This window comes from Enoplosus armatus, chromosome 22, assembly GCF_043641665.1.
Source record: "Enoplosus armatus isolate fEnoArm2 chromosome 22, fEnoArm2.hap1, whole genome shotgun sequence".
Classification (NCBI taxonomy): Eukaryota; Metazoa; Chordata; class Actinopteri; order Centrarchiformes; family Enoplosidae; genus Enoplosus; species Enoplosus armatus.
Genome location: NC_092201.1, coordinates 16,316,037 through 16,460,215, shown reverse-complemented (window position 1 = coordinate 16,460,215; position 144,179 = coordinate 16,316,037). Strand labels below are relative to the sequence as shown.

Here is a 144,179-nt window from a genome sequence, read left to right as displayed (position 1 = left end):
TCACCAACAGAACCAGTGTAGGGAATCTGTCACAATTATTATCTAATGATTGGGTGACCTTGCCCTCGTTTTTTGCGGCTCAGGAACATTTCAGGAAGTGAAATGAAAGGCAGCGGCCGGTGGCTGCAGTGGACAAAACAGACAAATAGAGACAGATGAGGACGGGTAAGGTCTCGGTGTCACCTCATTACTCTGATGGCTTTCACATTATTCCAGTGTCACATCGCTGGGAGAACGCGGCGCTGCATCCTTCGCCTTGGACTCGCTGATCACCTCCGTTCTTCCACATACTGATGAAGCAATGGGATGACAAAAGGCGGATGTGAAAAATGTGCACAAGCAACCACGTTTTTCTGTCAACTTGGATCCACAGCGTGAGCTCTGCAACGCACAGTTTGTGAGGTAAAGCAGCAGCATTCTTATTAGTGAGAATTTTTCCGTAGAGGAGCTCAGTGTTCACTACTTGTCATTTTTGTGCCTAAAGCTAACTTAAACTTTCACCACAGAGTTGTCACAGTGACTTGTAGCGGTTTTGTAAGGCACAAACAAATGATGCCGATAGGGGCCTCCGATCAGAAAATGCTTATCTGTGTTATTCTAGAGGGCAATACATACTTAGTTATCTAATTTAGAAGACTTTTAAAAATGGACGACGTAACAGCTCCCAAAAAGTGAGGCCAAAACATGGTCTCTCAACCGGCCTACAGCCCAATCCGCCTGACCTCTCCCATCCGGGCCACCCTCCTGAGCTGTCCTCCCCACCTGATCTCCAGCGCCCAGGCAAACCCATCCCATTTGGTGCTTCCTTCCGAATTGCCTGTAAGCCTTTGTATCGTCATCCTACCATTAAAATCACTGCACCGTTCCTGTCTGCTTTGCTGGTCCTTTTCCTCGCCGCCTCATACATACCCCATGGCAATTAGCCCAGATAGCGTCTTACCACAGGGGCGCTGATGACTTAATCTCCCTGAATTACATTCCAGTGTTGCTTATCTGGTGTAGAGGGGCTGTCCCGGGAGAGTTTGTGGTAATCCTGGAATGCATTTTTAGCAACAGAACAAAAGTAAAGGTTCTCATCAATTTAAAGGAAAATCCATCCAATTTTGTCCCCCCGCACCTCTTTAGAATACGTGTGAATTACAACCAAAGCTGGTTTCAGTAAAAGTGAATGATTCATTTGAATTGAAACCTTGAGTGTGATGCGAAGCCACGGAGCTTCACCGATGCACTAAACTCATTCACGCATGCAAGTGTGGATGCTTGGCTTATGTGGAAGTGGGTGTTAAGGCTTGACTTACTGCTGCACACACGGTATCGCATGGCACTTTTCGACTTTTAATTCTTAATGGGGCACAGGATAGGTTGCCTCCATTTCAGCCGAGTTTGGCCTAAAGCTTGAATAAAATTGCATCTGAGTGAATGAGAGTGGAGGGCTCTTTACTGCCAATGCAGCACACTTAGTGAGTGGGAAATGTGCTTACCCTGCAAATGAATCCACGAAATGCAGCTTGCTTTATATGGGTTGAAAAGGTGTCGTTTTTGTCTGTATAAATTCTGCTCTGGTATTGCTGCCATAATATTAGTTTTACCCCGATCAGCAGGACATCACCATTTGACAGTGCCTTCCAAAACCGCCACAAATCAGTACTGCAAAAAGACTTGTATCAGTGTTTTCTGATAGTCTGGGTTAGGTACACATCGTGGTTTGGCCTCTAGCTGACTAACAACAGCCAGCCGTAGTGAGGCCGCTATAACCTGACACTTTCTCTCTATTACTCTTCAGATCTAATACTCATATATAACTTTGTTCAGGTGGGATTAGTTCTCCAAAGCACTAGCCGTCGCTCAGGTTATTTAAGCGCTTCCCCAAAAAGCAAGAGTGTTGTCTGCCAAATTAAAACTGAAATGAATTCATTAAACCCATTTGCTCTGTTTAAGTCAATTCCCCGATGCAAGTGTCTCTGACTGAAGCCTGGTTAGGGCTAAACCACGATCTAATCAGCGTATTGACGATCTAATGCGCTAATCCAACGGCAGAGGGAGGATGTGAACACAAACACTCGCCTCTCGAGTGCAAACCCAAAGGAAACGCAGAGAGTGAGCCACCTGGAAAGGCCACCATGGCTGACTGCATAGGGATCAGCATCAGGGTAGTGGCGCAAACTGCCCAGCATGCATCCTATTGTTGGGGGGGGGGGGGGGGGGGGGGGGAATGGCATGTGTCGCCATAAGCAAACTTCTTTCTGTCTCAACTTTGTTCAGAGAAGTGTGATTGAGTACAGTTTATTTTGACCAGAAACTGAAGTGTAGTTATTGTAAATTCAAGTTGTTATATGTAGTAGGTGTCAGATATTTAGCATCAACATTGAATATTAAATGCAGAACACGTACACTAAAAAAAAAAGGAGAATACAGTGAGTTTCAACAAAATTTAAAATAAAATGTAAACATTTATTTACATGATTGTCCCCCTTCGGAAATACTACAGTACATTTTGTACTTACCACATTCATTTATGGTAATAACTACAGGTAATGAATCACCTTTTTGTCCATATATATATATATATATATATATATGTATGGTATTTACTGCATTATAACATAAAATACAACCTTCATTGCTGCCTGCTTCTGTAATACTCATTAAGAGACTGGGGCATATGCAAGCGTCAAAAGAGTAGGAAAAACAAAAATACACAATTTTGTGTATTTCTACTGTGTCATCCGTTGAGTAGCTGGTACATTTTAAGTTTGCTTTCAAAGTCTGTGGTTTTAACAGGTCCAGTAAGCTCCTCCAGAGCCAAAGTATGGGAAGGCTTCGATGATCAAGTTATGTTCGTCTTAAACGTCATAATATCACATCGTCTGCATATGTCGTTTACAAGTTCCCCTCAGACACTGTTTTGCAACAGCACCGTCGCGGCATCTTGGGATTAGCGCCACCCAAGACGATTGTGATTGGTTTAAAGAAAAATAAACAAGCCAATCCCAGAACGACGATGGGTTGAGCAAGACCTTTCTCCGAAGTGTGGAGACAGGTCTGGCTATGCGAGACTGGTAGCTCGCTGACATGGAACACACATGTTGATGGTCTCTGTATACAACAACAGCTGCACTTCTTGCAGTTTTTTTATCAGGCGGCCTTTGAGAGCGGTCCGGTTACCTTTTCCGTGCAAGTGAATCTGCCATCTTAACATCACTGTGTCTGATTCAGAGGCATGGAGAATTTAGAGTCAGGCAGCCATCTAGACCAGTGGTAACTTCCTGCAGGTATTCATTCCCTATTTAGCTTAACAGCTCCAATCCGGAGGATGCAATGTGGGGGCTCAGCTCAGCATTCAGATCGTTGTGATGTATTCATGAGAGATCTGAGGTATTCGTTAGCTACCTGGGGACTAGGAGAACTAGGAGAAGGGGTGTTGTTTAGACTGTTTCGTGGTTTTTTGTTTTGTGAGGTTAGATAGTGAGGTTTTGTTTCCATTTCTAGTTTCTTTTAGGAAGTTAGTACCTCTTCTTTTAAGGGTCCTCTTTTGGTTGTGTTTGTTTATTTGATTTGGACAGCACCCACGGGCCCTTTTGTAGCTTGCCTCGCGCATTCTTTGTCATCAGTTCCAAGTTCCTTGTGAATAAATAACTTTTATTTTACCAGATACATCTGGTTGCTTCCTTTATCCCTGGCGAGCTGGGTCGTAACAAACACACATAAAGATATTTCAAAAGAAGTAGGCCACTAAATCCCCTTTTCATGTGGGTGGGGGTCCCTTAAGAAAAAGGTTGGGAGCCACCGATCTAGACTATTAAGAGCGTGAATGCCTTAAAACACTTAAACGGTGTTAAACAAACTTCACATCCTGAACATTAGAGATGAAACAAAACAAGATGCTACACATGCAGCAACAAAGCAGCCTCAGCCTTCCAGCGCTCCTTCTAAGGTATGTTTGAGGTATGAGAGGCGCCAGCATCAAAGACACAGCAGAACAACACTTCACTGGTGCTTTCATGTCATCATTTGCAGCAGTGAATTTTGACAGAGGTGCAGCAGGAGGGTTAGACCAAACATGGACATCAAACATGGAGAGTGCTTTAATGTTTTGTGTGGAACCCGAGCTGCTACTAGCAAAGGGGTGTAGTACCAGAGAGAAGGATTAGCACGTTAACTAGGTCTTTTAAGGCAAATGTTTCAGGGAAATACGGACTTTTGGTTCAGGAACGGGACTCACTGCATGACGAAAAAACACCAGGATTTTTGTAAAAATGAACTTTGTGTGTCCTGTTCCGAGAAGACACTGTTCGTTGTAGTTGAAGCTAAATAAGGTCCTTGATGTGGAAAAGCTTGGTGGAAAAGTATCATCTGGTCAGTCTTACTCGAATATATAAGTTAAACACAAATCTGATATCAGGACTCTGTGATACTTCTCAGGACTAGCTATCGTGTCATCGCGTAACTTCGGGCTGATCCACGCTCTGCTGTCGGTACACAAGTCCGAAAAAACATCGCTAACTATTGTTGTTAATTTCTTCTTCATTCCCCAGATGTAGGCGATGATTCGATGATGGAAGGAAACTCCACTGATACTGACTCTTCACATAATATTCTTTATTAGCATCAAAGATCAGGATCAACAGGCATGCGCATCTTAACCTGTACAGCACCCGTAGCCAAATCAGTACTGCTGCCTCGAACACTGTTCAAGCTCGTCTTTTATACCTTTAGACATGCATGGGGTCCTACTATAACACACAAGTCTGTAAACAAGGAAGATCTCGTCTAAACAACAATACATCTTATCTTTATGGGGCCCCAACATCTGCTAGTTGTTTACCTGGAACATTGCATACGTGGCAACTTTGTACTACATATCATTTTCTGAAAAGACTACTTTTATGATTAGTATCAAATAATACACATCACTATCTATATGTATGTATGCTTGTATGGTTGCTACAACGTCACCAATGGCAACCCTGTTTCGTCTATGGAGGAAATGTCTTGAGGGTCAGCTACAATGTGCACGGTGAAGGTCACTGAAGGCAGGTGAAGGCATCAGTAGGCTCCCTTTTAGTAGTCCTACAGCAAGGCAACATTTTTAAATTTGAAATACAAATTTAAAAGGCTTTTTTTAAATTTTATTTTGTAAACAACAACACTTACTTTCCTGAACATGCAGCTCCTTCCTCTTTGTTCAGGTTTCCCCCCGACAATGCCAACTGCATGGCCCGGGATTGTTTTTGTAAATCGTTCATGCATGTCTGGAGAGTTTCGAAACGACGGATTTATTCTTTGAGGAGTCTTTGTTTGTTTTTCGACCGAAATTCTGGAGACAAACATAAAAGAAAGACAAAAGGGGAAAAACACGAAGGGAAGGAGCTGTTAATCATGAAGACGTGTGTGCTGCATCCCTCCATTGTTTTACATTCGCTTTCTGAGACTTTAAACAACGTTGCATTGTAGAAGACTGTCACACAAGATATTTTCAAGTGAACAAAACAGTAAAATCCAAGCACTGGGAAATATTCAAATGTTCAATTAAAAGTGGAAATGTAATGAAATGATAAGAAATGAAATATTCAAATCAAAAACAACAATTCTTAACTGGGTTGAAGTCTTCTTCCCCTTAATATACTCGGTGAAGTCCCTGATGAACAATGCCACATGTGGATCGAAGTACTCCCAACTTCTTTCATTTGGACCATCTTGCCAGTCCTTGGACCTTGGAAGCTCTGGATTTATCCTGACGACCCCCCCCCCCCCCCCCCCCCCCTCCCCCCAAAAAAAAATCATTAGACATTACCCCAGCCAAGGAGTGATAGTTAAAGTGGTTACAGTGACAGGTTGGATTCTTAAGATTATCAGTACCTTCAAGCACAAGAACTGTCCTTGAAAGCGAGAGAACTCTTAACACAAGCTAGAAAAATCCATTAATACTCATTAAAAACTAACTTACTGAAAATCTTGCTTCGGCTTTAACATGTTGATGTGGTGATGTAGAAGCGTACTCCATGGCTGTGTCTGTACACCACAACATCACCCGTTTCTTTTTTTTTTATCATTACAATGAAGGTAACGTAACCATGACAGATTTGTTGTTTAGCCCAAACCTCAAAATGTCCCCAACCTTAAACAAGTCGTTTTGTCGGCATCAAACCAAACCTCGACCATAATGTGTCAGTGATTTAAAACAGTTTTGGAAGACACTGAGAAACAATGACATCCTGCAGATAGGGGTGTCTTGAAAATGCACCGGTTTTCGAAGGCAGTGAGATTGTAATTCATTTATTTGTTCATTCTATTTTTTGGGATGCAAGTTACACGTGTTAAAACAGTGGTTATGGCTAAATACGGACTGGTAGCCAACCTCCCTCCAAAATATTGTATAACGTTGTAACTGTGGCCCTGAGAGCTCAATGCACTGCAGCTTATAAAACACATACAAAGAGACAAAGCACAAGCAAACGCATCTTCACCAATTCGTAGTGTTTAGAAGAAAAAAATGCAACCAAATGCAGAAACGTGCAATGGAAATGAGTTACAAAACAGCAGAGGTTTCCAGGGAATGCTAAAAAGTGATGAACATACCCAGAGTAAACTATCTTAATTATTATTATTATTATTATTTGGGACATTTTGTTAATAGATAGTAATAGTGGAGAAATGACAGGAAAGAGAGAAAGAGATGCAACAAAGGTTCCCATCCGGATCCGAACCATGGACGTCGCTGTGTCTGCATCTTAACCGCTAAGCCATTGGTTCCCAACCTGGGGGTCAAGACAAATCTGAGGGTTTGCAAGATATTTAAGAGGATAGGAAAGCAGGAAAAAAAACATATCAAACATATTACTGCTGTTTCATTTTCGACTTTCCTTTAATCCTTGCCTCTTTTTTTTTTTCTTGTGAATCATTTTACCTCTAAAACGTATTCAGATAAAACAAAGGGAGGGAAAAAAGGGGTCACTCTTTGGGTCACATTGCTTTATTGGAAGGGGTCACAAGCCAAAAAAGGTTGGGAACCACTACTCTAAGCCACAGGGCGCCACCCAGACAGATCTTCTGTTAATAAAAACATCTTATAAACCATTATGGAAAACTTGTGAGGCGTATAGTGAGGTGTATAGTGGTCTCTCGAGAGGACCCTGATCTGATATGCACTGTCATTGTTGACAAGTCCGCCAGCTATCTAACTTGCATATTAAGAAATAATCATAATGAGGGTAGAATCAAGATAACTAGAACTAGAACGGTCATTGATATCAGGTGCTAATGAGGTCTTTGGTTCCGTCTTCTTGCTGCCACACTTGGAATTCGTGAACACTCTCACTACGGCGGGAAACTTTTGCTATTCAGTGGGCAAAGTTATGAGATAACCTAACCTTGACTCCTCTTTGTAATACTTCTCAGAGTGAGTATGTTCAGACCGCGAACCAAGAATGAGTTCTGTTTGATCACAGCATTGATGACGACTTGCAGGCATACAGACAGAGCTTGCCGCCTGTTACATCATGTATAGAATGGTTCGGACCAATGGAAGAGCAGGAGGCAGACGTACTGTACAGACGGACAGCAGAGGGGGGGATTCTGCTGCAGGAGTGCTCTTGTGGACATTTTGAAAAGCTGTCAGTTTTGGAAACCATTGTACCTGACACGACTCCAGGATCCACATCTGTACTCAGAGAAGAAAGCAAAGAGCAAAGTCTTTACAACCACCTTCCAGTTCTACAGGGGATAAGTATCTCGTGTTCAAATGATGAGGCTGTCAAAAGGTCGGGGGGGGGGGGGGGGGGGGGGGTTGTGTGTGAAGTGATTCCTTTGTAGAGTGACTACACTGTAAGAGATGGGGGGACAAAATCCACTGACCTTGTCCTGTGGAAAAATGCCTTCCGAAGTTCAGCAGTCGGTGATAGCCAAATCAATTTGGTACCTTCCAAATGTACAGCCATTTTAGTACTAAATTCTTTGAGGTCTCTTGTTTTCCTGTGTCTTTCCTGTGGAGTTGCCCTATGTGTTTGGTGTTGGGTCTTCGGTTAAGGCCACATAACTGATATTTCAATGTGTTTCCATTGCAGGAACTCTCCCAGGGCACCAAAAGCAGAAAGAAATTCCATGCCCCGCGGGGGGTACTTCCCAAAGGTTCAGAAACTATTGTTGCGGAGTTTGCAAGGCTGTATGTTGCCAATTGGTCAAACATAGACACTGTGGCTTCTGCACAGCATGGGTCATAAAATAAGGAAGTGCTGGGTGACTCTAGAGTCAGTATAAGGTCATGGAGGTGGACATTTCCCATCATGTTCCTTGACTTTAATAACAAAGGTATCGCTTTTTCCAATTGGTTTAAATGAAACAGCAAGATAAGCGGTGATTAAAGAACAGAGATTGTTTTTTTATTCCATCATCGGTCTATTTTATCAATTTGTGAATCTCAACGGGTCCTCGGATGCAGTGGCAACACTAACAGGAATGCGCAAAGGTCACTCATAGTGTCCCTTTGGTTCCATAATTCTGGGACTGGGTCAAAACATACAGTGTTACCTATGGAATGTATTAATATAGATTTTAAAGATTACAAACCTTGCCTTAAACTAAACTGGAAACACAAACATGGATTGTCATTTTGCAGTATTGGTGGCTCTGTAAAGCAGTAACAAATGACCTATTTTGATGTTGGCTGCAGGTAAAAGGACTTGTGGTTTGTATAGACTTTAACCTAGCTTTGTATATGAATTCATTCACTTTGCTTTGGAATTTCACACTGGATACTGTTGCTGTTTATAGCGAGTACCTCAGACTAAATACTGCAATTAGAGATATAGAGGGGCTGAAACTTCTCTCGACAAATATATATACAACATATACATATATATACATGTAAATTATACAACAACTGTGTAGACACAGATATGATTCAGCTGTAAAATAATGTCTTGTCCAACCTCACACAATGCTTGTTGTGGTTTCATTAAATTTCATAAAAGTCCTTTCCAATTATTTACTCCTGCCTTGGGACTTCACAAGCAGGAGATGAAAGCAAATAGCCAAAATTAAGATAAAGAGGGTCTTCCACATCCCATCATCTAATAAAGTCAGAGATTGAGCGCTATTTCAAATTAGCATGAACATTGTGCGACATGCAAGTTGAAAAGTTCCTTGGTCCAATTGTCAGAAGTTCAGTGAGGTGTAAAAACCCAGGAGGCTTCTGGAAGCGTTTTCTTACTAATCCTGTGTTTTTAAAGCTAGCCAAGTGGAACAGTTATTTTTGGATATTGGAGGAAAACAAAGAAATTGCCAGGCACCCCGGCGAGGACTCAGAGGCAGACAGCACAGAAGTCTCAGAGAGTTTTAATGACAAAAAGTCAAGCAGCCAATGGACAAGGCAGTGAGGCAGAGGTACGGGCAAGGGCTAGGCAAAATACTCAGAAAACAGGGCAAAAAGTCATTAGTAGGTAACAAAAAACAAGACTTGAACAAATAGCTTGAGAGCTTCATGAGCACAAGACAATCTCAAGCCTGTACTACGAAGCAGGATTTGGGGTTCGCGAAGTAACTTCAGGTTTAACTCTTTTCAGGGTTGCGACGGCTTCTTGCTGGGATAAATCGCCGTGGTAGCTTATGCTGCACACCTAACCCTACTCCAGAGATCAACTTGTATAAAAGCACTACCTACTGACCAATCAGTTCTCTTGGAAAATGGCATCATCAATCATAGAAGATCCCGTGGGCGTGGATCATGAGAGGGTCTCTTGGGGGGGCAGAGTGTTCAGAGATGATTTTTTATATGAGAGATATAGATTCTTATTCTTATAGTAGGCAAGCTCTCAACACATTACCCATCCACCCACCAAAGTCCTTTTCATCGGATCTGCACGAATCACGCAGGTGACCTATTCTGGATTCAAAACGGCGAATTTCGCCAAAAGGTGACACGTTTGCATGTCTGTCTGATGCAATAGGCTGATTGACTTCAGTAACACGACTAGCAATGAGCTCAGTAATAGCACCTCTCAGTCAAGTGAGAAAATCCCTGGTCCTATATCAAAACAACCGTCCTCATCACCCTGAGTTACTCTTGAAGGTCTGGTACCAGTGTGGCGTTCTCGACGGAAGAAATCTGCTGCTGTCGGGGGTGTGAAGACTTCTCTGTCCCTTTGTCAGCGACATCTTCCGATACAATCACCTCGAGCAAGCAGCACCGCACTCCATGCTGGTCCTATGTTGCCTGCCCTGGGTTTGAATATTAGGGGATCAGCACCGACTCTCGTCAGGCGTCGATCCCAGCGGTGCCTCCGAAGTTCTGTCACAGGCCTCGAGCACGAGTTACCTGTGAACAGACGATGCGTCCTGTTTTGACAGGCAAGAGGCATTAGTTGTAGTTCGCTCAGCAGTCTGTCCTCTGTCGTTATTCAACAGAATTCATCTCTTGTCACGATCTTTCTTACATCCAATTTCACAATTCACCCATTAACATTACGACACGAGGGTTCATATATATTAAGCTGCTGGAATAACATAATTTACAGTTTATCGATGTACAAATCACCATCATTACTAAATACTGCTGTAAAGTCTTCACGTGTACTACGACTCACACAGTTACTGCTGCTTACCAGCTTCCAAAATATACTTCACACGTAGCTTTCACACCATTACTAAGCCTGTTAGCTTATTGTGCTATTTTACTAGGTTCGTACCGAACACCTGTACCAACCAAGGCCCCAGACTAGATTTCTCCTCCGATTCTCAGGGGGGGGGGGGTGAATATGGGATAAATCGGCCTTTAAGAAATACCGCTTAAAACCATTGCAAAAATACGTTTAAACCTGGCCTCTTTCACAGAAAAATACAGAAATAACAAATTCAACTTCACAATTGTGCAGGTGTCACATATACGGCATGTTAATACTACCATTCTCTTTCACACGTAGTGCTATCTTCTTCTGAAGGAGCACGTCTCCACTGCTGCCTGACAAACAGGATGGTGAATGTGCTCTGAACCGTTCTTTATTGAATAATGCTGCAGAGCCCTCAGCTCAGCAGCGCTCACGAATGTGCCCGACGCTCGTTCTCCAGAGCTTGGCTGTCTGCTTATCGCAGCCTGATATAAAGATGGCAAAGTCATTCATGTTCACTTGACCGTTGGATTGAGTTTTTTTGTCTGGGGTTTTTTTCCATCACAAGGCAGAGTGACAAGGCTTTAAGGATTTAGTTTGATTTTGTATGCACGGTATTCACTTTGTTTTCATTGTAATGACATTCAATTGTGTGCCAGGTGTGCTGTAAGGCGGAGCGCAACAACTCAATCCTTCTGGTCTGTCGGAATTGATTCTTTGGGAAACCAATTCTTAATAACCTCTGTAATCTCCTTGTATCCATGGCACCTTAATAATGAGATAATGGGCACAAATGTGTAAAAGGTCACCCTATATAGGAGCAGGACCCCCAGAGAAACTCTTTGTAGTTCTTTCAAATTTCTTTGCTGTGACTTTATTTCTCTTTGTGGTCCTTTCAAGTTTCTTGGCAGTGGTTTTGTGTCTCTTTGTGACCATTTTGAGTCTGTTTGTAGTCATTTGTTTGTCTTCGTGGCCGCTTTCTGTCTTTTTGTTGTCATTTGACTGACTTTCTTAAGAAGAAATGTTAACCAACAGTCACTTCAAACAGAGGCTCTGGCTCAGGACCCCCTTGACCTGTTGAGGCCCCCGGGCCTGCTCAGTAATGCTACTACGGAGATGCAATGTTTAAGGCTTCTATTATGGATGTTCATGGCGTCATGACGTTGCACTTGTGGAAATGCTTGCTGCAATTCTTTGGGGGGTACCATCAGCGCTGCAACTACAGCAAAACATTGCTCGCTAAGTATGTACTTCTGATGGTTATCAACCATTCTGCCCAACTGAATGTAACCATGTTTAGCCATGCTAGCAGCTTGGCTTTAGGCACGGCGATGTCCGTCTAGTCCACCACTTTAATGTAGACTGAAAAATATCAACAACTATAGGATGGATTGCTATGCAGTTTTGTACAGACATTCATGGTCTACAGGGGCTGAATCCTATTGAGTTGGCGACCTTCTGGCTTTTGACCACTATGAGGTTTGTGTTGAGCGAATCAGAGTGGGTGCTCAATGGGTATACATGTCTTTGTTGCACCTGCGTTCAGTGCACTCTGCGTTTTTACTTTGGCCGTGGCATTGCTGCTTGTGTTTTTATATCAGTCACTTTAAACTTGAATAACCTGATTTTTGGGGGAAAGCGGAAACAAATTCTCGTCTGTTACGAATACATTGCATTTCCTGTGACTTCAAAATAGAAGCCACCCCATGAAGCAGCAGCAGGAGGAATCTCCAGTGTTACAAACTGTAATATTGGAGTACATTGGAGTACATGAGAAAGGCAGACTCCAACAGTGGCAATAAAAACGACAACATACGGAGGCAAATACAATCAAGAACCAAGCTTAAACAAAGTTGTACATGAATGTACAATAGGTGTCCATACAGAAACGTATATATAGACACAGTATATATAGAGAGAGGGAGCTTACCACAATGTCTATATTGATGGAAATGTACAATCATTACGTCAAGCACAGGTAGAGGTAGGCAGTGTAGTGTGACCCAGGCCTAAGGGCCACAGCTGTCCTCTGATTGGACAGAGGGCAGGCCCCGGCCCAAAAGAACCACACTTTAATGCCCCTTGGCTGCGGTTCAAGTGAAGCACAGCTCACAGTAATGGCCACTGGCTGTGAATAGAGTGAACTGGCTCCAGCCTTATGTCCACTGGCTCTGTTACAGCTGTTCAACAGCCAATGCTGAGGTACAACCCAGGCAAGACTCTTGCTGGGCACGTAGGTGTTTCGTCCACCTCCGGAATCCGCATTACACGGTTTCACGCCGCTCGGAGCAGTGGAAGCATATAATGGAAACGAGAGAGAGCGAGCAGTGAATGTTAAACACCTGTTGAACCGTGATGCGGTGCTGGACGTCCGCAGCATCCTCTGTGAGCTAGCTGAGCGTAATTGGTACAGTCAACAGGGAAGACTGCCAAAGCTTTAGCTCATTAGCACGTCTTCCGGTCCGGCTTTAGCTCTAGCTCTGCTTCCTGGTTCCTTAAAGTTGGAATCTTAATGAAGTCAGGGCCTTCTAATTGTCTCACAGCGGACCCTAAGGTCAGTTCAGTTATGTGAATCAAATGCGAAAACCGTCGGTACAGATTGCTGCATTTTATTGTGTTCCTGTGGCTAATGGTTAATAAATAATTTACTAATACTGTTTTATATATCTTTACATAACTTTTCCATTGCCCATGTACCCCCTAAGGAGTACATATCCTTAGGGTGCACCAACAAGTCGACCATGAGTTCTGAACTATTTCATACATACTTCCATGCAGGTACATTGAGGACCATGATTGGTCCAATCATGCATGCGCTTTCGATTCAGACTACATGCTTGCCGGGTAAATTACCACAGTATGGAAATAATGTCTGCCAACTTTTCAACCAACCACCGTGAACGCTCAACATAGGGGTTGATCGAATGGGCTTAAATTGACCATATTGCAAAAATACACAAACAAAACCCAAGAGTCTACAGCCATGCTAGCGGCTTGCGCTAGATGCCCGCCTAGAGCGCGCCAACATGCTCGTAACGGCAGCGCCGACATGCTGACATTAAGCGGGGCTAATGTTTGCCATGTTCAAAAATGGCAGTGGCGCTCAACAAAGTACAGCTGAGGCGGATTGTAATGTCATCGGTTTTGCAGATATTGTGTCGATGATGATGATGATGATGCTAGAAGAAAGGTCTGGAGATCGTCACAGTTACCACATTCCACTCAAATCCACAAATTGAGGCATGAGGACAAGGCAGGGGGCCGTGAATGTCGTTACCATATTTCATGTCCATTCATGTCCACCCCCCCCCCCCCTCCTCTCTCTCTCCCCTGGCTGTCAGTGCCTCATTCCAGATGTTTGGATCTGGGATCTTTGTCCTCCAGGAGATTCTCCCTCTCCTCTTGTGGGTCCGCGTAGTCAGTTCCTCTTCCAGGTCTCCACGGTGGAGAGGAGGCCATGTGGCTCAGGTCTGTTTGGTGACACCTGAGGTTGCTCAACGTCCTCCCACATCTATGTTAGGTTTCTTCCATTTTTCTTCCAGTTAACAGGGCGTTTTTTTGGGGGAGTTTTTCCTCATCTGAATCGAGGGTCTAAGAACAGATGCTGCACAGACTGTGTCAAATTTGTGATTTGCAAAATTGGGCTATATATATATATTAAAAAAAATTGACTTGACCATAATGGAGTCATGTGTAAGAATAAAACATAACCAGTATGCAAATGAGACCAAAAGCAAGTACCCTCACGTCACAGCCTACCTTTGTTCGTGGTCCTTCTTACTTTTTTTTTTACTTACATTTTGCTTTTATTTATTGAACTTGTGTGCTGCACACTGCTGAGAGAGTTGCTCAACAGCTTTTCATTGTTCCACAATGGCGATAAAAGATCGAATTCTAACCCAATTTTTTGGAATCAGAATGCTCGCAAATGGTTTGCTTCGCCCCTCACGGCTGTCATGCGCGACAGAATCGCCGATGGCTGTGTACAGTTCATTGTTTCACCTCCTGTTTCATATTTCGCAGTCTTTTCCTTATTTCCACGTCAGGCACTCGGCATCCAGCCGCGATACGCACATTCCCACAATCCTGCTCTGTTATTCCTTCATCAGGTATTGCTTTCGCCTCAGGTTTTCATCTCAGGAGTCAGTGTGTTGAGCTAATTAAGCTGTCTTCCCGGTGACGCATTTGAACTTGAGCTTTTAGCCTCCACGTCTTTGAGGCGTCACTTCACCTTGAATTCATGAAGGCAGAATGTATTTCTAGGAGGGAGATATGTCCTCTAGACATTATGAAACCTTTTTGAAAACGAAACGTATAAAACATTCTAGTTATGACTAGTTATAACAGTCAATGTCACTGTTTGGCTGCGGAACGGACTCAACCCAACGTGCAGGCAGTCAGGGCTCCGCGCAGACGTGCAGACTCGATTTCCCTCTGATCTCGCAACGCCCTTTAATGTCTGTTTGGGTGACAAATGAACCCGATTAATCAGTATCATAGCTCATGCGTTATCGCAAATGAACTGAGGGGAGTTAGAGGTCGCGTGGAGTCTGAGGCAGCAGTGGGGGCCCTGTGGCACAGGACAAGTTGTTCAGTGTGATGACTCATACTCAAGCAAAAGCCTACCAGCCTTCATCACACACACACACACACCCGCTGCACAAATAACAACCGACAGAACGTTTACATTGAATGATTCTGCAGAACCCTGGATTACACTTTGAACTCATGGGTTTAAAAGTAATTTCTGGCAACCTTAAACGATATGATGAAAGTAAGGGGAAAAGTCAGATGCGCCACATGCCCACTCACCACGCCAAACCCTTACTTCCTGCTGCGCTAAAGGACAGACTACTTTCTGCACTGACACTGAACATTGGGACTAAACGTTTACACCCCGGCCGTTTGCGCTTACCCCGTTTGTCAGTTCAGCCAGCAACGGCTGCTTTTGTCTTATCTCTGTCTGAAATCAAACACCCAAAGATGCACTCGAGACTGATTTCTGGGTGCTAAATTGGCCACCGGGAAATTGGTCCAATGACATTATTAGTTATAGGGATGAGGGGCACAACTACCAAAATGAGATCCAAGGTGTAATAAACCAGAATCCTTGAAATTTCGGAAAGAAGAATACACCTCGTGTGCCTTAGCCCTTTCTATCCCATTTGCCTCAGTGCTCGCATCTCTCTCCCCAAACCCTTTGGCATCTTCTTTCGTAGTACAGGAACCGCTCCATTGACATCGCCCCCCCAACACCAGGACTCTCAACTCCCTGGGCTCTTCAAGTCGGCCTTTTAGCTCTTATGTGCTTGCAATTCAAAATGCGCACCCAATTCATCTCCATCTGGATGAGACAGTGTCGTCCCTGACCTTTACGTTCATTCATTCATCCCTCCGGCCAACATTTGGTTCACAACAAACCACTTAAAAATATTCATAATGGCCTTTAGTGAACCTAACCATAACCCTTATAAAGATTCACTATTTGATTTAAATACAGAATCACTTGGGGCTGGTGCTCCTCTCCATCCCATCCCTTGAGCCATGCTTCCTTCCTCCAGTGTGTTGACCCCACGGAACTGTATGAGGGTCTGCCCGTTGGAGGATGTGCCAGATTAAGTTGTATGCATGTGTTACCCCCAACCAAGCAGAGGAGCCCTGCAAGGAGGGATAGGTACAGGAGCAGCTCGTTTCACCACTTAGCCTACAGGCACTCTCTGCCCTGATGTCAGAGCCATGACTGCTGCTAGTTCAGCTGAATAAGCATCCACCAGTTGTCCAATGTCACGTGCTGCTTCGTTTGGTGATGAGTACGGACCAGCAGACCTGAAGTCAGCGCTACCTGATGAGGTTTTAAGCTTTGGTCGTACTTCGATATAGACGAGGACGTGCTTCTATACATACAACAACCACAAGTCTAAATATGGTGATCTCACAACAGTAAGAAGAAGAACAAAAAGTCAAACAAGACTAGGTTGAAACCTAGTATATGGCCGGACCGCGTATGGCCAATGTGCTAAACTGTGGCCAAATAGTTCCGCGGATAGTCGGTGGTAGTGTCCTATAATGTGAAGCCTAAGGACGTTTTGAGGACCGTTTACGTCTGTCCATTTGAAAATGGCGTGTGCCACTGCTTAACACGGATAGGACCAAGGCATTGCATGAAACAAGAGAGTTCACTTTTTCTACCGCGTGCACAGTTGGTGTGCTTGTAAAGTATGCCATACATACACACATACGTACATTCAACGCAGTCACAAATGTTTTTTTGGGACGTCCACACTTTTGGCCTTCGCAGCCACGTTAGTGTGCCAGCCATGAAACGGCCTGCTCCAGCTTTGACGGAGCTCCAGCCGGTTTCACGTATGAATAGCAAAGCTGATGGAGACGCATCTGCCGTCGGATTAAGTGACAGAGCTTCAATAGCGTCACCAGCTGTTGAGTCAGAAGACGCTGGCCCTGATGGATCCTTGTCCAAGATCTCTTAACAAAAATTATTTGGGTTTATATACAGCAGAGTAGTTTATGTGTGTGTTTTGTTTTTGTGTAAGACTGTTCTCACCTTTTTCACCTAATTGTCGCTGCATTATTGGGGCTAAAATGCATTTATGTAATGAATGAGAGAGGAGGAGGTGCTCCTTCATATAAGTGTGTAGTGTGTTACAGCAATTGGTGCTTTTCAAAACTGCAATGAAAAAAAAATCAAAACTCAACCTTAATACAGGAAATGTCACGGTTGGAAAAACACACTTGCAATCTCCTCTGTCACCGTCAACAGCAGACAGTCATAGGTAGATTTTACAGCAGGCCTTTAATTTCACCGCCGCCCAGATATCTGTAATCTCCCGATTACAGTAATTACAGCGTCACTCACTTGCGGGGAAACCTGTGAATTGTTGCGCCGTGAAAACACAAAGATATTCTCTATCTTCCGTCCAAATCATTTCAGGAAAAGTGCGTTCTCCCTGTTGTCAAGTCCGTCAGACATTAGGGGGAAGGGGAACGCTTTGAGGGGACGATGAAGTAAGTGTTTGTCAGAGAGCTCAGCAGCTCTCTGCGGCCCATGGAGTGACTTGGATGGCAACCAGTAAAGCAAGCCACGGGGTGGGGGGGCAGAGTATACGAGATCTAAGAGCAGTCTCAGAGGCTGGGAGCCAGGGTGGTCTAATTGGGTTAGAAAGGCTGCCCTTCAACCAGGGGTTAAAGTCTCTGTGTTGGCAAGTAACTGTCTTACTGAACTCCCCTAAGGAAACAAACGGAATTCCCACCACCTCCGGAGATTTCTTCTTAGGCCAACCCGAACCTCTGACCTCCCTTTGGAGGTGGAAAAGAAGAAAGAGCCCATGTCTGTCTTATCTATTTCCCTATAGAGGCTTAGTCGCTAGTTGTGGATGTGCAATGGAAAGATACGTCCATGGAGTGAGATATGCATTAAAATAAGGTATCCTCATGCTAAATCATGTCAGGTTCTTGCCATAGCCCTTTGTTTCCCTGCTATTTTGATGGGAATGAGTTATTGTTTGACAGCGCCATTGGAAAGTGATCATTTCCTTTTAAAATGCAATAATGATTACATTTCATCGTTTATTGGTGCCGTCGCACCCGCTCGTGAGGTTTGCTGATGACGGCAGATTCGAACCCGAAACCTGGGAGATCGGCCACACAGGCAAGCAAATCCAAAAGCTTATCAGAGGTCCGAACCCCCCCCCAAAAAAAAACAGGCAAGCAGGGTCAGAACAGGCAACGCTGGAGAGTTTGGCAAATACACACAAGACAACCTGGGAGGAAACAGGTGGAAGTGGACTGGTATATAAGCTGAGGGACTGATGAGGGAATGAGCCGCAGGATCTGAAATGATGGGTAAGTTAATGGCACGGAAAACCAAAACCAGGTGAAAACAAACTTTACTTTGTGACAGCACCGAGCATCCTTGTGTAAAAGGCTGCACGGTTATATCCTACACATAGTCATTGCGATATGTTTGGTCTCTGAAATGTTGTTGTGGTTTGAACTTCAGGGTCTCCCCACAAAATGTCATTCTTTTCTCTGGACCAGTGTTTAATAGACAAATTGTTAAGTTCAGTTCAATTCACTTTTATTTATATAGCGCCAAATCACAACATAAGTCATCTCATGACACTTTACAAATAGAGCAGGTCTAGACCGACTCTTAATGTTATTACAGAGACCCAACAGTTCCCACCATGAGCAAGCACTTTGGCGACAGTGGCAAGGAAAAACTTCCTTTTAAGAGGCAGAAACCTCGAGGTGACCTCGTGTTGTGATTGAGTCTGTCAGTGGGGTCAGGACTGTTCAGGTCTCCAGCTCTCCAACCGTAAAGGACTTATTGCGAAACTTAAACTACACATTTGCACCTGCGCCATTTCATCTGTCGGGGATAAAGGATCAGTCAGGCCGCCAGCGAACGTGAACTTTCCTGTGAATGGGTTGATTTTCCCTTTGGCTTAAAAAAAAAAAAAAAAAGAAGTTAATCAGCAATATATACAAATGAAGATAATTTACACGTCCGATCAGGTGGTAAGATCAGGGTAAGAAATATTTGGCTTGAAGTATTTGGTGGGTAGCAGCTTCTTTGCGACTGGAATCATAGCCGAAAGTTAAGAACAATGCCATACGCTCCCTTCGTCTGTTTAGATGACCCTCCCTCTGTTATCAGTTGCCTCAACAAAGAGTGCCAAACAAACTCAGTCAGTTGTCTCTCTGGAGACTGTGGAAACGAGTCAGGTAACAGCAGTGGACCTTATTTAATACCCAATGTCTTTGGAGACCCCCCCCCCGAGGCCTCGGAGTACCTGTTTCAACTAAAAAGTAATTGCTATTTGTTTGTTATGATCTGCGCCATTAATTTTCATGCTGCACCGAGAGTTGTCTTAACAGGAGCCCCGTGATGTGATGAAATGGAGTCGGACCGGCTAGCAGAATCTCAGGAGCAATGACAGCACTGTCAGTCATGGTAACATATCGTGATGCCTCTATATTTTGCGGCTACGTCGTCTCAAGTAATGAACATTTGTCAAACTCAGGGAAATGATTCAATCGAAATCAAGCATGGCAGTCAAAAAGGATGTACTAGAATACACATAGCTTCTGTCACTTGGCTGTTTATTAAATATGCGAGCACATCGGACGGGTTTTGCCAAACAAAACCGTTGCCTCTGTCCGCCATTTTCTCTCTCTCTTTCACCACACGCGGATCTATGGTATTCCGGCATTCGGACAAGGTAAGCGACGGCTCAAACGTCTGGCACATACCGTGAAACTTCAATTATTAGCGAGGTTGTATGTGTTGGAGGAGGCTGCCCCCTTTTTATTGTGATCTGGGAACGAGAGTAGCTCTTAGAACACCGCTTTGAGGGACTTTCTCAGAGAAGGTGCTCTCCCAGCACAATAGGAACCTTGAGGGACATTCGTGTACGGTGATTGGTCCAGACGTAAGTGCACGTTGATTGGTCGAACAAGAGCCAGCGCAGCACCGGCAATCTTTAAAAACCCCGTACGCAGACACAAAAGGTCGTGTGTGTGACGTTGTGAGTGGCGTTGCTGTACCATTTGCCTGTCCACGGCTTACGTCACTTCAGCGTTCCTATTGGCCGTGTGAATGCAAGCGAAGGTGAAGGTATCCCCAGTGGGCAGTTCCTCTCAGGGAGTCCCCAGAACTGTTTGGTCCAAAAATGCCTAATGTTTACAACTTCGATGAGAGGATGAAGCCTACTACTCTCCTTCTGGTCATGAAAAGAGAGAGAGGGGGGGGGGGGGGGGGGGGGGGGGGGTGTAACACAGCCTGTTGAAGCCCAGTGCTTCCTGTGCCCGAGACTGTCACGCTCTCGAGAACCGGAGCAGAAACGCTCCCTGGGATCGCAATCCCGACGAGGGATTTCCCCGTACAAGTCAGTTGTGTATATGAACCCGATTTGCAGGAGTTCTTCAAAAGTGGACTTTGTGGATATTCTGTGGCAGGGAAAGTGGATAGATAAAAGTGTCTTGTCAGCAATACTTTGATAAAAACCTCATTTGCATGTAAAGGCATGAACAAACATTTCCAGCAGTCTCTTCAAAATCTTGACACCTTTTTCTTTTTTTTAGTTTATTATCTCCAAAAAGGTTTCATCGCTAGATTTTTGTCACGGATAACTTCATTATTTCTGTCCACCCCATGCCCCCCCCCCCCCCCCCCCCCCCACACAAACGCAGGCAGCTTCAAATTAGCAACGTTCCACTGTAGGAAGTGAAATGAAAATGTACTCACCAGGCTTCTGGCATAAATACGCTGCATATTCATTAGAAGGACGTAAAGCATACAAGAGGAGAGCGCAGTGGACACCTCAGCCGAATAAAGTCAGCAGTTTTAAGCATCCGGGACAGCAAACCATTCTGCTGAATCATGCTAAAGGTGCTCTAGAGGCTGAATTCAAATATCATTACAGAAATCACAGTTGTGCAGAGGTTTAGCATGAGCCCACCCACCCCTCCCCCAAGGGCCTTGTCAGCCAAGCAGATGTACTTTAATTTATACTGTGTGTGTCCCTGAAGTTTCAGCTGCATGACAAACAAGTGAAATGAGCACAGGCCTTGCATTTACATTCAGCCGCTTAGCTGCCTCGCGCTGAGAGCGCTGTGCCAAAATGAGAAGCAAGCGGCGGCATATTAAAGTCTGAGAGTCTGAGTTCATCCTTCTATATATCCCGCTGCTCGTCCGCGGCCCGGTCTGGCAGCAGGCTTTGTCAGAGGGTTGTCCGGACGTCCACTGTTCCGGGTCTCCCAGTTGGGCAGGCCCTGAAAACCTCCGAAGGGAGGCACCCAGGAGGCATCCTCGTCAGATGCTCGAGCCACCTCAACTGGCTGCTTTTGACGCAAAGGAGCACCACCCAGATATCCGAGCTCCGCGCCCTATCTCCAGCCACCCTACAAAGGGAACTCCTTCAAGCCGCTTCCGCGACCTCATTCTTTTGCTCACTACCCAAAGCTCGTAAACCATGAGGGTTGGAACGTAGCTCGACCAGTAAATCAATGAATTCGCTTTCAGGCTCATCTCCTTCGTTTTACCCTCAAGATCCTTGAACTCCTTTCAGTTGGGGCAGCAACTCATGCCTAACCTGGGGGGGGGGGATCCACCATTTTCTGGCAGAGGGCCATGGCCTCAGATTTGGAGGTACTGACTTTTGTCTCGTCTGCTGCAAAAATCACTCCAGTTATAAGGACTGGGGGACACGTAGCAATGGCCTTGGTACCCCATACTCCCACAGCACCTCCCACAAGATACCCAGGGGAAAGCCATCTCTAAGTCCACAAAACTGGGTGGGCAAAATCCAGTTCTCTGTTCCATGGCCAGGACTGGAGCCGCATTGCTCCATTTTCTGGCGGACTCCATGAGCTCATTTGTGCCACACCCAGGTACAACCATTTGCCCGGTGGTTACTGCGGATGAGCAGAAAGGGTCTTGATCGAGGCCGGTGGCAACTGCCGCAGCCCTTGCACACTGTTAAGTGGTTTTCTATACGGTCTTGGAGACCAGCCAGGGGGCAAACTACACAGCGGAACAAGCCTGTATTTAATGCATAGCAAAATTGAGTTATCAGTCAAACCGCAGAGGGTAAGATTATGGTTAAGTGGGCACCTCTCAAGCACCGCACATCCTTTCCCCTCAGCTGTGACGTCGCCCATGCCCATTAGTGAAATGGCAAAAGGTTACGCACCATTAGTCAATTCTCTTTAATTCTGGGTATCACCACCGGAGAACGGAAGACATTATCATAATGTGGATGAGGCGATAACGGGTAAGCTACAGCGTACGATCCTGCATTCACCTCGGTGAGCTGAAGACGGGGCTGACACGTTGAGCAGTATAGCTGGCGGGGGGGGGGGGGGGACACTTCAGCGCCGAAGCAATTAGATGTTCGTCAACCGACTGAAAATTAATCTGCAACAATTCTGACAATAGATTAATTTAACGAAAAGGTTAGAATAATGAACCATGCAGAGGCGAATTACCCTGCAAATTGACCTAGTAATTATCATGCTAGTGTAGGTCTGCCAACAACACCGTATACACTTGTGAATACATGGAATGATGTAGATACATGCAGTATATATACACATACACAATTATAACTGTAGCGGCAGGGCAAGAAATAGGTCGTAGTGGTGGGTAATTAGTGCAAAGGGATTCCCTTGCGGTTTTGATCACCTGCTAGATCTCCTAAATTCTATTATCAGTTTTACGATATTACTGAGGGGCCTTGCCCCAAGTTATTTACCTGACCCTTTTGTTGCCTCATGTGCCTGAGACCCGCGGATGCATCGCCCCCCTTGTTCCGCGGTCCAGATTAGTTCACAAAGGTGACGGGGGCTGTTTGCAGTCTTGCTTGCTTTGGAAATCAATCAAATTTTTTCAAATGGCCACAACGGTTCTAGTTCATTTCACTGTCTTTGTGTTTTAGAATGTGTTCCGTTTTTATGGCTTTTTAATTTGTTTCTGTCTCTTTGTGTTTTTAAGGTGTCACTATTTATTAATCATGGTCCTTTCTAGTGAAAGTAAATGTAACGTGAACAAATCATTTTCAGATACAATGTGGATTCAAGCTGAGTAAAGTGCATGTACTTTTAGACCATGGCCGAGCATGCAGTGTGGAAATAGTGTCAGTGTGTTACCATGGCGACCGGGGCTTCACCTCATTGGCATCAACGTTTTAAATATGCTGTATTCTTTACCAACAGTGGCTTCAGGTACATTTTACTGGCAGGAGTCATTTAAAACCAAGATGCCTTGCGCTTTAAGTGTATTTGTCTGGAAGTATTTTGCAGCAGAAAGGTGGTGACATGTCTAAAGTAAAAGCTCATTATGACGAATGCGTATATATTTGGATGTTGCACTGTAACTGGTCTAATTACTGTTGCACATTCATGATGTTGCATCATCAGTGCTGGTATTCACTCACAGTATAATTTATGACATGATGTGCATGTTCTCCCCTGTGGACCTTTACAGCAGCACCAGTCACGTCACGAGGAAAAACATTTAATGCAAAATCAAGAACAGCTAAAGACTGAATGAACAAAGGTTTTTGAACAGTCGACAGGCCTTGGCTTATTTTAAACCACAGGCCTTGGTGGCGTTTGCTGCTAGACCTTTTAAAGGACACATCTTTATTGTACCCTGTGCTGGTCAAAGTGTTCACCCTCCTATAATGTTGAAGAAAGAAATAGACATCCATTATGTCATGGGTCAAATTGACCAGCACTGTTTAAATACTCACACACGGGCCGAGAATCAGTGAAAAACAGTCCGTTTGACAATTCAAAATGAAAGAAATGTATGATCATTGTGTATATTCATTATATTTGACTAGAGCCCATCTTGCCATGGCATCACACCAACTGCTATGCCCGTCACTTTATCTACGTAGCCTTATATTTTCTTATGTTTTGCAAAGGTTAATAGCAACAGCGCATTATGTGGAGCGGAACGTCAGGCAACTTGATTAGCTGATCCAGCTCCAGTCAGGAGACGAGTTCGAATGAATCTACGGCCGTGCTGGCTACGGGGGGGCGGTTTGAGCTAAATGCTAACATCAGCACGCTAACATGCTTGCAGTGACAGTGCTAAAATGCAGATGTCTACTAGGTATAATGCTGTACCATGTACCATCTTAATTCAGTGTGTTAGCATGCTAATTAGCATCAAACCCAAAGTACAGAGGAGGATGGTGGGAGTGTCATTGGTTTTGCAAGTATTGGACAAGTTAAAGTGTTGACCTGGTGATGGCGCCAGATGGAAAGTCACCAGAGTTATTACAATTCATCCTGAGGGGATCAGGAATGTCTGAACCAAATCTCATCACAATCCATCCAATAGTTTTTGAGATACTTCAGTCTGGACCTGTCATGGCCATCTGTCTATCTTCCGGCTTCCAAGGTCCAGTATGCCAGCGATGCTATCGAATACCAGAGCGACTGGTCGGGGGTCCTGAAAGACAATATTTTCAGAGCTCACGTGTTCTTCCCCTATGCTTCTGGGCCCAGAGTTTGACAAACCATTCCTTGTCCAGGCCTCAGGCCTCAGGGGTGCGCATTGGACCTGTGCTGGAGCAAGGGGAACCTGGCGAGGAATGGCCAGTACTCCACCATTGATGGAGAGAGAGTGCCTGGCGTTGGAGTGGGTCAGGGAGTTTGATCTTCACACGGGCCACGTAGCGCTGACTGGTGGATCGGAATGCCTGGGCGGCAAGTGTCCGTCATAGAGCCGGGAAGGAGAGTGTGACTGCGGATGACATGTCACCGTCAGTACCACATACAGGGGTCCAAATCCTGCCCTTTTCATTTAAATCACTGCAGCTTACCACAATGACACGGACTACAAAGCACAGGGAGCTGGTCGAAACAGAAAAAACAGCACCGCAATAGATTCCGAATGCGGCTCATCCAACTGAGCCAAAACTGTATACCCGGGAATCTCACTGAAAGGCTAATGAAATGAGCACGCACACTACAGATACTGAGGCCTCCACAGGTAGTGAAGATGATACATAACCATCAATAACATGAAAAGACCATTGTGTGCGAGCCTCTCCATGGGGTAACGTTATGGCACAGTGCCATGCCGAGGCATAACAACATTTCTCCCTGAATCTCGGAAGTTGAGTCTATATTTTCGTAATGCTCTATTTCAGTTAGTGGTCTCCTTTTGCAGCCATTCCCTACGTCTTATCCTCCTCTTGTTCATTAGAAATCCAGCCATCGATCTCCTCTTGGTAATGAGATTCGGTATTCTTTTACAATAAATAATGAATAACCAAATAATACTGACGCGTTTAGAAGTCAGAATTGTGCAATTATAGGGTTAAGACGGGCAACACTTACTTATTGTGTAGGGTGCAGAGTAGGAACTGGAGAAGCTACCATAACATAAGTAAGAGTAATGCACAGGTTCAGCAGTAATTGTACTATGAAGCCTAGTCCACACCAGGTAATATAACTAACTTTTAGTATAACTTCTTTGAGATGTCACTGTAATTAACCCATAATTACATTTCAATGGCCTGTATCACAGAATTTAGTTAAAATATACTGATAGCTACCAAGAGATTATACCGCAAATGCCTTCCTACAGTAGTGTAGCGCACATACTATCTCCGGTAGCTCCCACCTCAGAAATAGCAAATACAAAATGTTGTCACCACACTTCCCTTAATCCAGAACAAGGTGCCTGAAAACTGACGGACAGATTTCTATCAGAAGATAATGTGGTTGATGGCGTTAATGATCTGTTGAACTTTCCTCTGGGGTGCCATTCCACTTGAAAAAAAGCTCGCTGCCAGGAAATTTGTAGTGTTCGAAGCTGCGGAAAAACACTCAAAAGAAGTTCATGTGGCAGTCAAACTGCCATCGCCGAAAGAAGTTGGGGCGGCAGTTTCAATGTGGAAGTGCTGAAAGGAGTGTCAGTTTAGAGGCGCATCAACCGTCGCTTTGAAACGAAAGCGCTGAAAGGAGTCCAAGACTCGGCTGAGGTTCAAGCGCTGAAAGGGGCGATAAAGTGTATTTTTCCCGCCTAAAAGGACCTGAGGCCTGAAAGGGTTTTTTGACGTTTGTGATTTGAATGCACCATGGCGTCATTTTCAGGACCAGTTTAGTCCCACTGTGTCTATGCTGTATATATTTCAATTTTGGGGCAATAAAAGATCCCTTCCTTTATTCTACAGTCCTTTATTCTGTGCAAAAAAAAAGAAAAAAAAAGAAAAAGTATTCCGATGCAGTTTTTTGGTGCAAAACGGACATATGGGCACCTGGGACTGTTGTTTAAAGCCAGACATGCTAAAAAAATGTGAGCCTGTCCTTTAACAGTGAGTGTTTGAGGGTGCATTTTGTATAAAACACAACATGTGAAGTACAGGATATTGTATAAATATTGCATGGCGACGCCTCCAATTAGCCGTGCTATATAAAGGGTTTATTCGTTGCGACACAATTGTTTTCCTCATCGTTTATAATTCATTAATTCATGTGAATACTTTTTGTGCGTGCAGTTAATACTCAGAGGTGGTGTTCTTATTTGCGTCGATGACGTGTGGACCACCTTCGCAGTTCAGCACACCCCAATGACACGAAAATTTGTACCTACTTATATTTGGGGATGGGTACCCAAACCCGGTATTAAGCGGGGATTTGCCTCAGACTAGATTTAAGTGGTTGTGACTGCAGCTCTGAACCCGGAGCTTAGTAGGAGTGTTACCCTCACTTCATCCACCATTATTTTCAGCCTATAATTACAATTGGCAATTTGGCGCCACCCAGGAGTACCTACTGCACAGACACACACACACACACACACACACACACACACACACACACACACACACACAGAGGTGATATCGGGACCAGGCTCCCCGTTAAACCTGGACTCCTTCCACCAACACCGTGTCTGAATGACTGCGGCATCGTTAGGATAAAAAGGATGCCAAACACAGCCATGCAACTGTGTTAACATGATGTGCAGACACACACACACACACACACACACACACACATACACACACACGCGCACAAAGTGGAGTGATCCTGAGCGGCTGCAGTCTGCATCCCACGGTGTGCAAGAATGAATGAAACGCTTTCTTCCCAACCTCCTCTTCTCCTGACAACCAGGAAGCATCCAATCCCCGCGCAGCCCCTCCCACCGGCCTCTCTGCGGGCTGCCTGCAAAACCTGGCACCGGCGCGGCTCTCTGACCAGACCTGGGGGGGGGGGGGGGTCAGATTCAGAGAGACAGGCTGGATGTTTGCGGTCTACGGGGGTTTTGAGAAGTTTACAGTGTGCGCCTTGTAGTCTCATCCCATCAGCCTCGGCTCGGATAAACATGACACTGTAGCGCACATTTGTAATGCGAGTTCATGCGACACGTGGCGTCTTAAAGACGCGGGAAATGCATCTGACTTATTGCCTCTGTCCAAAGAAAAGCACGCATCTCCAAACCGGGTGATGGAGTGGAATTGTGCAGATAAACTTGAAAGAATCTTTTACAGATTGAGACCATTCTTCATCTTAAGGTAGACTTACCATTTAAAAATGATCTATGAAAAGAAAGCTGAAAGAGACCTGTCCTGTTTTTATTAACTCATGGAAAGCTGAGCGACACAGTTTTTCGCAGGAAGTGCTTTCAAATCCGATTTGTGTGGTGGTGGTGGTGGTGACGCCACAAACGCCGCTGCAATTTTTGTTTTTCATTTGTAGTTTTTCCACCTTTTTTTATTACCAGAACAGAACAGAAATACACCTGGAAAAAGGAAGCGCAGGGATTGGATTAAGCGCAAGTGGACCTTGAGACAATCCACCCCGAGGAAGAAAGCTAAGCTAACCCAGCTTGTACATGTGGCCTGTGTTAACAGAAGAGCTGCTGCTCTTAACTGAGTTACAGTTATTTATGCATTCAGCTGCAGACCCTTTTATGCACCTGAGCGCAGTTATTGCTGCAGCGAGATACAGTGTTTACATACTGAGCTGATTTACTGACTTCAGATCAGCTGTTGAGGCACTTAAGGTCAGCCTAGGATTCGAGTAAAACTGTGAAAGTGGTTGATGTACCTCAAATACTGGCATATATTTGTCACTCCAGACTTGTCGAATCTTTTGAATGTTTGAAACAGCTGCATGTTGAACTGTAGATTCACTTGTACGGGAAAATCTTTTATTAAATCTAAAACCCACCTGAGCCCTCCGATTTAATACTATTCTCCTATTGAGTAGTCGGGAAATGGAAATGAAAGGGCGGCATGGTGGCGCAGTGGTTAGCACTGTCGCACGGGAGGTAAAGCTGCTTAGAGCGGGTTGGGGGTTCAATCCCTGGCCCCCGTCATGTTGAAGTGTCCTTGAGCAAGACACAGTGAATGGGTGAATGAGACTTAGCTGTAAAGCGCTTTGGGAACCATGAAGGTTGAAAAGCGCTATATAAGCGCTATATACCATTCATTTACAATGAAACAGGGCTTGTTTCTGTTCTGGTCAAAGCTCGCGGTGGATGTGTTATCAGTCGACGGAAATGAAGCAGATGACCAAGGGAATTACAGCGCGGTGAGAAGGAGAGTTTATGAGTGAGCATGAATTCTCTAGGTACCTACGACTAAGGGACTATGATAAGGGAGAAATCAAGAGAGACCCTACTGTGGACGTGTAATCAGTTCGTACAAAGGAAGGAAACTTAGAATTATATGGGCACTGTACCAAAAAAATTGATGACTTTCAACTAAATATATAAAAGAAAAGTGGGAGTCAGAGTTCAGCACGAACCTTTCAGATGATGACTGGCACACAGGTGGAAGAAACAGTGACGAAGACTACGGAAAGGTGCGTTTGTCTGCCTATATGTTTCTTTTGTGGGCCTCCATATATGTATAAAGGTTGAAAGGGGGCGGGGGGGGACATAACGGTGCGGCTGTGAAGCGCCGTCCCTTCTACCCAGCGAGGCAATTTACCGCCATTATCATCGGGGCAGCGCACATCCCTCCCATCCCTTGTCCCTTTGCCATCCCTTGTCATCTCGGCCCGGAGATTTCAACCGCCTCCAAACTGTTTTTATCAGCGTGTCGATCTTGCAACCAGAGGGGCGGACACTTGGGCCGCCCCGGGCCCGAACACCTACCTTTGTAACCGGATCTTGGATCTTTCTCACAGAGAAACGTCCTGTACACATAGATATCCTCAGGGACCCGCAGTTTTTATGACACAGTCTTGTTCTGCGTGTTGCGCTACATGTGTGGACCTTGTTCTGTGTCCTGTTTTGGACCTCGTTCGTATCCTTTTTTTGTATCTTGCACCTTGTGTAGTCTGAATGTTGCATCAACAAGCACAACTTCGTCCCTCTATGTGCTGTCCCACACTGTATACAGACAGGTTGACAATATTATCCTAACTCCTGACGGCCAGTTGGAGTGCTGTAGAAGGGAACACTTCATGTATTACCTGAGGCCTGCTCCCTACAATTGACCCAGCGCTACCTGCCACGTCCTATAATGTCTGATCAATTACCCCTGCTACAGTCCCTGACGGGAGGGTGGCGGTAGCTGTGAGGGAAACCTAGAGTGTATGCGGTCGTAAGCAGCACAGGCCACATCTGGCTGCCTGTTTCCCCTGGGTGCTGTCCTGTTGTGTGTTATTGAAGCAGAGCGGTCCCCGCAGGAGCAATCACACGGCCAGCGCTGTTTAATTTCACACAGCCAGCGCTGTCTCTGCTGCTACAGTGTGCAACTGGAACCCAGGGTTCTATGGGCTGCTGGGTCCCTGTTGGGAATACCCACAGCTTGCTTGGGGGGGGGGGGGGGGGGGTTTGGGAGTACGTGGTGACAGGGAAATGGCAAGCGCTGTGTCCACTTTCACTGCAAAAAGTCAAGCATGCTCCCTGTGGGCATGATCAGTCGTGGTTGTGACCTATTCTCCATGTGGTTTTCATGGGCAGAATCTCAAGTTGCAGTCATGTAGATCGAGTAAACACACTTTACCTGACAAAAATTGCTTGAAGGTTCGGTAGGCTAACCCGGTGTGTACGCCATGTTGCATACCTGGCCTCCTCAGTTGACCAGGCTGCGGGTGCATGACTTTGGAGGCAGAAGCGAATCGCAGCGGAGAGGGACCAGGAAGTTGTACTCTTTCAAATCCTCAAGCCAAGTCCACCCTCTTCTCAATCATACCAACTGCACCTTTAAATGTGTCTTATCCTACAGTGAGTCACATCAAGGATGACTTACAGCCCCTGTGGTTTGGATTTTTTTTTTTATGCGATTATAGAATCTCTCAAATTATTCTGATGGCTTTCGTTTTTTGTTGGTGAAAAAAATGGGACAGTCCCGGTGAGAACTGGTTCTAACACGAGGATAGGTCAACCATAGTTTAGTGTGACTTGGCGAAACCAATTTCATGTTTCGAATTAACTGCGTTGTACATTTTTACATTTAAAGCTGGTTTTATGAAATAAATGCAACAATTTCAACCAAAGATATCAATGTAACCAACATAATGAGCATATAAGAAATGCCACTAATAAAGCAATAAACACGCAGATAGTGGAAGGGGAGGAGAATTCTGACTAGTGATGCCCTGACCTTTCGTCTGGAACCGCCATGAGCTAACATCAGCTAGCGTGGCTGTAGACTCGTAGGATTCTATTTTCCTGAAACAGGGCGCAAGCATGAATGCAAAGAAAATCTCCTGGCGCATACGCAAAAAGGTGGGAACAGCATGTATTTTTTTTTTCAATCTCGGTGACCACAGGCTTTGCCGCAAACCAGGCGGAGGTCGGCGCAACCCGGAAGAGAGGCTGAATACGTGATTTCGGTCAGGACGAATCACAAAGGGCGGCGCGGTGGTGCACTAGAAAGAGCGGTTAGCGCTCTAGCACGGGAGGTAGAGGTGGGTAGGGCGGGTTGGCGGTTCAATCCCCGGCTCCCCCTGTCCACGAGTGTGTCGAAGTGTCCTTGGGCACCTAGACGTGTGCTTGTGAATGAGATGTCAAAAGATGCTTTGGGAACCGTTTAAGGTTGAAAAGTGCTATATAAGTGAAGACCATGAAGAAGTCCATTTAAAAAAAACTTCCCAACAGAACATCAGCACCTCAAGTTGCAGAACATCGTCCTGATCCAGGACGGTGACGAGTCTCCACGCAGACATAACCCTCAAAACGACTTGGAACTCATCACGCTCAAAGCTGTAGACTACGCAGCACTGCCCCCATCACCGTGCTGAACAACACTGCAGTAGAAACCGAAAACGCGCCAGATTTAGTGTGTCACATTTAGCTTTACTGTCATTGCACAGAGTACAGGTACTGCTGAGTTCAGCAAGGTGACAGCCGAGGGGAAGGGGCTGTTACTGAGCCTGCTGGTCTTGAAATGGAGAGTCGTGTGGCGCCTCTCAGAGGGGAGGAGGGGGTAAGAGGTGTCCCTGAAGATGCTGCAGCGTCTAACCCAACAAACTGGGGTCTGTTGGACTGGACGGTCCGGTGCACCACTACAGCTTCACTTCAGATTGAAGGCAAAGCGACTTTCTTGAAATTGCCATGAAATTCCTCCACAGTCGTATTCTCCAGATGGGCACGGGACTGGGACCATAAGGTATTTTCACGGGGCCAGATCTACAACAAGCGCTACCAAAGCAACGTGATCCTGACACCCAGCGAGGGGCAAGAGTGATTGGGACGCTGTGTTACAACGGGGGGATGTTAGATGAAGAAGATGAGGGAGTGGAGTGGAGTGGAGTGGAGGGGTGGGGTGGGAAGAAGGGGAGGGAGGTCGGGTGACCTCATTACTCTGACGGCTTCCACATTAGTCCAGTGTCACGTTCGTGCTGGCAAAAAATCAGACGCCGCATCCTTTGCCTCGCGCTCACCGATCATCTCCATTCATCAACGGCAGGGCACACACACACACACACACACACACACACAGCCCATTTGTTTTAATTACCGTCGCATGCTCGCTCGTATCATACCGTATCAACAGCCTCACGTCTCGCTGGACTCTCATTGACTGCATGCGACCTGAATGCACGTGTGCAAAAGTCCGACCGCACCAACACAAATACTAACAATAACTATACTGATAATGTTCAGTGCAGCAATTCCAAGTGAATCCGCCAGGGATGTTTGTTTTTGCGCGAGTTCTGTGACTCTCGGCATTTATCACAACTCAGGACGGCCGCGATTAATGCGAGCGAGGCGCTGGCCGGTGTTTTTCCGGTCCTCGTGCGCCGACAGCAGCTTTAGCCTGATATTTGCGCCTGTCTGTTCGTGGGACTCCTCCGAAGAAAGAGACGCATTCATGCAATGGCCACCACCCGTGCAGCTGGCAGGAATCGAGTGATGGCCTGCCAGCTCCCTGCGGCTTTGGCAAGGAATTAATTGTCCTTTTGCCAATCACACGCCGAGGAGACAATTGTTCTTTCCGATGCTGTGAATTTGTTTATGGGTGTAGTTCGAAATGGTACGAGTCCTCACCTTTGTGTTAAAAAAAAAAAAAAAAAGAGCTGTGTTGGAGCTATTTATTTCATCACAAATCTAAGGAAAACAATTGGATCAATTATACCATAGATCAATTATATGCCTTGTTAACCGCAGATCAGCGTCACCGGCCAGTGTAACGCACACAGTTGCACATTATTTGTTAATGTAGATCATTAAAGGTCCCACATTGTAGAAAGTGAGACGTCCAGGGGACGTTTCCAGGGGAAACAGCCCCGTATTCAGACGCTGCGCCTTTTAAAACGAGCCGCCAGGACTGCCGCAAGGTTGTGATGTCACAACTATACAGTCGCCGCCCTCGCCGGGGGCTGGTTTCTCGGTTAGGATAGCCATGGCGGCAAGAGCTCACAAACAGGCTCAGACACGATCTCGGTCTCGGGTCGACAAGGTTTCTCTTATATTTTAGATGAAGAAAATGTAGAATTGATACATTTGGAATCATAATGTGGCCAAAGTAGAATTATAACCAGTCAAAATAGGTGTTTCTGCGAGAACGACGTCGGCTCTTCCGTGTTCTCTCTTCAGGCACCAGCACAAGACGAAGGACACAAACTCTGAAAAAGAGCAGTTTCTCTGTCTACAGTGTCTCGATTCTATTTTTTTGAAAAACGAATGAACATTTTGTCTCGGGGGGGAGGGGTCATGGGGCGGCTGTGGTACAGAAAGTAGAGTGGGTTGTTCTCTGATCACAGAGTTGACTGTCAAAGTGTCCTAGGGCAAGACACTGAACCCCGAATTGCTCCCCCGATGGTCAGGCCGGCACCTTGCATGGTAGTTGGCTGCCATCGGTGTGTGTGTGTGTGTGTGTGTGTGTGTGTGTGTGTGTGTGTGAATTGCTGAATGAGAGGCAAACCTGTAATTCTCTGCCTTTAAACGTTGTCAGCGATGTAAAAATGAAAGCTTAGTGGACACAAACATAACACTTTTTTGCCTCTTTGGTCCATGCGGTGCTTGATGTGTGCATGTTTAGTACATCCACGTGCGCGGCAGGCGTACAGAGGAGGTTAGAGTGAGACAGAGAGAGAGAGAGAGAGAGAGAGAGCACTCTCCCTGGTTTCTGTCTCCTCCGACGTGATTTATTACGCATTGTTACTGAATCCGGAGCTGTGCGGCCCTAATGGTGGCTTCAACACAACAGACTCTATCTCTGATTCTATTCATGCCCCGGTGCATTGTGGTATATTGTTTATAGACCTGTGGGTGACACACACACACAAAGTGATTAGACCCCCCCCCCCCCCCCTCCCTTCAAAGGTCTGACTCCAGTGTCTCTCAAGACAATTACATGCGTAACACATGAATGAATGGAACATGAATAAATTAGTTATAGCCGCCGCATAAGCACAGAGACGCATCCGGAAAAGTTGGGATTGTGAAGACACCTGTATGTATGAGGGGCCCTTAGGGGCGTTATTCACATGTACTTGTCCTCTCACACACACACACACACACACACACGTATGATACCAAACTCATTCACGTAGTCATGTCTCGTCATTTACGTTAAGTTACCGTTTTTTTGTCTCGTTTAGTCACGTCGTCTTGTCATTTCCTGTTTTATTTTGCAGCAACCGTGTTCCCTCTCGTTTCAGACCGCTTGACTTCCTGCCCTCGTGTTTCCCCGCCTTTGCCATGGTCAGCCCCGCCCTGATTGTTTCCACCTGTGTTCAGCTCACCTCCTGTTTAAATAGCCTGCGTCTCCCTTTGTCTCGCGCCGGTTCGTCTCGTCCTCCGTGTCGACGATAACCAGCCGTAATTCCACGTCAAGAATTTCCATGTTAGTCCACGTGCGAGTTGTTCCAGTGTTCTTTGCTGTCTTGGTTTTCCCAGTTTTGTTCCTCAACTTTTCAGGAGTGATTTTCTGTTGTTTACTTTGTTAGTTTGGCTCCTTTTGTTTTCTTGCATTTTCGTGTTAGTGTTTTTGATTTGTTACTTATCTCTTGCCTTGTCAAGCATCATATTTTGTTATAAATGAACCCCCCCCCCCATATAAACTACTGAAAAAGCTTTCACACATACTAGTAAAATGTGCTCATACACACGTTTGCCTGTGTGTGGCTTTTCAGTATAGTATGTGAATAAGGGGCCCCCTCATACGTACGGCAAAACTCTCGCAAATTAACATTTCGGAAGGCCTGTGAAAACTGGCGAAGGTGAAGGAGTGAATCGATCCGTCTCACACACGCATCATTTCACTCCGTACTTAAATAATATATCCACCCTCTAATAAACATTCAGGCCAGCAGTGTTCGTGTTGGCTCACATCACAACGTGGCTTTTCTCTTGGGAGTGACCCGTGGAAGGGATTGCAATTTGAAATTCTTGAATTTTTTTGATGCACGTGTGTGTGTGAACAGATTGGTCAAAAAGTGACCCAGAAAATATCAGCGCTAGAATCCTTGACATGAAACGCGTCGGTGTAAATAAATTCATAAATACTGAAGCTCACGCCCGACTATTAGTCCATAAAGCAGTCCTTGGAAACCGTACAACACTAATAAATTCATTCAATAAGTTCATCTGACCGACGCTCTTCTCCTCACTCTGCTGCGGTGTGGGGTGGGGGGGGTTGCATCCCACCAGTTCAGTTCCTGGCTATTATTCAGGATGAGGCCCGGCAGATGGTGTTTTCACCGCTTTCTGCCTTGAAGGTGCGTTCGCGAGCCCAGAGCTGCGGAGGGAGCAGATGCGTTTCCCGTTGCAGTTAATACATCATCTGCTCTCCCCTGACCCGCATCCGCATTCACCTTGTTGGCGAGGCAGCTGCACACACACACACACACACACACACAGCCTCCCGATACCTGCTACTTCCACTCGCTTCCCATTCGTTTGATATATTTGCGTGCATTTACAGGTAACAGCCTCCCACTAATTTGTACTAATCCTTTCAATCAGCCTGCCATCTGCTCTCAGCCTCTCGTACACCGGTGGCATTTCCCTCTATGTGGCCTCTGTTACAAATGGCTGAGTGCTGATAATCAGGTGTGAATGTGGGAGGGGCTGGGGTGGGGGGGGGGGGGGGGCCCTGTCAGGACAGGTTTCCATTGAAAGAAAAGTCTTAGGTATATGTATGTATAACGTATGATAACTAGCAGTTGAGTGTGGAAGTTCATCTGAAAGTTCCAGAAATGGCAGTCACCCTCTTACGGGCTTTGCTATTGGTTTCCCCCAATCGAGACTCCGCCTCTTTCCACTCGCTGCCCACTGAGGTGGAAGAACGCAAGTCAACGCCAGGCTCCTGCTAGTGCTTTGGTTCAGCCGTGGCCCGGCGTCAAAGAGTGCTGCTCCACGTACTCCAAGTAACCGAGAAGTGAATCCCGCTCCCGCTTCCGGTTGTGCACAAGAGCCGGGTTAACTCCCGATTCAACTCGTTTGTTCTGCACACACCCCTTGAACCCGGAGAACCGGCGAGAGCCGCGAAGTTAATTCGCCGTCCCATCAAACCCCCCCCAAAAAACGTCCAAGTATCGGAGTGCGACTGTCTTTAAGTGCTTGACATTGATCGCGGCCACCAGCGGAGGCCGGTCTCTGACATTTCGCGTGCATCGGCACACAAAACAGAATACAAATCCCCACACAAGAGGAATGCTTGGGATGTTCCCCTCAGGTGGAAAAAACCTGCATATTTGGCGGGCACACAGCCGCGTTTTCTGGTTGTGAACATGGTTTATTCAGTCCGGAGCTGTGTGCAAAGTTTACCGACTGAGTTTTATTTCATTTGGCTGCATGTATGCAAACTAGCCTCCACGGTGAGCTTCCTCCTCACGGCACGCTACTGGCTTCATGATAATGAGAAAATGAAAGTGGAATTACTCACGACGTCCAATTCTATGTGGTCCTGAAGTCGCCAGACCGATAGCAGCCACTGTAGCGGATGGGCTTACTGATAGTTTCTGAGGGGTGGGAAGGTGCTTTGCCATGTCCGATAAAAATCACAGCCTCCCCCCACCCCCACCCGTCTGCATGATTACGGGTGAGTCACGCCGTTCTGGAGCACGCGCGGCTCTACTACATAACTGCCGGTTTCTGCTGGCTAAAAGTGGTCCGGCGACTGGCCTTGGACGGATCTGTCGTGGCGCCAGTCCAGCAGTCGGACGGTCGGGGCCCGGGCAGAAATACCTCACAGTAATGTCCCACTCGGATCAAACCGAGGCTTTGAGCTGTCCAAAGTCTATTCACGCGGAGTACAATTATATTTCCAGTTTACAAAAAAAAAAGAATAGCAGGAAAAAAAAGCTCAGTAGAGTCTGAACGCTGGTTTTCATCCCACTTTCCAAACTGCTTATATTATCTACAATACATTTTTAATGGCTGTATGAACTCAAATAATCATGAATTTATGACAGAAGCGTGAAATAGCGTAAAAATAAACATCTTAATGTCTCCGAGACAGTTACACTGGTGGTGACTTAGAAACTTTCATTGTGCTAGTTTTAACTTGTCCACCAACCGCTCCAGTCCATTATGTCCTTCCTTACTCAGGGACGCAGGGACCCTCATAACATGGCCCTAAATATCCACGGGGGAGGGCACGTGATCCTGCATAATTGATCTAAAAGTCACCGCATCTTTCGTGTAGGCAGTGGCAATCTTCATAAGGACCACATGCCTTAGAACGGGACCATCCCAGAGGAACGTTACAAATAATCATCTTGCCCCATCCTGGAGGGCGCAAGTCCACGGCCTCAGGGGGCTTCAGGCCAGCAGGGGCGCGGGCTGCCCAGCTCGGCCGGACAATGTAGGGCCTCTGAAACCAGCCGGTGGAATGCATCATTGAAAAGAATGAAAGTTGCTCTCTTCTGTTGTAATCGGCTTCCACCTGGAGTAGCGCGTGACCTTTTCATTGCTCTATGCTTCTTGATATTGTGGTTTACAAATTTTAACCTTTTGGTCTCTCGTTTTTTTTTGGAAAAGTCTCGCCAGCAACACCAGTTTCCATTTCCCTACAGCTTCCAACATTGTCCAAGACTGAGTTGAATGCACAAGGTCAGAGAGAACAGTTGTCATTTGAATGTTTCATGTTGGTCAAATTGCCAGCGTTCAATCCGAGCAGAATTGAAACAGAAGTCAAGCGTTAATAGGAAATCTGCCTGGATTCACCGAGCTGTTCCTTCTGGAATGTCAACTTTAAGGTCTTCTTAAGGTCCACTCGAACTAATTAATAGTAATTCTTTCTTTTTTTTTTCATCCGCTCATTGTGAAATGAGAATTTTTGTTGAGATTTTTCTGCTAATCCGGAAACATGCTAACAATATGTAGCCGTACTTAACGTTGCGTCAAATCGGAACCCTTTAAGTATGCGCTGAACTGTCAATTCGAAACCAAGCGAGAGGAAAACAAAACAAACTCCGGCAGTTCAACATGTTCTGACTTTACCACCCCCCCTCCAAAAGCTGCCAAAATATTTGCTTAGTGGCGTCTGTTTTGGGGGGGGGGGGGGGGGGGGTACAAGGAGAGGCTGAGCCAGGAGTTTTGGGAGTGGAGCCCAGCAGATGTGAGGCTTCTGCTGGCGGGGGGAGGGTTGGAGCGCTTACGCTAACAAGCCCCCCCCCTCCCGGCTACATCAGAAGTTGTCACGCCTAGCTGGGCGCACTTCGTTCGTAACTGACAGACGCACGAATGTCTGCAGAGGAGATAGCACCGTCAAACTGTCAAGCAATTAAATAAGGGTATCGCCCGAAAGGGGAAACATCATGTGTGTTTGGACACATAGACGCATAATATGGGCTGTATCTTTTAGTCCCGACACATTCTTGCGTTTGACTTGAATACATGAATTGATCGCAGGGTTCTAATCTACATGCTTTCGACGATACCATACATTTGTGGTTGTTAGCTCTCACTGGTCTTCCCATCACAGCATTTCTAATGTACGGTATTTATTGTCATGTGGCAGCACCCCCTTCTGGGGACCTAAGTGCATCATATGGCCAAAAGTATGTGGACGCCCCCTGTCCTCATACAAGTATTTAACTAACAGGAGACCGCAATGCTCCGGCAGTTTACGTTTATCCCACCAGGACCTCACTAATGCTCTCACGGTCTTGATGGGAGCAAATCCCTGCCGGCCTGGTTCCAGCATCCGGTGGGGAAGCCTGGAACCGGAAGAGTGAATGTCCAGCTGTCCTACGCTGGTGTCCGGCTTGGGTATGGCCATGACTATGACTAGGTGGCTCTTCCTCGCTTCATCTCTACATCGTTAAAACACTGTCATAATATGAACATGAAAAGGTAGAACTAAGGAGGTATTTCAGGAACAAGGTTGGTGTTCAATCTTGGCAACGGTATACAATTCATAGTTTCTGCTGCATCCCGTTCTTGCACAGCCAAATTGTTTTACATGAATTCATATTCAATTAATAAAAAATAGGTTAATGTGTGGCCTCCACTCAGTTATCATCATTACGAATACAAATCAGCAGAGACTCTGCAGACTTTCCTACGTGGACCCAGTCGACATATTCCTGACCTGTTCCTCTTGTTTTGTGTGAAAATGTGTTGTCAATTTGAAAAGATACCCCCCCCCCCCATTAGAGGAGAGTTAGCAGCTAAGTCTCTCTCTCTCTCATCTGATGTCGGGTCTGATACTGACTGTTCAGTTGATGCAATCGGTGTGATCTGGCACTGATCATTATGGGACGATGCCGGCATCTGCTGCCACGTCCGTGCTGTTGAGTGATGAACACCTGTTAAGCCGTCCCATATGAAAGTTTCATAAATTGCCACATGGGAGCATATGAGTGTCATATACAGTAGATCATATGAGGGCTGTGTATCCCTCCCTCGGAAGACGATCCAATACAAATCTAGATGCGTGGGCTACGATACGATTATTATAGAACGATTCGGTGCGATACGATACAGCTCTTTACATTTGTTTGATGTAGGCATTCATTTACCATTATAAATTCATAATTTTATAAAAGGAGCATTGTTTACCTTCAAATAGATGCTGTATATTTCATAAAAGACCAATCAAAGTGTGTTAGAAGAGTGTTAGGAGCCCGCGTGACACCTTTCCTCAAACAGGACTCCAAAGCAACTTAGGGCTCAGCGTCTTGCTCAAGGACCAAACCCCCAACCGGCTCTGACAATGCTGACAATGACAGCGAGTATAAGGTTTACCGTGCTCCCAATCTGAGTTTAGCTTTCTTGTCATTCGTTTTGCACGTGCTTAGCTATGAAACAAACTTAACACGTTGAAAAGTTATGAGGATCACCAAAGTTGGCAGGGTTCATCCTCTGGGGATTGTGGGGATCGTTAATGTCTGGACAAAATAAATATCATGGTTGTCCACGCAATAGATATTTCAGTCTGGGCCAAGTCAGTCCACTTCTTGGTGGCTGACTGGGTTACCGTGATGCCATTACCTTGTAAAGGCGTTCATGTTCCCCAGAAAATGGCTGGCTCCGAATGGCTTTGGTGACGCCCATGCCCTTTGGACCGAAATGTGGACAGGTTTGTTGTTTTTTTTTTGGTTTTCTTTTAATATGTCCTTTCAAACTGCGCCCATTCCCGTCCTTTTTCCAAAGCTGTTGGACGCCGGCCTGAAAACATGGCCTCTTCAACAAGCGGATTATTTACTCAGAGGCCTCCTTCCCCAAGAGCAGAGAAAGGAGATGATACAGCGCGATACAGACTGAATGGAAACTTCCAACAGCAGCATGATTGCTGAGTGCTGCTGGCACGCAGTACGGCATAAACAGAGCGATTTAGCATCATTAAGCGGTATTCATGAGACCAGCGCATGCTTAACCTCTCCACGTGCACGCAACTGGATGGCTTTCTGCAACGAGACCTTGGATGAGCGGCTGATTAAATAGCTCTTTCTTCTGAGATCAGAGAAAAGCACGAGAGTGATTTTGTGTAGCTTTAAGCCGCGCTGCTCGAATTATTTTGTTCTAACAGAAGCTGTCAGGGCAGCGGGAGGCTGCGGCTGCTGCTGCTGCTGGACTTTAAACCAGGCCAGAATGACGAAGCGCATGAATTCATGAATCCATTGAATCCATTTTAAATGGCCAAACAATGACCTTGAAACCCGCAACAGTGACAGGACAGACTTAAAACGTGCCGTCGACGACTCCGCATCAGACCTTGTTTGCAAAAACTAGGGCTCCATGTTCGGTCCACTCCTAATTTTTAAAACCAAGACCTGACCTAGGACCGGAATCAACTGGATCTGTGTAGGGTCCCATTCTATTGCTGCAGGTCTGTGTGTCAATAACTGCCTTTTTTTAAGCCTAAGTATTGCAAAAAGGTTGAACCAAATGCCACAAAGTGCAACGGAAAATAATTACGGTATGTACGTTGCTGGTACGCACATGAAGCGCGTGACGCCTGAACACCCGCCCCACTGAAGGGACTAAACATGGCGTCGGACAGACCAGAAATGTCCAATTTCCCCGTGGCTTTCCGTCCATCCTGAGCCTCGCCCAGACCTCTTTCACTTACATCGTCTCGTTGTGTCCTCTTCTAACTGTTTATCTCGACGAACCAACTCTTAAAATTCCACACTACTCGACTACTTATTCGGACACCAGTCCCCCTCCAATAATCCAGAATCCCTTGGCTTTTTGTAGAGGGAACCAGGGGCAATGCTAACTTCCCTGCAGTACTCTATGCAAACACAGTCGCATAGCGCCCAGTGCGACTTCCCCATCCCCCCCTACCTCTCTTACCACCCTTACCAAACACCCAGGACAACAGCCAGAGCAATTTAAAAAGCTGGCACAGCCGCCTCGCAGCACACTGATGGGAGTTATTGGGCCCTGTCACCGAGGAGATAGATGCCTGTCAGTCGGCTGGAGGGACAGCCAATTTATTCCCCAAACACATCCATGCCACGGATGCCGCGCCGGGAGCCTACACGACGCCTAAAAGACGCGGATACTTTAAGTCTATATGATTTATTTTTTCACAGAAATCCTCTCTCACATCTTTATGTTTGTCTCTATCTATCTATCTTCTCTGTGTCTTCCTGGCGGCCGTCATCACAGCTGGTCAACGTCACTTAATGCAGAGAAAAGGAGTTTCAGTGGCTCGCAGGAAACAGCTGACGCCCCATGGTGTCCTCTCCTGACCACATCATGGATTCTCCTTTACGTCTTTCCTGGGCCTGGGCCATTTTTTTTTTTTGCCGTTGAATTCCACAGAAAAACCGTTTTAAGGAAAGGAAAAAGATGTGATTAGGCTTTATGGGTTTTTGGAGAAAATCTCTTTTTCCCTCCCCCCAGGCCCCTCTTGTGTCTTATGTAATATAAAATATAAGTTTTCTTTCTTCCTATTATTATCATTATTATTATTATTGTTGTAAAATGCCTTATTTTGCTAATCTGTAACTCAATTGTGCTTCATAGCATAATAACGTGCGTCATTTTACACAGTTGATTTGTTTGAACGCTGCCAAGATAATTGATGTTAAATTGCATGAGATACGTATAGATGGGTGCTGTGACTCTTCTTTTAATAACCTCTTATTAATAACTGTCAGACACACATTGAATTCGGTACAGACTCCATTGACTCCGTTTCAAACTGCTCAGTATTGCACACTGACCAAGCAGGCTTAAAGCTACAGTATTATTGAATTAGACTTTTGGTTGAAATGACTCATTTTGACCATCGCATGTCAATAACAACATTTAATTAAAGAAAAAAAATGTATGTCTGTGAGCACCCGTCCCCTTTTGTATTTAGTCTGGACCAGGCCTGAATCAAACAGCCAATCGTGGGTAATGAGGGGTTCTCTTCCAACCGTTCTGGAGTCGCACTCCAATCCAGAAGTCCCTGGTTTGTACAGAGTCAACGGGATTGGCCAGTTACGTGCTAGCTAACCCTGATTGGTTGTTTGATTCAGGCCTGGTCCAGACTAAATATAAAAAGGGGGCGGGGGCTCACAGAAACGCAATGGTCAAAATGAGTTATTTCAACCAGAATTCCGATTCAATAGTATCGCCTGACTCAGTACCTGCATGTGACAACATACAGTTTATGAACTATATACCGTAAGTCATTGAGGCCTCATGCTGAAGTGTCTCAATTCATTCCCATTGCCTTCATAACTCAATGAATCAAAGGTCAGCGAGTTTTCACATGAATATAAAGTCGTCCGTCATGCCAGTCAAGCCCCTCAGATGCACCCCTGACCTCGGAGCTCGTTACTCACCCGTATCAGCTGCAGAGAGATCCGCAGAGAGCGACTGCAGCAGATAAAGACTCCCCCCACCCCACCCCCCCCACCCCCCGTCGTCGTCTCTCTGCATTTAATTAGATTAAGATCCACTTTTCACCGCTCTTAACCGAGCTGTCTGCAGAAGACAGTGGATAAATGGCCAGCGGCTGAGAAGCGACTTGGACGGCCCCGCTCTGGAAAAGAGGCGTAATGCGCTCTTGTCGCCCTGCTTGATCTATTGGAGCGCCCTCCTTGCTTCAGCTGGGCCCGGGCGGAGCAGAGATCTCTGTGCTGAATGCCAGCCGCTTTGAGGATCAATACGGCCTTGGACAGTGAGCGGGCGGGGGGGGGGGGGGGGGGGGGGTTCGTTAAGCATGCAAAGACATGTCACGATGAAGACATCTGAGAACAAATGCCCTGTATTGATTTCCCCCGCGCGGGAGAGACGCATGTGCACAACATTTGGGCCTTTTGGCTTTCTTTTTTAGCATCTGGAACTCAGACTGCCTGAACAAGGGAGTGCCCTTGAACACACCTCTGAGGCAAAGACAGCACCATCACCATCACATTCAGCCTCGTGGCCTAAGCCGAGGACTGAGGCTCAGGCTGGGACAGGGGCGGATTTGGGCCAGGGGGGGGGGGCAGGTCCAGAGTGAGATCCAAGGGGATCCAGAGCGAGATCCAAGGGGATTTAGTGAGCAGGGATCCAGGACGGAGCAGCGCGCCGTGGGGCCTGAACAGCAGGCTCGACCAGGCGAGTCGAGGCAGCAGGTTGGGGGGCGGGCAATTAGAAGTAGAGCGGTAGAGCATGGCAGATGACGTCCCAGGGGCTATATAATCTTTACACTGATTGCAATATTCACACTCAGGACACCTTTTTTTTTTTTTAACAAGTGGCTTTCAGAGGTTTACACAATAATAAATCTATTATGTTCTACCATTGGGGTAGTCCGTCTCACCGGGATAGGTCTGACGACTATCTCAGTCACCGACCCCCCCCCCCTTCCGCTATCCGAACGTGAAACAGCAACATCAACAACCTAGCTAGCGGCCTACACGCTAAAAATGGCAAGTTCTGACAAAGATTTGGATCGTCGACGGTCCCGTGGGCTCCTCCAGAGCTAAAGTATAGGAAGGCACCACCTCTAGGACCTCTAGAAGTTGCATAGTAAATGTTCTTCACTTGTATAGCGCTCAGATCAGGTCTCATTCACCCATTCGCACACCGATGGCGGCCGAGCTGCACGTGCAAAGGTGCTGGCCTCCATCGGGAGGGTTCGGTGTCTTGCTCAATGACGGGAAGCCCCAATCCCGCTCCACCCAGCTCCACCCAGCTCCACCCTGCTCTACCTCCCGTGCTAACCACTGCGCCACCATGCCGCTCACAGTCGTGGTACATACGTGGTTTACTGTTTTATGTGGCGTTTTCTTTAGTGGGGATTTAGGGCTCGCCCAGACACTATTTTGCAAGGGCACCGCCGCTGCATCCCGGGCTCAGCGCTGCCCAAGACGATTGTGGTTGGTTTAAAGAAATACCCCCCATGCCAGAACGATGGTGGGTCGAGCCAGACCTGTCTCCAAAGTGTGGCGATCTGGCTATGCGAGACTGCCGTTGGGAGGTAACATTATTCCCCTTGGCTTCTGAGGGAATTTTCAAGACCGCAAGAGTGTTCGTGTCAGGAAAAGGACATTACAGAAAAGTCAGCTTTGCATTGTAAACGATCGAACCCCACCGGCAGCGATACCTTTGGCAGCGCCCTGTAGAACAGTTTCCCTCTGGCCAGGGTCCTGCAGAGGCACCGGACCTCACAAGGTTTTCTCTCTGCCGTTTTCTTTTAATGTATTGTGCGGAACGTCTTACCGCATGCCCATGGAAACAAGCCAAGCTAGCTCCTCTCAGCTCCCTGAAAGCTTGTCCTCTTGGAGATGTTTGTTTGCTAGTGCCAGTGTGCATATTTTGAGTGTAATATGTGAGCGCAAGATAAGCACAAAGTGAATCCCGAACGTCCAGTAATGTGCAGCCAGGAATTACGAAATCACTGAAAACTTGGGGGAAACAGTGTGCTGTATCAAAAGCTGCAGAGGGCTGATAGCGCCTTATTATTTTGCCTCCCTTTTGTGGCCTCCGTTTAAAACAGTCGGTCGCCCTCACAAGGCAACTTTTAAAAATGTTAAGAAAGATGACGCTTTTGTGAACTCGGCGTAAAAATGAAAGAGCGGCGGCAGCGCGTTGCTCAGGGTCTTCAGAAAGCCCGCAAAATGCCCTCAAAGTGAACAAACACGCCATATCAAACGATGTCCGCCTTCGCATCATGATCGCAGCAATAAACACACGTTGGATAATTCGCCAGTCATCCGTAGCCGCCTTCAAATCACCGACAGTAACAGCCGCCAGGAGCTGCCGCCACCCCTGATATTCCACCGGGATCTGAATCTTTGTGCCTTTTTGTGGGAAAACCAGTGACAGCGTTTCAGCGCTGACAACTGCCGATGGCCGGTAGAAGTGCTGGATCTCAACCAGCAGCCTCCTCCTCTGAATGAAAACGTTGTATTCTTATGTAGTTGTGTTTTCGTTGGTGAGTATTTCAGTGAAACTCAACACTTCCTGTCAAGATGTTTCACATCAAGAGTCCTCCGGTGGCTCAAAGACCATAATCCCTACTTGTACTGGTCATTGCTTTTAGTGTGGAAACTGTACAGGAAGTGTTGAGCACCACAGTAGCTTTGACAACCCAACACCAACACTACGGATATTACCGTGCCAATACACGGCGGGACCGAGCATTTATGGTTGGTCTTCATCTAAAGACCTCACAGGCCTTGTTCCTGGCCCGGCGCTGACTCGTTTCCTCGTCCCATGTCTCGCCGAAGCCGGGCTTCTTAACCCCCCCCCCCCCCCGCCGCCGCCGCCTCATCATTAAGAGGCAGGGAAAAGAGCTAAGGCCTCGGTGTCTCTCGAGGTATCTCCGCCTGCCAGAGCAGAAAACAGAAGGGCTGTGCACGGGAAGGAGTCTGCTCGCTTTGCTGCTTTATTAAGAAAGAGTGCATCCAGGGGCAAAAAGCTGGCGGCGATCCATGCACACAAATCAAGTCATCGGCTCCCTCAAGTTAGTCTAAGTTAATGCTGGGTTTCAATGTGCAAAGACCAACAGGGGGAGTTGGCAGACATCAGGATGTACCAGAGGATAAGAGGGACAATTCCAGTGTGAGGTACATATGGCGATCAGCACGTAAACAAATTGTATTGTCATTTTAACGGGTTCTCGTGGAAAGTTATAATCCCTTAGAGGAAATCTACCATTCATTTCACGTGGGCTTTATGTCACAATAGGAAATGCATGATATTAGTTGGCATTTTTACACCTCCGGTCCCCTCGTCTGGAAGTCGATGGAGTTTTTGGTTAGATGCCTGAAATAAGCTCTGTTGCTAACACGAGCGTAAGAGAGAGAGAGAGAGAGACATAGCCGGTGTTTACCCCCCCCCACCCCACCCCATGCTCCCTCTGACATCAGCACTTTCCTCGGGCCATTTCAGGGCAGTTAGAGCAGCATAACCATTCACTTCTGACAGGACGAACCTCCTGCTGGCGGAGATAAACGAATACACAGCCTCATCAGTTTTCATATGTGCATGCTTTTGTTTTTTTGGGGGGTTTTCCTTTTTACGGCTGCACCGTGTGTGGACAACGCGATTACAGAGACGAGTGTCCACTGCAACAGAATGGAGGTGGAGAATGGGCCTTTTCCCGATAAATTATTGTTATAATAACATTATTAGAGGCCTCGCCACTGTCGCCACAGTGCTTGCTCATGGTGGTTCTCGGTAATAATATTATAAAGAGTACGGTCTAGACCTGCTCTATTCATAAAGTGTTATGGGATGACTTCTGTTGTGATTTGGCGCTTTATAAATACAATTGAGTTGAATTGAAATCACATAAAAAGACTGAAACCAACAATGTGTTGGTCGGTCTCTCAATGCTTTCTGACACTTCCCCGCCCTGCGGAGATGTGAAAGCTTAAAAAAAAAAAAAAGATGATGATAATGAAGTGTGGCTAATCGATGTGTTTTCAGTGGCTGTACAGTTGTGACATCACAACCTTAGGGAAGTCCACACGGCTCGTTTTAAAGGTGCAGTGTCTGAATACGGGCTGTGTTTTCATTTCTCCGTGGACTGAGCGTTTTGATACCTTCCCAGTATTTATACAGCACCCAGACCTGCTTTATAATCACACAAGGACACGGAGATCTCACTCTCTACAATATGGGACCTTTAAGGTTTTCTGTGGGGCAGACAGACGAGACGGACAGGATGATCACCTGATATTATTTGAAATATCCCCGATCACATCAACCACATGGTTTGTTTAAAAAAATAAATACAAAAACGTATTCTACGTTGCAGTTTATTGCATTGTTTTAACGTCAGTATTTGAGCAAATGAACAACGTTTTTTTGTTTTTGGGGAGGACAGTGTCGATTTGATTGCTTTGCACTGTTATTTATCCGGAGGAAGGCCAGCTGAGCCTGCTGCTCTTTCCTAATTCATACAATCCTACACACCCCCACCCACCCATATCATTTCCTCCACAGACGTTTCACACCGCTGCACTTGTGTGGGAGGGTTAGGATATTCTAGCTATTACATGCCGTCATATAAATAAAAGGTGTCCATATTGAAACCAGGGTGGCGATAAATGGGAAGTATGATATGGGCGACAGGCAGCCTATGTGATTTTTTATGAAGGGCTGTAAATGTGTTTAATGGTGTGCATTATCATATTTCAGACGAGCAGATAGTCTGAACACAATCAGGTCATCTGCTCTCACACACACACACACACACACACACAGTGTGCTTTGGCTGTGGCCGCATGAGTCAAACTGTCTTTTTTTCGTGTGTGTGTGTGCAATGTGATCTCAGCACAGCACACTGATGAACTCACTTATGCCCCCCCCCCCCCCCAAGTCTGAGTAATAACTTGTGTTCGACAAGTGTTTAATGCAGATGAACGACTTGACGTGAAATTAATTTTCCTTCCTGGATTGCGTTTTCAGTCGCGAGCCAAGCTTCAAAGTCACCTGATGTGTTATTTGTGTGTGTGTGTGTGTGTGTGTGTGTGTGTGTGTGTGTGTGTGTGTGTGCACTATAGTCACTGAAAGATGCAGCTCCTTGGTGACTCCTGCAGCATCAGTGGAGAAATATATTTGGGAAAGACATAAACATTTCTAAGGAAAATCGTTAGCCCTTACTCGCTCTGTTCAAAGATGGTCCTCTGGTGTCAGATGTCCAGTCTTCCTTTACCGGGGGGGGGGGGGGGGGGGGGCTATCAAAGACAGAGCAGATGGGCAAAACTACAAAATAAAACCCATGTTGTTAGAGCAGAGCTATAGAGGGCTGCAGGAATGAGTCCTAAAAACCCGGAAACTTTTTGTTTTGCCACAGAGTTTATTCCCTGCAATAATCTAAAATCCCGTCGAGGGAACCGTGGGGGGGGGGTGGTTAACTTCCGGGGTCTGCCTACAAAAAAAACGCGTCCTCCCTGCAGCGCCAAAGCTCACGAGTGTTGAGTCGTGTGCTGGCCTGCAGACAGCCTGCAGATGCTCAGCGGACCAGCTGTGAACTAATTCATTGAAAGTGTACCAACGGTTTAATTTGATCGTTATATATTATCATTTCTTTATATTCCTTTGCCTTTTTTTTTTTTTTAAATGACCTGTATTGATTGTCTATATCGGTCGAAGCCTATTTATTTGCACACCTTCATGCCACTGATAATTACTGCACAAACTGTGTGTGCATCGCTACCACAAACACTTGGCGGTTAGTTTATTGAGATGACGTGTTCACCTCGCAGTTTATAAATGTATTTATTCACTCAACAGGTGCAATGAAATACAATGAAACATTAAGGATTTTTTTTGTTTGTTTTTTACATTCTTACCACCTCCTATGTCCACCCCTGGTCCCACATTAAAAAATAATATTAATTTAAAAAAAATAGAGAACAACAAAAACATTTAAATAAAAAAAATTTTTTTCTAGAGAATAAATAAAAAGAAGATTAATAAATAACCAATCCTTCCTTTTTGGCAGTGGACCAAAATGAATGCATTGTGTTAGCAGAGTGCCTCGCGTGCCATGTAGCATCTTCAGTTTCGCTATGTATTTAATCATAGGGCCCCAAGCACATTCAAATTCTCCAGGTTTAAGAACATCATGAGGTCTTTGAGCCACAGAGGCGCGTTCTAATAAGGCTGCAAAGGCAATTGCTGTCTTTTGTTTTCCCCTCCTGATCGCTTGCTGGTCTGGTAAACCCTCCACCAAGGTGCAGGTCCGCATGTGAGCCTATGACGCATCACGTCCATATATTCAGGTATGTGTGTTGAGCCCAAAGAACGTGAAGGGGACTCTGGAACAATTTGAAAATGTAATATATGAACATGAGATCAGATCCAATCCAATTCTAAATCGGGGCTGTGCTGTGTGTGTGTGTGTGTGTGTGTGTGCTGCACAGCAGATGTTTTCCAGGCGCATTACAGGGTTAGATGCTGCCACCATGTGGCCAAAGCCCACCGCAACACAAAAAACGACGCACGAAGCAAACTACCGTTTTCATGCACTTCTTTAATATATCAGTTTTTCCATATTCACAACAAATACATAAAGCTCTTTCTCCTTATGATACAGCCTTAAATATTTTTTACACTCAACCCATTTTTCCTCCAAGGTCGGCCTATCAAAATGTCTGTTTTAATTCTTTGTCTCTTTATTTTGAACATTTTATAATTTGTTACATTTGTAGTCTCCATGCCTCCTAGCAAAATGACAGTATTTCCTTTGTACAACTATTTACAGGTGAACAAAAAAAAAAAAACAAAAAACAAAACAAATCTCCATAAAGTTAGTTGTTTTTTTTCTTTTATGAAAGTTCTCAGTTGACAGGAATCTGTGGGTTTTAAGGTGCAGGCAAGGAAGGGAGGGAGGGAGGGAGGGGGGTGTTTAAGCATAAAACAGGAAAAGTGAGAGTCGAACAGAAAGGTTCGGATGTAGGGGAGAGGCAGAGGATGGGGTGGTGAGATCAGAGGTGGGCGGAGGAGAGGGGAGCCTTGGTGATGGAGCTCGGCGATTCCTCCCGTAGATTTCTGTGACGGTCTGGCAGACGCACAATCTGTGACAACACTCTCATAGAAAAATAAAAACAAATGACAGCGCTCTGAAAGACATTGCCGCTCACTTCCTCGGGAAAGGTGCGACGGCGGACCCCAGTACGGCGGACAACTGGCACTGCTGTCCGCTCTCTGGAGGGTATCAAGGCCTAAGGCCCTGCGCTAGGTCCAGCGAGTCCGACAGTTCAGCCTGGGAAACAGTAGTTGACGAAACGACTCTTAACTCAAGGTCCACCTACTCGCTTTGTTCTGGACTGTACATGGTCTTCATCAGTCTCGCTGAGTATCTGGGCACCGCCAGGACTACGGGTCAATGTGGACTAGGGGCGAAACGGGATTTAGTTGCTCGAGGTGTGGATCAAATGCACACTTACGACGACGGCTAAATTCAATCGACTCATTCAGTTTAGATTCCTTGGTTAGGAAGTAATTCCAATCGTTGAACTGTTCAACTAAAATAAAAGTCTGCGGATTATCCAGAGCAACACGCAAAACTATTGGGACCGGACAGTTTTTGTAATTTGGGGCGAACTGACCCCTCAAATCTAAAAGAATTCTGTGCGAGACGGGCAACCCTTCAAGGTCGAAGCGCACCTTCGAAAGAGTCAAGTAGGCGGACTGATGGGAAGTTAGAAATAAACCCCAGGTCGGAATTTACAATTCGGATTCCAGAAGGATTCTGGATTTTAATCGCAGAACCCTTTACGTCCCACCCGACCTCATCCCCCTCCGCAGGTGCCAGTATTATCGGCTGGTATTTTTAGGACCGATGACAGAAGGAGCCCTTCGATTAGATTTCAACTCGTCCCTTATCTCGTCCCTTATCGTCTTGGAAACTACGGGATTTCAGGACCGAGACGTTCCTGGCAAGTGACTCAAGAGTTGAAATCTCTTCTGAAAAAAGGTCAACAACATGTCAGCTCGGGCTGCTTCAGATGCGGAACCTCCATGGTATCAGAGCGATATGCAGTATCTATTAAAAGGCCTACGTTGTCCCTATATATCAATCGAACCCTAACCTGCATGCGACGTGGGAATTAAAGCTACAGTAGGCGATATTATTGAATTATAATAACTCATTTTGACCAGAGTACGTCACTAACAATATCTAATCGAAGGGCTCCTTTAAAAAAATGTGTCTGTGAGCACCCGCCCCCCTTCTGTATTTAGTCTTTAAAAAAAAAAAAAAAAAAAACCTGGAACCGGTCTGAATCAAACAACCAATCAGGGGTTAGCTAGCGCGTAACTGGTACGAACGAGGGCTTCTACAGAAGGTTCCGCCTTTTGGATTGAAGCGTGAATCAGAACGCAGAACCCCCTGATTACCTCCTGATTGGTTGTTTGATTCAGACCTGGTCCAATTTTATAAAAGCCTAAATACAAAAGGGGGCGGGTTTTTAAAGGAGCCCTTCAATTAGATATTGTTAGTCATGTCCAATGGTCAAAATTACTTATTTCAACGGAAATTATAAGTCAATAACATTGCCTGCTGTAGCTTTAAATCTAGGTAATGGACAGATATTATTAGAGTGGTACACGCTCTCTTAGAGGCCCCTTAAAATCTGCAGGTGAACCCACAACACTGAGGTGAGAACCAGCCGTTTCTCAGAACACTTTTGGGACATGCTTTCCGTGTGCGCCGTTGACCCGGGTAAAGCGACGTTGGCGTGCATTTCATGTTTGCGCGTCCACTCCTGAGATGGATATGTTTCGTCGATAGGCTGCAGGCTAGGCTAACGAATTAGCCCCGCTCCAGGGGCGAGAGGCTGGATCACCTGTGACGTCCTTGAGATATTTCAGCGGATGAGCAAGCTCAGGAAATTCCTTATCGGTCTTCTCAACCAGCCAGGCGGGCGACTGCGGACCTGCGGGGAGACCTTTCTTGGAGTAAACCATGTTTGTCTGTTTACCAGTTTGCGTTTTCGACACGCTTTCTTGGAACACATTTCATGAGCCGCACACTGACTGAAAATGTCAAAATTACAGGAGGTGGCAATCCAATCTGGCAAGACTGCCCCCCGGGTCAGGGCTAGCGGCCTGCTTCCAGCCTTTGGTGCTAAGCTAGGCAAAACTCACCGCGGCCCTATCTGTCCCTGTCCGGAGCACACAAAGGTGGCAGCGATGCGCAAGATGGCGAATAAGGGCATTTTTCGAACATGCTAAGACTGGCGACTGAATGTGTAACGGCATTGCGGCGGGCGAGGGGCGTCCGGGGGGGTTAGTTCCTGATGGAAAGACGTACATGATCCTTGATCCGGTCTGTCATCATCAAAACACGGTCCTTAGATGACAACTGAGCCATCCCAGCAAAATATTCAAGGTTCAGCCCCCCCTGCAGATGACTCATGCATTGGAAATTGAATTTTGGGTCATCAGCTCTGTATGTCACAATTTATTCCCCAATAAAAAAAAAAAAACAAAGAAAAAAGGCAAGTCGCTCATTTGCTTCGATCCATCTCTACAAAAGTGCAAGTGTACGAGTCACAAAGACGAAAAACAAGCGTCAAAAAAGAAGTAGACTGATAGCTAAAAAATAAGAAAAAGAAAAGAAAAACTCACATAAATAAGTAAATATCTGCAGGCCTGCCTGTACAGAAAAGAAAAGGCAAACATCGATGATAACAAAATTAAAAAGAAAAAGAACCTGTAATGACACTTACACCCATAACACAAGCTGGAATGGAAGAAAAAAAAAGTATGTGTGTGTGTGTGTGTGTGTGTGTCTGTAGAGAAAGTTTAAAAAAAGAAAAGTGGGATTGAAAGAACATTTTTCTGCTTTTTTCTCCCCCCCCCTCCCAAGACTCTCCAGACGATCACCGCTTGAAGCAAGTAAAAGGTCCCCATTTTTAAGCTGAGTGCAATATTAAAGCCACCACATGTACTTGGTGTAAAAAAACAAAACAAAACAAAAAACAAAAATAATAATAATAATAATAAAAAATAAATTCTGAGGTTGGGTTTTGGGAAAAGATTTGTAGCAAAGATGCCCCAAGTACTGTACACGCTCTCTCGCCGTAGCGCGGTGGAAATGCCGGGCGGCGGCTTGGCTTGAGACCAGGCGCTTTAAAGCAGAAGAAGACACCCCTCTTGTGTCGCTAGCACCAAGCAAAGGTGCAGCCACCCCCCCCCCCACACACACACACACACACACACACACACACTGCTTTGCCTGCTTTCATGTGGAGGTTTCAATTTTTTTTTAAGTAGATTGATCACGGGTGTTGAATTTGTTTGGGGGGGGGGCAAAACAATGCGGCAGTATTTTGCGGAATTAAGCCGGAAAAAAAAGAAATCAAAAAAGCTGCAGAAGAAAGAAATGACCCCCCCCCCCCCCCCACCAAAAAAAAGAAAAAATATAAATACATCTGTCTTTTCAAGTCATCTTGCCTTCGAGTGGGGGGGGGGGGTTAATCCCTGCTCATCTCTGTATCGGGCTAACGCCTGGCCGCGACTCCTCCCGATGTGTCCCGTCCCTCCTTCATCTTTTCCCTCCAGCAGCCACTTTTTTGTCGTTTGGTATGGATATCTTTGTGGCATGGGGTTTTTTTTCCTTTTCTTTTCTTTTTGGGAAATCCCCCCCCCCCCCCAGTTCAGCTTTCCCCGTGACAGCGGCTGTTTGCCCCGCCGGACAGTCTGTTTTGTTGGAAGGACACTCCAGTGAGGCTCGCCTTCTTCAGGTCGACAGAGGGAAGGTAGAAGAAGAAGAAGAAGAAGAAGAAGAAGAAGAAGAAGAAGAAGAAAGAAAAAAAAAAAAAAAAAGCACATTCTTTGAGACTATTTGTTCAGTTTTGTTTTTTTTTTGTTGTTTTTCTTCAGTAATGAATGAATCCACCGCATGGACACAAGACGTTTGAGAAGTGACGAGGGGTGTGTGTGTGGGGGGGGGGGGGGGCCGGGGGGGGGGGGTTGTGTGGAGGACCGCCGGGACTCTGCGGCACTCACTTAAATGCCGAAAACTCTCCTGAAAAGCAACAAAAGAACACGGGAGAGAATTAGTGTGTGAGCGATGGCTGCAGCAGCCACAGTAGAATATATATATATATATATATATATATATGGGTTGTGGCAAGTATACAAAAGTGTCATCATTTGGTTGTCCTCATGTTTTTTTTAACTACAATCCAGATGGAAACAAGCAGTTGAGACCGCCATGGGATGCTAAAACTCCATTGGAACGCTTCACATTCACATTCACTACCAACTCAACCAATACTCTTACCTTTAGGTCATGTAGAATTAGTATTAATTCGTTTTTTAATTGAGAAAGTGTCACTTTATAGATATATATATATATATATATATTTAGTTTTCACATTCCAGTAGGTTTTTTTTTTGGGGGGGGGGGGGGGGGTTTGTCCAGTCTGACTTTTACAAGCGTACAACAAATGATTTGTCCCCCAGTGTATCAGTCCAACGCTTGTTTCCATCAGTGTTTCTTGGTGGATTTATGCTTCTACTCATTTCAACTAACTGCTGTTGAGACCGATGTTTGCGCGTGGGCTCACCGTAGCCTACAGCCTGGATGGGGGTTTTGGGTGAGGCGCAGGCGTACAAGCTGAAGTCCTCCGTCTGGAAGCCGGCTCGGTTTAACGAAGGCTCCGAGGCGCTGCGGTGGATTTTGGGTAGTGAGCGAGCCAGCAGCTCGATGGACGCCAGGATCTGACGGGATACACAGCACAAGGGTCGTCAGTCGGACACCAATTCGCGCGCAAACGCAGCCAAGCAAAAAAGAAAAACCCACTGACAAAGTTGTGTCGCTGTGTTTGGAGCATGTAACCAGGCCGACCTCTGCTGACCTCTGGCGCCATCTAGTGGCAAAGCCAATCAACTCCACCCTGAGGTTCCCTCGACTGAAAGCCAATGGGATTTTTTTCCATTTTTTCGGGGGAAAGCAGGAAATAAGCTTATGATGCTTGCACGTTTTGTTCAGCGAGATACTTTTAGGATTGGAATGGAATCGCCAGAAGTACAGAGCTAACGTTAGGCTGTAAAGAAGCTACAGCTGAGCTTCACCTTTAAAAGAGAATATGGCGTCCGCTCGTCTCACCTGAGGGAAGAGGGGCCGCTCCTCTCTCTTCTTCTTCAGGCAGTCGGCCATCAGCCTCTTCATGGCCTTCGGACAGTTGCTGCGCACCTTGCTGAGGTCGGGGGACAGGTAGCCCCGGCCCACCATGAATATGATCTGCGGGACGAGACGGTGAAGTGATAATTTGCCTTTTAAAACGGAGTTGGAAAAAGGGGCCTTTAAATCATACTTTCTTTGTGCTTCGCTTTACTGAGTACTTTTCGGATTCGGCTGTTGCTTGAGGCCCGCGTTGCCTTTGAGAACTCGCCTCTAACAGTGACTGTAGCGCTGAAAGGATTAGTCTAATAATCGATGAATCGACAAAATATCTGACAGTCAGAGACCATAGACTGTATATGTAGACTGTAGCCCCAAACTAAGAAATCGGTCATTTCAGGGCGTTCTTATGTTCGTTTTTTCCCGTTAACGCTTGGTTTAAACTCATTATTTGACGCCATGGAAACGGGGCGAGACGTCGCGGCTGTTGGCGAGACAGACGCAAGACATCTGGACACGTTACCTTTGGCCCTTTTTTTTTGCCACTTCTTTCCGTTTCAAATGCGCGATTAAACCAAACAACCGACTGAGACATGAATTCATCCAAATTAGCCGCTAATATATAGTAGCATCACAACAAAGACATGTGGGGGGGGGGGGCAACGACAGGAAAAATAGGTATTTCAGCTAAATCTAATTACTATAACATTGGAGGAATTGGGAGGCAGATTCCACTAGTAGCCCACGGCTCGGCAGCTCCCCCGTGGTCCCCCCCTCCCCCCCCCCCACCCACCCACCCACCCACCCCTGCTCTTACGTGTCCACGTTGCACCAAACACCCATTTGTGTTCACTGAAAGCGTCAGTGTTGAAATGGGAAACGTTTCTTACAGAGTCACTTGCATGAGACGGGAATACAGTTTAGCCTCGAAAAAGATGCGCTTCAGATGCATTCGATGCAACGCGCTAATCGGTGAGCTTCGTGCTAAGCTAGGCGAGCCCCTGCTTTTGGTTCATTGAAACCGCCGGGGAGGGGGGTCGGCTCTCACCTGGTCCCTGTTGTTGATGTTTGAGTAGGGCAGCGCTCCCGACATGAGCTCGTACAGCACAATGCCGAAGGCGTACACGTCGGACTGGAAGCTGTAGGGATTCTTGTCCTGCAGCCGGATCACCTCTGGAGCCTGAGAGAGAGAGAGAGAGGGGGGGGGGGGGGGGCAGAAAAGAACACCACACGCCTCTTTATAGTTTTGTGACTACTTGTTTTTTTTTTTTTTTGGGCTCGTCTTGCTCAAACGATAAAGAAAAGACAACGACAGAGGAAATGGAAAAAACAAACTGGTGAAGCGACTGGTAGGCGAGTGAGCACTGACCATCCACAGTATAGAGCCGGACAGCTGTTCGAACTGGTGGGAGCCACTCCAGCGGGACTTGACTGTAGCCAGGCCAAAGTCCCCGATCTTCACTGTCAGATCCTCGTGGAGGAAAATATCTGGGGAGGGGAGGAGGTCAAGGAAACGCTCTCTTACGGTAAAGAAGACACGAAAAAGAAAGGTCCCGAGCTCTGTGTGGTGGTCACTTCAAGCTCTTATCAATAACTGGATCCGGAACGTTGAGATCTTCCAAAAAAACCTACGCAGAGATGGACAGCAGTTTCCGGGACTTATTTGCCTCATATTAAGTCACCAAAGACACTACCTGTGTCCACATTGCTGTTGTTTGTTCCCTTGACACTGCTGTGTGGGTCTTTTATTTTGAAAAGCCCAGCGCTCTCCAGTGGAGGGGCTGTTTTGTTGAAAGTCGACTCAGGAGGCGAGACGGAGAGAAATGTGGTGGAAGTTTCTTTCATAGGAAAAAAAAAAAAAAGGTGTATGTGTGTGAGGGAGATATTATAAATTAAGAAATTATAGGAAATAGAATAAAATAGCTATTTACAAGAGTTTTGGTGCAATTTGTCGTTTTGTCCGGTGTTTTTTGTGAACGTGTTGACTCAAACTCGGCCTACAAACCTACGCATGCCACATGTTCGGCATCAAATCAAAAGAGGAAGTTGTGTTTGTGTGATCGTCAATTTCTTCATCGTCTTTGAGATAAAGCTGTTCGTCTGGATTAAGTAGGAAAAATGCTCATTTAAGTGAGGGCCCTCGGTGAACCCTCTCCCGGGGTCTGGAGGGTGAACCTCACACAGGTTCTGCTTTCTAAGGACGGACGTTTACACTTGCGGACGTACACGTTTAAATTCCAATAGCCGGTTGGTTGAAGAAAAAAAAAAAAAAAAGGATACTGTTGCTCTTCAGATCTCTGTGAATGATTGATTTGGCGTGCAGGTAACTGAGGAGGAAAAAGAGAAAAGTTAGCAGACGCAGCTACGCAGGTGGTGAAATCTGTTTTTATTTAAAAGGGGGGGGGGGGGAGACTCACTCCATGCCCTGGGCGGTTTGCCGGGCGATGTCGATCAGCTTGATCATCTCGAACTTGGTCTCGATGATGTGCAGGTGGTGGTACAGACTGGAGCCCTCGCACCACTGGGTCACGATGGCCAGCTGAGGCTTGGTGGTGTAGCCCATGAACAGCAGGATGTTCACGTGGCGCGTTTTCCTGACGGGGGGGGGGAGACCCCACACAAGGTCGGATGAGAATGACAGAACTGCGGCGCGCGGCTGCAAAGCTTTGTCAACAATATGATGCTGGCCTGAATGGCGATTAAGAGGGCGGCGGGCGTTACCTGAGAACTCCCACTTCGTTCTTGAAGGCCTGAAGCTGCTGTGGCGTGGGAGCGGTGACGTTCAACATCTTCACCGCCACGTCGCCTGCAAAAGGAGACGGAGGAAACGAAAAAATGTTGCGCGAACGCAGCCGCAAATGTCCGGTTTGCTTGCATTTTACACATATTTAGACCTTAAATGAAACAGGAAAGCTGCACATATTGCATACTGGTGCAGGTGGGTACTGAGGGACTGCTTCTGACCCCCCCCCCCATCACCAAACTGGTTGGAGTTCTGAACTTTGCCTACAGACACAGATTACAGACTGGATTGTCAACATACTGTACTGGCCCACATATAAGACGAAATATGATTAATTAACTGTACTGTCATATTCAAATGAATATAATAAAATCAGTAAAAACAATTGAATTTAAATTGTGCATCTGGTTATAAAAGGGGACCTATTACGCTTTTCCTTATTTTCTGTCATATATATAATGTTACAATGTCGGATATTCAAACTAAACGTTGCCAAAGTTGCCAAATAATGAGGTAAACGTATGTGAAAGTAATCCCTGTGAGCCAAAAGCTTCAGGCTTCAAGACTGCTCTGAACGCTCCGGTTCAGCTTTTTCAACCGCCGGGTCTATCTGATGTCACACAGGCACGGATGTCCTTATATGGTATCTCTGCTCCAGGCACAGACCAGGTGTTTACGTGTATGCCAGCGTTGCCTAGTAACGTAAGGTTTCCGGTTTGAAAATTTGGAAATTCTTCCAAAGGCTTCCGGAACTTGGCCGGGCCAATCAGAAGAAAGCGGGCTTTTAAAGAGACAGGAGCTCAGACGGCTCGTTTCAGACAAGAGGGGTGAACTGAGGGGGCTGCGTGAAGGGCCGGGAGAAGATAAATCAGGACTTTTTTGAACTGAGAATCATGCAAAGCTAGCTCTAGTGGAGTCCCAGAATGAAAATATAGAACTGGAAATGAATCATAATAGGTCCCCTTTAAACAAATCTAAACTGTCCCGAGAAATGTATGTCGACTGTGTGAATGTAATTTACAAAAGTGGGGTCCACTTTTGTAAATTCAGGTTCGTTGATGTGTTTTTGATAAAAACAAAAAAACTACAACAAATTCGCTTATTCGCTTATTTATGGGACTGTTGAGGGTGATGCCCAGACGACGTCCAGAACAGAACAGCGTCCTTACTTGCTGCTAAGTGGTCTGAGAACAGGAGTGTAGCACTGGTCTTACCGTGCCACTTTCCCTTGAAGACAGTTCCGAAGGATCCAGAGCCTATCCTCTGACCCAGAGTGATCTGGCCCTCGGGGATTTCCCAGTCGTCACTGGAGTCCCTTCTCCCCAGAGTTTTCTGTTCCACCGGGAAAACTCAAGTCAGCACCAGGACACAGACAACGCACTTGGGAGAAATACTCATATCCGCCGCGATCTCTCACCATCTTATTGCGGTCCTCGGACGAGGACGACGACTTGCGCTCCCTCTGTTGGCACGGCGACTTCTGCGGAACCTTGACATTGGTGAGAGAGCCGGGTAAAGAGGCCGGAGGCGTGGCCGACAGCCCTGTGGTGGAGCCTGGAGTGTGGGAGGAGGGAGGAGGGGGAGGGGGGGTGGGAGGGGGGATTCGGGTCAGGGATGAAAAGAAGGGAAACAATAAAAAGAAAAGAGGTGAGGTGGAGAGGAAACACCGGCCAAAAAAAAAAAAAAAAAAAAAAAAAGAGAAGGTGAGAGAAGGCAGAAAGAGTAAAGAAAGAGGAGGTCTGGGCGGGGGACAGGGACTGAGGTGTCTGTATCAGTGAGAGTGAGTGTGTGTGTGTGTGTGTTTGGTCACATGCAGAGGAGAGGTGAAGGTGTTCCTGGTTGGGTGGCAGTTCACGGTTTAACAACCTCGACCTCACAAAGTCCATCGCTGTTGTGAGCTACTTATATTCCCAGACGAGGCTTTTAAAACTATTTACAATAAGACCAAAAGGCCAGACATGTTCAGCCTAGCTTAGCAGAAGGGCGGGGGGGGGGGGGGGGGGATTGTTAGCCTAGCTCCACCAAATGAAGTAACTCTACACAACAGTACGGTACTATATTGTCGATGAAATGATCCCAGCGTAAAGAATGGCAACAGTTCACGATGAAGCTAATTATAAAGCCAGTTCGTCGCGTGTGTTTTTAACCGCTCTTGTCCCAAATTGTTGGCAATACTTGATGGACGTGCAAATGGCTCCACCACGGCTCCACGGACACGCGAGTCATCTCAGCGCGGCGGCGTTTCAAGCGGCCTGGACGCGCGCGGCCTACATTCGTACGAGCGTGCGATCGTGTAGCGGATCGTGACCAGTTACTGATGATTCACTTTAGTCAACAATACTTGATCAAAAGGAGCGTATCAAACCACCGGCCACAGGAAGAGCAGTGTCTAAGTCAGAGGAGCGGTCTCTGTGTAACCTGTGAGCTGTCAGGCGTGTGGTAGAGAGAGCATGTGAGGACATAAAGGGGGGAAGAGAGAGAGAGAGAGAGAGAGAGAGAGGGGGACACACAGTGGATGTGACACAGGGCTGGGGTTGGTTTGTGGGGAGTAGGGTGAGGGGTGGTGGTGGTGGTGGTGGTGGTGGTGGTGGAGGGGGGGACACAGGAACACACAGAGGCCTAACTACCTCGGAAAACAGGCTCGGGCTCAAAATCAAACACTATGTCATTGGGGTAGGAGTATAGGAGGGGGCTTGAGGTCCGTGTTCGGTGCTTCCTCAAGCAGCGGGCGGGGTGGGTCGGGGGGGCTGCAGGGCAAAGAGAAACAGACAGACCATCACTGCTACTCACCCTGCCCCTCTCACCTCTGACTAACTACTGTCCATAGCTAGGGCTGAGCTTTCGAGAGTCCTCCTGCCACACTTAACTGTTAGCACATCAGCTTGGCTCTGTTTGTCAGGGTACCTGAAGGCCTCACACGGCTGTTTATATATATATGTAATCAATTCCGGAGTCAACATTTTGGAAAATACTGGGGAAAAACTCGCGTCTGCTTGTTAAGTACTGAGCTGGAGTCAGGACGTGGTTAGCCTAGCTTAGCATTAAGACCGGAAGCAGTCTGAGATTCAGACAATTCTGGAGAGTAGACAACTAATGCGTTGGTGGCGTCTAATGCGAGTTTTTTGTGGCGGTTTACACTACAGTGCGGAAGTCCTCCTGCAGGACTGTGCTTTAGCGTTAGCATTAGCATGACTGAATGGCTTGAAGCTGCTGTGGGGACGGCTGTTATACTGCTGAGACATAGGGGTGGGTGATATGGCCAAATATCTTCTATCATAGTATATGTAATTTTATATCGCGATATACATATATAGCAATTGTTCTATAAATTAAATTAAGGAACGGTTCGAAATAACCGCACCGTACTTCCTGCTTTTGAATCACCACTATTCACCAAGTTTCCCCTTGTTTTCTATCAGCGTGACCAACATCTTATTCTGAGGGTATCTGATAATACGCGATACTGGCTCAAGACATATTTTGGATTTGATCCACATAAAACAAAATGGTACAATTATACCACAGGGTGGCAGCAGACGGGGTAAGGGCCACTTGTGAAACCCCACCCTGACTTCCAGCTTGCAGTGAGGTGTATTTCCCAAAAAAATGTTGAACTATTCTTGGAAGTCAATTGCTTAGTTCGAAACCTGCGCTTGGTTCATGAAGGATGGGCGCACTCCAATTCAGGAAGTTGAATGCGAGAGTTTGAAAATGAGAGCAGATGCCCCGTTTTCAAACTACAATTAGTGATCGTAGCCAAAGAAAATCATCTTTTTGTTATGAAGTATATCTCCTAACTCTCCTGGCCTGGCACGAGCAGCTCAAAAAAAAAAAAAAAAAAAAAAAAAAAAAGGTCACGAGGTCTGCTGGTGTGGAAGCTGTTCTGTTCTTCCAGAAACCCTGACCCACAGATCTGAATAAACATGCGTGTCCTCAGCTGGCTGCTCTCAGTGACTAGGCTAGGGTGCAGGACCAAAACAGAACCGACACCACTTTTGGGGTCTGAACACCACACACAGAGAGAGAGAGACACACACACACACACACACACACACACACACGCACACACACACACACACGCATACACAAAATACCAAAAAAAGCACGCAGACGTGGGATGGTGGGAAAAAAGCCACAGAATGAGCCACAAGTCTCCCGCTTTGATCCTTACCTCCGTCTGACCTCGGTAAGCCCTGATCTCGAATCAGGTCCTGAAAGGAAGGGAATTAATAAAAATGAACACCTTTTCACAAACACAATTCACGGCACACTTGACTGTAGCTGCACTGCATAGGAACTATTGTCACAGAGCGTGTAGTAGCTAGGAGGCGCGTCTGTGTTAAGTTCTCGACCTGCAGGTCATGGAGGCCATTTTATAGGCCACGGCCGAGAGGCAATCAGTCAGTCCGGTAGAGAGAGAGAGAGAGACAGAGAGAGACAGAGAGCAGACTCACATCAATGTTGACAGGCTCGATGGTATTGATATGGACATTGGGGGCGGAAGACGAGCGGTCCCGCTGGCCAAACTGGTTGCGGTGGTCCTCCTCGTTGGGCCGGAAACTGGGCGGGATGGGTATGGACTTGGACGGGGACACAGTGGTGTGGCATATAGACCTGGAGAGGTGAAATTTGTTTGCGAAAATAAAAAAGATAAAACAGACTTTTTAAGGGCTCGCTGGGGAAATTTCTAGGGCTGTACCTGCCTCAGAATCGGATTTTGCCGTTCAGGGGTCGGAGGGTCTCCCTAGGGTCAACCCTAGAGAGTCCTGCTATTTTCTAGGCACAATCGTTCTCAACAGAGTGAAAAAACACAAAACAACGCCAGCGACTGTATGTGGTGCAGCGTGTGTGGTTGTGTGAAAAGCTCCCGACTCCTGAAAAAGACTGGAGAAGCGCATTACGGAGGAGGTCCACTCCTGAGGTGCACAAAAAAGACGGAGGACTCACCCGGTGGAGTCGGATGGGGGGAGCGACGGACATGCCTCGGACACGGGGGTGGTTCCCTCTGAGGAGACCTCCTCCTGGGTGAACGGGTGATGCTCGAAGAACTTGGACACTAGCAGCAAGCTGCAGAGACACACACACACACACACATTGCCAAGGTTAGTTAATCATTCTTCAGTCATTCTCGACACGACTCGACTCCCGGCTGGAACCTCACGCACGCAGGTGCATGCAATTGCGACATTTACCCCTTTATGACAAAATGGCCCAGTTGTCCTCTCGAAAAATCAAGGGCAGAATCCGAGTCCGCCAAAAACTACAACGTGAAACTGTTGGCCGTTATCTGGGAAGCATGCATCGCAAGCCAGCGTCTGCACTGGGTCTTACCGCTGCCCAAAAAGGACCACTGACCGAAAGACTCATTCAGTCTCCCATTTTAAAAAGGTTGTAGTCTTGAGACCCCAACCGACGCTGACTCACTTGAGGACATTTGTCAGACTTCACAAAGCTACAACTTTCACACCTGTAAACACACTTCGATGTGATGCCTCCCCTGTGAAAATACAGGGCTGTTGCGGCCTGTTAAAGCAGGAAAAGGCCCTATTTTGCAATAACTACATCGTGTGTCCACCTTCTTTGGAAAGAGGTGGTACTGAGTAATAAGTAATGGTAAAGGCCCATTTCAAGCACTGCTATAACAACCAAAATCCAAGATCACAAAGGGGATTCTTGTACCACGACAACACATACATTGTACAGTGTCATAGGTTCCATCTCAACCTGGTTACCTCTTCCCTTCGTGCAACTTACTCTAGTTGGTCGTAGTTGACGCACATGAGGGGGACCTCAGTGCTGCAGCGCTGGTGGAACTTGTAGCCACAGGTCTGACAGCGGAAACCCTGGAACAGCAGCTTTCTGCAGAAGTCGCAGAAGGCCAGCGTGAAGAAGGTCTTCCTCACCTGTCGAGCGCGAAGGCGACAATGAGGACCGAGCGGGGCTGAGCAGTTGGAGCGTGAGGTGTTGTCTGATAGTACTTACGAAGTTATGTGTGGTGAGCGGCACATTCTCCAGCACTTCTACGTGCAGCTCTTCTCCCGTCAGCCAGGAGATGTCCGTGTCCCAGCCGATTGGCTTCTTTTCTCTGAAACAGGAGGTGAGGAGTCAGGGGTCAACTGTCTGCACCTCGCACTGATGTTGGTTTTAAAAGTCATGCAAACATAATGATGAGGGTTTCCAGCAGTTGTTATTTGGTCATTGTTATTTGTTAGTTGTTATTCAAAAAAGGAAGCGCAGGGATTGGATTAAGTGCTAGCCGGAACAGCTGGACCAAACGCCACCTCTTCCTCGGGGCGGGTCGCACTGCCCCGTCTGCTCATGGCTAATGTGCGGTCGCAGGAAAATATTTCACTTGAATTCCACCTGCATGTCTACACCCCCAACCAGGGGAAGGAATACCCTGGGCCCTGTTTATGCGGACATTCCTGGCAGCCACAGAGACATCAACACCGGCAACACCAAAAGTCATGTGGCTGGCGATCCAGACCCCCCCCCCCCATCTTCCATCATGTGTGAGGCCACATCGCCCCTGACATTACATGACATTTTTAAACACAGGAGAGAGTTAAGACAGCCACCATCTGCCCTGTACCTACAAAATCTGCAGTGCCTAGTCTAAACAAGGGACAACTTAAGGGACCGGCACCTCCATTGTCACTATCAAAATCTGTAAAATACATTGTGTAGTATCTAAATCAGGGGGTACATGTGTAAGTACGGCGCTGTCCATAGTACTGAAAGTTATTTTAATTTTAATTTCTCCAATACCGACAGCAGAATCAATAACGCTGGAGCTTATCAATGCTAAAGGTCTTTAATAATTCAGCCTCGGGGCTTTTCAGGGCCCTAGCCTTTGTTTAGTTTCTTAACATCTAGCAAAGCCTGCCCCGAATATATAGCGGGGACACTAAGGGACGGCTCCCGCGGCGGAAACGACACTGCCAAATCTCTAACGGTGGACACGTTTCTACCATCCCACGGTATATACAGTCATATGGCCCCGACCCTACCTCCGACCCAGGATCTGCGCCCAAGCTACCATCAGGTAGCGCTCAGCCCCATTCTGATGAAGTGCTTTGAGAAACTGGCTCTCCAGCAAATCAAAAGACAGCATCCCAGCCAGCCTGGACCCCTCACCAGTTTGCATTTCAAATAGCAGTGGGAATCAACAATCTTGCAAGGTGGTGCACAGAGAACAACCTGCTGCTCGACATCCGCAAAACCAAGAGTTAGTCTCCCCTCTACAGTGAGCTCTGGCCCCCTCTATGCACTTACCCGTCCTGTATCCTGTAGACTGCACAGCACTCTGGAATGAGGCCTCGCATCATCAGAGCTTTCTTCAGTGAGTCCCTCACGGTCATCCCACAGCGGGCCGGGACCTGAACACAGAAACAACAGCACTCACTCGACGGACATGCAGCAGGACAGAGGTCGTAAAGGCAGCCACGATTCCAACTGGAAAGCTGGTGAGCTTCATGAACGTGGGCGAGACCAGGTCCCAGTGATGTAGTTCTCCCTGCACCCTAAGGCGCATATTTCTGTAGCCTGCCTAATCTCCAAGGAAGCTTATCTCTATTGCAAATCAAAATAAATGTGGTTTTGGTTTCTTATAAACTTTGATAAAATTCAAAAACCTTAAAAATCATGCCCACTACGACCTGTATCCTCGGAGGGGGACGTCAAGACATACCACTGTTCTCTGTTTGTTAGGCAGGAAGACCCTGACGATGGGCTTCTGGGGGGAGCGAGGGTTGGCCCTGCCAGCATCGGTTGGGGTTTGCAGGACAGCCAAGGTGTTGGGGGCAGAGGGGAAGGCCTGCGCCCCGCCCCCGACCCCGCAGCCTCCAATCTTGACCTCCAGGAGGGCTGGCACGGGAGACGGGGAGCAGGAGAAGTCCGTGCCGTTGCCCATGGCCTCCAGCAGCTGCTGCTCCCTCTGCTGCAGGGCGTCCAGTTTACTGGTGTACTCCTCATAGGCCTGAAAGAGACGACACACCATCTTATTACAGTTTTTTTCCGCAGCCACATTCATTCAAGCCAAAACCTTATCTTACCTCTAGATATATGGAAGGAGGATTGTGTTCTCCTCCAAACTTGTCCAGAAGAGCCTCTAAGTGTTCTTGTGTCAGCTTTATCATCTGTTTGATGTTCCAGATCTGCAGGGAAACACACTCGACAACGTTAACAAATTCATATTTTTGCAGTAAATGAACAACAACAACAACCACGGTTGGAGGCCTACAGAGCGAATCCTCCCCTGACTTGGCCTCCCCCGGGGAGAGTGCACAACAGGGCCATGTGCAAAACCATTCTCACATTCTGAACCATATTTTTGCCTTTCGTGTAACGTCAACACTATGTCATAGATTCCGGCCATGACTCGGCCAAGAGACGCGGCATGACCACACAATCAGACCCGCACCAATCAGAGCATTCCTTCTTTCGGGACTTGCAGACGTATGGAGGCAGTCAGGAGCAGGGCACCGGGGACCGGGGGAGACTCCCGGCCGTCCGATATGACCTGCAAGCTCCACAGCTACCGAGCTAATCTGTCGTCATATTTGCTGCCGGGGGGGGGGTTGACCATGTGGTTTGCATGAGCTTTATCTAAAAAAAAAAGTTTGTTGTCTTTTTACTACAGTGGCATTGAGCTGGAGTATTTTCTTCTTGGAGACAGGCCTAAAACATTTATGAATTGAAGGGGAAATTCTGTGATAATAGAAAAACGTGGTTTTCAAATTCTGATTAGTTACATTCGCATGAATAGTCATGAAGGTATCGCGTCACATTTTGGGGAGGGGGCGGGGGGGGTTTGCTTACTTTAGCCTCTCATTATCTTTACATATTTGCATGATTTACATTAGAATCACTGCTGGATTAAAACTAAATAGGGGTAAAACGATAAAAAGGAACGCAGCCGGGTTGATTTACAAGCATTCCTGTGTTTTTCCCCCTTTGCTGTAGAGAAAAAAACGTCTCAACGCTTCCTGCTGATGTTTCACATCTACAAAAGGAAAGGAATTATGAGTGGTGGGAAGGCTTTTAATGTGAAACATCTGAGCAGGAAGTGTTACAGTTTCAATGACAGTAGCTTAATCCAAAAAAAAAAAAAAAAAAATGTTATGTGGCAAAATATGGTATTGTGATAATATGGTATTGTGATAATATGGTATCGTGACTTAAATATCACGATAATATTGTATCATGATAAAAACCTTATCGTGATAATATGGTATTGTGACTTAAATATTGTGACAATATGGTATCGTGATAATATGGTATTGTAATAATATGGTATCGTGATATTATAGTATCGTGATATTATAGTATCGTGACTTACATATCATGATAATATCGTATCGTGATAAGATGGTATCGTGACTTAAATATCGTGATAATGTCGTATTGTGGGGGCCTCTGGTGATTCCCACCCCTACTATCTACCAATGGCTGGTAAACTGAAAAAAAAAACAAAAAAACGTACCGGTCACTCCAATAATGTGCCGTCACATACTTGCAGACGCTCTTTGCGGTTAGCGCGAAATTCTCCTCTGTGGTGCTGGACAGTTAGCTAGATAAAGTAAGCCTAACCTAGGTAGCCTAAGGTTGTGTTGAGCATGCATCCACAGGGAAACGGGGGGGGAATTAGAACAGAAAAATGTTTCTCTCTGGTGAACATATCACCTAGCAACAATGGTGAGCAAATACTTGATTTCAATTACTATAGAATTAACTGGGGGCCGCACGATTAATCATAAATATTGTGATTTTGGCTCATTCCTTTCTGGATTTTAGGCCTTTCACATTTCTCCCAAGTTGCAGCACCAAATGACATGGCCGAATTACACCACAGGAAGAACTGTGCGTGAGCAGGAACAGAAACACACCATCTAATGTGCGCCAGAGAGATGGAAGAGTAGCACGACAAAAGAAAACACTTCAGGGAAACGACAAAATCTAAATAATAATATTATTAGTGATCAAATTCAACATGATAAAGCCATGACGGCCAAGAAAAACGAACGGACGCTGTTTTAAAACCAATCAATAGATCATTCATCATGATGAGCATTTAGCCGCCTTTAATGGTTTCCTGTCAAGAGTTGAGTCACCTAACAGGCAGACCCAGTTCATAAAACTCTCCCTGATGATGCGTTCATGGCTGCAGCAGAGCATCAACTTTAAAAAAGGTCCCATATTGTGCTAATTTCTGCTCTATATTTTTATTCTGGGACTCCACTAGAGCAGCTTTGCATGATTCACAGTTCAAAAAAAGTTATGCATCTTCTCCTGGCCCTTTCTGCAACCCCCCCAGACCCCCCCCCCCCTCTGTCTGAAACAAGCCGTTTTAGACAAACTGACCAACACTTGAAGAGTAGTTCCTGAGCAGAGCACTCCGATAACTCAGACAGACTGAGCGGGTGGATGAGCGTCCCTGTACTTGGTGGGTGGTGACTGTATAGTTGTGACATCACAACCTTACAGGAAGTCCTGACGGCTCGTTTAACGGCGCAGTGTCTGAATACATAGACCTGCTTCATAATCAAACAAGACATGGAGATCTCACTTTCCACAATATGGGACCTTTACTGTAAGAAACCATTTCCTTTGTGTGTTCCCCATACGACTGAATGACAACATAACTCAACCTTACTTAAAGAAATGTTGATGCATCCTAGAATGCAATCCCCGAATAACCATTATTATGACTCTCAGCTGTGGTGACCATCAGCCAGTTCCTACCGCGGGATACTTTCTTTAGGGAACTCACAGTAAACTAAAGACCTTTGGGTTTTGGACAAAACGAGACAAAGTTCTGGGAAATTATACTGTGCATTTTTCTCTATTTACTGACATCTTATAGACAAAACAGCAAATTCCTTAACAGAGAAAATAATCTACACATTCAAATCACCAATCGACGATTTTTATATCAAACTCAAATGAACTGCAGCCAAAGGCTGGTCCGGAAGGAACCAGCCCGAGCAATGTTTTGGACAATGGCCAGAGGTGACGTGTTGACAGCCTAGTCGGTGGGGCCCTTTAATATTTTATGTCAAAGAGTAAAGCAATGCGCATGTCAATGCAAACTGGTTTTTTTATGGCCCAATACAAACCTCCAGTACATGTCAGTCACCTAGGTTTGGAGTGCGTTTCTCCTACCCACGACCCAGGCGGCAACTGGCTCGAGATCCCTGCCCTGCAGACAACGGCCTGAAAACTGAAAGCTGGCGTTGTGGTTTAACCGAATAGCTGGGAGTTAGGATTTGACGGGACCCCTTCTGAAAACAAAACTCCAGACGTGGCCACAACAGAGGCCGGCGTGATGACATTCATTTGATACATTAGTAACTGGAAACGAAATGAAAAGGAGGAAACCCGCCCATTTTTTTTTGTGGTGGGGGTTATCTCAGGTTAGACTTTTAAATCGCACATTTCCACAGAGAGGTCGGTGTGACGGATCGCACAATGTGGCCTTCAAGGGTCTAGTGAAACAGTGGCATGGTTTCGGGAAACGTAGGGTTCCAGTGTTTTTGGAGCCTCGGCCCATACTGGGAACTCTCTGGCGAGTACCCCAACTTCAAAATATAAATCACCAGGGGGGGTGGGCTTTTTAAATTGTGTTTTAGGTATGTCAGCATTTCCAAATAGTCCGTCAGGTCACGGAATGGAGACATTTGTCGTCCGCATGCGTGGGATGGAGATGGACAACACGTTGGCTATTATACAGGGGGGGGGGGGGGCGGCAGGACGTGTGATATTAGTAGTAATACGATGTGGACTGGGACTCGGGAGCCAGCCAGTGCGATGTAGCCCGCTGCGCTTGGGGGTGGGGGGGGGGTGGGGGGTCCAGCAGTGAGGGCCTCTTCTGACCTGCAGACTGAAGACGAATTTGCCAGGCTAGGCTACATGGTCACTGTGCATTCAAATGACAAGGACACAGGCTGACTGACGGCTCCGCCTCTGTGTGTGTGTGTGGACGTGGGGGCGGTGATTGTAAAGCCTGCTGTAATATAAATAAAAGTAGCCCGTGTAGCTAAATTACACCTCCCAAAAAAAAAAAAACACACACACACACACACGCAAGCACTTGAGTTAGCCTCCACTTCGACCATCATCATCAGCAGCAGCAGCAGCAGCAGCAGCACCCCCCCCCCCCCCCCGGTGGTAACGAACTTCCGCGGATCGGCGAAAATGTAATGAAACTTCGGCCCCATTATAATCCTCCAGAATGCATTAGAAAGCAGTGTAATTGCGTGTCTTTGTTGCGTCAACAGCGGATGTGTGTGTGTGTGTGTGTGTGTGTGTGTTGGCGCACCAGGCTGCAGCTGCAGTGAGCCTGGAAAAACGAAGCCAGGAGCGAATGGAATAAAGCAGGCCCGAAATAAACACAGGCTCCGCCGAATAAAACGTCCCTCTCCTGCTCCACATTCCGTCTGTCGCATTTCCCCCCCCCCCCCCATCCATCCTCCGCACCCCCCCACCACTACCACCACCACCACCACCGCCGCCGCCGCTCGGTGGACGCCGAGGGTCGTGAGAGCCCCAGCTCTCAAAATGAACCGTTTACATTTAATGCATCGTCTTGCCTCCCCCCCTCCACACACCCCCCCCCCCCAACACTACTACCACCACCACCACCACCCCCCTCGCTTCCTCCCTCCCTCCCTCCCTGCGCTGCATCCCCCCCAAAGATCCATGTTATAGCCGGTGTTTCCTGAAGATTTACATCCAATTACCTCCGCTCGGAGCCCGTGTCCCCTTGCCCAGCCTTGGACCCGCTAACCACGCCGCCGTAGCGCTTACCTCCTCTTCCTGCGGACCTCCGGGGATCCCCGGCGTGCAGGAGGAGTCCGGCCCGGCACCCGGCTCCTCCAGGCCCCGCTCCCTGCCCGGCTCCCGCTCCGCGGCGTCTCCGTTAAAGACGGGCGGTGGGGACTCGGCGCTGCTCAACGCCGCCATTTTAAACTGCGAGAAACTGAGTGGAAAATAATAGGGGGAAGCGAAGGCTGGTTCTGAGGACAGGAGGGGGAGACAGAGACGCAGGACGGAGCTTCCAACCCTCTGGACTGGATGGGTGGCACAGAACTTTGTTAACTTGGCACAAAAATACACGATGATGATGACGACGATTATTATTATTATTATTATTATTATTATTACCACCTGGTTCATTATAGGTTTTTAGTCCCTCTCTGCAATTGCCCAGTAGATCATGGAAACCCATTAGCAAAGGTTGCAAATATTACTATTACTACTGTATTAAAAAAAAATTGTTAAAAAAAAAATATTTAAAGAAAAATCTCACAATTGTCTCAAAAGACACGTTTGAAATTCTCTCCTCGGTTCTTCATTTCACTGTCAATAGTGCAGTAACTTGGTTTTTGATTCCGAGTTGAACATAATTATCCCTTTTAAAATCATGAAATAAACATGGGGGGGGGGGGGGGGCACTGACAAAATTGACACCCTTTGATTTCATATTGGGTTTTTTTGTTGGTAGCACGGCCTTTGGAGGAAAAGAACTGCCGTCTATAGACTTCAGCGGGATCCCTGCACCTCTCCACTGGCCCAGGTCTCAGGTCTCCTCCAAGGGCCTTCAATGGTATTTCAGATCTGGACTCGCTGCCGGGCACTTTAGAACAGTCCATCGTCTCCTTTTGCACCGTTCCTGGGTGCTCGGTGCGTGTTTTTACGCCATCGCCCTACTGTGCCTTTCGTTAGCTTGCGGTGATTTGATCAACCACAACTTTATTTCCTGGATCTTAGAGCTAGCTTTTCGAAACAGGGCCTCAACGGAGCCGACTCACACTTCAGGACCTGATTACTTAAGACGGTTAATCCAAAATGGATTCCCTTGAATTCTGGTCCTCTACATGTCTATCCAAATGTTTTTACTGCAAAGTGTAGCTAACGCAGTATAAAATATTGCAAAGAACCCACCCGCTATACTCAACGCAGATCATTTCCACTGAATACACATTTACATTAGGAATTAATTAGTGGGACTTTTGGGGGCTTTTGGGTCCAGAGGCCCGTTGGTTGGTCATCCAGGTTTGAAGCCCCATCTTTAACTGTGAAACTGGACCACTAAAAGCCTTTTTTCTGCATTTTATTGTTTTGATTTTCCTGTCCCGTACCTGACCCAGTGAATGTCAGAATTCTCTCAAAAGGCCTTGAGCTCGAGAGCTACGGGGTTCCACAGTGGAGATGTGTTTTTTTGGGGGGGGGTTTTTACACCTTATTTGGTAATAGCATCCCAACATCTGTGTACTGTGTTGTGAATTTCACAAAATTTGAACAGCAGGCACAAAGACACATTCCTCACATGGATTTTATTTTGAAAACATGAAAGACGTCCATTCCATTAGCCGCTAAAAGGCAACCCCAGCCAACACCTGACCAAAGTGTGTGTTGTAAAGCCATGAATCTCGAAAAAGACATGGGCCATAGGCTGTGGAGCGCCGACAGTGACTTTGGTACTTTGGCATTGAAAAACGAAACCTCAACGGAAGGAGGATACATTTGAAATGCATTGAAACACATTTTGGGTTTGTTGTTTTTTTTAAACGCTCTGCTTCCCCCTTCACGCCAAAATGTTGACCGAAAGTTGAAATTGAAGAAGGAAAAAAAAAAATCAGAAGATGGTCATTGAAAAACACATCAGAATGCAAGAAACATCAAAATAAAACCATTTTTCAATGCCTGCGTTATTCTTCAGTGGTAATACAACTTGGCTTGTTTCAATGTCAATGTTTCCTTTTTATTTCCCTCCGGTTCAGCTTCTGTTTTCAATGCCAAAGTTTTAAAGTCACCGTCCCGGGTACGTAATATGCTTCTTACACGTTTGGCGTGCTCTCAGGTGATCATAAGTCCATTTGAAACCTCGTGCCTCCGCGCCTTCCGCAACTTGGCGACTTTGTACCTTACCGCGACTTGAATGCGAGAGATCAAACGCTGTTCTGACAATGGAAAGGGTGGAATTTTACTTCAGTCCCACCGACATAGATGAGAAGGTTTCACGTGAAATGCTGACTTCAGTCATAATTCTTGCCAACATAGAAAAGCTTCAGACAAAAGCAACTGGACGGTCCTGACCAGACCAACTGAATTCTTTCAGGATTAGCATCATCCACCCCCCCCCTCCCCGCTGCAGTGACAGTGTATACAGTCCAATGCTGTCTGCCTCCATAAAAAGAAAAAAAAAGACATGAGTCCTGTGTCGTGATGGAGCCGTAGAAATGTTTGCGGCTCATTTCTTCTTGCCCGCTCTCTTCCCCTCTCCTTTCTTCGGTTTCCCTTTTCCTCTCAGTTTCCGCAGGCGGCGCATCTCCTCCTTGAAGTCTTCATGCTCGTCCCTGAGAGGGAAGAGAAAACATTTTTAATGAAAACTTAATTGCCATTAAACTTTCACCAAGCTTACTGAGGGTTGGGCTCCACACTAAACGCTCAAGAGTGTTTCTCCTCCTCTGCGGCAATGAAACTCAACTCTTCCTGCATGGATGTTTGACATTTGAGTCTTTCCTAGCCTGTCCCGGCAGGCTTTTAATGTGAAACTCGTGCAGGAAGTGTTGCGTGTCACTGACGGACGACGGGACAAAGAGTGGCGATGGAACTAGTGCTGCGGAAATGTAAGTTATACTGAATTTACCAGGGCTTGTTTCAGTGTGGAAGGTGTGTTCTACTAACATGGCACAAGTCACAACCTATGTCAACATCACAGGGGGGCGGGGCTTGAGCAGTTTCTACTCAAGTACCTGAACAGGCCCATGAACCTGAGCTTCTGGGTCATGGCGTAGTAAATCTTGTGCTGCGGGTACCAGTCGTACACCTCCTTCCTCTTAGCCACGGGAGGCTCCTGGAACAGCTGGACCACCTTCATGGACCTGGAGTCTGTGGGACGCACGACCTCCCCGAAGATCTGCGCGCTCAGCCTGGCCATGCGCACGGCGTAGTTGGACAGACCGGCCATGGCTGGGCTTGAACTGGGCGGAGAGAAGACACAATTCAATTTTTCCGCCCATGGGAATGAGCAGCGTCAACGTGTCATGCAATGTGTCAGTCCACATCACCCCGACGTAACATTGTGACTTCATGTTAGCGGAGTCACAACGTCAACGTCGGCTAACGTTAGCTTCCTCGGCAGCGACAACATGGTGTCTTACCGTCTTGTATCGTCTCGTGAGGACGTCTCGCACCGTTGTTTCGTCGGACGCTGAACGCACGCGAGCACAACGCACTTGTATTGTACTGACACCACTGTCACTGAAGCGCACGAGCGTTAACCTTCACACGCCATACTACCATCACAGACGTTGTCGCTGGCGTGACACAGTTCCCGTGGAGCCGATTGGTTAGTTGCTTTCACTTCCGGTTTCATGATTAAAAAGAAAAAAGTGTTACTTTATTTCCGACACGACACGTTTTGTTTTTTTTAATAAATTATGCATAAATGTATCAATAAGTCGTGATTAAAACTTAAATTTGACGGAGACACGCCCGCCTTTATTCGCAGTCCAATGTGTATTTTGTGCCATCAAGCGCTGGCCGGAAGTCCGTCGCTCTTAAGAGTCCGGTGGGGTTAGACAGGCTCTGCACAAAGTTCCGGTTATCAGTCGGCCGCTCAGTATCAGCTCTTGTAACGTAAAAAAAAAAAAAAAAAAAGCGCACGCACGCCCGTAGCGTATATGAGTATGTTTGATTGTGCGTGGCATTATGTATTCTTTTACTTATTCATTTGGCAGCGTCGTGGCCACCAAAAAAAAAGGCCACAACATGAACTCAAAGCGGGGCCGATGGGATTTAAAGATACAGGTCAGCCTGTATATTCCTCAGCACAAGAATGTACCTCCTGCTCCACACAGCCAAGCCTGTCTGTTACAGCTGAGATGATGAGCTTTACCAGCTGCGTGTGGCCTGTTTGGTGGGTCGATCTGTCCACTGTGAGATCTAGTCCACTCGTGGTTCCCAGAGGATGAATCCGAACGACTAAACTTCACTAATCCAACAAATAAGCAGAGGTTGTTTAGGGATGCAGCTGACCAACTGGCCAAAGCGTACCTTCAGACTGTCGCCCCCCCCCCCCCCCCCCAGGTGGGCTTTTTTGGAGTCTAAATAGAGTTTAAATGGAGTTTAAATATCTTCTTTTTTTTTTCCTTTGATGAAAGTAAAGCTGCTCTGAATAGCTTGCCGGTCTTCTGAACTATTGCACGTCATGCGCAAACGTCAAACGTTTGCTGGCCCCAGCTTCTTAAATGTGAGGATCTGCCGCTTTTTTCTTTGTCGTTTCTGACAGTGAATGAGTGCAGTCTTTTGGGGGGGGGGGGGGGGGGGGGTTTGGGCTGTTTGGTTGGACGAAAGAAGCAAATTTGAAGGCGTCACTTTGGGCCTTGGACTATTTGTATTGTGTCTTTACAATTGGCGAACAGAAGAGGGAGCCAGATATGAGCAAACTGAGCACCTCGGCCACAGACTCTTCTGGCCTGTTTTTCCAAAGGCCTCACCTGCGCAGCAGAGTGACACCTCCTGACAGGAAAAACACAGGAAGTAAATGACCTACTGTGCACCACGCCGTGAGCAGGGTTAGAATTCTGGGGGTTCCTTTCCGACCTTGGGTTACACCAGAGCGGCCGTTAAGTGAACAGGCCCCCGTGTATCATTGAATCTGTGAACATAACATTTGCGCTCATTCTTGCCAATGTTTATTGTACCCACAATACAAAAGCATCAGACGGAATGAACAACATTAGGCTATTGATGAATGAAGTTGCTGGTCTTAGAGCCCCGCCAAGCAGTGTGCGGCGACAGCACTTGTTTGTTTGGCCACTTGGGGGTCAAGAGGTAAACACGGTGCTATATCATGTGTCTGTTTGCTGCGGAGCGGGGCAGTGCGCGGTGGGGGTTCACCTGTGCCTTTTCTCAGAGTGGAAAAGCGGGATGAGGGGAGCTGCGACACTGAACCCAAAACAGTAAAGTTGTGGGTTATAATGCCAAGACAGTGAGCTGAAAGTAATCTGAGATCTCCGACACTTGTACTGGCAGGTGTTTTGAGGGCATGAAATGATAAGGATATGGTTCTCAAACTTCACATCAAGGACCCCTAAACTGTCCCAGCGTCCCCCATCTGATGTTTTATTACACTGTATGAAACACACGACCAAACTAGTCATACATTCTGTCATTGTGTTACTTATGGATGGAATTATAGTGGAAGTAAATGATTCCCCTTTTTTTTGCTGGGGACCCCCTGGAACCCCCTCAAGGACCCCTATGTGGGGTCCCCGGACCCCACTTTGAGAACCACAGGTTTAGAGAGTTCGGATCTAGTTGAACGGGTTATATATTGTATTGTTATATATATATTTTTTTTTTTTACTGCACATATTTGTGCTCAATCAAAGTCTCCGTGAGCCCACACGGTGCTCCTCCGGGCAGACCGGTGTTGATTGGTCCACGGACGGGGCCTGCTCCGCAGCGGCCGCCGTCCTCCTATCAAACGTGATGGGGCGGGGGGGGGGGGGGGGGGTACTGACTCCGCTCCGATCCCTCCACACTCTCCCTCTGCCGACGGACTGCGGTCTGCACGTCAGGTAGGCCCCCCCACATTAACGCCGTCGAATTCAAGCGCAGCTTGAGCCGCGTCACGGTCCCGGTTTCGTTTGTGAAAACAGGCTCCGGCCAAACGCGGCCGCACCATCCCATCCTCTCCCCAGCTGTGCGGCTGTCGCTGCACCCCCCCCGCCCCCCCACCTTTCTTTGCCTTTATCTTAGTGGGAGGGCCACGCAGTAAGGGTGTTTCGTGTCAAATGTGGGCCCGCCGTGTGCTTGACTTGAAGACCCGAACCCTGTGCCTGATGTGCGTTCTTTTTGTGCATGTTGGTGTCGCCCTGCTCAGACGGATGGATGCTGAAGATCCGGCGGCTGAGATGAGATAAGCCCCCCCCCCCCTGTCTCTCTCTCTCTCTCTCTCTCTCTCTCGTCTCCGCCGAGCTGCTGCAGCGCCGGGCACGCAGGGAAGACGTTGCCGAAAACCGCCGGCACACGGGGATTTAACCTTTTTTATTAATTATTATTATTATTATTATTTTACCAGCTGAGCCGTGTTACCGGAGAAAACAACCCCCCCCCCCCCAAAAAAAAAAAATAAGAGATTTCTGTTCGCCGCCCCGACAATGGTCCCAATGGTCCTCTCCAGAGGTGATGTGAGCTGAACTTCGCGGGGGAAGCCGCAGAGGAGCTGTCCGTCCGTCGAGGTGCTGATGCGGCTGTGACCGAAGCGAGCATGGCCGCCGGGAAGTTGCTGCTCTACGCCGGGCTCTCGCTCTCTCTCTGCGCCCTGGGCATGCTGGCCGTGGCGATGTGCTCCGACCACTGGTACGAGACCGACGCCCGGAGGTACAGGGAGCGGTGCCGGAGCTTTTCCAGCCGCCGCAAGGACCCGGGCTTCATCTACATCCCCAACAACAGCCTGCCGCTGCGGGCCAGCCGGAGCAGCCTGCCCCGCTGGGAGGAGAGGCTGCTGCTGGCCCGGAACCGGCGGCAGCTGTTCGCCATGAGCGCCGCGGACGAGTGCAGCAGGCAGTATAACTCGACCAACATGGGGCTGTGGAGGAGGTGCCACCGGCTGGGCTTCGACCAAGACGTCGAAGACCTCATCCGGAAAGGTAAGGACGGACCGAGACAAGTCGCGGAGGCAGCGGGCGCCGGCAGCGGCAGGGACTCGCTTGTGAAACCGCTCAGCCCGCATCTGTGGCGATTGCTCATTTCGACCAAAAGGGCGAACAAGGGCATCGGGCTATTTTCTTGCCGTTACGGGGGCCAAGTGTTTGTCCACAGGCACGCAGAAGCGCCACTTGGTGGGCATTCGGCCTGTGGCTGCAGACCCGTTTGTTGTCATGCTATTTTTTGCACGTTTTTTTTTTTTTTTTTTTTTTGTAAGAGGGGCGATAATTAATAATTAATTATGACGCGTGCCTGTCCCTGTTCTCGGGTCCGATTGTTGTCGCTCTCCTCGCAGTTCAAGTGGCGCTCGCCTGACCCCCCCCCCCCCCCCCCCCGCAACTGCAATGACATAATCGTTCCAGGGTGTATGGGCTCGCCAGTAACCACTCAGTGATGAGACAGGAAGAGGTGGAGGGGGGGGGGCACTCAGAGCGGTCTATTTGGTCTAATATCCTCCATCAAGAGTTCCGTTAGTTGCATTCTGCCCCTGCTTTGTTCTACAGGAGGAAGCCTTTACTCAGTCTCCAGAGATCCATCACTATCTATTAGGCCTAATGTGCATGGCTGGATTCAGCTGCTAGGTTGACCCCGGGCACAAAATGAGCTGGTGGGCCCCTAGGAACCCCCCCCCCCCATTCTTCCCTCCGTCATGTGTACGGCGTCCTGTACGCTGGTATAATACATGGCCATGTAAGCACAGTATCACAGTCTTAAAGGCCCCATGTTATGCTCATTTCCAGCTCTATATTTTAATTCTGGGACTCCACTAGAGCAGCTTTGCATGATTCACAGTTGTAAAAAGTCCTTATTTATCTCCTCCTGGCCCTTTCTGCAGCCCCCCAGTCCCCCCCCCCCCTCTGTCTGAAACAAGCCGTTTGAGACAAACTGAACAACCTCCAAATACCTGAAGAGTAGTTCCTGAGCAGAGCGCTCCAATAACTTAAGAGAGACTGAGCGGGTGGATGAGCGTCCCTGTACTTGGTGGGTGGAGCAGATGACCTGCTGAGGAGGGGCGGGGGGGGGGGGGGGGGGCGGGGCGGTGTGGCACTGTATAGCTGTGACATCACAACCTTACAGGAAGTCCTGACGGCTCGTTTAAAAAGGCGCAGTGTCTGAATTTATACAGTATTTAGAAGTATTTATACAGCACCCAGACCTGCTGCATAACCAAACAAGACATGGACATCTCACTTTCTACAATATGGGACCTTTTTAAAAGTCGATTTTGACACAGGCTCATTTTCAAGACAGGGCCTCAGCGGCAGGTTAAAAAGCATGACCCTAAACGGGGGCATGTGCAGGTTGCAGGTTCACAAAATTTAAAGACTTGATGCTTTTTGGTGTCTGATATCACTGTACTCTGAATACCTATGGGTGTTTTTTTTTTTGTTTTTTTTACATTTTCTACAACAAATATTTAATCCAGTGGTCCATGAAACACGATGAGAACTTGTTGCTCGAGCGCTTGAGAATGCAAAAGTTGCTCTAACAATAGGGCACACTTCCCGCTTCCAGAGAGATGATTCGTGGCCAACAGTGGAAAGTCGTGAAAATCGTGACAAAACTCAAAATGCAAGTTTCCGCCGTTGTTGCTAATGCCATACAGGTATGCTGTGTGTGTCACAAAAGACTGGGAGGCTGAGCTTTCCAATGGGGGTTCACTGGTCCGAGTCCAAGCTGGAAGAGGAGATGGTGTGTGCGCTCTCTGAATGCTTGCGCGCTTCAGCTGTGCGTCCCTACCATCTGCAGTAATGGGCAGCCCGCAAGTCAGTGTGCTCAGTGATCAGATGAATGCCCCCATAGAGGAGGGCCTGATCTATCCCGGCGCTCAGCTCCGCCGGCATGGATAAGTGCAGCGTGGGTTTGTTCTCGGTGTGCTCTACACGTACAGTAGCGTGTGAGCTCACTGGTAGTACGGCTGCTGGATCGGCATTTGGTGACATCCAGCAGCCAACTGCCAATGCTACCACTACTGCTACTCCTACTGCTTCTACTTCCTGCTTCTGACCCCTCGGTGCTTTAGTTTAAAAAGTTTGGCAGCCACTTTCGCATGTGTAGATGAAAAGCCAATAGTCAATAATCACTGCCAATGATGAATAAGTATGGCTGATGAGAGTACTTGCACCCGACTGAACATCGCATGCTGCGGTATTCAATTAGGGATGCAAGCTGTACTTTGAAGAACGGGACTGGCAGACCTATGGCGCATCATTTGATGGCACCCTCAACGTTTGCAACTTCAGTCACAGCATATAAGAAATGTGTCGACATACTATTGCCTCTACTACTCTTGTTACTACTTCTACTACTACTTCTACTACCATTGCCAGTGCTGCTGTACTACCGCTCAGCTACTGCTGCCACCACTACTACTACGACTGCTGCTGCTGCTACTTCAACTGCTACCGCTACCATTACTTTTACTGCTACTGCTTCCGCTACCACTGCTTCTACTGCTACTGCTACCTCGACTGCTATTACAACCATTGCTACTGCTGTATCAGCTACTGCTACCACTACTGCTACTTCACCTGCTACTGCTACCACCACTTTTACTGCTACTGTTACTTCACCTGCTACCGCTACCACTACTTTTACTGCTACTGCTACTTCAACTTCTACCGCTACCACTGCTTCTACTGCTACTGCTTCCTCGACTGCTATTACAACCATTGCTACTGCTGTATCAGCTACTGCTACCACTACTACTACTGCTACTACTACTACTTCAACTGCTACCGCTACCACTACTTTTACTGCTACTGCTACTTCACCTGCTACCACTACTTTTACTGCTACTGCTACTTCACCTGCTACCGCTACCACTACTTTTACTGCTACTGCTACTTCAACTTCTACCGCAACCACTACTTCTACTGCTACCGCTACCATTACTTTTACTGCTACTGCTTCTGCTACCACTGCTTCTACTGCTACCTCGGCTGCTATTACAACCATTGCTACTGCTGTATCAGCTACTGCTACCACTACTACTACTACTACTACTACTACTACTACTTCAACTGCTACCGCTACCACTACTGCTACTTCACCTGCTACCACTACCACTACTTTTACTGCTACTGCTACTTCAACTTCTACCGCAACCACTACTTCACCTGCTACCGCTACCACTACTTTTACTGCTACTGCTACTTTAACTGCTACCACTACTGCTACCTCAACTGCTACTACTACTACTACTACTACTACTACTGCTGCTGCTGCTACTGCTACTTCTCCTGCTACCTCTACTTAATGAAAAGGTCTGAGAGATTAAACATTTGTAGAGATATTGCTTTTTGTTTCTAAAATCCTGGCCACGGCCGTGTTAGTCGACGGGGGTCATGTTTAATGTAAATCCAGTATGACATTGTATTCACTCACTCCTTGCAGCAGCTTTCGCTGTCTGCTGTTAACGTCTGTTGTCGAAAGAACATAATTCTCATTTTTTTAAGGATTTCACGAGGTCAAAGGTCAGAGCAAAGCCTTCCCCCACATGCTGTTTCACTTTTATTCCATTTTAATCCCCAAAGTCAAATCACCGGCATACATACCGGATGATTTCTGTATCTACATCCACTAACTTGACCTTGTAAAATGGCGAGAAAACATTTGTGCAATTATAAGCCGCATTTCCGAAACCCACGATGACTCACTTCTCTGTCCATTTTAATGAGATAATGCTGTTTTCATAGAAATAAACATGATAAATTGTTGTTATATGTCAGGAATTAATTATAATCCAAAAGCAGCGTATCTCTGTACACAGATCAATCCCGCTTCCCTTTTGGATAGGGAATATAAATAAATAAATATGGAATATTTGAGGAACAGAATCTCCTGGGAATGAGCAAATATTGATAGTTAGCAAATAGCAAACTAAAAGTCACTTCTTTTACAAACAAAAATGTATTAAGATGTCTGATTTCCTTGCTCTGCAAGGTCCTGCGAGGTGAGGAAAAGTCCCCAACAAATCTGAAGAAAATCTCAAAAGCAGAAATTAGATTTGTGCACCCACTTCAATTTGAAAGTGGGGAAACACACCGTGGTGCCCATAAAAAAAAAAAACACACACACAAACATTTGACCCCGATTGAATGAAATAGTTGAATAAACCGATGATACGCTTCATGAGTCACAAACCGTGGCAGCAATAAGTGCGTCCAAGCCGCGTTTTTGTATTTGCATTTCTTTTTTTTTTTTAATTGCTTTGCATGTGTTTTTGTATGTTTTCTTAATTTGCTTAATGGCTTCTATATATATACTACTTAATTACATATATTTGTGAACATGAATGATATGATAATGCTACCGTGGAAGTCCTGATTAACCGTTACTGTGAGAATCAAAAAGGGATAGGATCCGGGCATATACTGGAGTTGACATGGGGTGGGGGGTGGGGGGGGGTTGTGCGGCCTTTCGTCTAAATAGGTCACTGCCATACTAGCAGCATAATTGTTGGTGTTCATTCGCCATACAAGTCATGTTGATAATCCGAGCAGTTGGCGTACGTCTGCAGCTCGGTTTCTGATTCCGCGGCACGATATGTGACCTCCTGGCTGCGGGAAGCAGCTCCCTGACTCTCATTCTCTCTCTGTTCTGTGTTCTGTCACAAGGAAAAACCTCCCGGAGAGAGAAAGGTTGAGATGAAACAGCAGCAGCAAAAGGCGTCAGGCGACAACGTGGTTCGGGACCAGAGGATGAGAGGAAAGAGAAAAAAAAAAAAAAAAAAAAAAAAAGAATGGAGGGAAGTCAAGGATGGCTGTGGAGATGTCAGAGAGGGGAGGATTACACAGAGAGGAGGAGGAGGGTGGGGTGGGGGGGGGGGGGGTCCTCATCTTGCGCCATCTGTTGTCGCTCTGTGAGGAAAAGGCCTTTCAGGTCCTAATCAAGACATTCACAGTCCCGTCCAAGCACAAAGAGCAGGGAGAGAGAGGCCCCGGATTGGATTACCTCGCTCCCCAAGGGCCCCCCTATCATGGGGAGGGCTAAATTAGACACTGCGGGAGGCTAAAGGTGCCCCACGGGTTTCCTGCCAATGACCCCGCTGGCAAAGATGCTCATCAAATAGACTCATGGAAGTGGTGGAGGGCGGGCGGGCGGGCTGGGGCGGCTGCTTTCACTTGTAGTTTGACTGGCTGGTGGATGATTATTAGTGGGAGTGGGTTAGGAGCAGATCGTTCGTCCTCGGGGTGCAATTACAGTGACATTTTTCAGCTTTGTATTTGTGAAGCAGACTTGCGACGGGCAGCGTGGGGGAAAAAAAAACGACCCGGCGCCTCCATTGCCCACAAGGCGACTCGGGGCCGGAGAACTGGGCCGCGTTCGGACGCTTGCAACGAGGCTAGCGCGGCCTCAAGCCAAGATGAGGCGCGAGGCGGCAGGGGGGCAGGCGGCCACGCCCACTCAGGAGACAGGAAGGCATATCTCCTTCTGCTGGAGGGGTCATCTTTGCATTGCGCTCTACCTTTTTTAAGATGGCTCCAGATGAATCCGGAGCCATCTTGTGTTGGAGATAGGCTATTTACGCGCGAGGTGGTTTGTTGCAGCAGACACAGGGGGTTCTCTCGCCTTCCTAGAAACAGTTAAATTATTCAGACGCATGTGGCAGCACTCCTTGCCCATTAGTGCCGTGCAGTCTGCAGCCCGGCCGAGGAGACTGACTGATTGCCTGCTAGCTGCTGCTGCTGCTGCAGCCATTTACACCCCGAGACTAATGAAACACAGACACAATACGTTCCAGGCTGCGTGTTCGCCAGGGATCGGTGATGCCATCCACCCAAATGTGACTTCTTTTCGGCAGAGAGTAACGCCAAGTGCGCTTGACTGTCACGTAATGCAATTAAAACGTCTCACTTCTTGCGTGTCACCTGGAATGTATTCCACTCCGTCATTTGATGCAAACCGTTTCATATCGTAATGCTACTCGGGCACCGGGAGCAGCGTGGCTCCCCCTCTGACAAAAGCCAAGCACGCATAGCTGAGTGGGATCTGAAGGCGGAGCCGCCATTTGCGTTGTCCAGTAACTACTGGTGATCTACTGGTGAGGCAAAAATTGGACAAAATGAAACTCATCGTAAGCGTCAGGCAACTTTTCATTTCAGGATCACTCAGATGTCCCGAGTGGTGTTTTAAAGGCCCCATATCGTGCTCATTCCAGATGCATATTTTTATTCTGGGACTCCACTAGAGCAGCTTTGAATGATTCACAGTTGAAAAAAGTCCTTATTTGTCTTCTCCTGGCCCTTTCTGCAGCCCCTCAGTCCCCCTCCCCCCTCCCCTCTGTCTGAAACAAGCCGTTTGAGACAAACTGAACAACCTCCAAACACCTGAAGAGTAGTTCCTGAGCAGAGCGCTCCAATAACTCAGACAGACTGAGCAGGTGGATGAGCGTCCCTGTACTTGGTGGGTGGAGCAGATGACCTGCTGGCGGGGGGGGGGGGGGGGGGGGCGAGTGCGCTGACTGTACAGTTGTGACATCACAACCTTACGGAAGTCCTAACGGCTCGTTTTAAAGGTTTCTGAATACGGGGTGTTTTGATCCTTTCCCAGTATTTATACAGCACCCGGACCTGCTTTATAATCCAACAAGGACATGGAGATCTCACTCTCTACAATATGGGACCAGATCAGACGTGGATTCAGTTTCAGTCTGTAATTTCCATGTTTGTGAGGTGACAGAAGAATATCTTGATCGCTATGTTTCACGAAGCATTAGCATAACGTGTGCCTGCAAGCGAATGACCTTCTTTCAGTTGTCGCCGGAGGTTTTTCATTCTTGGAATATGGCTTCGTGCGGAGGACGCACTAGTGTAGTCAGTAATTCGAGTTCCTTTCCATCTGAAAGGGCAACTGTATATTTATTTACATGTCTCGCGTTACTGGTCCTGGTGACGCTTGTGGACTCTCGCGATTCGATTCTGATTCGATTCTGATTCTTGGTTTCATGATTCCATTCAGAATCAATTCTTTTGACGTCTGACAGGACAGACGGGGGGGGGGAGAGAAAAGCAATTTATTTGCTAAAGGAGCTCTTGCTTGGAATGGCCGCCATGCACATTTCCCGTCAGCCAACCTGCAAGGAATGGATTCATACGTGAATGTACTGTAGAATACGGTGTTGTACACCGTTCGCATGATGCGTTTCCGTCGCCGCTCAGCTCAGTCGCTCCAAAACAGAGCACGCACAGTATATCATGGTCATTTAGCGACACGAGAAAGTCCTCTGACGGAAAAAAGGAAAACGATGACGGCAGCTTAGAATGGCTGATTCCCGTTTGGGTTTTCACCGCGGCCGTTTGAAAAGGCCAGAGCCAGCGAGCGGCTCCCGCTGGGCGACTTACTCATCGTGAAGTCAGCTCGACTCCCGTGACCACAGGCAAAGGAGATGGGGGAGAGTCAGAGAGAAGGAGAGGAGGAGGAGGAGGAGGAGGAGGAGGCGAGGGGGAAGGAGGAGAGGCAGGATGTGATTTTGTTTCCACACAGCCACACAGCCAACATCAATGTTTGATGACCTCATGCTCTCTCCCACAGACCAGCCACGGCAGCACACACACACACACACACACACACACACACACACACACACAACACAGAGCATGTGCAGCCTCGGGACAGCCACCATTTACAGTTCCTGCACGCGCACACTAACATAACATACACAATATACATAATGGAGTGCCGCAGGAATGAGTCCTAACACACGGAAATGTTAAAAAACACTTTCGGTTCCCTCGCCTGGAAGTCAGTGGGGTTTTTTTGAACGGTTAATCGTCAGATTAACGAGACAAGAGACAAGTGCTGAAACGCAGGCTTTAATGTGGGGTTGGGAAGTGCTTTCTCAACGTGTTGGCGGGTGAATGTGTCCTGAGTGACGTGGGTTTACGCGTAAGATTCCGTTTGAATGACTCCGGCACGCGGAGTTGTCACGCAAGCCGTGGGTGGTGACACACACACACACACACAGCGCGTCACCCCTTTTAGCTTTAGTGACTTCACTTCGGCGCTTTGACCCACACTGCCTGGCAGTGTCACGGCAGTGTGGCATCTCCATGGAGACGAAGGTGTCCCGGACTCGTGGCTGGCAGTCCGCCGCTCCGCCGAGGGGGCTATTGTAGTCTTGTAGTTTTTTTGTTGTTGTGTGAACTGGAGTGGGTGCCAGGAAGAGGTTAATAAGGATCAAGCGCAGTCCTAAATTTGGTCACGTCTTCCATTACAAAGGCTGCTATTTGGAAATGAAATGAATGGCAGCAACATATACACATACCTGACCTGAGCAGTTTAAACGATTCAAACGTGACAGAACTGAGGCCGGCGTTATTATTTCGGGCCAAAGATGTCCGAAGAAGACCTGCAGGTTAGGGATTAACGGACGACTCTGAGGGGGGCTTTCACACCAGGCACCTGGGCCCGGATCAGAGTGCGCACTTGACCCCGAAGTCCAGTCCGTTTGATTAGCGTGTCTTTCGTCAGCAACATTAAAGACGGGCTTCGATTTTTTCCGCCGACGATGTTGCGCGAAGGTTAAGCCGCGGCTATTGTGCAGTGACGTCGGTTTCGCCTCGTCTCGGTCGTAGAAAAAAACGGGTGGCCAACCTCTATAGAAATGTTAACCGAACCCTTTTTGCTTTTGACCCCTTAAAACAACAAACCGTTTGCTTGGAACCCTTTAACCCCAATAACGCCCTAATGACTAACCATAGCGCAGTACCACGCAATTCAAAGGGCACAGGTCTGAAACACTGCTGAGACTTCCTGAAGCGCCTGGGACGAAAGCCGCGTTTGATTTTCGCATCAGTGGGCAATTCCATTCTTTAGAAGGCGGCTCTCTCTCTCTCTCTCTCTCTCCGGCGGCGCCTCGTCTTCCTCTGGCCCGTTTAATCAATGGCTTATCAAGTCAAGAGAGCGCCGCGGGCCTGTAGGAAGAAGCCCGCATCAATCAGATCCTTATTCTGCCTGCCAAAAGACTGGCTGCCTGTGAGGAGGGAGAGCAGATGAAGGGAGCTCTGTGGCCACAGCTGCCTCCCTCACAAGAAAGGCCTCTTTAGCGCTCGGGACCGCCGGACAATACAAGAATTATGTCCTTCAAAGGGGCCATTATTGCGCAAGTGGAGCATCCAGGCTGGGTGTGGAGTGAAAGGCGGCAGTTGTCTTAGCTTTGTGTGCTCTCTCCGCTCTCACACTCCCCACAAACCCGACATCGCTAATTTGCACCCACCGATTAACACCGGAGGGACTGAATGAGAGCACCATCATCATCACCATCATCATCCTCATCATCATCTGCCTTCCGAACAATGAAGAAAACGCACCCGGCATCAACCCACTGGTTTGCGTTGTCATGGCGATGGTGCGATGGCTGTTTGACAGATGTTGTCGAGGCAGACCGAGCCGGCGGGCGAGCTGAAGGCGAGGCGGGAGTGGGGGGTGGGGGGGGGGGGATCAGGGCGAGGGAGGGTGAGGCAACAAAGACCCCCCCCCACCCCGCTCCGGATGACGACAGGCACGGAAAGAGGAGACGACGCTCCCTCGCCGACGCCGTCCTCAGCCGTCCGCCTGGGCGCGAGTCAGAGGGGACGGCGAGAAGGGGAGTAAATGCCAGCCACTCCCCTGCTGGTGCAATTTGCCGGACGTACATAAAACAAACGCGCACACACACAAAAAATATATACCTTGCGTAACATCTGCGGTTTGAAGTGAAATTTGAATTGAGGAAAAAAAAAAAAAAACATTTCTGCAGAGCTGATCCGAGGGATTATCCCTTGCTATGTGTGGAATAAAATCAAAGCCATCTTTTGCAGTGCAGTGCAGTCTCATCCATGGTAATCAGGGATGCTAAATTTTGGATTTAATCATTTCGATAGCCGACCCTCGTTGACCGAATGTTAACTGTTAACCAAGAAGATCAAAATGCACTATTTAGATGGGGCGGGACCCGCGGCGGATGATACCCGCTCAGACGGTACCGATGTTCGGGGGAACGCAGAGACGGCACTGGAGGATCCCCACAAGAGGTCTGTCTGCTACCTCCACCTCACCAGGACCCCCCCCCCCCCCCTCCCCACCCCGGCAGATGCAGAAAACGCACGCAGACGACAGCAGACAGTGAACGCTTCCTCCCGAGCCCAAAACGTGCTGCTTTGTCTCCCTTATCTTCCTCATTCCATTACTCGGAGTCCGCAGTTTCTCTCGCTCTTTTTGTCGCCTCAATTCGCCGAAGAGTTCTTTGTCTATTCGGTTCAATCACACATTAACAGACACAGACTCGGCGTTTCCCTTTAAACGACGGCAATCTTGCAGTTTCCTAAAGCCTGAAACGCGGACTGGAGAGGTTTCGTTTTAATCTAATTTGGAAGGAGGTCCGGATGTAAATACAGTTGGTTCTAGGCGTCTAGGTGGCGGTCCCAAACTTCCCGGCCCTCACTTTCTGCACAAGTAGCACGGGCGGGATCGCGCCTGCGGAACACTAGTCGGGCTTTTATTCACACCTGGTGAAAGCCGATGATCTCGTTTTCGAGTGTAGATGAAAACCGGCTGCATAAAATCTGTTCGGACTCATGTTATGACAGTTTTCCCCTGTCTGTTTATGCCGTCTTAGGCAACCTAATGGAGCGTGGCGTCAAAGTAGCGTAGCAGTGTTTAGAGTGTAGTGTACTTTTAGTCCCCAGTAAAAGGATCCCAACTCCGTAGCATCTCTTCTTGGGACCCCCCTTCCTGCCAACAGCCCAGACCCTGAACCCAGTTTGGAATGCAAGCTTCCTGGTATAGCTTTGTAGTCTCCAGTATCAGGGTTCTTTTTTCCCAGACTTGGCCAAAAAGCTCCTCCAGGAGACCACAGCAGACACAGACTGGGCACACACCTTCGTCTCAGAGTATATGCCAATTGCTATATAGATATATATTTATATATAAAAGACATATAGTGACTCTGCCAAATGCCTGTAAACAAATGATGTAAGCCCTAAACATCTTTCCTTGCAGTTCCTTCCTCTTAATCCCCATCACACACACACACACACACACACACTCCTAGGCCGCAGCAGAAACTGCCTTTTGTTGAAGTTACAAACTTACGGGGCTTAGTTAAAGATAAAGCCGTCTACTACCGCTACTGTTACTATTACTGCTGTATAAAACAATGACAGTTCTCAGGTCCTGTTTAAATGGAAAAATGACATGTAGACTCTCTTGTAAACTAATTCAAGTTCATGTTTGACCTTGGAAATAGTGGTTTGAAGCTGAACACAAGGTCCCCATGCTACCCTCTGGAGCGTGGATCTGCACCCTTTGGCCTTGATCGGTGGATGGAGGTTGCTCAGTTGTCATCACGCAAGTTGAGCATGGAACGTGTCACGGGACAGAAGTTCCATACTTGGTAGAGTATTGTTTCAGGACAGACCGGCGAAGCCATCCGTCAGATGGTACAGTAAAAAACTCATAGGTAGACCTTGAGTAACAATAACAAAGACAATATGCACGCCTACCTGAACCGGCAACCTGACTGCACCTGGCTCCTGGCCACGCCGTGCAAAGTAGGGTTAGCCCGACTCCTCAGAGTGTCTTTTAGTGCAACCGGACGCCTCTATCCTGATTGACAGGTTGCCGTGGTCAATCTCAAGGTAGCCATGCCCTAAAGCATACCTGTTTATTTTACTCTAAATGGGATCATAAATTACTAAATGAACGTCATGCTGTATTAAAGAAGACTTGAAACTAGCGATTGAGACCATAAAGTCATTATTGAGGTAGTAAATCAAGTGGGAAGTGGGGTCATTTTCTCATCGACTTCTATACAATCGGATTTCTTTTGGCAACTGGCCACTAGAAAGAATGCAGGTATATTAAGGCACTGCATTGGCTTGGGCATTGGGTTGGTGCTTGGTTCTGCCAGACCTTTCTCCAGTGCTGGATCAAATTTGTGGGCATAAGAGTGATAGCTGAACGCGTGGTTCCAGACACCACGGGCATGGACGTGCTGCTCTAACAGCCTCCACTCCTCTGGTTTCAGGCCTTCCACCAGATGTTGAACCATGGCCGCAGGGAGTTGCTCCCATCAAGCCATAAGAGCATTAGCGAGGTCCAACACTGACGTTGGGTGATAAGGCCCGGCTCTCAGTTGGCGTTCCACTTCATCCCCGAGGGTGTTTGATGGGGTTGTCAAGTCAGTGCTCTGTGGAGGGTCAGTCAAGTCTTTTCACAGCAAAATGGGAAAAACATTTTCTTTTTTTTATGGACGTGGAAGAACACTATTGTCTAAAACATTATTGCAGAGTATATTTTTCAACCAGAGTTGAATACCTCAGAACATCAGAACAATCAGGATAAACGCATTCAAGCCTTAGAAAGTATCCAGGACATTAAAATGACTTGAGAATTGATCTATTTTGTTTAGCTTTCAGCTCTACCCCCCCCCCCCCCCCCCCCCCCCACACACACCCCTGTAAACTCAGCTCCTCATGCGGCCTCTTTATTGTCAGAATAGATTAAGAAAGTTATATCATCAAGGTGGTGAGGAAATTTGGCCGTCTCGGCTCGACTGCTCTGCTTCTTTTTTTTTATAATCTTTTTATCTCTGCAGATGGCTGTGGCTCGGAGCGATGCAGTCAGGTGTGTAGGGTGAGATAAAGGAAGCGGAGACTGCTACACCGCACTTTTTCAAGATAGAATATCAAACATCAAGCAGGGATCAAGGCAATTACAGTAAACATGGCACCAATTTAAATTGGCGTGAATAGAATCAATAATCTGAATATGGTTTTCCATTATGGTTCGTAAACATGCGATTTCTCCAATAAAGCATGTTTTAGCCTACAGGAAGGGCTTCCTAATGTTTCATTTTCTCTAATGATATTGTCATTGCTCTTTCTTTCACCTCCGTTTGGCTCACCAAACGTCACACATCCGGAGGGTCGCCTCCTGTGGAGGTCTATGACTGCCAATATTAAAATGGATTCCTTCCATCACTTTCCATTTGTGTATGCATTGTTGTGTGTGCCACATTGAAATTGGACTTGTGCAAACTTCAGTGTCCGACGCACACTTTTAACAAGTGAAACAGACTTTTTTGTTTTCAAGCTGCAAGTGAATTGAATCCTCCACTTTTGCCCTTGAAAACATTTTTCGTCTCTGATGGAAATGAAAAATGGCCTTATTCATGGTCAAAGTTATATTATTTGTATGTTTCTTATATATGTTTATCTTCATTGGAAACATTAAAATCGGGACATAACTCTTAGTGAATGCCGGCAATTCCATTTTTCAACCGAACATTGCACATTGTCCGCCACTTTGAATCAATCAGTCAATCCCACATTCAATTTCATTACCATCATGGAGTGCATGTAAAACGTGTTTGTCAATTGAGAATTGAATTAAACATTAAAACATTCAAAAGCGGGATGGAATTCACAGTGATTAAAAAAAAAAAAAAAAGTTCAATCAATTCTTTTATTTGAATATTGGCAGCCATAGACTGCCATACCTTTCAACTTAAAATACCACATTGAAATGAATGAAAGTAGCATGACGATAAAATAAATGCTATAATATATATAAAATTATTAAATGCAAAAATACAAACCAAAAAGAAAAAAGACAACAACTTCCATGACAGAGCCGTCTCCGTGACGACCGAATAAACTCTAAACTCCATGAAGACCGTAAGAATACGGTTGAAAGCCCCATGGCGACGGATGACTCAAGTGTACGGTAGTGCACTGCCCGCACACACTTAACCCTAATCTCTATCAATTCGAAGATGCGAGTCTAATTGTATTTCAACGCAAGGGGTAGTTGAGGCCGACATTTAATATTTCATGGCACAGTGGGCCACGAGGACACATTAGACCCTCCGTATTTTCTAAATGGCGGTGACATCGCGGGTGTTAAACTGCCAATACAGCGCTCCCTTTAGCAGGGACATCTTACCTTATCCACTTTCCGAGATAAATATAAATATTACTTCTTCTTTCCCTTGTGATGTAACAATTAATGTTGCCGTTCGTGCGGGACATCACGCCATGGTTTGTCTGTTTTTGTTTGTTTTTTTTCCCCAAGCATAATCGAGGAGTAAACAGGTCCAGTATATTCAGTTTTGAGAAACACAAGAACACCAGTAGACATTTATGTAGCGGCGATTGAACATAATGTCTCCGCGGAGCGCGCCATTTTCCCTCTAATCGGCCGCTCCCCTCCTTCGTTTTAATCTTTCAAACTTTGAATTACATCGCCGTTGCATTGTTCCCAATCATTTACGCGTTGCCTCTTTTTGTTATAAATGTGCGAAGGAATTCAACGCCGTCATGTCGGGCGTTTATGAGATTGAGACCGGCCTCATGGGGGCCAACGCTGGGAGCCGGCTCGCTATCGCGTTCGACAATCAGCATGCAAAACCAAATGCATATCGATCACGTAACAGTCTCCCCAGAGGGATGAGGAGCTCTCCATTACTCCTGTTGGGCTTGATGGAAAATCAACAAGAGGTCAAAACCAGCCACTGTGGGTCCTGACTCGGTGGAGTGCTTTCAAGAGCCATTTGCCTGATGAGATTTCTTCTTTAAGAGCACGGCCGTAGGAGGCTGCACAGATGAACCGCAGCGTTAGATGGCAAATAGTTCCCACAAGCTTGTTTCACGTTTAACCAGGGGGGGTGGGGTGGGGGATTTGTTGCTGTAGTGACGATGCTGACACACACACACACACACACACACACACACACAGGGATGTTTGTGTCGGTGCGTGAGTGTGGGAGTGGGTGGGAATTTGACTTGTGCCAAGTGGTGTCAGTGTCTTTGGGTGTCAGGTCGGCTTGTGGCTCTTGTTACAAGCGCCTCGCTGCCCCGCAGTGTTCAGGACCGCTCCCTCGCCTCGCCTCGCCTCGCCTCCCATCTCCCCCCCCCCTTGGCAACATGAGACAGATGGGGGACACGCGGTGACCTCCGTGTAGTACGGCTTTGTAGTGATGTAACAACGTCGAGCTGTAGCTGTAGCCACGGCGACGGAGCACAGGTGCACGCTGGAGTCGGCAGCAACAGTGACAGACTTTGTTAAACAGACCTTTTCCACAGCAGATATGTGGCCTGTTAAACACTGGTGTCACTAATAGCATAACTCATTACTTCATGGTAATAATGTGCTGGAATAGAGCCACTGTCAGAGTTGTTAGTCACACCTGAGCTTTTCCCGCCGGGACAAGTCAAAACGACTGATTCATCTGGGGGGGGGGGGATAAAGGCTCAAGCTCTGGTTTCCGAAAACGTCAAACTATCCCTTGAGCTTGCATTTCTCTACATTCTAAACACGTAGTTAATCGCTTGTTAATGTTATTCCAATTAAATTCAACTTGGCTCTTTTTGATACTAGCGTGAAGTACGTGTCCAGGGAGGCATCCAGTGGCCAGAAAAATGTTTGGGAAACACTCGGCCGGACTCGAACTGCTGCGTGTTTCCATTTCATTTCATTCTAAATGTAATCTTTAGTATTTAGATTGCCAATAGGCCTATCACACTAAGAAAGGGTTCACATATGTGCAATAGCAGCACAAACAACAACAGAACATGAGGCACAGTGACACACGTTGAATCCTCCGGCGATGAGACCGCTGTATAGAACATACTGTAGGCATAACAGCAAAACTATTTTAGAACTTATTAATAAATAGTCTAGACTTTGCAGCTAACTAATGATAAAAAAACAGCCAACAGGTTCCCGCTCAGATGGAACGCAGAGATAACGCCTTTGTAGAGCGGCCAGCCTCGGGAAGAAACGTCCGAATACTTTTCTTCTAGTCAAGAGGATCAAATAAGGAGGGGGGGGGGTTGTCTCTCATACAGGTGCCCCCCTCCCCCTCTGCCACTGGATAATTAGCTTGATGAGGGGGCGCTGCACTCGTCTCCGAGGAGCAACATCGTGGCTATCAACTTTCAGGGTAAACAAAGCCCCCTCAGGTGGCGCGCAGCAGCGGAATCCTTTCGCGGCACCACAACTCCGAGCTTGCGAGTGGGAAGCCGGTGAGGGATCGTGTCCTCGGTCCCCTCTCTAAACCCCTTGGCTAGTCACCTCCACTACAGAAATAACATATTGCGCGTACAAACGAAATGTCGTTTAATCACCAACAAATGATTTTGCAATTTTTTTTTTTCCCCTGAAAAGCTGCTCACAACTGTGGTCATTGTGGAAGTAGCGTTGCAGTAGTACAGACTTGCTAAAAGGTTCCCCCGTCACATGTGCCGTTTACATCTGCGGAGGGACTTGGCTTCCTCCACGGATAAAAACGCCTCTGGCCCATCGCGTTATGCTTTTGAATTGGCTAACTCCGGGTCCAGGTCCTCAGTTCCCAGAATGCCTGCTTCTCCTCATTAATTCCGCTCACCTGAACTGATGGTCATGGAAAGGGGGAGGGGGGGGGGGGGGTGCCATTTGATTGGGCAAGCTCCGCCATGCTGCTGCGCTAATTGAATCCCACTTCCTGGCAGCGGGCATGAGATTGTGTTAATACGGCATGAGGAGCCCAAATGAGGTCCAGACACTGGGGCAACCACCAGAAGGAATTCTCTGCATGCAGCGCGAGTACAAATATAGCCCTTACTGACTAAGGGCTGCTCCATTTAATTCATTTATTCCTTCAATGTTCTTCACAAAAATGCAATAATAGATCACTGAAGTACCTCTTTAAGCCCATAAGGCTCGGCTACCGTTTCTCATGCTCTCTCCAGCCTCTCTTCGTCTTAACTAGGCCTTACTGAATCCCTGCGTAACGCTGGAAGTGACCACTGGAGATGTAGGTGCCACCGGCGACTTTTTGAGAGAGAGAGGGGGGGGGGGGGCTTCCATACCAAACTGCGAGAATTGATTTAATCACAACTTTCAGAGCTTCGTGCGCTGGAAAGTGAAGTTGCTGGAGGCCTGTTTTCAGCTTGTTCCCCGGGGCATGGCTGAGCTAGAAAGAACATTTCCTCTCGTAATTCGGTGAGCCAGAGCCGCAGCAGCCTCTTTGGGATCGGGCTGGAAATTCTGGTGCGTCCACCCGTTCGCGGCTGCTGCCGTTGCTGCGCCTGATTGTCTTTCCAAACGCCTTTTTTTCCTTTTTTTTTTTGCGAACACGCAACTGATTACTCATTTGCTATTCCAAAGTTGGGTAGGGTAATTACAGTGCGGGGCGATGTGCGGCGGTGCTCCGTCCTCGCCTCGCCTCAGTATGCGGATGTCTTTGTCAGCGGCTCTCCCTGGAGGAGGCGTGGACGGGAATATCAAACAGCAGGAAGGAAACAGGCACACGAGAGCAGCTGCAGTTGCATTGACGTCACGCCGGGCCCAGCCAGGTGCACGGGCCTCGGTTTCACAAATACGGATCAATAACGCAGTCTAGTCTGGTATCAGGCCTGCGGGCGAGTCTTAGCAGGAGTTACCCACACGTTTATCCACATCCTGCGCTGTCTGATGTTTGCACCTGAGCAGCAAGGTCAGTCAGATGGATATCGCAAGTGTTTCAGCCTGCTCGCGCTGGCCGAGGTGGTATCGTGAAGGTCAATAATGATGTTCTGAAGATTAGCCCTGAAAACAGCATCAATGAGCATGAAGATGTAAAGGTGAGAGCCTCTACGGAGAGGTCAGAATCTATCTGTTCAAGGGCATTCCACAGACAATCTCTTATAACAGAGGTGGACCACATTGAGTGTATTGTATATTGTATACAATACATACACGCTGCATGTATTTCAATCAGGAGAGACTTGAATGAGTGAGCGCATGTTTTGTTGACACATGAGATGTGAAAGGCGATGAGAGCCCACCCTGATGCCATCGTAGTTTAAGGGGGTAGTGATATAATATAGGATAACCTCCCGATGGAGTCTAGACATTGGTGGTGGTGGTGGTGGTGGTGAAAGGATGGCAGAGGATCTGGATGTGGCCGTCCTCGGAGAGAGAAAAAAAACCCAGACGGGGCAAAGGGCTTCGGACGCAAGTTCTTGCAAACCATTCCTCAACCCTGGCTCAGGCTGTGTTCAGCAGGGGAGGGAAGCTCGGAGTAGAGTGGCGGCCTCTTAGCGCTGGAAGGAGCCAGTTGAGGAGGTCCGTTCAGGGCACCTGATCGGGATGGGCAACTTCCCTTTGGAGGTTCTCCTGGGCCGGAAGTCCAGCTGGTGGAGGAGACCTCGGGGTAGGCCCAGAATACGCTGGAGAGATCTCATCTGGCCTGGGAGTACCTTGGGACCTGTTGCTGGGGAAAGGGACGTCTGGAATATTCCGTGATAATGCTCCTTTTATCTTTATTATTACATTTGCCCAATGAAGCGATCAGTCTTCTTTGTGATCTTATCTTGGCTCTCTTTTGTGGTAAGAAAACTGAGTTTTTTATGGGTTTTTATATGCATTTCCATATACGGTACCTTCACATAGCCGGTGATACATGGAACAAAGGTTGGGCAATGCAGAAAACACATCACAGTATCATACAGCAGTTGTCCTTTATTGCATATATTCTCTTTTCTGTGTACTGTGAACATTCTTAGTTTACACATTCCATCCTCTTCATATTAAACACTGCACATTCCTTCATTTAGAACATAATCCATATTTTAACTTTCATGACTCTTGACTTGTACAGTACTTTTGTTTCCTTTTCTCGCACTTTGTTTGTTTTGTTGGCCGTTAACACCAAGGCAAATTCCTCGTGTGCGAAGATTTCCTTGGCAACAAAGCCGCGTTCCAATTTTAGGCGGCGAAGCGAAGCGAGCGCCACACGTTTGCTCGGCGAGATTTGGAGGCATTCTGAGACTGCGGAGAATGCTCCATTGTGCCTCCTTTTATGTTTGTTTTCACACCTCCAACAAGAACAGTGAGTAATTCTCGTATTTCATGTGTTTCAGTCAGCTTGGATGTCGCCTTCCTCACCACGGCCGCCGAAACACAGACTAGTACATGGCCATGCCGCCGGGGCCGTCAAAGGCTGACTGGCGGCGTCGCTGGAGGGGTTTCGCGGAGGTTTAGCGGGACGCGATCCGTCGAGGATCCCTTTGGGATTCATGGCTGCCCTGGCCTTGAGATCAGTTTGTGGCTTTTGTAGAAGCCCCCCCCCACCCCCACCCCCCCGTACAGCTGCAGCTGGCATCACAGTGCGTTGGGGCTCGGATCATCACGCCGCACCCTCATTTCCTTTTTCTTTAAAAAAAAAAAAAAGCCCCGGCACTGACGGAAACAAAGGGACAAATTGAGGCCGCGGTGAGTTGATTAATGAAAATTGCATGCTCCAGAAAAGCGTAAGAAAGTATTTCATTTAAAAAACACACACACACACACATTGCCCCCCCCGTCCCTCCACACCCTAGAGGAGCCGTACAGATGGAGGCACAGTAACAGGGTTGGCAGTGGTGTTAATTAAGTGCACGGAGAGCCTGTTTTGAGCCGGAACCTGGGAAAAGGTGGTCAAGTAGACAAGCATTGATGATGGATGTCTCTCTCTCTCTCTCTCTCTCTCTGTGTGTGTGTGTGTGTGTGTGTGTGTGTATATGCCTATATGTGAATGCAGCTCCCCGCATTCAAGTACACAAACACACACAACACGGGTGCTTTCACACCTGAGCTTTGATTGACAGTGGCCGAACGAACCACATGCCGTAAATATGAAGTCATAGGGACTGACAGGTGACGAGGTTTTGTTTTTTTTGGCAACTGTCGTGTATCATGAGTGCTACATGGGCCCACGTGGGGGTGGGGGGTGGGGGGGGGGTCGATCAGTCCCTGGAATAACTGCCGCGCGGTTGCTATGCTTTCAGTCACTTTCAGTGGTGAGAAAGTGCTAAAACGCGTAGCGCGCGGCGAGCTCAACACGTACCTGTTTTAATTCCTTTTGGCTTTCAAGTGGTGAATTTACAACCCGCAGCAACTTAACACGATATCGTCTCTGGCAACAACAACAGAAATGTTTTTGCAAATTTCTGATCCGTCGTTAGGGGTCGTCGAGGGCTCGCCGAACTCCTTGATAGTCTATATGGAGAGGGGAAAAAAAAGAAAAAGAAAAGAGGAACGAATATTACAAATATTCGCATCGAACAGCCAAATCCGATTTGACAAATTAGTCGGGCGCAGCCCTAAATTACAAGCTGTTAGCTTCAGGCCTACAGAGGACACACACATACATGCACACACACACGTTGGCAGGAGGAACATGTGCACATAAGCTCACTCAAATGGTTAAACCACTGTGATAGAGACTATGTGTCAAAATCTGCCAGCAGCCTCCAGGATCTGCTCCTCCTCCTCCTCCTCAGGATTTCAGGGCTTATGTCAGCACCAGGCGGAGACTCAAGCCTGGTCTGGACCCAGCCCTCCTCTTTTACAAGTCGGATAGGAGGAGGGGGGGGGGGGACAAGAGTCAGGGGACGCGGAGGAGACAGGAGTTAGGGAAACGAGGCAGGCTGCCTGCAGCAACGTATGGGTAACGCTGTCATCATTATTCAAATGTGATGCAAATTTCATACTTCCAAGTGATTTCCTCATTTTGCCGTAAACGGGACTTTGAATCAAGGCAGGGACAATATAAGGGGGTGGGGGGGGTAAGCAAAAAAAAAAAAAACATGGACAGCATGAATCCAATCAAAACAGTGTGGACCTTATCTCAGAAACAGGGCCAAAACCTTTCTCGCTGACGAATTCACTTTTTTACTTTCCAATTCCCGTCTTTCCCTTCTCATGCAATGTTGATTCTCCCCCCCCCCCCCCCCACCCCGCCGAAGGGTACTATAATTGGACTTGGCCATTCAGGCCTGAAAATCGATTCCATCAATACGTGGAGTAACCCTCCCATCTTCTCTCTGTGGTTTAGATTCTCCGCCGCTATTTTACACCGCGGTGCTCTGTGAATGCAGGGGGGGGGGGGGGGGGGGCAAGTAGGCACAAGCCCCCGGGTGGCTTCCATATGCGCTGTTCATCCTCTGTGTGATATTTCTGTCATAACTGAGCTGTTTTAACAGCCACAGTTAATCAATGGCGGTAGTGTTGAGCAGCGTTTAGTTTTACCCCGACAGTCGAGAGCAAGATATCTCCACAGCGATGAAAAGGCTCCACTACAATTCACTGCGGTTACTCCTGGCCCTTCCTTAACTGCACTTGTTGTTTTTGGCCATGCCGGCTGGTCCAGACTGAAATATCCCCAAAACCATTGTATTAATAATGCTTCCTCTCGTTCCACCGCGAGATTCACGCTTGCGGTTATTTGAGTGAAGCGCCTCCACATCTAGTGGTCACAAAATGCGGCGTCAGACATCCCTACGGGGTTGACCTGCAATACATTTGGGTGATCCCCTGAAATATACACGTGGCGCCATCGCGTCACCTGGCCGAGCATCTGACCAATCAGCAAACATGGGCCCAAACGGACTTGGGAGCGCTTAAAGCAGTCTTTGTTGTCGGGTGATATCGGTATACAGTATATACGGTATAAGGGCTTTGCTGGTCCCTGAACACTCTTGTGCCGCCGCCCCCCCCCCCCCCCCCCCCACAAGAGACCCTCTCGCGATCCGCACCCCGCCTCCACGGGTTCTTCTATGACTGGTGACGAGTTCAAGAGAACTGATTGGTCAGCAGGGCGGTGCTTTTACGCGAGTTCACCCTCGAACATAAGGTTAGGTGTGCAGCGCAAGTTGCCATGGCGATTCACCCCGGTAAGAAGTGAACCACCGTCATAACCCTGAAAACCCCAGGGTTAAACCTGAAGTTACCCGAATCCCCTCGGATTTGAAACCCTCGGAGTCACTTTAGAGTCAGTTCTTGTTATTCTTAAAGAAACGTTCACGAGACCTACTCTGCTATGATTGAACAACATGAAATGAGCTCCAACAGTTATTGCATATAAAATGCACAGGTTACACGGGAGGATAAACTAACCATTTACATGTCAGCCACTGAGCAGATACCTTTCCATGCTCTGAAAACGCTGTTATATACCCAGTCAAACCAGTCATTTGGCTTCCGTCAACACGTGTGAACGTCAAGCGACAGCACGATTCCACCTGACAGAGGCTTTTAAATCGGCACGAAAACCTCCACAAGTGAGGCAGGGGAAAGTATAGCGCGTGAAATGCGATGACGAAGCGTCACCGAAATGAAGAACGATATTTCAAATTACCAAAGAAGCCGCTGTGGCTGACAGTGTTCAGTCGACGCGAGTGTAAGGCGAGCAGTCGCGATTCGCTCAATTTCGGCCGAGAGTCAGGGAAGGTCAGCCGGAACAGAGCATCAACGTCAACAAGACCGGGACCACAGAGTGGTCTACGTTAACACAGCCGGTCCCGATACCTTGCCGAGGCGCTTGTGTCGAAAGGTCGCGACTCCGCTCTGCGTTATCAAAGAGCGCCAGAGTGTAAAATGAACCGTAGGCCGTCGTCCTGCATGTGGGTCAACTCTGTGATGCCGTTCTGGGCTAGCGCACTGCCCAGAGCTGTGGTAGCTTGGCTCCAGCTGTCTCGCACACATACACACTCGGGAGACTGGCCAGGGGAGTGTGTGGAAATGGCATCTGTGGCTTGCACTGGCTTGCTGGAATGTTGAAAATTCCACAACGTTAGGGTACGCAGTTCCAGCGCAAGAGATGATGGCTTCCCAAAATTGAGTCAGGCCGTTGATATATTGTAACTACAAGCAACATTCTTTGGACGCGAGTGATGTGAAATTGCGTGGGAGTGAAATCTTCCTCTCTGTCAGACATGCAGCACTGTGGGGGGGGGGGGGATTTGCCTTTTGTAAACTCACCAGCACCTCCGCCCCGCCAAGGTTACTGAAACACTCTGCGTTCAGTGAGTAATTTGTTGCCATAAAAGCAGCAGCAGGCCTTGCCGTCGACCCACGTCAGGATGAAATAAAATAGCTGCTCTGGATATTTGAATAACAGCCACTGTGTTAGCGGGGAGGCCCGAGTTGCTGACAGTAACACAGGTGCCGTTCACGACAAAGGGTCGGACAGCGGTCCCTCGGGCCTCAGATGAAGACGTAAAAAAAAAAAAAGACAGAAAATCTGTCACAACCTTGCAGCTCCAAGAGGACCACGAATCGCAATGAACAAAAAGCAGTGAGGAATTTCAGCCACTCCAGGAGAATAACTGACTAAACTTTAAAGCTGAACTCAGCAAGCAAGATTTTTTTTTTTTTTTAATCCCTCCAGCTTTCTGTGGCTGGAAAGGTGGAGGAGCAGCCTGTCCCCACTGACTGTCACACAGTAGATTCATTCTATTAATCCAAATTAAATTCTGCTGAGGTGCCGCCGCCGGTGCCAAGCCGTCTCCGGAACTGCAATGAGGGCGATGTGAAATGCTCGTCTCCTCAACGGCCCGGCGGTCGGCCACAGGCGGCTGCGTTCACATTCGTCGCAGATCTCGCGGCGCGCCCCCCCCCCTTTTCTTTCAGCAATCCTCGATGCACAGCTTCAAAGGCTGGCCACCCCCCCGTGGTGGAGTTGGGTTAAAGGGAATGCATTTTTGAAAGGGTCGGGGGAAGACTGGGGCTTGAAGAAGCTAGCGCTGAGTGTTGCTCGGAAACAGGACGTAAATATGCAGCATGCCAAAAAACAGCCGGATGTTGCCGCTTCAGAGAAAAAAAAAAAAATCCCCAGCATGCATCGGACCGTTCTACCTCGCCTACTGTGTCCCACAATGCAAAGCGCTGGCGGCGGTTTGCCATTAACGTCACGTAAACTGTCACTTATTTCGCCTCGGCAGGCGGCTTCGAATGCAGCCTCTGAATACCCACATCAGACTTGGCCACCATATATGTTTTAGCTGTGTTAATGGCACGACTCTAGCGACGTCTGGCGATGTTGATTGGTCGGCCCACCACTTTGGTCCAGACGAGGGGGGTGTTTTCTGACACTTGGGGCAAATTGTCCCATCACAATTCAAGCATTTCGATATGCGACATGCACAGGCGCGTATGTGGTCGTCAAGGGGAGCGTTCGATCACATCAGGCTGGTGGTCGTTGAGATCGGTTGGTCTTGACGTCCCTGGTGGACAAACTGGCGGACGACTGACTGCATGGCAATCTGCTGTTTTCCCCCTACTTACCGTCACCCCCCCACCGGGGGAAAGACTGTGGGATACAGGGAAATGCTTTGGTCCTCGTCACTCTCCCTGCACCTCATCCTTTTTGTCCTCTGTGGGGTGAGAAAGATGGTGGACTTCTGTCATTGTCAAGGGTGGGGGGCGGGGGGCACAACAACACTGCAATCAATCCATCATTACTCTCCTTTACCAAAGCCTTGAGAGAGATTTAGGACCCCCAGATGGCTGGCTTGTCATTTCTTATGTGGGGTGGGGGGTGTGTGGGTGAGAGGTGTTAAAATCGACCTCACTGTATGATGATGTCATTACCAACCAGAGTCGTGCAATGTCAGAGCTGCACTGCAGTGATCCAGCCTGTTAACTATAGGGATCTTTCTGCTGGTGTATATCCTGACCGGGTCGTATGTAAACCGGACTAAAAAGGCCGCTCTGGTCGGCTTTGATTCACAACAGTCAGTGGATTCACAGTGGAGATCCAAAGTCACGGGGAAACCCCCCTCCCCGGAGCGGATCCGTGTGTGTAGTATAAAGTAGCAGGAAAAAGAAAGTTGAAAGTTGAACTTAAGTACAGTACGTGGGATAAGTAAGCCAGTTCTCTTACCTATTTAGTGGCAATAACACAAAGCATCTGTCGGACAACCGTTTCTTTTGACCGTTACTGTTATCTTCCCCCATTTTCTAGGTCAGTGACCCACGACCTGTTAGGGTGGAGGATTTGTTGGTTTTAACTACTCAGTGGTAGTACATGCACCAACAAACGCTGTAATATTCCGTGCCTGTAGTCTGCTTGCGGGCAAAAGGTGTATTTTCGGGGGAAATCTGGATTGCCGCGGGGAAAAAAAGCGGTTGCTCGGGCCCGGCGGGGGTCTGACGGCAAAATCCCACAGAGCTTCAAAGGAGGAAAGCACCAGGTTTTCTGCTCTTTAATTGGTTATTACTGGAGAAATGGATCTGACAGGCCTGTGCGAGGCAGAATTAGGCCAGCTAAACTTTGACGGGGGGTGGGGGTGAGGCGCCGTGCTGTGACGAGCTCATCTGCCTCCGGTTCGTTTCAAGCTAACGCCACGCATGAGAGCCCAAGAAACGGCCTCCGATAACTTTAATGAGGTGATTTTGTTAACACAGAAGAGCCTTTGTAGGTCCGGCTGGCGCGACTGAAATAAATATTTCTTTAAATGGTGCCATTGTTTGATTTTTATAGAGGCGGATCACAATGAAACAGAGATATCGTACATTGTCCGCGTCCATTTTGGGCAGTATTACGGCCGGACTCCATTCACTTCCATCATTCACCTCCTTAGAACTAGATTGGAGGCATAACTCTCAGATATAAAACCACAGCTGTCTGGATGGTTAGATACCACCGGAGCAGTGGTTTCCAACCCCCCCCCCGAAGTCACGCGATCACCTGTATGACCTGACGCTGTGACGAAACCACTGCACTAGTTGGAAAAAAAAGAGAGGACATCTACATGGTTTTGTTTTTGTAGTCCGGGTGAACTTTAATATTTTGTCATCACTGCTTATATTTTATTCATCCTCCTTGGTACATGACACCTCAGTGGGTTGGCAGCGCAGTGTTAAGTGTTTTGGCGTGTGACGTGCATCAATTAAACATCCTCTAGATGAAGGTAATTATTCCGTTCGCGGCTACGTAAATCACACACACACACACACACACACACACACACACACACACTGACATGCCAGTTGCTGTGATTCATATTGTGTTTTATGGAGGTAAAATAACAGGCAGCTGGTGTGTGTGGTGGATACAGGGTGGTCAGGCTGTGGTCAGACAACCCCCCCCCCCCCCCCCCCCCCCGCTCCACACACACACACACACCCCTCCCCTGCCTTCAACCTGCTAAAGCCTCCAGGTCCCATCTGCCGATATGAGGGACGGAGGGGGAGATGAAGTGGGTCACACACACACCAAAAAAAAAAAGAAAAACGAGGCCACGCGGGGCTTGAACTGTAGCAGGACCTCCCATCTGGCAGAGAGGAGTCCAACCTATCTGCCGGGGGCCACAAAATGAAACGGGCCGAGGCAGCTGGCTCAGGTTTCTGCTGGGGATGTTCCCCAATCTGAATACGGTACTCGCTAAAGCACGAGTGATGATTTTTTTTGGTGGTGAAATCATACAGTCAGCTTGAGGAAACTTCTATCGTAGTAAACGTGATGTACGTTATATATTTTGATTCCCCATTACAGGGGGGAAGCGCATTTGTAATGGGTAAAAAAAACCCAGCAGGGTCACAGCTGTTTGTTAAAGGTGTCCCTTCCGTCGCCCCCGCTAATTGACTTCGGTCAAGTCAAGGAGAGTGCGTTTTGACTCGTATGCTCCCAAACCTGATGTAAATCCAGAGGAGTTTGAAGTACGCCATGTGTGGCGACATCTTGGGTCCAGATGAGGACACCCGACAGATCAATAGATCAATATCAGTTTCTGTCTGCCCAGTAGAGAGGTAGTGTTACAGTGTCCCCTGCGCCCTCAACACACAAAAAATCTGTCCCTCTGATGTTTAAAAAAACCTAGCCCTAACCCCTGACCCTGAATTTTTCCTGACCAAATGGCTGAATAAGTTGCCTGACCTGAACCCTATTTGCACCCAGGTGTTCTAACCAAGTAGTTTTGGTGCCTAAACCCTAAACCAAACTTTTCCCCAACGTTAACCCGGTGTTAGAAAGCCATTGGTTAGGTTGCGGAAAAGAGAAAACACAGCGGCCGATGCTGAACACCCCCTGTGGTGGACAATAACCACCCTCAACACTTGTGGCATAGTCACCCTTGGAAGACGCCCACGCCGCCGGGTGTAAATAGGCGAATGGCTGCTGTGCGACTATTCGTGCCCAGGTGCAAATAGACACTCCGTAATAATAATTTGCTTTGCAAGACCACAGTCTATCCTTAACCCTTAAGCCACGGAAAAAATCTTTGCTCCGTAATCGCTCGACCAGCAGCCAATCCGAACCCTAAACTGGGAGCAAACTTCCGAGATAATGTGCAGAAACTGCGTGACCAAACGCTACATTGCCTCATTTTGTTTTACCTTGAAGAAGAAAAATGATTGAAATGTTGCCCCACAGAACGCCGCCCAGTTAAAGTTTCAATCATATCTACTAATTTAAGCTCGTAAACGTAATAGTTTTGAACCAGGACCTTCAGTTTTTGGATCAAGTGGCTTGTGGGAAAGAAGGTGCGCGCGACTTACTCGCTACAGCTGTTATTGCAATGTGTCAGAGACATATTCAATCAGTATTTTGGAAATGTAACTGTCCACGTCGCAATCCTTTCGTCTTCATCATCAAGACAGCAGAGAGCTGAAGACGAGTTCGCAATTGACCTTCAACCAAAAGGTCAAGTGCCGCCGCTCGAGGATGAGATTCGACCGAGTCCCTCCGTATCACCGGCCGTGTCTGACGCCTCTTGAGTCCAAGAATGCACCCCTGCAAGAAAATGGCCGCTATGCACGCATCCAGACAGTACAGGTGCAATACACTCACATGGGCAGGTATGGATGCAAACCGCCACGCTCCTTCCGTCGCAATAATGCAGTGCTTGCTCGTCAAACGGTGAGAGTGCGGTGGAGCTTCAGGCCCGAGGGGAGCAGGCGGTGATTTATGGAGAGGGGTATCGAATGCGGGCGCGCAAGTCCGGCATCCGATTGCTCCCCGTTCTCTACTCCCGCTTCACGCACAACCACATCCTTTTACAGTGTGTGCGGATGCTCCCCATTCCTCTGGGAATTTACACACCTGCGGGTGTGGATGCTCATTTTCGGATGGAATTACCGCTCAATAAATATATCGACTTAGCAAAGCCTTGTTGTCTCAAAATGATCTCGTGCCGCACGAGTACACATTGTGTGCGCTGCATTTCCCTCAAACAGCTGCGAATGAAGAGCTTGTAGAATTAGAGTCACCGGTAGTTTCATATTCACAATAGCTTCAATGGCGAAAGGGTGTTGCTTGTGAAAACGGACCCGCGGAGAATTAGCAACTAACCAACTCAGCAGTTCCCCTCAGCTCTCAGGACTTGACGGAGGCTGCCCACTTCTGAAAGAAATCTGGTCGGATTAAAAACACATTTTCCCTTCACGGGTCTCTTTTGCTGTTTCCTACACTCTCAACATGTTCCCATGTTTGGCACGCTGCCGCCGCTGCCGCCGCCACCGCTGCAGTAGGAATATGGCTGGCTGGCTGGCTGGCTGACTCGTGTTAGTTCACATCGTCAGTGACCCAGGCCAAATGACTTTGTTTTGGAGCGCGTACGTAATTGCTCCTCCACAAGTAAATATTTGAAAATGGCCGAGACTAGAGACTTTAAACGTTCAAGGATTTTTTTTTGTTTGTTTTTTTAAAGAGAATTGTATGGTGCCTTATCCCAAATTCTGCATTGTTAAAGTTACAGTCCGTAATATTTCCGTCCTGATTGACACCTTTAGTTGCTGTGGCAAATAGCAAAACCATCCGTTCATCAGTTGCACTTTCACAGCATAGGGTGCAGGAAACATTGCAGCTTCCTCGGGCCACTGGTGGGGCTACAGATGTTCAATCTTGTGGGACGAAGTCAGCAAAGGTTTCTTTTAACCATAATGTCACGAGGGTGACGAATGCCGATAATCCGGGTAGACGGGAAGCTCCATACTGAGAGTCCACAGGTGAACAGGAATGAGGCAGGGAGGACGGTACAGGTACAGGTTCCAGGTTCTTTCCTGACCCTTAACCTTCCTTCCTGACACTTACCGAAGCAGTTGTAGTGAACTTAACCAGACATTAACCAATAAAGGTCATATGGGCACAACAACCTACTTTGTGAGAACTTGATGGGTCAGTGCATTAAAGCTGTTTTGGCATCCAAAGGCCGTTCGTGGCAAAGGCCTGAAGCCATAAAAAAAGATATAAAAACTTCTATGGAGAGCCTTTCCGATGGGGATTCCTAGTGACTTCAGATTCTTACAAGCCAGAGTGTCTTTGGTCCCCTGCATGAACAAACACTTTCCATTTTTTTTTTCTATTGGCGGATGAAAATTGTGCCAGAGTACTTCTTGCACCTCTTGTTATACCGCTGACAAGAGAAAGTGGTTGTTTTATGCTTTCATCTGCTCAAAATTTCTGGATCTAATGGACTCACTTGTCAGGCTGGGGCCCTCATTCCCTAGTTCCCCGTCTTTAAACCCAAGTGCTTCTTCAACAACACATCCAGTCCAACCAATATAATAGGATGGATGTTCCGGCGTCCGCACGGCCAGGGCAATATTGATTACCTGAAGGGTAAAATGTTCAGCCCATTCTTGTCAGCGCCGTCTGTCCACGTTGCCGAAGCGGAACAACCTTTTAAAACCCTACATTGTCTCCTCCGGTGGCCTCCTTGATGTAGTATCTGTGTAGTGTATGTGAGCAGTATGGCGTGGGGGGCTATTGGAACAGGGGCGAGCTGTGTTCAAATGATCTCTGGTTTGGGTAATAGAAGCCCATTTCCAGTTGTACTGGCCGATTTGAAATTCCTCCGTGGGTCGCAGAGGCTTCCTCAAACGTCAGGAAAATCCACACCAGCCGACGCGAGACTGCTAACCACCTTTCTTCTCTTCGTGCCCTGACATCAGCAGAGGTCTGTGTTTTGTTTTTGTTTTTTAAAGCCAGTGGGATAGCACGGAGTTCAGAGTTAAAAGATCTTCAAACACTACACGGCGGAAGCAGCTCTGAGGTATCAGGAGAGGCCTTACAGCAAACCTTCACTGAGCACATGGATTACACGCGAACATCACTGATCAATTAATCAATGTTGCATCATGGTGCCAGGCACTAGGGACGAGGGTGTGTGTGTGTGTGTGTGTGTGTGTGTGTGTGTGCTACCGCAACCGTGACTGGACACGGCCGTGCCACTGTAGGACGATGACTTTTCAGACTGGAAATCATCCAATCTCACGTTAATGTTGCAGCTGGTCAAGATGGAGCTAATTGCATCAGTAATAATAATCTAATAACGTGATTTACATGACAATATAATGGGCCCCCTTTTTCACTTTAAGCGATTTAACTTTTTATACTTTTTGCCGATAATAATGGAAATACTTCTTACCGTTGTGTAGCTCTCAGCTGGCTAGCAGGAAGTGGAATTTCGCAACCCGCTGACCACCCCGCTGCCAGACGGGGGGCTAAAAATAATCAAGTGTTAAACTATTTTTACATATCGCAGTCTGTCATCATATGCTCAAAGTACATGACATTCTCCAGGATTATGGAGACTAATGTATGGGGGACTAATAAAGAGATCATTTACAAGCTCCCATCTGTTAGTATCATTTTTTTATTTTTTTATTTTTTATTTTTTTTCCCTCTGATAGTTTGTCAGGCAAAACCCAGGAGCAGATAACGGCAAAAACGGTAGATATCAATCTTTGCATCCCGGAAGCTGTTCTAAAAGGAATTTCGAACTCGTTTAAGCGATATGGAGATTACAACGTATTATTAGCAGTGTTTTAGGATTTATACTGTACCAGCTTATACGCCACGGTTTCACCAAATACATCTAGTCCCGCTGTGCGAGCGATTGGGTGCCGACCGCACCGCGGATAAAGAGATAGTCATGAATGGGTAATTACCATCGTCAGCAGTTGTGGTCTCCTGGGTTTGCTTGTTTGTGCCAGTGTGTGTCTCTGTGTGTGTGTGTGTGTGTGTGTGTGTGTGTGCGTGTGCGTGCATGGCTGCAGGACAGATGAGACAGGCAGGGGGTTCTTATCTTGGTTGTCTCTTGTTTGTGCAGTTCAAATCTCCCAGGACTCCGCTAATGCAATTTTCAGTAGGCCACGCAGCCTCGCCAGAGATAATTAGAGCAGACGTGCAGAAATGGTGTCAAAAGGAAGCAGCTCTTTCTCCACCAGCCAGAAAATTACAGCCTTGCTATGAACACACAGCAGCACTTCGGCCACCATTCTCACTTTGTGTTGATACGGGCTCGGGGCCGGGCACTGTCCCAGAGACACACACTAGGCACACAAGTTACAAAGGGACAACAGGGAACTAGAAAAGATGGAGGTGAGATGAACAATTACTGTATTTTTTTTTAAATATATTTTTGCCATTATAAGGTAGTTGACAGTATAGTATAGTAAAAATTCAATTCAGATTTGCTTTTAATTCGCATGGAAACTTGGCTATATAATGTCAATTACAGGAGTTGTCTGCAAACTACTGAGTGTATTACTGCTACAACTTCTGCAAACATTCTCCACTACATCTGTGTTCCCTCGATGTCATCATGATGACTGTTGAGGCTGAGAGCTGAACGTTCCAAAGCAACCAAAGCAACACTCTTGTGATTGGTCATTTATTAGTGTAAATTAAAATGTTAAGACCGTTTTTGCGATAGAGAGGTTAAGTGTCTTGGAGGACAGGTTGTTGTTTGCCATTTGCCGAGACAACCCATTCGACGCTAGCGGTGTGGCTCTGGGGTTGAATTGTCCCCCACTTCAGTTCCGGACTGAAATAAGTCAACAACTTTTGGATGACAGATATTCGTGTTCCCCAGAGGATGCGTCCCAATGACTTTGGTGATCCCCTGGCTTTTCATCTAGCACCACCATGAAGTTGATATTCTTGACTGTTGCAATATTGTCGTGGCATTTGAACCACGCACTCATGTTCCCCTCAGGATGAACGGAAATCAGCATCATCCATCATCAGGTCAAAATTGCATTACCAAATACCTGCAGAACTATCCTATCAGCCTCAGCCTCACCCATATAAATACGCCCCAACCGTCCAACCCAACCTCCTCCGTATGAGGTTTCACAGAGGTTTAACAACATCATGATACTTCCTACCTTTTCTACTGAGAGAGAGGAGGCATTATTGACCACTAGAGGCCCCTTATCAGGAGAGTGTACGCATAAGTGGTTTGACCAAACGATTAATGCTGTCCTCTTGAACATGAACAACATTTAAGTATTTTGCCGTCGCCATTAATCCAGGCGTCTTTCTGACTGTCGGTCTGACTCAGGTCTACATTGCGAGCCAAACATTTCATCTAGAAATCGCACGCACATCCCCGGGCCGGGGGGACTCTCAGAGACATTTATAATTATATGCTGAATGGCTCCCTTGACTGATTAGTTAATAGCTTTTGAGGTACACGTCATTTTTTTCTGACAGCCATTGTGTCAGAGTTGTAGGTAATAGAAATGTGCGTTGAAAGTGTTCTTCAGCGTTTGACACAATAGGGTCTCTCGACAGCAGATTGCTATTGTTTTCGGAAAGGAAGAGTGATTTGCCAGTGTCTGGGTATTTCATTAATAACTGCAGACATGGTCTCTCCAGCTGTGGAACAATGGTATCTTAACGTTCCATTCAGTCCTGCTCTGTGTGTCATCAGTGTGGATCTTATGTTATGACCCATGAGTCAGTGTTTTGGGGTTTTTTTCTGTATTAAAAAAGAAATCCTATGTTTTCTTTCTTTCTTTTTCTTTGCAGGTTCCATCGCAAGGTGCTCCTACATCAAGTATCACTACTCCTCGGCTACGATACCCAAAAACCTCTCCTACAACATCACCAAGACAATAAGGCAGGACGAGTGGCACTCCCTCCGTAAGTCACAGTTATAATCAATCAATCAATCATCAAGTTCATTTGTCAGCAGGGAGCAAAAGGCTGTTATCCAGGTGGTCGGGATCCTTATTGATCCTGAGCACCGCCTTTTGTACGTCCAGCCGAATGAACCACTCTTTGCCGGGCCTTGTTCCTTACCAGGCAGCGATGTTCCCGTTAGGACGCTCTCGACGGTGCAGGAGTAGAAATCCCTCAGTATTTCAGGGGATACCCGGGATTTCCTCAAGCGTCTGAGCTGAGGCAGTCTCTGCCTTGCCTTTCTCACCTCTGAGTCAGTATGCAGCGCCCACCCCAGCTGTGTCGTCACCGAGGCGACGTCAGGAAGTCAAGGATTCGCATGCACAGTGAGGTGTTTAATCCGCTGAACGCACTGAGCTGCTCCGTGGATGCTTGTAGTTCCACTTTCTTCTCCTTGTCCCTCCCGTACCGCCCTTCTTACATTGTAGGCCGCTGCTTTGTAACTGGCCATGTTGCCCGACGTTGTAGGCTGCAGTGTGTGTTCATGGCATCCCGGATGGTTCTTGTAATCCATGGTTTCTGGTTGTGGAAGGATTTAGCTGTACAGATTTGGGTACATTTGCTTCTGTGGTTTTACAGATTACATCCACCGCAGACTCAGCGAACCCACACCAAACTGTGTCATGTAGTGCCAACTGTAACCGTATTTCTATATGGAAATGCTTAAGGCTGGGTAACTTCCATTTCACTCTCTGAGAAGTGCTTACATTGTAATAGACTCTTTTTTTTTTGACAACAGAGGAAGATAAATAGAAATACGGCACATTAGTCGGAGAGTTATTCAAAGCTCCCCACTATCTTTATATTTAATTGACTTTCCTCCCTTGAGCTTACAGTGCCAGCTATTAATGTAGCAATATTCATTATAGGTATTCAATTTCACTGTGATTAAACCTACCACACACTTTAGCCTTCATTTCATCTGATTTGTTTTCCCACAAGCAGCGAGTATCTTAAAGGGTTCTCCCTCTGCCGGTCAATGGCCAATAATCTTGGTGTTGTTATTGTTATTGTCCATTCACCACATCGAAATATTACCGAGTCATAGCAAAAGTCGTGGCTCGCAGAAGATAATCGCCAACACTTTTATGATCCCCCTGACCTCCTGCATAGCTCCATAATCAGTTCAAAATTGAAAAACCTGAAAAATTCGGGAACTGGAATTCAATGAAATTGGCCGTGTTCATGGTCCCCAGAGGATGTCTTGCTATCTTGTCTTGATTCTATGAATCCAGGTGGGGAGGGTTGCTTTTTTTTTCTTTCAGAGCCACTAACTGTACACTAGAAATGTCAGAACCGAACAGGCACATGGACATGAAACCTTTCTGAGTGAATTCATGAGGAGGAATCAATTCTCTCCAAATTTTTTTCCCCCTCCAATCTCAGTTTCAAATGTGTACACAGGGTCTTACATTTGACGTTTGCTGAGAACAACCGTATTGGACGGGGGGTAAATCTTTATTTATTTTAGTGTAATTACCCCGTGGGGTTTTTCCGCTAATGTGCCCCTCAGAGCAAACTTTCCATTTTAGGTCCCACTACCGGTCAGGCTCTGAGGATAGCCAAATCAACACTATGCTGTTTGTTCTTTTCGACGCTCTCATTTGCGGGGGTAATGAACATTCAATCCTCTTCTTCCAGTTGTGATCCAGTTTGAGGCCACAAATAACTGTATATTTGAGTTTTACTTGTCCAGTAAGCCCTGGACCTCTGCAAAATACTCTGAAGTAGCTGGAGGGCTTCCTCTCCACAGCACAGCACTGTTCGCCTGTTGGATTATATCAGCATGGGTACGATTGCTGTCAGAGGAATCTAGAGGGAGCCTATCTTCTTTTAGGATACCTGCCATTCACGGGCCGTCCCTCCGGGCATGTTGTAGCTCTCCAGTCGCCTGGCCCCTGAGCCGAGTGGAAACACTCCCTGACCTCAAACTGTCACTGTCTCAGTCTGACTAGTCCTCGACTGACAGGTGACAGGCTTGGGTAAAGCTCCTCTCTGCTCCAAACCGCAGAGGAGTACTCTGCTGTCTTGTTTTTCCTCTGCCTTCTTCCCACCACACGGCTCTGTCCTACAAAGCAGAGGAGGGGGAAAAAAAATCTTTCTATTCTGTAGCGTATCCAGGCCAGAGGATGATATCATGTGCGTGTTATTACCTCAAGTCGGACGATTTATTCCCGATAGACCTCGGGCCTATCGCCCTTTATTTAATGAAACTGTAAGTAACTACACTTGGTGGAATCAGAACATAATTCGAGGAAGGCGTGAAAAGGAGATTTCCCACTTTGAGAACGCGCGCACAGCAAAGGGCGGTCCAGCACATGCACGGCTCCTCCCCTGTGTCATATATAGGGACACAGGATGCAGCCTCAGACACCGCCTTGTTGAAGGCCACGTAGCCCGAAAACCTTTGGTGACTAATGGTCTATTAGTAGAGAACCTAATGCTCAATGCGTGGTAACCATGGAAACGGCACATCGCCTGTGACACAGCTGCTAACTTTCAAATCCAGTTCAGTTAGAAAGTTTGCTAGTGGGTTGCGTTAAGTGAGTTGACTACGCTACTCGTGGCTGAATAAGGTGCTGCAATTATATAGAATATATTATCATGCAATCAAAATATTATCATGACATATATATTTTATTTACGGTCAACAAGTACCCCCCCGGCCATGATTGGGCTTGCTCTTGTTGTTCTTCTACTAGTGTATGTATATTTCATTTACCCTCCGGTTTAACAGACATGCCAAAAATCACAGTTGCATGACTAGCGTCGAGGCATACAGTATGCTTCGTGCACAGTCAAAAGCAGACCTGTGATATGCCCCCCCCCCCCCCAGTCTAAATTTGGTAAATCAGTCACTTGGATCTATCTGTTTGACAGATTATGGCATTACATTCAGCATATTCAGCTCGCGATGAATGCACAGTTCCCACCAGGAGATCATCGACCCCAAATAATCCCCCGTGGATAGGCTTTTTAGTTCCAGCCAAGGACAAAAGACGTCACATTTATTGGGCTAAATAAGGGAGCTGCTGCTGTGTATGCAAATGCTCCGAAGCTGTTTGGCTCAGTTACCGCTCTCGCTCATATGCATAGGAACCGGGAAGGATGTGTTTCATCCTCGCTATCTTGGGTAAGCTCAGGAAAACACATAGCTCATATTTATGGCAGGAAGGTCACCCCTCTCCAGTCAGAGATGTTTAATGTCCTTATTACCGGGCCTATCCACACACCATCTCTGCGTGAGATAGCTCCACTCCTCTAACCGATGGTCTGTCACTCCGATGTGGGTATGAAAATGAAAAAGTGGAAACAGCAAAAGGACGAATAAACGAAGCCTGTGTCCACCGAGAGAGCATCTGCACTCACTACCGAATCAATAAGAAGTGCTGGATTAGATCACAGCGCTGAATGACCCACGAATAAGAAATGTAGGCCTTGCACTGGGGAGTCTTAGAGGACTGTCAGCTTTTAATGAGTCCTGGTTAGATTGACTGACCATAGATCAGATCCAACGCACAGTCCATAAACCAATTCTTGATTCTTGATTCTCAAAGAAGGACCGTTTACCAGCTCTGACCCACCACAGTGCGACGCGACCTCCGTAAGCTGCCCAGCTAGGGTCCCTCCAGCAGAAGACGTGCCTTCTGGACGGACTGAGGAGTCGCAAGTTACACTTTACAAGCAATATTCAGTGATGAGCAAACGACAACCACTGACAGATTACGACGTAATTGATACTCATTTCGTCAGCACATGCGTCAAAGATGAAAGACAGTGGAAGGACCACAGGGTCAGTTGGTTTTGTTTGTGCCCCGAAGCCGAATATTGCCTCCCAGGTTGCTGACCCCGAGGAGTTTGAGATTCAAGGGCACCCTGCAAGTGCACCACAAACTCCACTCAAATAGTAATTAATTAAAATGAATTACAGTCCGTCAGTCAGTGAATGATTGAGGAATGGATTTAGGGCATAGCCATAGTATCACTTGTGAAACAGCCTTAGTAAACAGTAGGGCAGTGAAGTTACCTTTCTAAAGCTTTTTGTCTACGCAATGAGATGTGCAGTTATCAAAACAGAGGGCATTATTTCATATAACCACACAGGTCAGGCTGGTATATCGTGCTTATACTATGGCGATCCGAACAAAATATTGTGTGTTGACCAATTTTATGGCCAATTCGTGCTTTCAGTGGAAAGTATGCATTGGCACTCGTTATGTTAACTCTGACTTTCACGCCGTCACTCATGAGTGAGTTTCACCTACAGCACCTACAGCACCTGCAGCAGCACATTTTGTGTAGCTATACTCCGTAAGAATCCATCTTTTACAACGGCCCTGTGCACCATCTGTATGATCGCGTGTTGAAATCACTGGAGCCGTTTAATATCACGGGGGGGGGGGGGGGGGGGGGCAGACCCTGAGGCTGTTTCTACACCGTGATGTAGTCATGTCCCAGAGAGATGGACGCTTTTACACTGTTTTTTAACATCTGGCACATTAGACCAGTGTTAAAACAAAGGCTGGCCTAACTCTTTGAGCCATTCCAATGCATCTTTGCGCTGCCAGCCCCTAGAAGTGGAAGACCAACTACTACTTTTTTACGGATGAGTAACCCCACTTCAACTCAGCCCGTTTAGGCTGTTTGGTCAGCAGGCAGAGTTTAATAGTTTTGCTGTTCGACTTCAGAAATGTCCTGGACCAAATCCACCCACTCTGCCTCGGGCCTTGTATGGATTAAGTAAGAATGACAACCTAGTCTTGACTTTCATGAAGTGTGTGAAATTGAGCTCAGGCAGGCCTGACAATTTCTCCCACTCCCATTACATAGATTTGAGGAAACAGTGGGGTGACATTGACGCCGCTTTAAAGACTCAGAGATGAACATGATACTCATTTGTTTCTGTCAGTCAAAAAAAAAAAGAAAAAGAAAAGCCGCGCAGCCGGGAACCTAAACCCCCCCCCCCCCCCCTTTTTTTTTCTATTACTGCTGAACATCAAAGCAACAGCAGAGAGTACACAATATCCCTTCTCCCACCCCCATTGTCTGTCACAGATGCAGACAGCAAGCGATGGAGGGTGCGTGCATTTTTGACGCCGGCTTTTAGGGAGGACGGGGTGGAAGGAGGTTTTTCTCATACTGCAGCTTAGGGATTTTGCTACTTCAAAAGAAAGCATAAGTTGCGAGCTGGCGGAAAGCTGTCAATGAGTGACAGCGCGTAATCCAAGGTAGCAGCTAAAGGTTGTGGCTGAGGCTAATTGTTCGCCGGGCGGCCACTCCCACTCAGTCTCATCACGCCGACGCCGGCGGCTGCTGCGCTCGGTAGATTATGCCGCGAGCGGGGCCTGCGCGGAGATGACAGGGATTTGACTCGTTGAGAAGCATCGATGCGCTGCTATTTGAAAAGCTTTTGTGGGGTCGCCGCTTTCATCCTGTTAAGCTGATCAGGTGGAACCTTCCGACCCCAACCGCAACCTCCGTCGCGCTCCCGCGCAAACAAACTGCGCAGGCAGGTCGGAGGGTTTCGGTCACATCGAAGAGCGTCCCCCTCGGCCGTTTGCCTGCACGGCAGGAAGGTAAAGTCTGACCGCTGGGAGGGCCCCCCTGGCAAGCAAAGAGTACGAATATATACAAGGAAGGAGGGAAAAAAAAAAACAGCCAGAGCTCGTGAGTGCCACATACGTCATCTGAGTCTGAGACGGTGAAGTATCAGAGGAACTGGCTCAAAGAGGGTCAACTCAAAGATGGAGTTGCATTATGGGAAATGTAGGATCCAGTGTTTTGGGAGGATACTCTTCCGTTCTTTTTTTCCCCCCTCTCTATCTCGCGACCGTGGGGGTGCGAAACAAAACCCCCTCTAAGCATTGACATTGACATTGATCTCCCACATCTGCCTCTGGGCGAGGCGGCAAACGAGAGGATCTTGCCTCCTGGGCAACGCTGTGCAGTTAGACTTCTCTACTCAATGAAGGACTTGTAATGTGATGTAAAAGTTGATTGATCATTGTTTTTTTATGAACATATCCACTGAGATCCTCAGGCAGTGGACACAGGGACCTTCTATGGGATACATTTTACTTTCTGCACAATCTGTTACAATACAATCATTAAAAGTGGGCTTGCTGCACGATATAAATGTTCTGAACGAACACTATATAAAAAAACAAATGTATTTCACTTAAAGGTCCCACAATGTAGAAAGTGAGATGTCTTGTTTGATTACAAAGCAGGTCTAGGTGCTGTATATCGGAGCGCTCTGCTCAGGAACTACTCTTCAGGTGTTTGGAGGTTGTTCAGTTTGTCTCAAACGGCTTGTTTCAGGCAGAGGGGGGGGGGGGCTTCCAGGGGGCTGCAGGAAGGGCCAGGAGAAGATACATAAGGACTTTTTATGAACTGTGAATCATGCAAAGCTCCTCTAGTGGAGTCCCAGAATAAAAATATCGAGCTGAAATGAGCAGAATACGGGATCAGACTGTCCTCGGGTGTTTTACTACCCTTATAGCACAGCGTTGCCCTGAGGCAGCAGAAAAATCCCTTGGTGGGGCGGGGGGGTTAAGAGCGCCAATTTTGATCATTGATACACTATAAGAGAGGCTCAATCTTTTTAATGAGTAAAAAGTGTGCAGTAAAGGTTTGAGTTCAGCTGCGTTCACTTTGATAGGCCCACTCCTGCAGGGGCAATAGCACTAGATTGTTGTGTTTCCCTTATTTTGTCCACCCAGTTGAAAACTGGATTAAAGCCGCAACTAAATACCAGGCGGACGCCGCCTGTTCCGGACAGTTAGCATATTACAGTTGCGCATATTTGCGTGTGCTCTTTTACGCTTCATTTAAAAGCTATGAGGATGTGTTCGGGGCTCTGGTTTTCATGTTTGCTGTTCACTTCCAACACAGAGTGGGTTCTTTTCTTGTCTTAAATATTTAAAAGGGCACCCCACCAATTTTGCACATCAAGATCGCGAGGAATGGCACCTGCCAAGCTTGTCAAAAGTCTGAGAAAGTAGCTCTCTGTTGTACAAACTTATAACAGAAAGTGGAAAACTTGGAGTTTCAAAGCCACGGCTGTTCACCAGGCAGGGATGGTCTAACGTGGACGTGTAGGTGATCCAGGGGTTTGGAGGTCCACCCATAGGGACTAAACGTCAGCATCTTTATGGAAGCGCATATCAATGACGCTCACCGGACTTCCTTTTCCACACGCTTACAAATCTCCTCTGGATTGTTGAAACGAAATGCTGTTGTGTCAGTTACTGGGAGTTCTCACTTTGTGCAATCGGCCAATTCTTTTTTTCTTCATACTATTTATACATAACAGCTGGCAATGTGGTGCGCAGAGGTTTATACTGAAGGCGACTAATTCAACAGCACCGTGCGGAGCTTTAATTGCTTTTAAAAAGTGTTTACTTCAGTGACATTAATATTCCGGATATTGACACACATATTGCTAATATACTGGTGCACAGTATCGGTCTTCGGAGGTCAGCTTAGGGAGATTTCTGGGAGAAGGCCAGAGCTTTTGTCAGTGTTGGACTCTAGCGTGGTTTATTTCCTGGAAGCGGTGCGCACCAGTGCAGAACAGGTACATACCGAACTCCAGAAAAAAAACAAAAGAAAAAAAAAAGAGCTTTTGCACCAGTGAAGATGAAAAATCTTGCCTAGGGCTCCAGAAGGGCTCTGTCCCGGGCTTGGGCTCATTATACATACACAACAATATCACTGACAGTGATGTGCTAATCCAGCATAGACCCAAGGAACAAAAACTGGGCCAAATGTCTGCAGTTCCTTTTAGAGATTTTGCTTGGGTTTTCTGAAAGCTTTCATTTTCGATCATAAAGTGTACGAACCTGCGCACGGTCCACGTTCGCCACGTTGGCCGACACACGCAAACGTTTGTGAGGCACCACTTGGACCACACTGAGCGTCCTTGCACCACGACAGTCAGTCTTTCCTTTCGCCAGCGTCCTCGTGGTTTCATTCAAGCCTCGTCGCGCCTCTTGTCACCAGCTCGTATTATTGACGGATGGGACGGGTGTTAAAACGAAAAACACCCCCCCACCACCACCACCCCACCCCCCACCCCCCTGTGTTCTCATGCCTGATCTGATGTCGAGTTAAAGGAGCTATGCTAAGCAGCAGAGAATTATGGTGGTAGTAATTAGCGGAGGAAATCGGCCTGTTTCCATATTTAAACGCGGTGACGGGGCTGCTGATTGGCCGCCGTCTCGCCGTCGCTCGCACACAAACATGAAGTGAATCTGGAGGCATACGGATGAGACAGCAGCTGCGGAAGCATTCCCTCTTGTTTGCGTATGATTGACGGGAAGTACAATTAAGCATAATTAGCAGGGCGGAAACACTTAGCAGAAAACGCATAGCTGGCAGTCCTGGATGCACCTCATTACACATGTGCGTCTCAGGCGCTCCAGATTAGGGCAAATCAGTTGTGTCCAGCCGTGTGACCACAATGCCCACAGGCCCCCGGTGATTCATCACTGCTCATCCATATGAAGTTTCGGTGCAGAGGGAGGTAGCTGCGAACCGTCTCAGTCCGGCAGGACGACCGCAGTCCAGAGAGCCTGAATAGGAAGCCGACCAGCTGACCTCCTGAGTCTGAGATTTTAGCCATGTTGAAAAGGTGTCAAGTCTTGGACAGTAATATGACACCTTAAAATATGATGCATTTTCACTGCATTACAGTACACTGCCCAATATAAACTATAAAGACGGTTATATTAGCCCCCCCCCCACCAGCTCACCAGACATTCACTTGTACGTAGGAAAAGTGTCACAAATAGATGAAATGAGCTCCTCCTGATGGGTTGGTGTGTGTGTGTGTGTGTGTGTGTGTGTGTGTGTGTGTGTGTGCCGGCAGATGTTGTGTATGCGGGACATAATCTCTTCCCTGCAGATACAGTAAGGAGACAAACAACCTTTCTCTGGAAGGTCACGGCGGGTCACATAAACAAGCGCTGATTCTCTCGGAGATCCCTGTATCATTTGCATGAACAAAATGATGCCCCTGCTGCGCATTTGTCTTCCGGGCAGGTGGACACATCTTTCCCGTCCCCCTGCTTCTTTCATGTGTCAGCGGGCAGCCTGCGCCTTCCCATTCACGCTCAAGGTGTGAGCTCTGTCAGGTTAGCTCGCTGTGGCCACTATCACGCAGCCCCCCCCCCCGCCCCCCCCCCCCGGCCCTCGGGTGTCTGTGCCGGCTTCCAGACTTGTTCACATTCCCCGATGAGATGAAGTTTGAGGACAGGCACCAGAGGCTTATGGCAGAAAACACACTCTGACAGCACCGCCAGGTCAGGAAGCTTCCCGACCCCACACTCAAAAGGTCCCCTTAATGCATCATCACACCTACAGTAGAAGTGACAATGACTTGCCGCCCGTGGGCTATTACTTGGGAAGTTGCATATTAGCCCATCAGCGATCTGTGCAGAAGCGGCGACACTTGGTTTCAAAAAGTTCATGTACACCTGACCTGCTCAGGGCACGTGGGAGAGGTTTGCCTTCAAAAAGGCTTTCTGCCAGAAAGCCTTTCTGACAGAAAGGCGGGACTTTCTCCCAGGAGGCTGCTGCTCGTGTCCCGTGTGGAACCAAAAGTCAACGTTGACCACGATCTTGTCTCATACCTAAATCTAATCCCTAAATCTAAACCAAACTTGCAACCGCTTCACAACGTTAACCACGCGTTAGAAAGGCTTTCTGGCAGAAAGGCCTGTGAGGCATATTAATGTTTATTTGTTAACTGGCCCCCTGGCCTCGTGGCATCTTACATACTCAGCTGAGAAGTTAGCCACACTTGTCTTGTTATGTTTTAACCTAATTCATTGGGGTTAAAGGGGTGCTCCAATACATTACCCCAGAGACTCAGATAAAAAAAGTCAGAATCTGACAGAATCAGAGATATCCTGACTTTTAGTCCCTACACTATGGGTCAAGCTCCAAAACCACTGGATGCTATATTTCTCATAATTCAGCTTGATACCATCTTGTCATTAGACCCCCACCGCATACAGGTACAAGCACTCCACAGTACTCCAAAGTACTCCACATGATGAGTAGTTTCTGTATGTCAAATTGGTAGTTATCCTTTTTATACATATATTGACCAAATGATGACATTTATTTTGTAGGATGCAGCTAACAAAGATCTGAGTTTGTCTGCAGAGCAACTGAACTCAATACAAAACAATAAATCATGTCCTTTTTATACAGTTCTGTTCTGCAGTAACGTTACACCCGGTGTTTTGGACCGGTTGCCGCAGTTTCGGCAATTAATCCCTCTGCTCGTAGCAGGATGATCGTGTTCTGGACTTAACGGTCAGGATGACCTGACAGTGTTCCCTGAGCAGTCCAATAAACAGTCTTACACAACATCAGTGTTAAAGACAGCCAAACTGCGATCCATACAGAAACATGTCCAAACACTGATCCACACAGAGAAACACCACAAAAACACTGGAATAACAGGACGTTCAAACTTAGTCAAGGTCCAGCTGGGCTTGGCAAGTGCTTTCTTTCTTCTGCAATAACAAGTGGTTACACAATATTCAGTTCGCACAAAGGTCATATGAGGACAACAGATAGGTGTCCAAGTAGTATTTTAGAATTATTAGGTTTTGCACCACATAGGTATTATCAAACTTTTCGTTTGTTGGTCGCTGAGGCCCTGCTGAAAGTCGTGGCTCATTAATATTCACGGTAAACGTGAAATAAATGAAAGGATCCTCGGGACCAAGACAGCAGGGCTGTTGATCAGTGCAGGCTCTGCATGTGGAGTCTTCATCCCACAGCTCCCTCCACCCCTGGCCCGAACCCCCTGGCAGAAGAAGCTGTCCCAGTCCCCTCCCTGGACCCGGATGACGTGATGAGGGCAGGCTGACGGCTGACGCAAGACCCCGTCGCAGGAGAGCAAACGTCCGGTCGCCCGTCAGCAGCCACGTCCTTTAAGACGTGGAACTTGCTCCTCCGCAGTCTATAGCTTTCCAGGTTCATTTAGCGCTCCAGTGGGGGACAACAGTTGTCCGCTCTATAGCTCTGACGGATTAATAGCGAACAAAACAGGAAATGATGACATGAGAGCTAAAAACTTCTCAAACAGATTCACCCTTTGTGATTATATATATATATATATATATATATATATATATATATAAAAAGAACTCAATTCTTAACAAGAAATACAGCGACAGAATTGGATTGTCAGGTGTAGCATTTACTTTTCGTTTGTGAATTGTGACATCACGCCATTCATTCCAGTGGTTAGATTTGTCGATTTTGCCAGGCTCAATACACGACCTCCCTGTTATTCTTCGTCTCCTCCGTCACACAAACCACTCCAGAGTGTACCGCAAATGCAGCTGGTGAAATTTGGAACGCTCCCTGAGCCTGTTTAAAGTGCGATTTTCCGACATTCACTCTGACTTGAAATGATAATGTTGACTGAGCTAATTAAAAAGGACGGATGGATTTTGGATTTAAAGAAAATGCAATTTGATAGAATTCTCGCTGTGTCTTAGGTGGTGCATTTAGAATATAATGGTTGTGTTAATCCACTCTTTCCTGCTCTATATTTGCGCATGTAGATAATCCTTTTCTGCATGTGAGCTTTGGCTTCAGTCGCTGAAAATAGCGCTCACATCCCCTTCTCCCTACTTCCACTCACAATGGGACGGTGGAAGAATCGCGCCACATCTCCAACACGGAGCCCCATGGATCAATCTGGCTGAGCTTTGGCTTCGAAGATTCGTCCTTAAAAGGCCCCCTTCCTCTGTGATAACCTCACCCGCTCACACAAGTCTGACCATATCCACTTATTTGTTTAATTTCTGTCACGGCTCGACGCTGGGTAACGGGGGGATCGGACAGAAAGGCAGACAACTGAGACAGAACTGGTGCAGTTCGATGATTTATTTCACACAATGAGATTCAAAGGCCTGCGGGAACGGCGGGGCAGGCGAGGGTCAAAACCAGAGAGGGCGGTCCAAACAGGCAAACAGATCCAGACAAGGGGCAGGCAAAAAAAATTCAAAAAGTCCTGTAAACAGGCAAGGTTTGTAGGAAGAAACAGGTAACGGGTCTCACGGGTTAGCCTAGCTTAGCATAAAGACTGGAATCACAGGAAAACAGCCGGCCTGGCTCCGTCCAAAGGTCAAAAACGCCACACCTCTAAAAGCGAACGTCAAAAGCAAAATAGCTGTTGTTTCCGATCCCCGACCGCAGAGGCAAGTACAACAATGCAACACTTTATTACAAGAAATAGCAAAAATGACAATAAAATACTCGAGGGAGGGAAAGCGACTATCTATCTAGCGAGGCTCCCCGACGCCGAAGGCCTACCAGTGGGCCAGTGGACACAACCTCTCAAACGGTACAACACCTTTAAGTACTAATTGATTTGTTGATATGTTGAAGGTGGGTTAGTTTGGTCAAGAAGTTCTCTAGACGTCTAGGTTACATCTAAGTGCTCTTTCAATAGCGACCACTGACATATGAGTGTATTTCAATGGGAGGCAGCACCTAACATACGCATTGAAATGCTTTTCAAACAAGGGTTATGTAACCCAGACGTCTAAAAATATCTCTCTACCAAATTTTGCCCAGTAATAATCAGGATGTCTAGATATCCTTTTGACGCACAAATCACCACAATGCTGCGCCCTCCCCCTGAACAGTTACTGCCACAGTGCACCGCAGCGTGACACGGATCCCCCTTGCGTGATATCAGACGGAACTGGCAACTCGTTACACTCCATTTCCACCTTCAGTCGGACATTGCTTCCGCTCTGGCAGATTTTCCACGGGGTGGGGGGTTTGATTGATGACACGAGAGACCAACATATGCGCCTGAATCTTGACAACGGCGTTTTCAACCAACAAAACCGCTGTTAGCCATGTCATGATGCCAGACCAGAAGCAGTCAACTCGGTGGTAGTGGGGCAGATTCAAAGGTCTGGACCCAGGACCCTAGTGGAGCTTCAAAATAGTGACTAGTGAATGTGTAGCACTGTGTAGTGAAGGGCAGATAATTAATGGTTAAAAAAAACACTCCAAAAAAGTGGGGGTGTCTGCTAGCATAAGCAGTAGTACAGGAGGTCTGGAACAGAGTGAGCCTTGGCTCATATTGCTTGTCTCAGTAAAGACAGTTTGAGTGGATATACGGCGCATCGACAGCTCTGCTGCTGCCAAGTTGCGTGCACTGTGGCTGCACCGCAGTGTTCAGCTCCAGGTACCCTTTGCCTCGTTCGCTCAGACGCGGGGGTCGGAGTCCTTCGGTGTGCTTTTAACGTGATCAGCGCGTAATGTTAGTCATCTCTCGGTCGTCCTCCAGAGGAACTCAACATTCTTTATTGCGCCGCTCGGCAGCTCAGCTGTGACGCATCGTGCGAGGACGGACAAATCCCCTCAGCAGTGTGGATGTGTGTGAGTCATGTTGACTAAAAAGCCCCGTGCTCCTGATTTGTTCATTTTAAGGGTCTGGACTAACTGATTTTGGGGACCTTGAGTCCCAACCCTGACAAAATGGCCATATGCAGTGTTTGAGAAAGAACTGAAGGAGTTCAAATGGGCCCTTAGTACTTTTCTAAGGGGTCAATATGTTTTCATGTAGCAAAAGGCTGCTAGTCAGTTAAGTCGGCTAAATGTCTAAAGGTTAATGCAAAAAGCTTAGATTACATGATATTCTTTTTATAGGTCCCCTCTGTGGCTGCTGGGGCTTTGACTAATGGTAGGGATGCAAAATCTGGTCTGTAACATATGTTATATAACATGTCACACAACATGCAAAGAAAATTGGCAGGCAGCTTCTTGTTCGCGGCGTCGGGACTGACAGGACTTGCCGGCTGAGTGAATTTAGTTTCCTCGCCTTTGCGCAGAGCCTTGAGTAATTGGAAACTGAAAGTCCCATCTCATGGTTGTCTGCAGCAGCGCTTCACAGACTTCAAAGCAGTGCTACACCTCACCCAAATCTCCTCACAGAGACACCCCTCCCCCCTGTCTCCACTCAGCAGCAGCTCCTCTCTGGGACAGAAAGCACCTTCCTCCAGTGGAGGGGGGGGGGGGGGGGGCACACTGACTGTACTGCACAAAGCTGCGTATTTATGATCAAGTGATAGCCTAAGCCTCGCAATCCATCACGTTATCTGTCCTCTCTTTTATGCCCGGGAGTGTTTGTGTTTGTGTCTGAGAGTCTGTAGGACAGGAGTCCACAATCAAGCGCAAGCCCACAAAACTAGTAAAGAGAACCATGAAATTGGCATCATTTTTCCTAAAGTGGGACGCTATGGCGGAGGCGGCTGTTTAAGATGACACACCTCGGTTTGTTTGGAGGAAAAAGATGCATACAAATCTACATGTGCATGTGCATATTGTCTGAGACCTTACAGGTGCTTCAAGAAGAAAATGATGGTTTGGTTTTGCTGTTCTCCTGGTCGCCGAAATCCCTTCAGTCAAAAGGATATAATAGGACCACACTCTGAGTTAGTCATTCATCTGTGCGACCTGTCCTGGGTTTACAAAGGGAACACTCACTTTTTCATTAAAGTGTTATTAAACTCCCGCTTCCCACAATCCTCCAAAATGCCCACCGTGCTAATATTTATTTTACGATGTCCTTGATAGCTGTTGATATGTAGCGTTGCTGCCAACTCTACCGGCCCCTTGTCAATACTGTGGAAACTACAGTGCTGCTGCTGACAGTATCTTATCGTCTAATACCAGCAACAGGGCCCCAACGAAATCACAATGCGGTCCAATAAACCCTTGACCAAAATTATGACCAAAATAACCTAATTTCCAGGCTATAAATCCATGTTTGGATCACAGAAAGACCACAGCGGCGCGAGCATTTTTTGTCTTTCGTGGCCATATTTAAGCAGTGATACGCGACACTGCATTATTCAAATGCGGAATTGTCAACGGAATCCAGCAATTCATCGCGCCGACACCACAAAGACGTGTGACAGATACAGAATTCTACACATGTAGCCGGAATCCCGCCAAAACGAAATGGCTTTGCGGTTGATTGGACAAGGCACAAAAAAAGAGGATGCTGAAGATGCTTCACCCCCCCCGGCTTCAAATGAGGCCATTTAAAACAGGTGTAAACACTCTTGACTTTAGACATAGCTGGATGACACGTCACACTATCTAGCTTCATTTGAGGCATACCGAAGGCACTAGGGTCCACCCTCCGGGGACCATGAATACCAAACAGCACATTTCAGAGAAATCTAGAGAGAAGTCGTCGAGATAACTTGCTCTCGACCAACGTGGTAGAAAGACAGGTGGACAGACCAGTCAGCCTTCACTGCCGTTTTCGCAGGCCCCTTGTTTGTTACAATGCCTAAATACTGCATATGTTTAGTTTCCCTAACCTTACCCGGTAGTTCTGGTGCCTTATCCTAACCCACTTCGACTGTAGCAGTAGTAGATCAGGAAGTGGTCATATGACTCAATGGAGCTTTCTTGGAAGGTACTGACGAATTGACAAATGTTTTCCTGCCAATAGGAGCACAACATATTTTGTTTTGAGGACTAAGGGAGCGAATATGTTCATGCATACATTGCATGCTTTCTGCCAGGAACCTACCGTTTTTGACAGAACGGTTTGAGCTATTCTGGCGTTCTGTAACAATGGTCAGACCAGGTAGAAAGGCCGCATTGCCACCGGGTTGCATAAACACAATTAGTGGCTCAGTGGTACTTCGCAGTTATACAGGAAAATGTACCCACTCCCCCCCCCCCCCCCCCCTTTCCTCAGTTCGTCACACAGACAGAAAAAGTTGTGTGTCTAGTGTCCGTGTGAGTATTGTACCTTCCATACATTCAATGCTGTATGTGCTGCCGTTGCGGCAGAGGATGATGAGTCCGCGCTGCATTTTCCTCCCATAAAGTCCTAGCTAACCGTTAATCCGGTTAGTCACATCACAGAGCTTCTGTATCCACTAGCTCAGAAATCCTCAAGTCATTTACCCTGACTGAAAAAAATGAGAGGGGGGGGGGGAGAAAAAAAGAAGAGAGAGCTTAGCTTACTTTGACCAACTGCCACATAAGATTTCACAGTGCGCTGCTATCCTCCTAGTTTACTGTAATTAGCTCAAACTGCTTCCCTCTCTTCCCTCCGTCTTATGATACAGTTTGCGCTGGACAGAATGTATTTACTCTCTGTCGAAGTCACCATTTTGTTGAGTAGTCTCTTTCCAGGGCAGCACTCGGGGGGATTAGCTCCTTGTTGACATTGCAGGGGAAAAGGAAATCTGGAATATGGAAAACACTTGGAAACTTTGCACTGCATATGTGTGGTGGTCCCAGTGCTGGATATAACCCTAGTAGAATAATTGCTGTTATAGTTTTGTCCGTCATTTGTAATGGTGACATTGCACTCAATTGCTGAGATCTGGGAGCACGGTGACATCGCTAAACAGAGGTCCGACAGGCCAAGAAAACTCAGACTGTCCTCCCAAGAAAAAGTCAATTGTTCAAATGCCTGAATACAACAGGTGTTCACATTTACCTGTCAAAGACCTCTAGCATGGATGGGTCAGGATATTCGCTCGTAATTTCCCATGTGCTACCATCAGTCAATGCTGGGGTTTCTTTTTTTTTTTTTAAACCTTGATCATGCCAACCTTTTGACAAATTGGTCTTTAACCCAGTGAATGATTTTCAACCCAAAGCATGGTTTTTCCTCTGAACCTAACCAAACCTTAGGAAGAAATGGTCGTCTTTGGCAGGAAATGGTGATTTGTGACAGTTTTGGAAGACACAGACAAAAAATGTTGTCCTTCGCTGGTTTCTTGATAGCGCCCAGCATAGAACTCACCTGGATTAAAATCGGGTTACAATCCATAGAGACTCTGATTGAAGGTCTTTTACTCCTATGCAAAATCTTGTTGACATTGACCGTGGACCCCAGCTCTCTCATCTCTGGCTGAGTTCTTGATGGTGTCGAGATGGCGAGCGTCACAACCTATTTAAAAAATTTAAAAAAACCTGCCCTTGATCCAATGCAACCAAATAACTACAGACCTATTTCGAAACTTCCATTCTTCTTGAATAATTCTTGAATAAATGATCCTTGAGGTCATTGAAGGACACTTTCAATGAATTCCAACCTGGTTTTCATTTTCAACAAAGCACAGAAACAGCACCACAAAGAGTGACAAATGACATCCTCATGCGGGCTGACAAACGGCAAGCATTCTGTCTTGGTCCTGCATGACGTAACTGCTGCATTTGATACCACTGATCACGCCATCCTGGTTGAACGGCTTCATAAGTGGGTCAGTATCTCGGGGCTCCGCTCTCCCCGTCAAACAGGCCTTTTCAGGTTGTCAAAGACAACTTTGTGTCCTCATCTTCCCTTATACTCTGTGGGATTTGCAGGGTTCAATCGTCGGTCCCATCCTTTTTTCACTGTTACCTATAAGGCAACCTGGTCAGCAAGTTCAATCGCATCTCTCACCACTGCTACGGTAGATCCCACATCGCACCGATCCTGGCAGCGCTTCGTGGCTCCCTTAGATTTCAAGATACTGCTTATCACATACAAGGCCCTACATCGTCTTTAAAGGTAAATAATACACTTTGAAGCATACCCTTTGTACGTTCCAGAGTTTAGGTTTTTCATTTACTTTCTGGTTTGCTTCCCTTGTGAAAAGGACAACAATCAATTATAAGGTGTTGTTCACCTTATTGGCACAATAATCTCTTTACACAGCTTAATATAACATGACCCGACACATGAGCCCAAGGGATTCATGAACCAGATGCCATCAGGAATGTGTTTAAGATTACCTGTGTGCACGATTTCATTCAGGCGCCACAAGACAGCTTATTGTATCCACAGATCGCTCAACGCACTTTCAAAAGTATTTTTAAAGTAATTGTAATGTGTATGGTGACAACATCCTCATCATGCAGGCGCCTTTCAATTTAGAAATAAGATCATTCCGAAGACAAATTTCACCAGTACTTGACTGTTGACTGATGTTTTGCAAGTCATGATTTCGTATTTTAATGCATATATACGTATGTATGTAAGTAGTAATTAATGATATAGTTCCACTTTTGTAGTGCTTGAACATATCAAGCCCTACCATAGACAGCGTGACGGTGTACATCGGTCACATCATTAGTTCATCTCCCCTGAAGCTGCGAGGGAAAGTGTATTTCTTTGCCCCCTGTCTCCTTAATCTATCTCTCAAAACTTAAGAAGTAATTACTTTCACCGTCTTCCACCGCCACTCTTATCCTGCCACCGTTCCTCTTCTCTCCTTGCTCCTGTTAGCTCCAGCCGGCCGCCTATTAAGATAAAATCACATTCCAGACGTCCTTCAGCGACAGCACGAGCAGCGGAAATGGAGGCACTTCAGGCCTTCAGGTTCAGGATAGATTAATGCTACAAAGAAGAGGATCCTCTCTGTAACTGTAGAGTATGGTTTCTTGTTCTTTACATCTTCGTGAAGATAGGTTTGATTTTTCTTTTACGTTGTTTGCAAATTGAGGCCATTTGGTGGTCCACATTTGTCCAAAGCAATAGTACAAAACGGCAGGTCTTAAGATAAGAAATTAGATTCGGTGTAAACCAGGGTTAGGTTAAAAGAGAGGCGTTCTACATGCGGAGGGTGTAGTTTGGGTGCGCAGGCACAGGTAAAATAAATACGAAACTTCCTTGACAAAAAACCTTAAAAAGATTAAAAATATTAAAAAAAAGATGCTGATCATGGTTTCTGGGGATTTCAAGTTCCGACACGTAATCTTTAGAACCCTGTACTACAATTTTTCAAAGTTAAAAAACAAACATTGCTGATTAGACTTTAGCCATGCTAGCTAGGGATGTGGGCCTGTCTGTCGGGCCACCACTTTGGTCCAGACTGAAATATCTCAGAAAGCATTGGTTGTTATTGCCATGCCATTTTTTTTTACAGAAATCCATGGTTCCCCCGAGAATGAAGACTAGTGACTCCGGTGATCCCCTGACTTCCCCCCAGCACCATCACGAGCATTCCGATGTGTGGTTTTGATTAAGACATCTCAATGGTCATCGGATGGATTGACATGACATTTGGCACATACATTCATGTTCCCCTCAGGATGAATTGCAAACACTGACCAAATACCCGCAAACGTAATAGGGAAGTAAACACTGGTGTCTGAACATAGTTTGAAAACCCAACAAAACACAGGAGGAACTTGCAAGCTCCACCCCGATACTAAATCGCTGGAGTACTCTCAAGACGTGCGAGAAGAGTTTAATTAGGATTGACTTGTAAGTACTTTCAACAGGTAAAGAATTCACCTGCGGTGGGTGAACGTCGAGCACTTGTCAGTTGGCTGCAACACCGTATTGCGCTCACAGCCTCTGCACTGCATCACCTTCAGTCTGTACAAGTCCGCGTGAAGGCACACTTCCCAAAGATAATCTCGTTTGGTTAGGGTAGGCCATGCAAGGAAATCCACACACTCAGCAACGATCCCATGTGACCTTATGAGCCGCACTCTCAAGTGGACTCCCCTGCTGTCCAAAAGCAGAATGACTTTTTAGCAGCCAGCACTGACGCGAACCCGTATGGAGATCCACGCCACGGGAAGGCGGGACACCTCCTGGAGGTTTCGGACAAATATATCCTCTTCTCAAGGCGCATGGAGAAGTCTTTGAGAGCATATAATCATGCTTGCGCGTCCAGGGTGACCGTTTGTCCACCGCTGAATCAGAATCAGAATCAGAATCAGAAACTGTTTATTGCCAAGTAACATACATTACAAGGAATGGGAATCAAATAATTAAAGGTAGAGAATGGCAGTGGTGTGGGGAAGTGGGAATGTGGCTGGACGGAGAGGCAGAATGTGACAAAAAAAATAAATGGACGCAAATGTCACAGATTATTATTTTCCTGCTATTTTTAAACCTGGGCCCTATTTATTTATTTTTTTACAAATGTCGGTGGTCTAAATGAGCAATAGTTACCAAACGTATTGGAATTGGTCCAGTAGTTTTTGCCTCAGCCGGCAGCCGTGAACGGGCCCGGCAATGGCTGCAACGTGATCCTTTGCGGGCAACTGCGGTGAGTACAACAACTAACTCATTGATGGACGTAACTCTCACTCCGGAGTAGAATGTCAATGTTGCTAGGCAACATAGCGCGTTGTGTGTGTGTGTGTGTGTGTGTGCAAAAACTATGGATCTCTCTCTTTTTGCCTGTGTGCCTTCGTGGCTGCAGTCTCCCTGTGGTTTATACTGTATACACATCTTGTCCTCCTTCCTGGTTAATTCCTTAATTCATTTCTATGCCTTTATCTTGTGGTCGTAGTGAGAGAAAAAAAAAATGCCTACCGTACTAAGAGAAGCCTTCAAATGCACTCAAACTGGACTTATTAGGAGTTATTAGGGGTCCCTGTGTATATTCATGGCCTCCAGAGGATAAACCCTGTTTGGGTTTTTTTTTGTGATCCACTGGCAGATTCGGTCGAACCGTTCCCTTGACATTTCACTGGGTTGTGACATTATTGCAAACATGGATATTCTGACTTTGTGAGACAGCGAACTGAGTTTGAACTTCAACGTATTTGACGTGAAACCACCATGTCATTTCCTCTTTCTGTTCCTATCTCTGCTTAAGCTCTCAACTCTGCACATCCCTTCTAAATGAGCGACACTCTCATTTCCATGCTCGGAGCATCTAGAACTGCAGATATTAATGGCTAAGAGCTTTTAGTATCTCTCTCTCTCTCTCTCTCTATCTCCTCCAGCCCCCCCAACCCCCCCCCCCCACCACACACACACGTCTTCGCATCTCCCTCCCTCCTGCTTCCTGTTCTGCCTTTTGAATCATTCAAGCAGCTTTTGGGTTCCAGGCTGGGGCGCCGCTCGCCCAACGACTTGGCATCGGTCCTGGAAAGATTAAGAAAATCTTCGCTCGAAAATTGCTGAGTCACACGAGTCCTGTTTTATCGGCGGTGCCAGTGGAGTAGCCCGTCAAAGGGACGCACAACAGCCGTTAACACACGCCGCGCGCGGGAAAACCAACACCCTAATGATGCTGTGCGGTGATTGGCTGTCAGAGCTTCACGGACTTTAGAAATATATGATTTTCATCCATCCTGATTTTTATCCTTCGATTGTAGTTCCTGACCTTGATTAACAGGAATCATCACCCTGCTCGTACAGTTTTCGTCACCCACCAAAGCTGGTGAAATATCTTAGAAGTACTCTGTTAAAGACCCTGCCCCGATTCAAAGCATGTTCATCATTAGTTAGTTAGTGGGGACTAAGGGTGACGGTGTCGGTCGGCATGTCGTTCCGACGCTTCGTTCCGACCCTTTTCAAGTGTTGCACAAGTTTGAAGCACATTTCAAAACATTCCAGTCAAACAAGCCGTGAATCATTGTGCGTTACCGCCAACCGCCGCCATGCAAATACATTCAAGAGGCGACATCGTTCATGTTGTAGCTGCTTGGCTCCTAGATGGCATTTGTGTGGGGTGTTTTTAATTTTTATTTTCATAAATGACCAAATCTTTCTCCACCTGTTGTGTTTTTGGTTGTTTTGTTTTTTTTTATCAGCCGCAGTGTCACAGTTCAAGGTACAGACAAACAAGGACGGGGATCCAGATGCAGACGCAGAGAACTGAGCGGGTTGAATTTAAGTGACTCGGCAGCCTCCGAGGAATTTGCTCAGCGTGAGGGGATAAACTCTCTGGGTTTTAATGGCCCCATTGCTGTGGCACTACGTTGGCAGTTTCTGCCGCTCTACCGCTGAGCAGCAAAAAACTCTCGGATATGTGAGGTGCAGTGGGCCAACATCTAGGCTTTTATCACTGTTATGCTGATGAGGATTCATCGCATTACGGCCCTGTTTTAGTGTTTATGTGTCATATCAGAGGCCTATCAAGAGTGCCATCTCCTGTTGCCATGGAGACAGCGATGGACAGCTTAAGCCGCTGTAGTAACACTCCTATATGGCAGCTATCCTTCACCATCTAGAGAGAGGGGGCTGAAAGCCTCCGGCCCCAGCCAGGGTGTCATCTTGCCTCTTTTGAGCGTCGAGCTCTGATCGGCAGCTCCGCAAGGATCTGTGTGTGTTCAATGTTCCAATGCCCCCCCCCCCCCCCCCGCCTCCGTCCATCCTTCGTCTACCCCCTCCCTCTGTAATGCGCTCAGCCGGCTCCCTCAGGCCCCTGACTCAGCCTGCAGGGGTGCTCACGCTGCCACTGACTGACACACCATGAAATCACCCATATGGCCCCCCTCCCTCCCAAGCCACAGGGCGCGTCAGCAAAACAGCACACGTGTGTAAAGACATCGCCTCTGCCCCCGCCGCTGCCAACTCATCCCCATCACACCCACCTTCTCCCTCTTCCCTGTTATCTCGCATAATTTGATTTCCCCCCCCGTTCCATTGTTTTCTCCTCAGTGGCAGTTGACATGGGGTAATGAAATTAAGCTCTATTCCTCCTCCCCAACGAGCTGTGGCTGCAGGCAGCCTCTGTGACAGGGCCACACACTTAAAGCAGCAAAACCTCACCGATCTACTACCAAACTACCAAACGTGTGCAGATGTGACCCTTGACAGCCTGTAGTAGGCTGTGGTTAGCTTTACATGGCCAGTCAGAACTGAGACCTTGAGGAAGTTCGTGGTTTCAATCATATCTCACGATCTTCATCAGTGAATGGAGTTATTGGCTCAGTTGTCAAGGAGCTGGCCTGTGGGAATGAAGTTTCAGCCAACAATTCCGTTCGCTGAGGAATACCGTGAGATGCAGTTGCAGCTAGTGAGTGGTCCCAAGACCCAAGTTGGTCCGACATATACCTTCTAACATATTCCGGACTAATCACCAGTAGAGCCCTAAAGACTTGATGTCTGGTCGCATTATGACTCGTGGTGAGTTATCAGTCTGTCGCTTCCACTTACGGATTAAAGACACATCTCCACGTCTGCTACACATAGACAATGTGACATCACATCCAGATGTTTCCAGAAGCACGGTTGTTGAGTTTGTTTTTGGCGTCTTCCCCCCTCAGACCGACAAAAACAAGCTTCTTTCTCCTGAAGCTGAGAAGCTGGTTCCTACCGTGGTAGCCTCAGTAGACCAGAATGCAGTGCAGAGTCCACAAGACACGTTGGGGTTAGGGTAAGTCGACCATCATAGACGTAAACTAGTTAGTTAGCCAATTGTATGTGACCATATACCCCAGTCATTTGGGGGTTGTTGAAAGGCAGTCTGTGAAATGTAGGAATCCAACTAACTTATTAAAGTAGGAATGGACGCCGCAGGTCAAAGACCCAGCAACAGTTCCAACACTGTTCTCCTGTACTGTATGTTCTGACAGTGGGGAGGAGTATCCAAGGCAGCAAACTGCTGATTAACAGGCAATCTGTGAGCTGTTACAGACAGGACACTTTCCCCTCCATCTATCTGACTGCGAAAATAACATTTCCTCACAGGCACCAAAAGCCATTTCCCTTTTTCATGAAATAACATTTCATTGGGCCACAGGTCCTGGAGCAGAGGACGTAATTAAAAGGGAATTGCAGCACAGAGCCGAACAATAGAAGCTATTAAGCAGCAGAGAAAAGACAGAACCGACAGAAGCCTGTCATATGCTGATACAGTAAACAAATGAGCGGCGTTATTATCCACAGTTGTTCCGAACGCAGCATCAGTAATCAACTGATTCAATGTGAGCTTTTTGTCTTTGAAGACAGCGGTTGCTCTGTTCATCTGTGCCTCTTATTCTCCGATAATGCCTCTTTTTTTTTTCCATTTGTACAGTTAGGACGTTTATTGTTCTACAGAACATTTCATTATTTCATCGTTTATGTCTAGTTCCACTGTTTCTCTTTCTTAGAGGCACAGAACGGCGGCGACTCCCGCAACTTGAATGCAACACAAGAGCAAGGACTTCCGTCGGCTAAATTGATTTGTGGCCTGCGAGGGACAGAGATGCAGAAGTCATATTTTCGAGCGTCAAGACACACGTATGATGCCGGTCCACACAATGCGTGTTCGACCTGTGTTGGACTGTGTTTAAATGGATCTTTAGATTCATTTCCGCCCCTAATGGAGGTCACCTGGTCATCGCAACTAGTCAGTATCTCATCTGTGTTCAGCCCAGGTCAGAAAGGAGGGTCATCAAGGAGGGTCACTCGATGTGCACTGAGCCAGATAGGGTATACGAGAGATTGAAGATAATTCATGGAATATTATTTTACTTGCAAGGTGAATTGCAAGGTTGCCCCTGCTGCCTTTATTTAAGTACTTAAATTGGCTTGGTACTTACTGGTATGAAGTACCGGCACCGCACCCCACACAAGTAGGCTGCCAATACCTCTTGTGGGCTGCTGCCTCCTGGTGAACGTTGGCAGACACAAGCGTTAACAAGCCAGAAACGTAAATATTGGCGAAAAAGGTCCCGGTTGAAATGTATTCACAATGACAAAAGACAAAGCACGTAACCGCACCTCCACGACCAAGACGTCACAACGTCTTTGCGTGCCAATTATTCCCTGGTCCACCACCCCCGTCTCCACACACTTAATTTCCAGCTCGCTGCATTGAAGGACACTCTACCTCCTGCATTGGCACTGAAAGTTGGCAATGGATGGAAGTTGGAGCGGGGTCCAGAATTATAGGGCATACTGGGCCACGGCAAAACAGCATGCATCCTCTTATCATTCACCTAACAATCTGTAATATTTCTCTTGTCGACCAAATGAACAAATAACATGAACAGTGCACCAAAAGGTACGATAGACTGACTGCTCCGCTTCTTTCCCTGCATTCTCTCCCCGGAGAATGCTAGCACGCAGTATAACCTGGGGTTCATCCGTCACTCGTGCTTTTCAGATTTCCAGGGCAAGTGAAATGTAGTCAGTTGCAGAGGCATGGATCACACCTGACAGCTCCCAGGCCTGCGTGCGCCCTGTCTGAATTCCGACCACTGCGAGGACCTATCCAGGACCCACAGACCAAGACAGGCAGGCTGACAGCTGCCGAGACGCGCATCAAACTGTGCATCTGGGTTTAAGCAGATCTCTCAGCGAGGTATCCAGATCAAACCTGACAACGCTCAGTCACCCGTTCACAGAACAGGCCAGCTGATGTATTGGAATCAGTTGTCATAGGGCATGCTGTGGTACCAAGTTTGAATGCAGAATGTCAGACTGAACCAGCAGCCCTTTTTACCCATTTTTCCATTCATAGACTAGTGGTTTCGGGCTCCCAGACTAGACAACAGTCGTCATTGCACAGCTGCTACAGTTTGTTTAGTGCAGTGGATGTCAAAGTCTCTGTCTCGCAGTGTCTGTGTCGAAGCAGTTTCACCCTAGAAAGTTTTTTTCTTTTCCTTTCATTAGTGTGTGACAGTATCCTTTTGTGCACCTTGATTTTCTGTTCCCTACCACCCATTCCATTTGCACCCTCAACAGTACCGTTATGCAACCCAGGTGATTCTTCTTTTTTCTCTCTGTTTGAAAAAGGGTGATTCCCACGGCGCCATTGTTCTTGTTACTGACACTCTCCACTCTTGGCCTGGGGAGGGTGGGAGACACAATGACACAGTGTAGACAGACCAAACCTGTAGGGGTTGTCGCTGCCGCATCAAGGACACGATCCATCACTGGCTTCCCACCTGAGAGACTGCCAACTGTATTTAAGCCAGACCTTTTTAATCCACTCAATGTGTGTGCTACTCTGAACGACTTCAGTATCTGTACCTAGTTCAGGCTGAACATTTGCACTTTAAATTATCCAAAACTACTTTGCCCCTGTAAGGTGGATCAAGACGTATGCATCTGGGGCCCGTTGGGAGCCTGTGCCTGTTGTTGTGTCATGAATAATGAAGTGAAAATGAAATGGCAATTCAGTCTGACTATCCGGCTACATCATCTCTACTCGTGTTCCAGGTGTCCCACCTCTCTCATCCCTCTCCCACTGCTCTGTCTCCTATTTCCTCAAAGGTACATGTGTCTCTAGCTTTGTCTCGGACATATATGGGTCCTTCCAGGGCCTGGACAGTGGCGCTTGAAATTAAGGGCGGCTTTTTGTCATGACTGTTTTGTTTCGGAAGGGATGTCTTGGTCCAGTAATAAAAGTCTGCAAGGTTGTTGCAATGGCCACAGTAACTGTTCCAAACATGTTTGGCGTCAACATGCTCTAGCACAAGGCACAAGGATAGAACATTCTGGGTGTTTTACCTGCAGAGTTTTTCGTCTGCTGAGCAGCACTGTGGCTAGAGAGCCAGGAGTGTATTAGACCCAATAAGGCCAGCTCAGAGGACAGACCAAATAGGGAATTCAGTACATTTAGCAACTGACAGCAGAACTCACTTCAGATCAGGTCAGATAGCAGAGGAAGAAAACTGAAAGAGTTTGCACCAGTAGAGAAAGTGCTTGTATTAAATCCCACGCTTGGGTCTAAATTACTCACCAAGTGGAATGGGCCGTTCATGGTCCCAAAGCAAGTAGGCAATGTTGATTATAAGCTAACACAATCGACAGAATTACCTTCTTTATCTCCTTGAGAACTTGGACTGCGCAATTAAGGAGGGAGAATTAGAAAGCTGTGCCTGGCATACGTGGTGCGTAGAACTGGTCGTGTCGAACTTCCAACTTTGTGCCGAACTTTGTCGAAAGAACAGCAAGAGCCCAATATATCTGCTTTGATCCGAACTGACTATTCTAGCACCATTTGATTTGTACGTGAATTGTAAGAAAGGTGTCCTGAGATCAGTTGTTTTCTAATGTCATGACATGCTTCGTGCAGTCAAGCCTCTCAAAAGTATCCAATTCACAGAAATGATATCTCAATCATATCAATAGCCCATGCCAATATTTTGATTATACGTTTTAAATAATTGGCTGTCACCAGCATATGTATCCGCACAGTTAAGTACTCTGCTGGCTTTCCTCCCAGTCACTGACTGACAGCCCAAGTCGGTGTGCCTGTCATTCTGTTTCAATACGGAAACAGCCGTTTTTGTTTTTTTTAAATATGCACAGCAGCTAGAGGACTCAAAAGCAAAGCGGCGTGACACGTGAAGAGAGAGCATGTGTGGATGCCCAGCGAGATGAATCATGATTTCCGCAGCGTCCCTGACAGCTTCCACCGAGTTCATGCCCATGCCTCGCTGTAAAAGTCAGGGGTCACCACGGTTACAGCGTGGGACTGACAGGCCTTCTGACGGGGAGTTCCACGCGAGCTCCAGGCGCCAGCGTCGGCACGTGTGAGAAATGGCTCCAGGACAGTCAGCCTGGGGAAAAAAAATGCTTCAGTCTTATAAATATACTGTTGAAATACTGTTTTATTAGTAAGCATATTTCCTAAGAGCTTGTTTCCGTGTCAGAAGACACCGTCGCCACGATGTTACAGAGGAGTACAAGTTAGAAATGCAGATCACATGGTTGTGGACATGAATAATGCAGATATGTTCCTTCGGCATCGTGGGATTAAGTGAGAATAGCATGCATCAAGCACCATTAACGCCTGTCGGCCGCGTGAAGCGTCTCAGTCGTGGTTCATTTTGGGCAAACGCCAACAATTTTCGGTTGCTCTTTGCCCGCTAAGTCACAGAAGGCAGAAAGCTCATGCCACGCTAGATTTCGCATTGGCTGAGACATCATGCATGCCTGCGCTTGTAGCTACACACCAGCAGTGAGCTCAAAGCAGGTTTAAAGAGTGAATTAGCAGTGGAACGTTGCATTCAAAACTGTACTCCCCACCCGGCTGTAGGGCCGCTGTCGCTCAGGGGGTTGGGGCGAGTTGTCCACCGATCGCAGGGTTGGTGGTTCGATCCCCTGTCAACATGCCAAAGTGTCCTTGGGCAAGAACCCCGAATTGCTCCTGATGGTTGGCCAGCACCCTGCGTGGTAGCTTGCTGCCATCGGTGGCGTGAACGACTATATCAATTCAGCCATTCAGAGGTACATCTCTCTCTGCCTCACCCCTTTACTACATTGGGATTGTAGTTGAGAAATTCTGTCTATTTTAGGTTCTTTAATAAAAGTCAGAGTCAACGTAATTTACAGCATATATTAATATAGTATACAGCAGGGGTATTCCTGGTCCATCATAATGTCTTACTTGCGTCATGATTCAGTGCCATATATATTGAAGGAGCCTATTAGTTGTATCCAGGGGCTAAACTGGGATTTGGGCTAAACTGGGATTTAACTACTTTAAGGAACCCTAACCCTAACCTGCCAAGTAAATAGTAACTACAGCAAAAAGTCTGTTTGGTTGCAGAAATATGGGAAAACTCAAGTAAAGTACAAGTACCTCAAAACTGCACTTAAGAACAGTAAATTCAATACACTTCTGCCAGTGTCCTCACTATATAGTAGTGATTAAATGCAAACATTTGTAATCCAAATGTGGCAACCTGCATCGACTCTCAGATTGGGTGGACCGAAGCAACTGAAACTCGAGAATACTTTAATCTAATGTATGAGATATTCTGATTTAGGCTATGAGATATTCTGAAGCTGATGCTATTCTGATTTTTACATCAGAACAGTGCATCAGTGTTTGGGTGAAAAATTTGGACAGGGCCTTTAAGACTGACCTTCGATCAGAGTCAGGGTGTCAACGTAACCGTCCCTCCAACAACCGCACCTTCACTTTTCAGTGCACCATTTTGCACCCACCACATTTTGACTAAGGCAGAGTAAAATGCCTTAACTACTGATTGAATGTTTAAAAGGTTTTATAGGGACATTTTTATTAGCAACAAAGAACCCCATGGGTTCTTTTAAAGGAACCCTCTGGAATGGTTTTATATAGAACCTTTTGAGGGTGCCAAATGCGCACCAAGCTATAGAACCATTAAAGGTTCTATACGAACCACTTGTGTGCAGTGTGTGCCTTTGGTGGAAATATCTATATCTAATGCAAGCGAATAAGTTTCAAAGGGGGGGGGGGGGGGTCACAGTGAGTATATAAATGTTATAGTTTCATAATAATATTTGTATACCAAATAAAGCTATATACAATTTCCTGGTACTTTTTGATAAATATTTCATATAATAAATCAACAATGACCCTTTAAATTCAATACATGACGTTTTATTTCCGTCTTTATTATAATATTGATTGATTTTCAGCGTCCTTTTAGGAGACGTGTCTGTAACATAAGAACAGCGAAATTATTTTCCTCCCCAAAATTGCAGAGGAGTTTCCTTTTAACCCTTTTAAGCCCTGAGCAGTGTCTTGCAGGACTCCCCGCAGGCTGCATCCCACCCCAAGGAGGAAGGGGCAGCTAGTATGGGCCGAGCCTAGGAGCTCAGCGGTGACGCAGATGAAGGAGCATGTGCAGCATGTACTACATGAGAGGAGGCTTGTCTTTTGGTCTACATCCATGCTTTCAGGCCAAATGTTTTGACCTTTCTCGCCCCACCGCATGGTGTCCTCTACCCGAGCCCTGTGCCAGCCCCCCCCCCCCCCCCCCCCCGGCCCCCCACCCCCCAGCAGAGTGGTTCACCCATGACATTCTGATCTACTTTTTTTTTTTTTTTTTGCTCGGAGCCCTTCCTCTTCCTCCTCTTCGTGTTTTATTCCCTCTCTGCAGCCAGTCACTGTCACTGTCATTACCCTCCTGCAGAGCACACTGCTGTCCTTGTGGCCTTCTTTCTGTTCTCACAGTGCTGGACCACATTTGTGAAGCTGCACCTAGATTCAATATCCAACACGATGGCAAAGACCGCCCTCCACCAGTGAGCAGCTTTTCTTCCAAAACTGAAGTACGCGTTTTCCCAATAAGTCGGCTCTTTAGACGAAAACGTCGCGGGTTCAACCTTTCAGCCGTCTAGCACATCTGGCCACATCCCAGCCAGGTGTTTTCACCAGCAGAAGAAAAAGAAAGCTTTCTAATAATCAGATTTGCGATCACTTACGCATTTCATCACCCCTCCAAGTCTGGCCAAACTCGGGGGCCAGTGATCGCTAACTCTCAAATATACCCGCAAATACACTGTAAAAATGGCCTATATGTGATTACTCACTGCGGCAGTGATGGCTGTAAGAGTGGGTCAGGCGGCTGTGTCTGTGTCTGGTTCGGGGCTCTGGCTGATGGGGTGAAACATAAACTTGTGGAAACTCCTCCGAAAAGGCTGAAACACATCGCAACTGAGTAAGCCGACGATACATCAGGTGTTTGTTTTCAGCTCGTTCTGCTGCCATCAAGTGGTTAAAAAAAAAATACAAACATACAGCTTTAAAGTTCCCATATTGTAGGAAGTGAGATGTCCGTGTCTCGTTTGATTCTAAAGCAGGTCTGGGCGCTGTATGAATACTGGGAAAACGCACACAGCCCGTATCCAGAAACTGCGCCTTCCGTAAGGTTGTGATGTCACAACTATACAGTCACTGCACTCAGCCACGCCCCCCCCCCCTAGCAGGTCACCAAGCACAGGGACGCTCATCCACCCGCTCAAGTCTGTCATAAGTTATCAGAGCGCTCTGCTCAGGAACTGCTCTTCAAGTGTTTGTTCAGTTTGTCTCAAACGGCTTGTTTCAGACAGAGGGGGGGGGGGGGTGGGGGGGGGGGACTAAGGGGCTGCATGAAGAGCCAGGAGAAGACAAAGAAGGACTTTTTTCAACTGTGAATCATGCAAAGCTGCTCTAGTGGACTCCCACAATAAAAATATAGAGCTGGAATTAGCACGACATGGGGCCTTTAAAGTTTTTACTTTAATAATAATGTCCACACTAGGTTAACGGCAGAAAACACACCATAATACTGTCTCAGGTCAACGCGGGATCAAGGTCACCGCTGTCTGGGACGTCACATTGGAATAAAGACATTGACAGAACCTCGTAGGATGCCATTTGCGAGTGTGTCTCCAGTTTAGTTTGCATTTACTGTGTTACTGTGGCATCATATGAGGCTCCAACGATGACTAATTCTGATTTAGTCAAACAGCAGAACAGATTCTAGCGACGTCTAACCTCTCTTCTTCTTTTGTGTCCCCCCCCCCCCCCCCCCCCCAGACTTGCGGCGAATGACGGCAGGTTTCATGGGCATGGCGGTGGCCATCATACTGTTCGGTTGGATCATTGGCGTGCTCGGCTGCTGCTGGGACCGGGGTCTCATGCAGTACGTGGCCGGCCTCCTCTTCCTCATGGGAGGTGAGTCTCACACGCAAACTTTGGGATTCATTTATTCACACCCCCACCCCCGCATTTTACTTTGCTGCTTTATTTGGCTTCACACATGGATCCGTTTCTGTTAGAAAAATGGTAGCGTACTTTGAAGCCCACCGATTAACACATATCTGGTTTGTTTAAAAGAAGTGTTTGTGGTTTCAGGGGGGACTACAGCAGGGATTGCCAGATATGGCCAATGAGCACAGGCCTCAGACGGCCTCAAGAAGCTGTGTACAGTCCCTAGCTGCGTCCCATTTCCAGACCACGTACTCATTCTTCCTTTCGCCTCTGTTAGATAGCAATGAGAGAGGTGGAGATGCAACAAAGGTCCCTGGCTGGATTTGAATCAGGGATGCTAAGTTTGCACAGAGGCTAGGCTAGCCGTTTCCCTCTGCGTCCAGTCTTTATGCTAAGCTGGGCTATCTGCCTGTGATTAGCAAAGACAGAAAACACTGCAAACAGCAGCGCTGACGGTGGCGATTTCGATTGACGAAGTGTAGTGTCCGAGTGTGCATGTCCAGCCCCTGCATCCCCCAAGCGCAGCACACACACACACACACACACACACACACACAACCAACCCTGTGTGTCCCACTTTCTGACAGTGGACAGTCAGTAGTAACTTCACACACACACACACACACACACACACTGATATGGAGGCAACTGCACACTCAATTATGATGGGCCTCGGATTAGCGCTGTGCCCTAAAGTTGTATAATGAACAGGCAATTAAAAAGTCAATTATGTATTAAATGCACAAGAAATAGGCTGGGTCGGTCTGCAGTGACCAAAATCACCGCAAAGCAGCCCGCGGGGTCACGGAGCTCCCAAAAAATGAGGCCAGATTTAGAGCCTGCATCTCCAACTGCTCCTACTAAACAAGAGTCCAAAGTAAAATACTCATTCAAGGTGAGATAAAGTGGACGGATTATCTTAGTAAGGGACACCAGTGGTTTGGTGGCGTGTTCTCCTTGCGGTCTCCTTTTTCCCCCCACAGTTTAGTGCTTTGGTGGTGAATCAGACTGAGGCCCTTTTCTTCCTGGAGGTACCACTTAATTCAAAGATCGTCCACAGCGCAGCGCAGTAGAGACAGTATCAGGGGGTCTACGGGGGGGGGGGGGGGGGGGGGTCATCTCTTTATGGTCGAATCATCAGTCATCACCAAACGATGACACGCCGAGCAACATCCCGTGGCCTTTAAGGCTTCGGGAAAGATGGTGGTCTTGGTTTAAAGAATGGAAAAGGTCTCTCGTTCACTCGTTCAATGTTTAACCAAAACCGCCATCTTTCCCCAAACCGTAACCAAGAGTTTCAGCAGCCTTAACAATTATATTTCGTCCTAAACATATTTTGAAAATCAAGTGAGTAGGATGTAAACATATTTTGCAGGAGACCGGGTTGGATATTGGCAGGATGACCTGCCACCAAAGACCAGTTGAAAAGCAGAGTTCAGTACCCTCTTTTCACTGGTGGATGTCCGGGTTGTCACAGATTTGGATCTGGGGTTTTATTGCTCGTTCCCTGTGACGGAGGTTTAAACCTATTTTTCTCGCTCTCAACGTGTTGTTTTGTCGTTGCAGGAACCTTCTGCATCATCTCCCTCTGTACCTGCGTTGCGGGCATCAACTTCGAGCTTTCCCGTTACCCGCGGTACCTGTACGGCTTGCCTGACGACATCGGCCACGGCTATGGCTGGTCCATGTTCTGCGCCTGGGGAGGCCTGGGCCTCACCCTCATCGCCGGCTTCTTCTGCACCCTGGCTCCCTCCGTTCAGCCCATACCCCGATCCACCTGCCCCAAGTCCCGACAGGAGAACGGGACCGTCTGCTAAAGCCGGCAGCCGTGAGAAAGACCAACTGTGAACCCCCACAGACTGACAAACAAAACGAACAGGAAAAACTGTTCCATGTCTTCATCCGTCCACCCATCTCCAGTCTTTCCTGGCTACAGATTTTCTTTTGATTTTTTTTTTATTTCATTTTATTTGTGTGTGTGTGTGTGTGTTTAAAAATGGGTGTCTTGGTATCTTGAAAATAACAGAAAAAAAAAACTGAAGAACTAAAGAAATATTATCAAAAATATGAAGTTGTGCTTGTTTTGTTGTCGCGGAGCAGACGCTGAAATGGACCCTGACCAAGAAACATTGCAAAAGGAAATACATGGAGACACCGAAGGACTAGATTTTGGATAGTGAGTGGTCGGAGCAAAAAGAGGGGGAACTAAACCTCGGAACTGCTTCCATGAACTGGTCCACTGTGATTGCGGACAACTCAATGATATTGGAGGGAAACGGCCAGATTGTCAAGATCCCGTAAGGATCTTGTTTTTAATGGACTTGGCCTTTTGGAGCCTCCTGTGGGATAACTGATGAGGGGAACGGACCAGACATGAAACCATGTGACTTGCCGGGCTTGGATCACGTCTAGTGGCCACCTGTTAACTTGCGGCTCCTTGAGATCCCTCCAGTTACTTGGGACATTCGGGCGAGCGAGGAGATCCGGGACCTCCACTATTGTACATTATTGTACAGAATATTCCAGAGAAGAGACAACCGGGAACCGTCACGTCGGACCATTTCCATTCCTGTTTAGGGCGCATTCCCATTTCATCTGGCGACCCCATACGCCATTTAGCATTTTATACATGCATTCCTCTTTTATTCAAAGTGTATTTCCGTTTTTACTGAACCCTGCCTGTCGGAAACGAACTGTCGACTGACTTTCAGAGCAAATGTCGTGTTTGTTTGATTTTGATTTTTTCCATTCTAGTCATAGAGGTAAATGTGTGTGTGTGTGTATGAGTGTGTGTACGTCTGGGGAGGTGTTGTTTTGCAGTCTCTATAGAAAACAGTTGTAAAA

At 47.1% G+C, this 144,179-nt stretch overlaps 3 protein-coding genes across 6 annotated transcripts; 1 reads left to right on the top strand and 2 right to left on the bottom strand.

Annotated features, from left to right (window-relative positions):
• Positions 1–53,872: 53,872 nt before the first annotated feature.
• Positions 53,873–70,730, bottom strand: braf (B-Raf proto-oncogene, serine/threonine kinase). 4 transcript variants are annotated; one of them, XM_070929308.1, is made up of 20 exons: positions 70,575–70,730; positions 65,822–65,938; positions 65,458–65,745; positions 65,043–65,146; positions 63,750–63,852; positions 63,522–63,670; positions 62,715–62,834; positions 62,222–62,381; positions 61,939–61,978; positions 60,395–60,514; positions 59,185–59,321; positions 58,982–59,099; positions 57,746–57,830; positions 57,442–57,618; positions 57,305–57,351; positions 56,394–56,512; positions 56,073–56,204; positions 55,010–55,144; positions 54,468–54,621; positions 53,873–53,923 (listed from the first exon to the last, which is right to left on the bottom strand). In XM_070929308.1, exons 1-20 carry the CDS (start codon positions 70,728–70,730, stop codon positions 53,901–53,903), a joined length of 2,484 nt encoding a protein of 827 aa, XP_070785409.1. In that variant the 3' UTR covers positions 53,873–53,900. The 4 variants fall into 4 exon arrangements, with proteins under 4 accessions (XP_070785409.1, XP_070785408.1, XP_070785411.1 ...); XM_070929307.1 differs by having other exon boundaries at positions 65,822–65,923; XM_070929310.1 differs by lacking the exon at positions 60,395–60,514.
• A 1,354-nt stretch (positions 70,731–72,084) lies between these two features.
• On the bottom strand, positions 72,085–74,100 carry mrps33 (mitochondrial ribosomal protein S33). The gene is made up of 3 exons (XM_070929042.1): positions 73,934–74,100; positions 73,526–73,753; positions 72,085–73,126 (listed from the first exon to the last, which is right to left on the bottom strand). Exons 2-3 carry the CDS (start codon positions 73,738–73,740, stop codon positions 73,021–73,023), a joined length of 321 nt encoding a protein of 106 aa, XP_070785143.1. The 5' UTR covers positions 73,741–73,753; positions 73,934–74,100; the 3' UTR covers positions 72,085–73,020.
• A 2,949-nt stretch (positions 74,101–77,049) lies between these two features.
• Positions 77,050–143,152, top strand: tmem178bb (transmembrane protein 178Bb). The gene is made up of 4 exons (XM_070929131.1): positions 77,050–77,431; positions 110,017–110,130; positions 141,162–141,299; positions 142,902–143,152. The coding sequence occupies exons 1-4, from the start codon at positions 77,050–77,052 to the stop codon at positions 143,150–143,152; spliced, it is 885 nt and encodes a 294-aa protein (XP_070785232.1).
• The last annotated feature ends 1,027 nt before the right edge of the window (positions 143,153–144,179 follow it).

Excerpts from the sequence above, each read along its gene's own strand:
- mrps33 (XM_070929042.1), bottom strand. The coding sequence starts at position 73,740 with ATGGCCGGTCTGTCCAACTACGCCGTGCGCATGGCCAGGCTGAGCGCG. Across the intron at positions 73,127-73,525 it reads AGGTTCATGGGCCTGTTCAG|GGACGAGCATGAAGACTTCA; the intron begins GTACTTGAGTAG and ends CTTCCCTCTCAG.
- braf (XM_070929308.1), bottom strand. The coding sequence starts at position 70,730 with ATGGCGGCGTTGAGCAGCGCCGAGTCCCCACCGCCCGTCTTTAACGGA. Across the intron at positions 63,853-65,042 it reads GTCTACAGGATACAGGACGG|AGAAAAGAAGCCAATCGGCT; the intron begins GTAAGTGCATAG and ends CTCCTGTTTCAG. Across the intron at positions 54,622-55,009 it reads AGCGGCCCCTCTTCCCTCAG|ATCCTGGCGTCCATCGAGCT; the intron begins GTGAGACGAGCG and ends GTATCCCGTCAG.
- tmem178bb (XM_070929131.1), top strand. The coding sequence starts at position 77,050 with ATGGCCGCCGGGAAGTTGCTGCTCTACGCCGGGCTCTCGCTCTCTCTC. Across the intron at positions 77,432-110,016 it reads CGAAGACCTCATCCGGAAAG|GTTCCATCGCAAGGTGCTCC; the intron begins GTAAGGACGGAC and ends TTTTCTTTGCAG. Across the intron at positions 110,131-141,161 it reads GGACGAGTGGCACTCCCTCC|ACTTGCGGCGAATGACGGCA; the intron begins GTAAGTCACAGT and ends CCCCCCCCCCAG.